At 46.1% G+C, this 123,560-nt stretch overlaps 5 protein-coding genes and 1 long non-coding RNA gene across 12 annotated transcripts in view; 2 read left to right on the forward strand and 4 right to left on the reverse strand.

Moving 5' to 3' along the window:
- The window catches only part of ephb4a (eph receptor B4a), a 27,301-nt gene extending 7,368 nt beyond the window's left edge, over window positions 1–19,933 (reverse strand). For both annotated transcript variants that reach the window (XM_003971264.3, XM_011611581.2), the window contains exons 1-5: window positions 19,145–19,933; window positions 5,910–5,980; window positions 4,080–4,364; window positions 3,129–3,519; window positions 1,113–1,265 (exon numbers count right to left, since the gene is read on the reverse strand). In XM_003971264.3, the coding sequence (XP_003971313.3) occupies window positions 1,113–1,265; window positions 3,129–3,519; window positions 4,080–4,364; window positions 5,910–5,980; window positions 19,145–19,223 (979 nt within the window). In that variant the 5' untranslated portion in view covers window positions 19,224–19,933. The remainder of the gene's footprint in view (window positions 1–1,112; window positions 1,266–3,128; window positions 3,520–4,079; window positions 4,365–5,909; window positions 5,981–19,144) is intronic.
- Window positions 19,934–25,628: 5,695 nt separating this feature from the next.
- LOC101079306 (disks large homolog 4-like) lies at window positions 25,629–60,992 on the reverse strand. Of its 3 annotated transcripts, none has more exons than XM_029848689.1 (22): window positions 60,816–60,992; window positions 42,420–42,581; window positions 39,216–39,272; window positions 34,436–34,489; window positions 33,919–33,969; window positions 33,689–33,813; window positions 32,576–32,745; window positions 32,344–32,480; window positions 31,717–31,861; window positions 31,394–31,529; window positions 31,159–31,315; window positions 30,964–31,066; window positions 30,761–30,875; window positions 30,383–30,559; window positions 30,240–30,282; window positions 30,133–30,163; window positions 29,768–29,818; window positions 29,579–29,680; window positions 29,274–29,446; window positions 28,953–29,065; window positions 28,770–28,861; window positions 25,629–28,693 (listed from the first exon to the last, which is right to left on the reverse strand). In XM_029848689.1, exons 1-22 carry the CDS (start codon window positions 60,975–60,977, stop codon window positions 28,587–28,589), a joined length of 2,463 nt encoding a protein of 820 aa, XP_029704549.1. In that variant the 5' UTR covers window positions 60,978–60,992; the 3' UTR covers window positions 25,629–28,586. The 3 variants fall into 3 exon arrangements, with proteins under 3 accessions (XP_029704549.1, XP_029704548.1, XP_029704547.1); XM_029848688.1 differs by having other exon boundaries at window positions 30,371–30,559; XM_029848687.1 differs by having other exon boundaries at window positions 30,371–30,559; window positions 31,394–31,550.
- A 7,592-nt stretch (window positions 60,993–68,584) lies between these two features.
- Window positions 68,585–69,178, reverse strand: LOC115252659 (uncharacterized). Its single transcript, XR_003890983.1, has 2 exons — window positions 69,091–69,178; window positions 68,585–69,046 (listed from the first exon to the last, which is right to left on the reverse strand). It is a non-coding gene; the product is annotated as an uncharacterized lncRNA (long non-coding RNA).
- Window positions 69,179–73,988: 4,810 nt separating this feature from the next.
- Window positions 73,989–101,211, forward strand: zbtb20 (zinc finger and BTB domain containing 20). Of its 4 annotated transcripts, none has more exons than XM_029848291.1 (5): window positions 73,989–74,846; window positions 80,225–80,391; window positions 86,387–86,532; window positions 87,544–89,031; window positions 90,465–101,211. In XM_029848291.1, the coding sequence occupies exons 4-5, from the start codon at window positions 87,564–87,566 to the stop codon at window positions 91,004–91,006; spliced, it is 2,010 nt and encodes a 669-aa protein (XP_029704151.1). In that variant the 5' UTR covers window positions 73,989–74,846; window positions 80,225–80,391; window positions 86,387–86,532; window positions 87,544–87,563; the 3' UTR covers window positions 91,007–101,211. The 4 variants fall into 4 exon arrangements, with proteins under 4 accessions (XP_029704151.1, XP_011609885.1, XP_029704152.1 ...); XM_011611583.2 differs by having other exon boundaries at window positions 73,989–74,255; XM_029848292.1 differs by lacking the exon at window positions 80,225–80,391.
- Window positions 101,212–102,218: 1,007 nt separating this feature from the next.
- Window positions 102,219–104,548, reverse strand: si:dkey-251i10.1 (adenine nucleotide translocator s6). Its single transcript, NM_001044373.1, is given in 4 exon segments — window positions 102,219–102,852; window positions 102,930–103,070; window positions 103,151–103,637; window positions 104,413–104,548. Coding segments are annotated over 4 exon segments (897 nt in total). The 5' UTR covers window positions 104,524–104,548; the 3' UTR covers window positions 102,219–102,694.
- A 2,521-nt stretch (window positions 104,549–107,069) lies between these two features.
- Window positions 107,070–119,177, forward strand: LOC101079530 (GDNF family receptor alpha-4-like). The gene is made up of 8 exons (XM_029848958.1): window positions 107,070–107,583; window positions 113,723–113,989; window positions 114,055–114,147; window positions 114,263–114,632; window positions 115,283–115,392; window positions 115,522–115,656; window positions 116,767–116,897; window positions 117,748–119,177. The coding sequence occupies exons 1-8, from the start codon at window positions 107,529–107,531 to the stop codon at window positions 117,940–117,942; spliced, it is 1,356 nt and encodes a 451-aa protein (XP_029704818.1). The 5' UTR covers window positions 107,070–107,528; the 3' UTR covers window positions 117,943–119,177.
- Window positions 119,178–123,560: the final 4,383 nt, after the last annotated feature.

Here is a 123,560-nt window from a genome sequence, read left to right on the forward strand (position 1 = left end):
CCAGATATGTAGGCAATCAAGCCATAGATTCCCCTTTCCTACCAACTGCCGTACGTATGTTGCTGCTAAGCTACCTAAAGGTTTTATTTAGTCTGCAGATGCAGTGGTGGAGCGGAGCAATAACCCCGCAGTGGCTCTGCTGCGCCGCGAGAGCATACGTGTTGCAGGATTTAAGTGGTGCGGTTACATTTGTCTAAAACTGGGCGATAATGATCACCGTCCTCTGAAAATTGTAAGAGGATAGCGAGCGCCTCAAGCCAAGCATAACTAAACAGCAATGCCGCTCAGCCGCCGTGAATGAGTTTCTGTTCCTGCCAAGGAGACGGAGCTCTGCCGCTGAGCCTGCAGCAACTTAAGTGCTAATAATGTTCTCGCTGGAAACCCAAGTGGGGCAACATCGCAGGCAATCTGGATGTGAATGACTTCTGAATATAATGTAAGGAAAGAGGGTGTTTTTTTCTGATGACACATTTTAACTTTGAGAAAGCACATTATTACCCAGCGCTGTCACAGCGGCGAGGCTTTTTTTTAACGGGTAAAAACTCTGCGCGATCACAGATAGCAGTACTTGTTTGCAATTTTCCAAACAAATTAAATTTAGTGGTGTGTACAGTGTAATAAATGAATATATAATAGAAACAGCCAAACAAGCGATTAATAATTAAGATAAAGCGTTTGTAATTAACTTTATCGGTAATTGTTGGATGTACAGTGTTGCTGGCGAGTGTATTACGGAGAACAGGAAGTGTCGACGGTTTTAAGCTGTTCCTGTTTATGACCACTGCGAAAGGGCACACCTAATTAAAAGTCCCTCGCATTCACATAACAAACATGCAGCTGAATTTAAATTCCTGGGGAAAAAAGCCATTGGAGGTGTCGCTGGGGCCATCAATGGCTACTCCAACAGCCCTCCCCTCCCCCAACAACCTGTCACAAAAGAGATGCATCTGAATGCTGAATGCTGTGTGACAATGGACACAAAGGTGTGTGTGGGGGGTGGCTGGCTAAATGACACCTAAGGGTAACAACAACAGAGACGGTGTCTATGAAGTGAAGACCTGAACTGGACAAAAGGAGGTACAGACGCAGTAATTATTTTCCCGCACACTTACTGGTGCACGGGGTGTCGAGAGCATCAGACTTTGCACGCAGGTATCCTGAACGGCACGCGCACACCGAGGCCCCCCTGGTGGTGGCGTAGCTGAATCCCGGACAATTGGTGCACTGGCCCTCTGTGCCCCACTTGAACTGGCCCATAGGACAAGCTGATGAGGACAGGCGGAGACAAGAAGGAAACAAATTAGCCTGCGTTCTGGTTCAGGAGATAACCACTCAAGAGCGCCGCAATAAAAGAGTTCCATCCACGATGCACTAGGGGCACAGAGGTCAGCCTGAACTCTTACCTCCAGTCGCCCTGGTGTTTTGGTGCCAGATGGCTCCAGAGTGACAGACAAAACCACGTAATGAGGGCTATAAACTCACAGGGGTTAGTCCGGTAAGATAAGCCAAGCACTAGGATAGCATATTTAAATAGGAGGAGCAAACGAGTCAATAATAACGACGTAATAAACACAGAATGAGTGACATTAGCATTCTTTAATCAGTCTTATCCTATATTGTAAACGGAGGAGGAAGCGGCTGCTGCTGCTGCCAAAAAACTGCAATATTTATTAAATTTGATGTGGAAGTTCCAGCCTTGGTGCTGAGATAAAGGACTAAAACAATAAACTTTCACACCAAGTGGAGCATTGTTGTAGTCAAAACTTCTTTTTGCGGGGTCAACACACTCGGGACGCTTCGCGCCCTCTGACGTTTTCCACCAGCGGGAATTTCCCCAGTGTGGGAAAAAAGGAGTCTCCGGTGCAGCTGCACATCGCAAAACTTGCATGTTAAATAAATGTTTCATTATATTTCATAAATCGAACGCACACGAATGCCAAAAAATGGGATTATATGACTAATCCGAATGTTTGTGGCTGGTATTCGACAGCTTTCGGCTCAGTAATCTGTGAACGTGTGCGGTAGACTTTCAGGACTATTTATATACTTGAAAGTGAGAAATACTATGAAAGTGATGACTCCAATTCAAGGAATTTGTGGAAGTCTGTTTTGGAATTACTCCAGATGATCCTACACTATTGTAAAAAGTAGCAGAATAAACCAATGCTCTTTGTCAGCTAATTAAATCAGTGGGATTTAGGCAGTAAATTTATATTTAGTGACAGTGTTCAGTAAAGTGTTTGACCCCAAAATGTGGTATTGTTTCTAGGTGGTGCAGCTTAATTAATTCAGCAGGACCTCTATTTCATTTCCTGAAATGATTTGTTTATGAAGGAAATTTCAATTTTGCTTCTTGAGCACTTTACTCCTCTGCTGTGCTGCGTTTATTCCCCCTCAGTTCACTTCAGGGACACACTGGAAATGTCAAACTCTCCTCACCAGAATCCAAATATCAGAAAATCTCTTTTTTTTGGGAGGGGGGGGGTCATTTAAAACTCACACCTCCTACGGAGTTCAAACTTAATCCTGCCTCCAAACGCCGACACGCCACCATGTTTTCTTGAGAAAAAGCCAAACCTTCTTGTTTTTAAGTTTTTGTGCTCAACATTAAATGTGGAGTGATAATAAGTGTGTGCGTGTGCGTGGGGGGAGGGGGAGGGGGCTTATGCATGAGGCTTATTAATTGAACTCATTAGACAGAGCTGCTGCTCAGCTCCTGAGAGAATCTTCCTGCTCCTTCCTTCATTCGTCCTGTTTTTTTTTGCTTTGATGCTCTCAAAGCCAAGTGGTCTTTACCTCCAGCTCCCCCGCCCCCCCCCCCCCCCCCCCCGCCCCCGCTCTTGCTCCTTTCGCCTCCCCGGTCTTCTCGAGCTTCTTCCATCTTAGGTGAACCGCGAGCTGTCGCAGCGGTGAGCTTTTGACCCCGCTCGTCCCTCGGAGGGAAATGCGGATCACCTGACCTCTCTCTGTCCCCTCATTCCTCTGCCTCATTAACTTCCTCCACCTCCTACTTCCTCAGCCGTGCACGCTGAACCCTTTCCATTGTTTTCTTGTTTAGTCTGCCTGCCCCGCTGCCTCTATGGATTTGCTGTATATACATATATGCGCACACGTAGCCTCCTTCTCACCTCTACATCTTGTGTGTCCTTCAGCAGGCTCAAATCCAGGTAGGCAGGCGCAGGAGGTGGTCGGCTGTCCCACCCAGTGGCCGTCCTCCCCGCAGAAAAGCTTAGGTGGCCGTGGTCTGGGCCCCTGCTGGGCGGCTTGTTCCACACACACACCCTGCGCCTCTTGCACCAGAGTTCGAGGAACGGTCTCTGGGAATGAGGACAGCGCGCTGACCAGGGCTGGACACTTCTTGAAGAACACCCTGACAGACAGCAGAGCCATGCAGGCACCCTGGGCCTGAAAGGCCAGGTAGAAACCTCTCTTGGAGAGAGGGCCCAGTTTAAAGGTCTTCATATTGAATTTCCTCTCCCCGCCCTCCCGCAGCAGAAAGTCTGCAGCCACCGTGTCCACCTAAACAGGAAGAAAGGGAAAGGATCTTATGTAAGGGCTGCATTTCAACACGAGGATACGCTCTTATGAAGGACCGGACTGGTTGGTTTTTATGTCTGACACATTTCAGCCGTAGATACCACATGTTTCATATTATTGGGAATGTTCCAAAGCCTACCACGGTGACTTTAGATTGATTTACTGCCTTCCTGCCAGCCATTTGTTACCGTATACTCTGAATGTCAACTTGTAGGGTCTCAAAACTCTAGTTCAGAGAAAGGTAATTCATCACAGGGAACATTTCATCACCTCTATTTTTCCGTCACTGTTACATTATTAAGTTGTAATTTAGCCGGCGAGCAGGGGACCGATTTCACAGATTTTTTTTTTCCAGCTGTGCATTCAAGGGTAGAACAAGGTTTGAAAGAATGAGATGTGGAAGAGCTGAGGAGTCCTGAAACAATGAGGATGTATATTGTTTAATTCCTCAGCCCCTCCAGAGTTCAGCATAAACCAGGTCTCTGTGAACTCCACTCTCAATTACGAGACTTTGAAGATTTGCTAAAATAAGAGAGCGCTACCTTGGTGTACGGGTTCTCCATCCAGGGTGGATAAGAGTAGGTGGCGTCGTCGGAGTCCGTCTGGTAGTAGAAGAGGTTGAAGGTCTCCTTGCAGCTACGGTGGTGGGTGCTGGAGGAACATTCCATCATGGTGAAGCGCAGCTCCACGTAAACCTGAGACGCTCCCTGTCGCTGGATGAAGCCGCTGCGCAGCCAGTGGCTGGTGGAGCTGCCCGTCTGACAGCTGAGGATCTGATATATCCGCACGCTGTTGTTCTCCTCATCTAAACCGCTCACTTCATCCCACTGTGGACCGAGGGGAGACGAAAGGGCCGTCAGTTTGAACGTCAAAGCAACACCTGACCCAGAATAATGGGGATTTTTCGGGTGAGGCTTTAGCCAATTTAATTCTTCTGTAAAAACTTTGGCCGAGGCTCTCACATTAAAATGCTATTCATCATGTTAATGTTGCAGGGTTTTTGGCTCTTGGTTACAGTGCACCTGCGAGGCGCCGTTGGGACAGATCTGGCCTGCATTGGCTCTTGATCCAGTCCCAGTTTGAATGTGGGTTATTAAATCATTGCTCCTGCTGAGCGGCAGCCCAGATAGCGGGACTACAAGTCACACTTGTCAAACAGAGCACGCTGGCATCTCTTACCCTTCAAACACGCTCTTAGACGAAAATACAAGAATACAGAGGGGATATTACAAATATTTATGAAGTGAAACTCTCCACAGAAAAGTACATTTGTTGGTGATCCAACTGAAACAGAAAGAAAAAGGCTTTAATGTTTGACTTCTGAGGCTGCAGCAAACATGTTCACCATCGCTGTGCTCCCCAGAGTGGGAAACGAGCAGGAAATTAACATACTTGGGGCAGAATTTAGCAGATTTGCTGAACTTGAGGCTCAGAAAATTCAGTTATGTAAATATGTAAATCTTTAAAAATCCATTTGCAGCTGATGTGTTGAGCGAGGCAGAATACTGGTTGGAATGAATTACAGTGCGGCGGAGCACCGAGAGCCAGGTTTGCATCACTTGGAGGGAGCGTTTCCCCCTTTAATCCTAAAAAATAAATACTATGGACTGTGGCAGCACATTTTTCTCTCGACAAAATATTTTCTGTGATGATGATGCACAAAATATCCCACAGGGGCCCATCTGGATTTGACAAAAAAGTCCTCTGAAGCAAAACAGAGAGACTCATGAATCAAACCCTTTTCACACCACAGATTCTGTAAACCAATAAGACATGTTAATACATCATTCCAGTTATCACAAACACTGGATTTATTAAACATTACAGTTTTGTTTATGTTAGGTCAACCCAATTAAACCGCCTCTACTGCTGTGAAAAACATATTATTTAGATTTTGAGTATTTCAAGAACTGGATTCCAGCATTTACATCTAAATTGGGCCGCCTGCTGCCAAAAATACAAAGTCGTCTGAACGTCTTGATAAAAGCTGCATTTGTTAAGTGTTTCCTTCCACTTCCAGAGATCTTCCTGCCCGCGCCAGAGGGTTCTGGTCACCGACGCTGCTGGCAAAACTACCCCAACAACCGGCGCTCAGCTGATCAGATTACAAATGTGTGTTTTTCTGGCTCCTGCATCTGAAATTATGGGCAGCTAGTGACTTCAGCTTCAAGGCTGATGGAACATGTTAAAGCATCTGCTTCCAATATGCGATGAATCCCACATTTCTCTCCGGCTTCCCTTTATTCTGTCAGTTATCGGCCATATAAGAAACTCTTTTATTTCCAAGGCAACAAAGGAACAGCTGGAAGCCAAAAGATCCCCAGTCATCACCAAGTCGGCGTTAGTAATGCAGATTAGCCAGGATTACATACCTCAGGTTTGGAGGTGGAGTAGATGGTCCATTTGAGATCAGAAGTCTCTGTCTTGGTGTTCATCAGGACCTCTGAGGGGAGAAATGTGAACAGAGAGAGATTTCTCAGCATAGGTTATAAAAAATAACAACACATTTACATAGAAATAAATTCTGTCCGAGTCCTGAGCTGTCTGACGGGCTCTTCAGGGCGGATGTCAGGTTGAACCTGAGGAAAATGTCCATCAGGGAGATACCAGAGGCACGCCTGTAGACACCTGGACCCACTCTGCTGCAAACTATGATTACAAAATGAGTGAATTTCATTTTGGGTTTTTTTTATCTACCACTTGAAGACATGATTCCAGTCTCATCCAAATCCAGGAGGGTTGGGAGAGCGGATGGGACAGCCCCCACTGTCTCTGATGAAGTAGTGTTTGTGCGGACGGGATGAGGTTTCGCTAACAGACCCGCTTTTAGAGCCCTACTTGTTCTCCACAGCTTCCTATCGCAAGGGTGCGGCGCTTGTCTTTTACCAATAAACAGGATTTAATGTTCTTCTCCCCAGTCTCATGATCAAGGAGAGCACCTGCAGGAGAATGGGCGCCGGAGGAAATGGGGGCTTCGCTCTGACTTTATCACCGGGGTCATGAAGACATTTTGTTGAATTAGGTACAGGATATAAAAGTCTGGTGGTGACACACACACACACACACAGACACACACACACAGAGAAAGACCGGATCTGTCTGCACTTTAAAGAAAAGCTGTAATTTTCTGAAGTCTCATTTCTGCTTTTGTAAATATGAAATCTGCTCTGTGTACAACGCTGCCTGAAACGCAGCACGCTGAGTGAAACTTCCACAAGATACACACATGTAAACGGCTTTAATCGGGGGGGGGCCGCGGCCCTCAAACAAATGTGCCGTCTGTACCTCCTACGTGTTTCAATATGTTGTTTTGCTGGTCAAAACATCTGCTTTGAATCTGCACTAGTTTCATTCAGACTGAATCATTCCATCTGTATCAATAGAAATGTGTGTGTGTGTGTGTGTGTGTGTGGGGGGGGGGGGGTCTGCTGACCCCGTACTCTCTAAATAATACTCCTCTGTTGGTTAATCAACTCAGGGGAGGGAAATCACATTCATGATAAATACACTGTTTATGTCATCTATCAAGACTTGAGACTTCCCTGATCGCCTCTTTTATTTCATCAGTAGTAACTTGGCCCTCAGTCTGGGAATATTTATCAAAATATTATTCTAACTTCTTTCAAAAACACATCTCATTATCGGCAATAAGCCACTGAAAACAGTGAAGCCCAGATGATGTGCAAAACTGCATTGGATGGAAACCTGGAGCCAAAAACATTAGCGGGGTCTCAGCGTGTCGTAGCTGCTCCGCTACACAGCTCTACACACACTTGTAGTATTCCACAGAAATAACTCGGCCACCTACAGTTCCCAAACTCTGGGATCCTCGCTGAAGTGAGAGCCAATCACTTCGACCACTTACCAGCAAACGTCGCAATGAAATGCACGCGAAGGCGCGCGGAAAGCTGTGCGACGTGAGCCGCCGTCCCACAGCCGACTCCGTTGCTGCTATTGTGTGACGCTAATGAAACTGCTAAAGATCAGATCAGGGAGGGCGTCAGCTCGATACAGAGCAGAAACTAGGTCCTCGGTCCTGCTGCAACGCCTGAATACAGCATCAAGGTGGTTTTCATTATGGGCTTGTTGCTCCATCGTGCTTGAAGTAGACAGTAACTTTTTAGCTCTCCCCTGTGACTTCAATGAATTCTGGATCCCACCTACGAGGAATTAATAACAGCATAAAATAGGAGTGTGGCGCAGTTCAATAGCCTGCATGAGTTTGATAACGTGATCAGAACGTCCTCCTCTGTCTCTCTGCTATCCTTGCATCAGACCACCTATTTTAATCCAGAATAACGAAGAGAGGGAGAACAAGTGGCGTGAAACAGCTGTCATCTGCGAGCGCTCCACTCCCTGCGACTATCCCTGGTTTTCCATAATGGTGTCAATGATCACCAAAATCCCAGTTCTGCATGTCTATGCACGACACGTGCAGAACTGCTCCCCTCCGCTGAGCCGATTGGGTGCGAACGAAAGCTGTGGCTCGACGTCACTAATTCTCTCGGTTGCGGGTAACTGTGACTTTTAATCAGTGATCTTAGTAATCAGTAATCTCCCCCTGTGTTACTTGCTCTTTCTTTACAACCCCCTCCTTTTTACTCTATTCAAACTCCCTGTCAGGAAACACAAGCATGCCGCCCCGCTCCACTTCAAACCCACCGAAACCCGCCAGCTTAATAAGAAAAACCTCAGGTGATGAAGAACAAAAGGAGGTCTGGAGAGAACTGAGGGAGGAGTGGATCAAGAGGATCATTGGAAAGGTGGTTTCCCTGCATTAGCCCGCCGCGAGTTCACCGTGGCAGACTTTAAAACACCTCCGGAACGTTAAGGTTTCATGTTTGGAGGCTGCCTGATCTGCTTTCATGCACACCTGCCTCGGCTTCAGGTTAGGGAGTTTTATTTTTTTACCAGTGAGATGGAAAGAAAAATCACCACCTCCACCGAATAATCACAGTCGCTGGTGCTCTATCATTAAGGTTTATGAGACAGGATGCACCGCTCCGTGTTTCTATTCTGTGCATGCAGGGCCTTGCCCTCCGCTGAAGCAGACCCAGATTCAAGCCCTGTTAGAGGAAGCTGGCGTTTCCCCACATTCTTACAACACTGGAGGCCACCCACCCCCCGGAAAGTTGCCCCCAGCGCTCAAAAATGAAAGAACAATGAGACGTCGTCATTTGTCCGTATTTAACATCCCAAACAAACGGTTGTACAGTAATTACCCAAACAATCATCCGCATTAGGAGACACTAGAGAAGTCTAAACAGATCCTGGCACTGGCAGATGGGCCGTGTCAGCCCGAGGCAGGGAATTAGAATGATAGTTAGCCATATTTGTTAAGCATTAAATAAACAGCCGTCCATATTTTTGCTTTTACTGCCTGGTTTTAACATTATTCACGTCCTCTTGTTAAAGAACCACAATGGGAAGGTATTAGTTTTCTGACTGAAAGGTAGACGGAGGGTGTTGTACACGGAGGGTGTTGTACACGGCGCTCCTTTGAAATGTAAAACTCAACCTTATTTTTCCACAAAGCTGTGCTCTGTGTGTGTGTGTGTGTGTAGGGGGGATAAAGAAAATATCTGACCCTCATTTTCTATACAGCTCTTCAGACTTTTTTGTATGACCTCAAAACCCAAAGCGGAACCCATTTTCTCTGGACTGGACTTTGTTGACAGACTTCTCTGGCCAAATCTTTCCATTTTCTCACAGTACTGAAGCGTCCTTCTGGATGGAGCGTGATCGGGAAATTATAGGACAGTGATCATTTTTCCCGCTTCTGAAATTAGTCCTCATTTTAATTAAAGTGCCAATTACCCTCGCGGAGCTAGAGGAATTGAGATGGGGTTAGAAGGGGGATAATGGAAAACGGGAGATGCTTGAGGGGGAAGTGGTGCGTCAGATTTACAGTTGATTGATGTATGAAAAACAGGCCGTTGTATTTGCTAACATCTGCAGCTACCTTCGAGCTTTCGTTGCTGTTCATCTTGGTAAGCTAATGTGAAACAAGGCAGAAAACATCCCACACATGTAAGGCTTCATTTGCACTGTTATTATTATTATTGTTATTGAGACAGGATGAATTACAGATGCAGGAGCACAGCAGCTGTTTGACCTGTGTTACACGTAAAGATCAGCCTTCATGATCAGCCACCATCGGTTTCTTTGATACGAGAGATTATTATTTCAATTTGAAATAAGTTTTGAAGGGAGTAGAGTTAAAACCAGAAGGACACTTGAGAAACTATTTTGTGGTGAATTTCCAGAACTTACTGTGGACAGAAGGAGCCTTTTCTAACACTGTTTACTTTGGATTCTACTTTTCCTTGCTAGGTTCAGGAAATTATCTTAAAAGCTAATTATTAATGTGTCAAAACAGTTAATCTCTCCACAGCTGTCCTGGGCTCAATCATTCATCCTTCCCAACAAAGACACAACTGGGATTTTCTATTTTTCTCATTTTTTGGGGGGTAAGAACAGAATAACCTCATTTCCTGTAATAATCAACTTTCAATATTTTTAACAGTTGCATCTATTTCAACGTGTTGATTCCAAATTCACACATGGCTGAATAGCACCGGTGTTTTTAATAACGTTGTCTCTATTAACATTTGTTTGATGGATTGCAGCCAAGACTGGAAAGTTTGCTTGTTTGTTTGAATATTAAATTTATACATTTGTCCTTATGGAGATCACATTCATTATGACCGATTGTGCTTATTAACAACCTTTTCCAATGTGTTAACACCAATAATAATGGAAGGCGGTGGCACTGGAATACAATTTAAAATAATGTCCCAGTTTAAAGGTAGTTTCCAATGCTTGTGTGTGCGTGGGAACATGAAAAGCAGGTGTGTGTGTGTGTGTGTGTGTGTGTGTGTGTGTGTGTGCGTGCGTGTGTGTGGGTGTGTGTGTGTGTGTGAAAACAGTGTTTGCTTCTGTGGCAGAGTGGTGTCTGGTAAGATTAGACACCAGCTTCCTGTAGTTCCTGTCTACTTCCTGGCAGGATTCTCATGGACCATCACAATGTGGGCCACTGTTTAACTCCTGGTCTCCTGAATAACAAAGGCCCCTTGTGGCACGTGTTGATGAGCTCAGCGACGTTGAAGGACAACAGAAGATAGCGATTAAGTGCATCAAAGCCAGGCGGAGAAGACGTGTTAATATTTGACACTTTTCTTTGTCTCCTTTCTTGCATGTGAATGCAGGTTTCTGCTGGTCCCAGGACAGGATGCGCATGAGGGAGGAAGCGTCGCTCTGGACAGAAACCAAAGTGTCGGGACTGAAACCTGCTGACCCGCAGCACTGAGCACAGCACAGGCACCCGACCTTTGACTGTTACAGCTGAGGTCCACACAGAATCACCACTTCACAGGATGATTACATGAAGCACGGCTGGTGCTTTCACCCCAGAACCATTCTCCATGGGGGAGGGAAGGGGGGGGGGGGGGGCTTTAAGTGGAGAGTTTGCCTGGGAGGTCAAAGTTTTTATTTTTAATTTACCTTTGCCAATAATAAATGCATTGCGATGCTGCAGCCGTTTTCAATCTGGCTGTTGCTCATCTGTGCTCGTGCTCGGATCCCCTTTAATCCCCCCCACTTCTTGCCGGGTATTAAACAGGAATTCATAAGAGTGTCTTTGTGGAGGAAAGGATTAAACAAAAAACAGAAGTCGATTAAGACACCAGCACAGATGATTCATTTCCTTTATTTAACGGGTATATTGACTCGATCAGAAATATATAAGCCTGGAGCTCTATACATTTTTGAGTGTAAGGTTAAGAGGATGGGAGAGGCTGGCTGGGCCGCTTATATCAGCGCCTACAGGTGATAGGTTCTAATCCACATGTGGTAGCTGCTCAACAACAACTGTGAGTGGACCAAAAATTCACAGAGCTGAGGCCAAAGTGTCACGTTCCCAGTTTCTGGGAACTTTTTTGCAGGGTTTCTCCTGGGGGGGGCATGGTGGAGCCATGCCTCAGCCACAGGTGGTGCCGGGGACTGGTGCACCTGCAGACACTCGGTAATCAAGCCACCTATTTATGGACTGTTCTCACGGTTGGCCAGCGTTGGCGTGTTTTGTCTGATTCGGAATACCCCGGCTATACCCTCCTGGACTATCGTGAGACTTTTTCCTTCGTGGATAACTTTTGAAACTCACCTCAACATTTGTACCCTCTTCTGGTTTCTAATATTTTTTTCTGCCCCCTTTGTTTACACAAAACTAAATCTCCCCTGCAAATGATGGTTATCAGAGGCGACTAAATACCGAGAACAAATCCATCTGAAAGCGGCACGTAAAATAAAAACCGCATTACTTATTTAACATTTTATTGTACTCGCCTCCTGCTGCAGAGGCCGAGAGCAGTTTGAACAATGGTCACATATTGATTGGTTTCATTTTGCAGGGACAAACCAAATTAAGGGCTCTGCACTTTTATTCTAAAGTATTGAGGCATTAGGGCCACATTTGCTTTAACTAAATGAAACTTTAACTGTATCTTGTTCTAATGTCAATAATCATCATAAAAATATGAGCAAATGGTGCCGCAAATGAACATGAAATGATTTTCTTCAATCTATGAACAGAAATTGTGAAATGAATGGATATAAAAGCTCAACAAGCTGCCAGCTTAAACTGGCACGAGCCTGCTCTAGATCACACACGATACCAGCGGTCAAATCTCTTGTTTCTGCATTCATGGCATGCTGACAGTCACATTCTGGCATTGCATCTATTAATAAAGCGGTGGAGGCTTTGAGGGGCGCAGAGGGACGCGTGGACAGCACATTTCATCAGTTTGATCTGGAAAAGGCCAATAGCTGCGACTGGCCTGCTCAAAGCAAAAGATTTTACTTTTGTTAACGGCAACTGCACAGAGGGAAGGAAATGAGCTTAGAGAAGCCATAAATTACAATAAACCTGGGACGAAAAAAAACCATTGAGATTGGGAAATGACCCACTACGCTTTGATTCATCACATAGTCAATGTGCCGGCAAATATCTGAGCAACCATTCTGGATCCTGGGATTCAGCTAATGGATGTTTCACATGCTCAGTTATGTAATAGGAATGGAGAAAGCATCAATTATCTGAGGAGTGTTTCTTCCACTAAAGCACCATTATCCCGTTGACCAGGTTCCAGCTCCGACGGGTTAACTCATATACTTCCCTGCTCTCTACCGCGGGGCTCCGTATTGCACATCCCCCCCCCCCCACCCACCCAGTGGACCGAGCCAGAGACCTGCTCGGAGCTGTGTGTCATCACAGCAGAAACATCAATAGAGGACGAGAGTTACAGGCTTGTTTGGCACCCTCCGTCAAACCCTGAAGAAGATATCCATCTTCTCGTCTCCTCTGGGTCCGCGGGGACCGCTCTGGTCAGGGGCCGACATCCCGCAGGGTGGAGAAATCTCAGATGATCTTCCTAATCAGCGGGAGACTCTGCAGCAGCTGTCTTTGTTGTGTCCAATAATTGGAGCAGAGAGATTGCTGGTTAAATAGCTATAGATTAGCCATTAGCGAGCTCCTGGCTTGTGCTGTGCGATCACAAACAGGAATAGATTGAGCTTAATTATAAAGTTGTGATGTGTCTGTTCTCATACAGGGCTGAAAGGACTCAAACAAATGCAGCACTGGAATGAGCTTGGATTCAAAAACGCCAACCTTTATAAAGCGCTAAATGAAAAACCATCCATCCTGTTCCAAACCTGTCTGATTATGAGAAGAATCCAATCGCCTCGCACTCAATCCGCTGCTATACTTAACACATTTGCTAAATCTAAATCAACATTTCAGTCATTTTTGTCTCAGTGGTGGGGGGGGTGGACGTGGGGCAGAGTGACTAAGCTGCTGTGGGTGGTGGACAGCTTGAAGGTAACAGTGCAGACATCGGCTAAATAAACCATAAGGATTGGCACATCTAAGTAAAGATACCATAAAACAGACTCAGAATATTCTCCTCGCTTCCTTTTTATATTCAAATGACAGCAGACACTCCGAGAGCTAATTCCGCTCATCAGTGTTCGCCTGCAACCATCTGATGGTGGTTTCACACTTCCTGCTTCCAACAGACCGCAGCTCGTCTTAACAGAACTCCCGAATTCTGGAGTTTCTACTTATTATGACCTGAAAACAAAGAGGTCAAAGAGCGGCCGCACCAGGTTTAACTCGTACGTGAACCGAGATCCGCGATTTCTTTGGGTCTCGGTTCACTTACGAGTTAAATCCGCCACGGTTCACATCAGCGGGACTGAAAATGGGGAACCAGAGAGGGGAGGGCAACCAAAGCACACATCTAAAAAAAAGGAGACTAGCAGAGGTAGAAGAAGTTGTAAAATGTCTCGTGGGCAGCCGTGGAGAAGCGAGAGGATACAGACGCTCATTATTTTTGGTTAGAGGACGACATATCGCACTGATCATATCATGTCGAGTGTCTGCATGTGGCAGTTGCCTCTAAATTGAGAATAAAGTTCGGTTTTCCTCGGAGCACAAACGGCGCCGTCATCGTCTTTCCTCCCCCAGCACCAGGACTGAAATCAGTCGCTCCGTGGTTTGGATTTGAAAACCACACTTGGGTCCAGTCTCAGAGAACGGATTGTGTTCAGTAACATCGAGTTACCCGGTCGTCTCTGAAGCCATGTCGACAGGACAGAACATGGAGTGAAGCACATTTGGAGTGTGGCAGTCCCTAAAAATACCACCACCCTGCTGCACCCGTCCAAAAAAAAGGTGGCGATGCCTCGTTGACTAACGCGACCCACTCTTCTCGCAGCCTAAAGCCCGCAGCCATGTGAAAGGTGGCCGGTGAACAGGGATGTCTCGGTTACGCCGTGTGTAGCAGCGCCCGCTGGCCTCAGCGCGTATATGAAAGCAGCCCCAGCGAGCGGCGTGGAGGCAAACATACACGTGTTCTCTGGGCCGCGTTCAAAAGGACTGAATTGCATTTTAACTTAAAACAGGAGGATGAAGCAGGAGATGTAGGTCAGCCTCTGACGCAGGGAGGAAAATATCCCGAACTCAAGCTGAAATACGTCTACCGATGCACGCGTCAGGCGCGGATTTTATTTTATTGGTTTTTTTTCATGCATTAAGGTTGCCTTAATCAATTCTTGCACATCCAGCCTCAGACGTCCCGCCCGCCTCGTGTTGCTGTTCCCTGCAAGACTTCAGTCTATTTTTGAACCGAATTACGAAAACATCACAAGGCAGAAGACAACAATGGCGCGGAGAGGCGCGTCGCTAACGATTGTTGCTCAGCGGGCTTCAAAAAACAGCTGTGATTAGAGTGCTAGATAAATGAAAAAGATGGACCCGACATAGATCGCTACGGAACAGTTGTCGTCTAATTGAAGGTCCTTTTAATCCCTTTTTGTAATGGCACGTTCAGCGCATCACCTGTGTCTCAAACGCCCGGTCCCAGGTGTGCACGATTACAGAATGCAAATCGGTTCTATACCTGCTCTGCTCATTATGCAGCGTGCGGATGTGCACCTACTTTCACCCCCTCTTGCCATCCCTCCTTGCTCTCTATATTTCCTGGACTTGTACCGGTTCCCCCCCCCGCCCCTTCTCTCCTTGACTTACTTCAAAGAGACCCCCCCACCCCTCTAAAAGTGCCATTCTCCTTGGTGCTTATGGCTGATCGGCTGTGGCCTCATTCCCTCTCTGCTGCAGCCTGCCCCCATTGTGTCCCACTCTCTGCACGGCAACGTGTGGGTGGAGGACAGACTGCCTCTCCAAACCGAGTGCCTGACATGGATGTATGGGCTGAGGGCGGGGGTGCATCCGCTCCACGAGCTGAACCATCATCCACCTGCAATTCCCCGCTGCCATATGCATCCTCGGTGAGAGGGCGAGAGAGACACGGACCGGGGGTACTTGTGGCACTCTGCTGCCTGTTTAACTCTTGAGGAAGCTAATCATGGGATTGAGGTGCTGTGGATGATGGGCTACAGGCTTCCAGAGGAGGGGGGGTTGCTTTAAATGCAAATCCTTTTCTTATAAAAATCGGTTCCGTTTAAAGGGATTTCTGGGGAAAGAACCACACTGCCACGGCAGGGGAGACAGTGAGCAAGGGAAAACAGCACAGTGCGCGTCAAACATCAAGGAGAGAGAAGACGTGGAAAGAGTAGCAAGAGAAAAGGCAACATGTCTGTGAAAGAAGGGATTGAGGCTCAAGTAAGGCCCCTGAGATAAAAACATCCATTCTACATTTGAGACATTTCGGTGAGGGTGAGTTTGGATTCAGAAGCATTATTCTCTTCATCGCTCTGGTTTTCAGACCGAGGATTCAGGAGGTGACCGGATAAAGGAGATTAGCAAAAAATGCAAGATTGTCCTGTTGTTTTTTTTAAAAAAAAGGTTCTTAGTCTATGTAAATTTAGAGTGAATGCTTTATTCTTTGGGTAGATCGAAGTAAATTAGATTTTCCGCACAAAAGAGATGCTGCTTCTCTTCTGCCGAAACTCTGCATCCCGGCACAAAGATTCACTTAATAGTTTAGTTATCACATCAAATGTAATAGTATGGAGAATGTCTTATACATGCTCATCTCTTGAAAACATGAAGCTAGAGCGGTACGTGGAGTGTTCCGACTTTAAGTGCTAAAACATTAGAACATTTCCGTGAGGGGAAGCGTGATAAGGAACAGACCGCTGCTCCTGAAGTGATGGATGAGGCTTCACTCCCCTTCCCTTCAGCAGAAGTTAACAGACAACCAGGCGTGCTTATGCTAACAAAACCACACTGGCAGATGCACAATGCTAAAAAGATGATTTGTACATACGAGGCAGCAGCTGCACGAATGGTAACTAACTGTATCGCAGACAACATCGCCCTCATTGCCACTGTGCTGAAGGATTTATAATGCTGTAAAACGCAGCAGTGCCGAGTAAAAGCCTGCAGGGCCAAAATAAAGAAATTTGCTAAAAGGACGCTGCCACTACCAGACTGAGGATGTTGAAAGCCATTTTTGATACTGGTGACACGAAAGGCGCCAAATTAAACAGATCATTATTTGAAAGCCAGCATCTTTCCCCTTTAATGCACTTTGCTTTATTGGAATTTGGCTGAAAATCAGGGCTAAAAATGCAACTGCTGTCATGGAGGCCTACGTGATTCAAACACCAATGTTTTTATTCATCTTCTATTATTACGGCTAAAAATTGGGAGTTGTAGGTGCCCAAAGGTGGAAAAGCCAGCAGCCTTTTAGACACAAACAGCTTGTTGCCATGTGTGGCAGCGAGAAATTGCATGTGGAAGGAATTTTAAAGGGGTGTGGGGAGGGGAGCCAACATTGGTAGATCGTAGGTCACATCTGGGGGGTGGAGGCTGAAAACCTGGCCAGATACACGAGATTATTTCCACGTACACTCACCTCCATTACTAATTTTCACCAAAGCTCGCTATGAATTTCCCGCCAACGTAATTATCTGATCAAGAGGTTCATGTTTTAATCTTCCTGGAGACAGAAGAGAGATCCGTGTGCTGAGCGAGCAAGTGGTGTGTGTAAGAGAGTCATTTATCCTTACGTTGGAAAAGGAGGAGATTTGGCAGCTGGAAGCTTCATCTACCCTCCCATCAGTTCACTACGGAATTCGGTACAAGGTGAAGAACAAGAGGGAGGACGATCCGGAGCATACTGGCTGAGGAGCGGCCCATTAACCAATGTGGAATTCTGACATCTTGTTCACACTTGGCAAGACCCAGATGTTCCGGAGTGGGTCGACAAGGCACGTTGACCCTTGTCCATGGTGCGTCTGCTATTCCCATCCAGCCCGTGTTGCACCTGCATGCAGAGCAGGACGAATCGCGGACGGAGGCAGGTTTGGTGTCGGAATGCTCCTGCCACCGACAGCTGAAAATTTATGTCGCGTGTTATACGAGGGAAGGATAAACAACTGGAACTAAAGGCAAACATCCTCTTCATTTTTCTTCTTAGCCGAGCCAAGGTGCTTTTGCTTTGGGAAGCAACAGGGACCGTCCCCGCCAGTGACCTTTGGAGCCGATTCGGGTCAAAGAGTCTGCAGCTGAAACGTCCCTCTTCAGCCTCAGTGGTCTGGGAAAATCCCACAGTGCACGAAAAAGTCAACAGTTTTTTTCCCCCCTTGTAGGGATCAAGACTTTGGGTCGACGTGGAAATTCAGAGTTTTCTTTTGGGGTGTGTGCACAAGTGGTGAGCCCGGGCTCCAAAACACTCCACATGAAACCTTGCGTGAACACACATAATGCAGCACATCCTGCAGAAAAAGGAGCTCTGGCATCAGCAGATCGGGAGTCCGACCTCAAACCAGAGGCAGATGACAGACCGAAATTCCGGCCACAGTGCCTGACTGGTCATGCATGTTCACGGCGTTCCTGTTTACAGGGACCACTGATTGGAGGGCATCGAGAAAGGAAAAGTTTCATTGTTAGAGTGCTCATTGTTGGCACTGCATATTTATTTTCACAGTCACCAACATCGGGAATCGCCCGAAGAAACAAGTGTCGCGTCCCCGTTCTGCAAGTCTGTGTTTGCACATCCGTTCTATCGATGCCAAAGTAAAAAAGGCAAATGAAATCAACCGTGGCGCCGCATAAGGCTTCAGCATCTACCGGGAGAAAGCACGGCGAGAAATAATGAGTAAAGAAAAAAAAAGCAGCATGCATCCTCAAGCAGTTGGTGCTTCTCAGAGCCCGGCAGAAAAAAATAAACTGCAATAGAAAGATATCCTTTAATCCCTCGTGAAACACAGACCTGCTATTTGTTAAGACCGTTTTCTTCTGAAAGCTCTTTTCACAGTTTCCTCGGCAAAAACAAAGGCGCATCAACTTAAAGATGACTCAAACGTCGTGAAATGTTCCCTAACAAAGCCGCTAAAACATGGAGACGTGGTGGGAGATGCTGAGTGAATAAACACCCCCAGCCTGACGATGCTTTAATGTGCCTGTGTGGCTCAGGGCTTCCCGTGTTTAGGCAAATTACCCAGAAACTGGTCCTCTTGTTATGCCAATGGTGCGGAACTATAAACAAGTCTGGCCAAACAAGCTAAAAGCCTGATATTTTTCACCGTTTCCTTCTAAGACATCACATTCCCCCCCCCCCGGCTGGTTTCTGACTGCTAATCCACGTCAGTTTGTTTGTTGGTGCAGATGAAGGGGGCAGAAATTGATCAGTTTTTCCGGGATGTCAGCTGTTTTCCCTCAAAGCATCAAAGCGGCTCGCACCGCCGCCACCACAGAGAGCACATTAGACATGTATTAGCCTCAACGCACCAGATGTGTTTTATTGGTTTCAGGGTGAATTGGTTGAGTCCCCAGGGTGCTTTTGATGACTGGGGAGAGAAAACTAATAGTGACTGCGTCTAGGAAATGGCCATCCTGAAAGGAATCAATGTTACTTTTTTGGTGCAAATTGAACCTTTTTTGAGGAGCATATAAGAAACAGCGAGTCAATTAAGGAAAAGGAGCAAAGGGAATATGTCAATAGTTGAGTTAATGTCGGTCAGATGGAGAGTGTTTGGAGGAAGCCCATCAGAATCCTTTTAAATGGCCTATTTGGTTTGGTTGCATCTTCGGGGAGGAAGAACTGCAACCACAGGAAAGTCTAAGCATCATCAGACTTACCTTCCTCTGCAGAAGTCCGGAGAGTCCAGTGGAGGAAGATGCAAGGCAGGAAGAAAACGCTCCAATGTGTCAGCTCCATGGCATCAAACGCCGACAAAACAACAGTTCAAAAAGGGATGTGACAAGTGGAGTTCGGCTGTGCAGTTGAGATTTAAAGTGGACTTTAGAGCTTCACACGTCGGTGGAAACACTGCAGTAGAATAATTTAAAAAATAAAAAAAGAGACTTCAATGCCAGCGGGTACACCGAAACTTCCCTCAATTGTCCAACTTCAGGTGGTGAGAGTCAACGAATTAAGAAAGAACAAATTGACTGGCCCGATTCTCTTCTGTCGGCACATGAGTTGCGAGGTTGAAACTTGCCTCCGCTGCCTTAATGCGCTCTTTGTGCTCCACACGACTTCTTCCAAATTCAGCCCTCCGGCTCGACGAGCGAGCAGACTCAATCAATCCACACCCCGGGCTCCTCAGTGCATCTGCTCATGCCGGGGATGATCCTCCTCACCGGTCGCTGCCGAACTACCTCCGCATTTTCTCCAGACGTCCAGGGGAAGGCATCGCCGGCAGGTGTTTACCTGCCCTCTTTTCTCCCAAAAATATTCGCCTCGAAGGGGGAAAAAAATGCACAAAAGGTGGCAGGGATGTTGCGCAAGACGCCTCTGACCTGGCCTGGATGGAGAGTTTAATTAGTCTGAAACTGTCAGAAATGTCTACTTTGTCCTCCGGGCGAGGGATGCGGTCTGGTCTCACGGCGGGTATCAAAAGTTGTGCGCAGAAGTAGCTCGTAAAGCTGGTCACCGGGGTTTTCATCCCCGCATCAAACGCGGAGCGGAACGGCACCAGCAAGCTCCGCCCACAACCGTTACCATAACACCACGATCAAGGGCTCGCGGCAGGATGCAATACTTCCGCTAAAGGCCTTCAAAATAAACGCACGAAAACGGGTGTCTGACAGCAATTTAATGTTCAGTTTGTTTTGTTACGAATTACGCACCTATATATTATGTTGGGCTCGGAACAGTTTTAGAAAGGCGACTCCTAAACAGTCTAACCCCAAGACACATTAAACTATCACTGTAATTCATGTCGACCGAATTAATGATTATTTACACATCTACATTCTATACAGACTCACTTGTGGCACGGCATAAATGTAAATTACCATCCAACAGAATTGACAACACTTTTGACAATGACCTTAAAATATTTCAGATTTTAGAACGTTTGTGCTTCGCGGCACTGCTATTATCTTGACAGGATGATTGTTACGTTTCCGGTGATGTCTGAAGGCTCTGGCTCTTGATGCGGGTGTGTTTTATGTGCACAAGTAGTGGCATGCTGTTTTTAGATGAAGGCTGGAAGTTGCAGTAAACAATTAACCAGACCCCACAAGTTTCTAATAATAATAACATCTTGGAATAAGGACAGTTTTTAAAAATACCCTCCCCCTCCACACACACACACACACACACACACACACACACACACACACACACACACACACACACACGCATTTGGGGACATTTTTTAAATGCAATGTCAAATAACACCCAAGAACTAAATTAATCCAGTTCAGAGCAGCCTCAGCAGCACTTTATTCCGTTGAGGTCAAAGGAATGTGCAAATATGCCAAAATGCAGAACTTAGAACATCACCTGACCACGGGGAGTCTTGCCTGCATCGGCCTTTTTTGCAGTTTCTGTGCAGTCTGATAAGAAAACACATTCTGCTTAACTAGCATGGCTTGCATTAGAAAGGTCCTATCATGTATTTGCGTCACGTTTGCAGAGCCTTTTAAAGATGGCGTGTATTGTGACAGCCACCGCACGCGTACACCCATTTTTTTGCAATAGTAATTTGATCACTGCATACTTTAATGGGAGCGCTGACGTTACCGATTCATTACATCAGCGTTGCAGCACAGCTTATTTTCTTGTTTAATTAAAGAGTTATCCACAAAAGGGGGGCTGAATAGAATCACTTTAGAAGAAAGTCTGGGAGAGATGTCGGCATAAATAACAGAAAATGCAAATTTTAAGTTCATATGACAAAACCATAAAGACATTAGCAAGTCTAGCTTAATAACAAGGCCAGGACACCCTTTAATTCTTGCAGTAGGGAGGCTGCAACCCTTTTTGAATCAAAATACAGTTGGTCTGTTTTATAATCCATGAAGCTGAATAATTAGGCAGTGCTCTGAGTTACAATTAATTGATCTCCCCTATTCACATATCTGTGGTTGCTGTAAAACATTAACTATCTCCACAAATAACAGGGGGGAGAGTCTCTCTAAAAAATGTACAACTTACTCTAAAGACATTTGTTGGATGCAAGTGAATAAAAAATTTCACCCAGACTCTCTAAAGCCTGTTGCTCATTTCCGTAATTTCAGATACTTAAGTGTATTCAATTCCCCAAAGCCGTCATGTAGGCACTACATGGAATTTCTCATCATAGGCTTTTATTATCATCCCACTTCCGGCAACGACGAGTTATAGAGGCTCTTACAGGAATCAATCCTGAAGTAAGACTGAGAAATGTTCTTGGGAGGTTCTATTAGTCATCTTTGCACATAGTCTATAGCTTGAAGAAGCCCTTGAGTGTACGACAGAAGAGATTTGTTAAAAGCGTTACCTATCAATGCCTGAAAACGAGGCTATTTGTCAGCTGTTGGCACACACTGTGCTTATCCCCGTCGAGGCTGTGTAATCAGACACCTGAATGCCGTCCCAGTTTCACTGATTGTCACATATTGTTGAAAGCCTTTGAGATGTGGGAAATGTAGGAGCTTTCACATTCAGGCCAATCCAAGGAGAAACTGCTGAGAGCAGACCAAAGAGTTCTCAGTGCAGCTGCGTTATCTTGTGTCTCCGGTGGTTAGCTGCAGTAAAGGAATAGATCCCAACATACCCTTTAGTTTAGGTGGTGGTGGGGGGGGACTCATATGGTTTGTGACATTTTCACTCGTTCTAATGGCACGAATTTGTGTTGAATGCATTTCAGTTTCGTTTATTGGATTTTGCGAGTGATTGGACAGACGGCTCTATCAGAATCTGACTGCAAATGTTAATTCCAGGGTTCAGTAGCTCGCAGGAAGCGGTGACACATTGTTCAGATTTAATTGTATGCTCGTGCGTTCTCTGAACTGACTGAATTCCAGAGGCTTTCATGGAACCATCCGACCATCCTCCTACCGTTTATCCCTCAGTATGGTAGCAGGGGAGCTGCAGCCTATCCCAGCTGCCTCTGCTCTAGAGACGGGGGACAGTCGCCAGCTCGTTGTAGAGCATCTTCGACCTGTGGCAATGCAACACACTCACACCTGAGGTCAGTTTGGAGTCACCAGCGAGCCTAATCCCCAAATGCAGGTCTGCAGGCCAAGGGAGGACGCTGGAGTACCCGGAGAGAACCCCACAGACACAGGGAGAACGCTACACAGAAGGGCCCCAGGAACCTTCTTGCTGGGCCCCAGGAACCTTCTGCTGGCAACAGTCACAACGACCACCATGCCACCCTTTTTATTAACTTTGTCAAAACCACATATATGGGAAAAACTGGATTTTTTTTCTTTCTGACTGTCACAGGATGATACTGGTCCTCTTCAAAGTCTTCTACGATTCCTTTAACAGAGAGATCAGCTCCTCCCACGCTTCTCCAAATCCTCTAAGCTTGTTTCGCCCATATATCACCAGAAGCACCCATTAACATTAACGGCACTTTAGCAGGCTCATTTGTGTGTTTGCCAACGTTTTAAAACTGGAACGCCGACGCATTCCTGTACGTCGTCGCCACTACTGCGAGATCGTCTGCTCTTCCTCCATGAAAGGTGCTTTTAGCACGGGTGACTGTCAACAGAAAGATGTGATTGCCGTCATTCCCTCGGCCACAGTTTGTGCTCAACTGATTTCCAAGGTTGGTTTTTATTGAGCGCAAAAGTTAACATTCCCTTGAAGTCAAGGTGCTACTTTTTTAATTGATATAAAGGGCTTTAAAAGAAATAAACATGCCAAAATACTTCACGCAACCCTTTTCCTTTAACTTGCTCTGCGCATAAATCAGCAAAGAATTATCTTGTTTGGCAGGTTTGGCTACTTTGTGGAGCTTCTGTCACTTTGAGACTCTGAGTGTTTGGGATAATCCAGCATAATGTTGGGAATTGTGGCACAACATCGCAGTAGTTTTATGGTCTACAAATCCCCAAAGGTTAGTGACAGTGAAGTGACATCTCCAGAAGATCTGAGCATCTGATCTTTAAGCAGCCTGAAACGCTGCTGTGAAGCGGCATCGATGACATCACCCCGATTTACTCAAGATAAACAAGAGATTAGGAGGAGAAACAGCTTGACTGGTGCCAGCTGGGAACTTAAGGGTGTAGGAGGGCTGAGAGGGCCCGGAGACACAGCGAGACTGAGATGCAGCAGGCCAAAATTAATAATGGAATATTAACATAGAAATGCTGTCCGTTTGATCCTTGACTGCAGGGTGTAGCCTGTGCAATCAATAATGATGGCAGCCCGCTGCGTGCAGCCAAAGATGTCCATATAAATAAGACAGAAACTCTGCTGTGAGCTCATGCTGGACCAGACAGGATCTTCACTCTGACCGAGGAAATGCTGCAGACGCACATCTGAACATTTTATGATTTTAATATGCTGTTCTTGGACTCAGCGGCCTCCAGACGCACCGGTAGAAGCTTGTCCTGAAATGCTTTGCCGAGTTTCCTGAGCCGAGGTGCAGCAGCGGCTCTGAAGCTGCTCTGAGCGCTTTGAGGTAAGTTTCAGTCGAGTCCTTTCAGCGCTCACAAGCCACATATGTCAGCTGCCCTTTCATCCAAATCCAGCCTTCATCACCACTGTATCCAGAACCAGATGCAGGACCAGCACACACACACCAGAACTTTTAAATCCACCTTGTTTTGAACATGTTTGAAATCCAGTCCCGCCTGCTGACATCCCATTGTCAAAAAAATAAAGAAAAGAAAAGAAGAAAGAAAGAAAGAAAGAGAGGAGTCTGGCAGCAAAACGAGACACTTAATTGCGCGGACATCTGCGACATTCATCTCGAGATTTCCGAAAGCGCGGAGCCATTCAGCGCTCGTCTGCTTTATCAAAAGGAATTTCAAGCTCTGATCTTGACGTAGCCACGTTACCTTGGCGCGATTTCTCTTTCAGCGGCCCATCACTCAGACATCTGCCATACTCTCCCATCCAAGTGCGCTTCCCTCCAACAGCTTGTGGGTAGCTGCATATTACACGGCGCATGAAGGAGAAGCCTGTTAATGGTTCATAGGAGACTGGGGGAACCACGTGGACCGGAGAAATGGATCACTTTAAGGCCTTTGATATACACTACACCAGGCTGCAGGTATAAATCGTGTTTACGACCTTTGATGGATGGGCCCTCCTCTTTCCGTTAAATCCTTCGTTCTCTAACTTTCAGTTGGTAATAGAGTGGGGACCAGGTAGTTCATCTTTCAGCTATGACACATTTATCCTTCTTTAATCCAGAACGGAGCGAAAACAAAGATGAATAGATGAGAATTGTTTACCCTGTGCATTTACATTGTGCCCCCTCCACAGGTTTGAGGGGGAGCGATCTATGCAGAGCTCCATGTTTATTATTAATGTTATTATTTTAGACACATTCCCCAGGATCGTGCCCGACACACTATACTGCGTGTGACGCCACGGGAGCTTCGTGTTTTAGGTTTTGCTATAATGTCCTGTGGCGGCAGATGGGTAAAATGACCCAACATGTCATCTTTTGCTCAAAGGGACCTTCAGGTTTGTGCAACTCTATCGCTTTGTTCAAACAGATGGTTTGTTTTAAGTCCTGGGCAGATACTTTACAAGTATCCACAGAGTTTCTAGACGCTGGCTGCCACTCACAGAAAGCAAATGTCACACTGTCGCTGCTCACTGTAGGTGTGAGCCAAGCTTTTTACGTGTCTTTTCCCTGTTTGATTTACCACAGTACGCACGTGCACGTGTATGTGAGACCATTAGAAGCAGGAGCTCAGGAGGAAAAGGAAACCTGGCACAAAAAATGAAATTCTTTCATGCAACCTAACATCAAACTCTGTCCAGAGGTCTGGTTTGATGATGGTACATGAACAATAACAGTGTTTCGAAAACGTCATGTTTACTTTTCAGTAATGTCACTCATATTTGTTATTTCGTGTGAATTATGAGTTTTTGTGAAACCAAAAAAAAAAACCCAAAAAAAACCTTTTCACACCGAAAGTAACTAGAGACTAGTTTGGAGAACAGTTCTGTGTGCTTTTAAAATGGGTGCGTATCCGAAATAAACACGGTCTGCAGAAACTAGACAGAGTGCGCCCCCTTCTGGCGGATTAGTCTCCAACAAGTCTTCCTCCTCCTCCTCCTCCTCCTCCTCCTCATCATCGTCATTATCATCGTCACAACACAGCTAAGGTTGGGATTGGGGTGGGGGTAAACGAGACCACTGAGTCAGTTGTCAGAAAGCATTTTTAAATTAATTTTATTATTTTATAGCTAATTTACAACAAGCGCTTCACTGAACTGGAACATTTTATTTTGCTTGATATTACCATTGTTAAATATATTCTTCTGCATCAGTTGACTCTGTTGTAACTTTGTAATTCAGTCTCTTTTTTTGTAAAAATTCATATAATTCATAAGGAATATCACACTCTGATATGAATGGCTGAGAGAGATATTGAGAAACACATCGACCCTCCAAAGGAATAAACTGAAAACATATCCCATTCATGGATCACATGTTGTTCTGATGAACCCTTCCATGTGTAAATTTAAATGGATGTGTGGATGTGCTAGTATTGCTGTGTGCGTGTGTAGATGTGTGTGTGTGTGTGTGTGTGTGTGTGTTGAGTTGGCCTGATGAACAGAGCGCGGCTCAATATGAAGCCACGCAGCACTTCAACATCTCAGTTATATTTACAACATTTCTGGCCCCAGACTCAAAAAGTCCTCTCAGTGTGGAGAAAATAAATAAATTAAACAAAATACAAAAGAACATATATATATACAGACTTAAAATGGAACTGGTGACAGTTCTAAATATCCAGAACAGAAATTGATAATCGTCACTCAGGAGCTTCCGCTGTTCCACCAAAGAGCTGAGAGAAGCCGGCGAGCCAAAATAAAAGAACAATAGATATGAATGGTCACTTCCATCAACAGTTCCAACTTCACTCTTACAAATCAGAACAAATTAAATACAAACACATGCTCAAAAAACCATGGAGTCCCTCTGTTTTTACCTGCCGTCCTTTTCCTGCTGGTACCTGTAGCATAAGTATGCCATCAGTGCAAACCTATATATATGTATCTATATATTTTTTTTCACCTTAGACACATAAAACCATCTTCGTTGCATAACATTGTAGCAGTATTGCACTACATCTTCAACACCCGTTGATGCATTAAACATCATAACCACCAGTGGATGTTAGAAAGGATAGAAATGTCCTTAAAAGATCATTTATATTTCATATATAGCACGCTCGCTCGCTCACTCACTCACTCGCTCGCTCACTCACTCACTCACTCACTCACTCACTCACTCACTCACTCACTCACTCACACACACACACACACACACACACACAGGGACACACAGCCGCATTGTACAAGTGTTGCCATTCGTTTTCCCCACTCACAGCTCAAACGTGTCAGTTCTGGTGTGATCTGCATTAAATCCACTCGATTGGTTCAGTTATTCCTGTTAAAACAAAAAAGAAAAAAAACAAACCAAAAAATCGGATTCTTGCAACAATAAAATGGGGATGTGAATAAATCTAACCGTACCACAATATTACCCAAAGGAATCATTTGGAGGTGTAGAGCTTTATATACTTAGTCTCTTAGAAATTGTCATAAAAAACATATATATATATTTATATTAATTAATTTATTTATTTCTTTATGTATATAGGCCATTTATTTGCTAAACATAATTGAACTTTGAATTTGTGTTGACACCAGGAGAACGAAGCTGAGAAAAAAGTGGAAGAGAGAGACTAAAAGAAGACTTGTCCTCCCACACAGGAGGTTCCACACCCACAGGACACCATGGCTTCCACAGCGGCCACCGGGAACAGCTGAGGGATTCTTTTGGAAGAGTCGGCCGTGACGGGGAGAACGCTAGCGGCTCTGCTGTTTGTGCCTGCAGAGAGAACATTCATCCTGGAAACTGACAAGCAGGTCAGAACAGCCTGCACCCCCCCCCCCCCGGAGAGGAGTGTGCTAGGATACAGCTGAGGATACGTGTGTGTGTGTGCGTGCGCGTGTGTGTAAGAGAGCAGAGGCTAAACTGTGGTCTCTCTGTTTTTGTCAGTGTGTCCTCTTCTCATCTTCCTCCGTGAGACATGCTTAAACTCCTCCGCCGTGACGTGGACACGATCTCGCCCCCGCTCGCTCCCTCAAGGTTCGATTTTTTTATTCCATTTTTTTTTTGTCAGATTTTTCTATTGTTTTTTTTTTTTTTTAATTTTTTTATTGTCTAAATTAGCTCTCAGGATGCATGCACAAATTCTTCATCATTATAATAATTTGAACTGCCTATAAATAATGCTTCGCAATATTCAACATGGAGTGATTAAGTAGGTGTAATTCTTGGTCACTGAGGTTTTTAGTTTTGAGTTGGCGCTCAAAAAAAAGCAAGTGGAGATTCACAAGAAAGTGAGTAAAGGAGTCTGCTGAGAAGAGACTCCTGGTGGGGGGGGGGGGGCTGGGGATAAACTGGGCACCCTGTTCTGGGTCCTCCTCGCTTCCTGTCAAGGGGCAAGGCAGAGCAGACAGGAGTAGGAGGCCGAGCAGAGAAAGCCTGGTGGTGATGTATAAAAAGGGGGGCCGGTGGTGATGACCAGGAGGGGGGGACTTGAGGTGATGTGCTGACGGGTGTCTGTTGGGTCACCCTCTGCTGTTGTTCACACCCTGTTCACACCTGTGTGTCCACTTATGTCCAGTAAATCCAGACTGCATGCGCTGGTTTTCACCACCAGAGAGCGTCGGAAATCTGGCAGCGACTACATCTCGCTGCTCGTTAACCTGCTGGGAGACTGCACCTGAACTGGGGGGGGGGGGGGAGTGTTTTGGCAGCACTAAATAAGCTGAGTTTGGGGACATGTGGGACGCAGCTGTATTTAGAGCTGTCCAAGAAGTGTTTGAACAGAAAGTGTCAACATAACGCTCTGCCTTTAAGTGGAATTACCGGTTTCATGCGCTCTAATTACCCATCTAATTACCCCCCTCACCCTGTTCGTTTCTGTGTCAGAGTCTCTTTTTGGTCTTGGTCTATGCCTCTCTGTCGCAGTCTCAGTGACGGCCCCCGGCCTGGCGTTGCTGGAGGACAGGCAGGCGGGCGAGGCCGGCTTGGTGAGAGTGAATGGCGGTGCGGGGCGGTGCTCGTGAAGGTGGCGGGGTCTTGCGGGCGCAGCATCACAGCCTCTCCCGAGTGGGGATCCAGATGTAAGGCCCCGATTGCTCCTCGATCACTTTCTTTACTTTGTGGTAGACCTCCTCAAAGCTGTCCCCGTCCACCACAGCTGGAGGACAACAGCAAAGGCAACGATAATCTCCCAGAACTCTCATCACGCCCAGCGATGGATTTGGTTGTCTTACCTGAGAAACACTCCAGGAAGTCCTGTTCTAGTTTAAGGGCTCGGTCCATTCCTTTCCTGGCCTGCTCTTCGGTCAGACGCGTGTTGATCTCTCTGTCAGCATCAGGAACAAAATCTTTATTAGAGCGGACGGCTTCGTGGCGTGACCTCGGCGTGTCTCAGCGTGGACGCCGGCGCTACTCACAGGACGTTCTCCAGGGACTTGGGCCGCACGAATATGGCGATGGGATGGAGCTGAGCCGCTTGTAGCCTTCGCACGGCGTTAGCAGACACGTCGAGAATGCAGTGTTTCCCCTGCTACACGTGCGCAGAGACGGACAGGACGACCAGGACGCTGTTAAAACTTTCACTTCTAAAACGATTCTCCTGTCTGATCATTATGAAATGAGTAATAATTGTTCGTTGCTCTTCTAATTTGTGAAAGTCTATTGAAATAGGAGCTCGTTTGAAATGAAATCAGGACCAGGAAGCACAGTTAGAGTGTGTTTGAGTGTGCGTCACACACCTGCTCGGCCACCTCGCGGACACTCTGGACGCTGGTGCCGTACAGGTGGCTGTTGTACTGGCCCGCCTCGATGAACCGATGGCTCTGAATGTCTTTCTCCATCTGTTCCCGTGACGACACAAAGTGATAGTCTCGCCCATCTACTTCATATTCCCGTTTGGGCCGTGTGGTGTCTGTCAGAAGACGGAAAGGTTAGAATCTCCCGTACCTTATTGGTGGTTATTCAGTAACCCTGCACTCAGCCGGGACGTCAAACAAAAACCAGGAAAAGATCCGTCCCTGTTACTGACACCTTAATTACTTACGTGGGACACAAGATCCAAACTTGTCGGGGAACTCAGACAACAGGTCGTCATTTATCCTGTCTTTCACGGGACCCAGGATGATGATGGGTCTGGCATAATGAACTTCAGGGAGGAACGAGAGAGGAATCGGTAAAAGGAATCGAGAAACCCGGCTAAATGATAATAAGAAAAAGGCGTCTATCGTCCTACCTTCCACTTGGGTGACCGTCTCGTAGCTGTGCGAGCTTTTGTCTCTCCCTCCTGACAAACGCAGACACATTCAGTCAAACACGGCCCTCAATTAAAAATGACATTCAGGTTCTTGTTCTGCATGCGTGAGTGCTGAATCTGACACGTGGCCAAATGCCACAAGCTGAAAATGAAAATCACCGGTTCGGTAGCGGTTTTCCCCCAACTTTTGCTGACGTGTTGCTGTATTTTAGCTATATTTCAGCTTGTTGTGGCTGATTTTTGGCTTGTAAATCAGGGTCAGTAAATCAGCACGGTCCATAATTAGCCGAGGTCAGAACCACACATAAATACACAGTTATACATTTGTCTTTTATTATAATCACCTTGAGTGCTCAAAGTGTCTCGGCCGTGATCCTGCAAGAGAAATAGCAGCAAAGATTTAAACACCTGGGAGCGGCGGGAGGAGGCAGCCTGGGCTGGATGTACCTACCCTCTCTTTGGTGTTAACGCGAGACCAGTCTTTTCTCTCCACCCTGCAGCGGAGAGAAGAAAGAAGATGTTACACTGGCACCTAAAAGTTCAATCAAGCTGTTTTGAGTCGAAAAGGGACCAGTCACTCACAGTGCTTCTGACCTGTGTTTACTGGGGATGAAGCCCACCTCCTCAGCCTCGTTCTGGGGGCTGACCTTACGGGCTTGCCACCACTCCTCGTCACCGCAGTCTAACACGTGCAGGACGTCTCCGAATTTAAAGCCCAGCGCCTGACTCAAGAAGCCGCAGTCTGCCGTCTTGTCATAGTCGAAAAGAGCCCTGATAAAATATGGAACAATGGAGGTTAAATAATGGATCAACAGTCTAACTCTTCAGTTCGGCGTATAGGTGCCTGTCTATTATTGATGCACGGATGCTGCGAGACACCAGGGGGAGCACTGAGCACGCGTTGGGCTTTTAAACATGAGTTCAAGTCTCACATATAATATTCATATCCTCTTTCTAATTGTTATGTGAGACCTGATATAGAAGCCTCTCTTTGGGTTGCTCCTGAGCGTTGTGGTTCCGGAGCCCATACTGCTGTTCATCAGCTGCTCCCTCAGGTCGTGGATCTTGGCCTCAAACCGACTGTACTCTACAATATAAAACATACGTCGGAACAAATCAGCCAGTTGTTTCAGGTCAAAAAGGCGATTTCTGCCCTGAATATCTGGGCCTTTTACCATCGGGTCTGTACTGAGCAATGATGGTGACGGTCTGGCCGGCGTTCTTCAGGGCTGCGGCCGCTTGTTCGTGCGTGGCCATACGCAGGTCCACACCATTCACCTGGCACACAGAGACCCCCCCTCCCCCATTAGCATCCGTCGCGCCGCTGCAGTAAGATGCGCGTGAAAAAGAGGGGTTAAAAATGTCCTTACGCTGAGGATCTGATCGCCCTTGTGCAGCTCACCACTGAGGTCAGCTGGCCCCCCTGCCAGGATAAAAGAGATGAAGATTCCCTCCCCGTCCTCCCCTCCAACGATGTTGAATCCCAGGCCTGTAGTGCCTCTGTGGATCAATACTCTACGTGGCTCCCTGCAAACACAGCGGGGCGGGGGGAAGTTACGTCCATCGGGTTACGAGTACTTAACAAGAGCGCGTATTGTTGCTCACCTGGGGATGTCGTCATCTCCCATCATGCCGTGCAAAACGGGAGAAAATCGACTGGGTGAGGTGGGAGTGAGGGCTTGTGGATAATCTGACCCGAGATAATTAGGATGGCTGAGTTCAGTATCCATATGGGAATATGCTGGAAACATAGACACCAGACCTAAATGGGTATAATGTATTAGGCAGGGATCATATATATATTCAGCATGACATCCACAGTACTTATACAGAAAAAAAAATCTAATTAAATGTTTAATCTGATGCATGTCAGGTTTGGTTGTTGCTGATTAGCTGATTAACACACACGGTTCATGTTTCATGCTTACTGCTGGTGAGGTCTGGGGGGTTGTAGGAGTTGGTCAGGAACAGGTTGTTGGGCTTGGCCACCCTGAGGTACACCACCTCCGCTGTGTTCTTCAGAGCCCCCACCGCATCCTCGTGCATCACATCCTCCAAACAGACATTATTCACCTGCAAGGTCAAAATAAGTCGCATTTAGTCAGTGCATTTTCAAAGAGGATCTGCAACATCTGTGCAAATGTTTCCAGGATTAACGTAAAAGACAGGCGACGATTTATTGATAGAATTCATCCTTTTATTCATTTCTTGGCAGTACTGCAACCACGAGCGTGTTCCAGCCGTTTCTAGTGGCGATAGACACCATTTAGACACCAAGCACCATTTTGAGGTTCTGGACTTGAATTTGCCATCAGCTGCAGTGCTGAAGTCTCCATGTTATCCAGCAGGTGGCGCTGATGATCCCTAACACTTCTGGTGGTCGTGCTGTTCAACATTAATGCAATCCCACATCTGTATTAACATGTAAATGGCGGGAAATTACATCTGTGATCTATAAAAATGTGTATTTGTGAGGGGGGGGAGGTTCTGAGGCCATCAATGATGTGTATTAGTGGAGGAATAAATCGCGACATGTATTCACATGCATGACCAACCGCTAAGATCTTGTCCCCGATCTGCAGGCGCCCGTCTTTATGGGCCGCCCCGCCTTCGATGATCTTGGTGACGTAGATGCTGTTATCTCCTGGTATGTGCTGGTTTCCCACACCTCCAGCAATGCTGAAACCTAACCCTGGAGCAGCAGAGCAACACACACGGGGACACGGGCACAGATGAGCCGATCGGCTTAACGGAGGGGGCGGGGCTTAACGGGGCAACTTGCCATACCTTTGGGCCCTTTGATGAGTTTGATCTCTGTGACCTTCTCTGCAGCGGGTTTCCTGCGGAGGACGTAGAGGCGGACGATAGCACCTGCCTCCTTCAGAGCTTCCACGGCCTGGCTGTGCGTCACCTCCCTCACATCAACGTCGTTCACAAATAAGATGCAGTCGTTCACGCTGAAAGCACCAAAACACACTTTTGAGGGGAAACTCGGGTGAAATCCGCCAGTAACGGAGGTCAGAACCAGACGCACTCCGGTCCAGCTTCACTGAAGACATCTGACCCGGTTTTCCTCGCAGTAGGCCTATGCAATATTAAAGAGCAGAAAAAGCTTCTGCTATTGATCCGCCGCGTCAGAACCTGCTGCGCTGGAATCGGTCTTTATGTTATCTGATCTCAGTCGGTGAGGAGATTTGATGTCAAGTGACAGCCGGCGAGCAGAAGACGGTTTCTTTCAAGCAATATGACTTTGGCAAAAAGGGCTATTTTCAGACGCACACGCACATGCTTCCTCCGAGGGATAAAAAACTCCCCTTATCGTTATTTCAGTCATGTGTTTAAAATCAATTTTTATGGTAATTACACACAGTGTAAGACCGAAATCATCTCTGAGGGCTGCGAGGGCTCTATCAGCTGGAGCCTCCAGAGGCGGGGGGACCCCCTTTTCCCGCTCTGTTTGGATTTTTTTTTTATGTTGCTGGCCTTATTAACAATTTAATACTCTTCCCAGTTGTTGTGGCCACAATCATGAAACGATCCTTTGCCATGAATAAAGAATCTCGGTAGCTGTGAGACAAAGAAACCCTTTTAAGATGCAACTTTGCTTCCCGGATGCATTTCGATGACATGAGTTCTGAGTGAGTGAGCGTTTAGCTTCATTAGGACACGTGAGAACACAACATGGCACAGCTGACTGACTAAACAGCTCCGTAATATATGTGGTTTGTTTACAATCTTGCCAATTTTTAAGAACTTGGGCTTAGGGGAAAATTATCTTTAGAAAGGAATTCCCTGAACAGTAAGGGAGAATGCTCCGGAAATGAGATTCCATTTACTGGAAAGCTGGAAGCTGGCGGCGTTTCTGGTATTTTTTTGGACGCCTGACACGAGTTGCTTCACCTCAGTCGTCCGTCCTGAGCCGCGGCTCCTCCAGGGATGATTTTGGTGATGAAGATGCTGGGGTCATCGCCCACGTGGGGGTTGTCGGTTCCTCCCGCTATGCTGAAGCCGAGGCCCGAGTTACCCTGCGGGAGCAGAATCGGTCGATCGTCAGGGTCACCGTGGCGCCGTAGAGGGCGGCAATGGAATCATTAACCGAGGCCTCAGAAATGTGGATGTGAGCCACTCACTCTCTCCAGGGTGATCTCTTCGTATTCAATTTCCCCCTCCGTCCCATTCACCTGACAGACAAGGGTGTCGGTTAATAACGACTTAATCTTCATTACAGTCTAACCTACACATGCTGTAGGTGGATCCTCGGTATAAGGATTCCCAGAGGAAGAGGATGTATAAAAAAAGCTTTCATGTTGACCTCAAGCGCAGCATTTCTTGGCGCTCATGCGAGCAGAAAGGCTGCGTTTCCAAATGCTCTAAACGGAGGAAAACCTGTTGCTTTCATATTAAAGCTGCCGCCTTCAAACAAGCTGCTGGTGAATTAAGTCCCCCTGCTCCTCAAAGGTATATCAAGGAGACAAACGCCGTTTTAATTAGGAGCAAGTCTGCGTAATTACTGTTATCGTGCAGATTCAAACAATGGGCACGTGCCAACCTGGATGTGGAGAAATGACTGGAAATACTGATAAAAGCGGCTGAGCAGGGGCGGCTTCACAATCACGCCATAAAGAGAAGATCAAAGCTAATCCTTACGTATGGGGATCCGTCGAGTGTGTCGGTGTTCACCACCACAGGAGGAGTGTTTCCCTGGAGGGAAATAAGGAGCAAGAGAGGACAGGTTAACGACCTGGACAAACTCATATAGCCCTTATGCATGCAGCCACAGGAGAGCGATCGCCATTTCAGGTCTTTTCTGATAGCACCCTTCCCGCGTTGCCATGGTTCTCCCGCCGCTAAATAGGATGGAGAGTGGCGCTCCAGATCCATTTGTTCCCGTCCACCCCCGATGATGACTTCTACAAACTCTCAGTGGTTTTATTGGTGTGTTGGTGAAGCCACTGGTCGAATTACAGCAGCTAATGAAGATAAATGTCCCCGCAGTGATTTACTGTGTGCACCAGCACCGGCTTCCTGCGCATCGCTCAGGTACAGGCCAAGAGTAACACAAACGTCAGCTCATTCCAGGTGTCGACCCGCAACTTTGCCTCATTAATGATGCGCAAATCCTTCGGCAACCTGCATCTAATTCCAGCCTCCTGCTGTCACTTTTGTCAGATTCTCTGCCTCCAAACTTCTTTTTTATCATTCACCCACCTGGACGATAACAATCACGTCACCACTGAGAAAAACGCACATAGATGCTCACGACAGGCCGAGCGCGGCGCGTGTGCACGGCTGCTTCCAACAGACACGGGCTGAACATTACGTCAAACTCATCCTTATCTAGAGACGCATATAATGAGGATACCAAGCAGGAGTGGAGTCCTGTGTAGGGGTTTGACAGCGCCCTCTCTTCCTCTCCGGCACTGTCAACTTCCTCCATGCCGTGGCTGTCAGATTTATGGTGTTTGGGTGCCGTTGCCAAACTACTTTTATTTTTGTCTCTCAGAAAATCCGCGTTTTTCTTCTTCTTCTTCATGGACCTGAGCCAAAGTGCCACAAAATGAACATCTTGAAGGTGCAGCAGAAGCGGACATAATTAGATTCCTTTTGAATTCTAATTAACTGCATTTCCAGATTCTGGTCTGTGTGAGTTCCGGAGAAGAAGGGAGAAAAAAATCGATACGGGCCTGTTCGTTTGCTGAGCCAACAAACCGAGCAGTAAAAAGGCAAAAAAAAAGAAAAAAGTGTTTACTTTGGATCAATTTTCTCCATTAAATGTTGGCAATTTAGCAGAAAGCGCCCACCAGCGAGCAGCTGCACAGGTCAGGTGACCTGGTCACATCTGCACACGTGCACGGGCCACGTCAGAGGAAGACTTCTATCTGGTGGAATTCTTTGAGGATGGAAGTTAAATTTGCCCCGCATTGCTTCTTAGGGGGGGGGGGGCGGGGGGGAAGGGGGGGGGGGTGCTGGACACAACCCAGCAGCTGCATTAAAGAGCAGCTACGGCTGCACATCCAGGACTTCCTTACAGAAGCCGCAGGAGATGTCATGTGATTAACCCTGGTCCTGACCGCTACGACAGTCACTGGCCAACAGGAACGTTTCATACTTTTCATACAATCCTACTTTTATTTTGTCATTTTGCTGGTGGATGTAAAAGAGCTTTTTGATAGAGTTACAGCATCATTGCTCCTGGACCGCTACCGTTCAAGGCTGTGAGAGGAAAATGCACGTTTTCTAATGGGCACCTACGGTTTCTGTGTCCAGGGCTCATTTGTGAGCGGGGTGTCACGTGATGATTGCTAATATTGACGTTTGTAGGACTCATTGTTAGTTTTCATAATAAAAGGTGCCGCATGCAATAAAAAAAGCGATATCTTCATAATATTAATGTTTCCTAAGAGACAAAGGTAGAAAATGTCAAAGTGATTCCATGCTCTATTCCTAATTTTGATTAATTTAACACTGAACTAATACCTCCTGACATTTTCTGGCTTTGGGAATGATGAAACCAAGCATACACGTTAAAGGTTAAAGGTGCCTACCATCCTCTGATGCCGATGTCTCTTGGTTTTCCGCACATTTCTGAGGAAGCGGCTGCCCATCTTTTTGGCGTACCACACAGACATGAACATCGCGCCTCAGAGTCGGGACACAAGCGCGTCGCGGCTCAGACCCTCCTCACCTTGCGAAGTCCGCGCCCAGCCAGCGCGTGTCTGCGCGCATCCCCGCAGGCGTCTGCCTTCAGGGACCCCGGGAAAGCGCGGCTGCAACAGGCGGTGGCAGCCCTCGGCCCTGCCATGGCAGGTTAGAGCCAAGCCCTGACCGCTCAGTCCATCCCCGTTTAAAGGTGCGACCCAGGCACAGTTCTGATCCGACAGACCCAAACCAGCAGAGGGAGAGAGTCAAATAGATCCCCTCAGTGGATTGTTTCCTCTCTCAGTTCCTTGCTGCTACTGCTCTGTGGAAGGAGGGAGTGGGGAGGCTGCGCTACTCCCCCCCCTCCCACCACCCCCGCTCTCGGAGAACGAGGAGAGAGCAGGAAAGTTTGACGGCAATTACTTGGCTGTCTCTCCCTATAATGCCGAGGCTGGTGATGGGTGGGACGGGGAATTATTGCTTTCGCTGAACTCGGAAGGACAAGCAGCTCAGACGCACTCATCTCAGGGAGCACTTGGTCTCGCGTGGGGGTGGGTGCGAGGGTTGGGGCTTGTGTGTGTGTGTGTGGGGGGGGGGGGGGGCAGAACAACAGCAGAAGAAATGCAGTCTCATGTCAGATCTTTTTTAAATTTGGGGTACTTTCTAGGTTTGGAAAATGATCATCAGTAGGGGTTTTTTTGTAATGATCCAGCTCCTCTTTCATAGTCCGCTTGAATATTTATGGTAACATTAACCGTGGGAGTAAATTTGTGCTAATGACACAACAAAACAGGTGAAAGACCGAGCAGAAAAAAGGAAGACGCCGTCTATATTTAACCTTTAATAGCGATAAATGATGCAGGAGCCTCAGAATTCACAGGCACGTGGATAAAATATGCAGCAGCTCTCCCGACTGAAACAAGACTGACATGCACATTATACGTACTGCATGTACGTGCACGTGGGTCTGGCACGCGCAACAGATTTATGTGAGGACGCGTTGAAGGACAGGAGCCGCCAGCCGACGTGCTCATTCCGTAAAACCTCTCGCCTACATCTAATTTCCTCACCCTTCCCATTGTAAGACCCTCTATCAGTCTCACTCAGCAGGAGCGACTCCCCCCCCCCCCCCCCAAAGGACACGAGCCACTGCTGCACTGTAATTACAGCGAGGCCGCGGGGACATATTTAAACATTTATTAAAGACAAGTAAGGAGGAGGGAGGAAAATTAAGAGAGAAACCAGGTTCCAGCCTAACAAAGGTGTGTGTGTGTGTGTGTGTGTGTGTTGGGGGGGGGGTAACAGAAACAGGGCAGACTGGGTCAAAATTCTACATTAACTAAAGCTCCTCTCTGAGAATGATTTGCTGGTTCTTGCGGGTGAGTGCGGCCAGGGAATAAATTCTGAACAAGCACAAACTGCTTTTTTGTTATTATTTTTAATACTTCCACAGAACCCCGCACACAGCGGACGGCTGGAATGCTGAATTCTCGCTCAATACCTGTGGGATTCACTGCAAAGGGCGGAATGGATCCTCTCAGTACCTGACAGTGCGGCAACCCTGGCTCATGTTTCCCCATATATCTTTGCATTTTAGGATAAAGGGTCAACATTTATAACATGAATCCTACAAAAGTATTGTATGTAAAATGGTGAATATTTTGTTTTCTTCTAGTGGAACAGCATATAATACTCATGTAATAATAACCTGACAGGAAATAGATCTCTCTAACTTGGAAGCCTATATGCAGCTCTTAGTAAAATCATGTATATAACCCAAAGACCTCCTTTTACTTCGTCAAACCATTACTGTGCTTCCAGAGCCCATTCCATCCATAAATCAGAGTGGGGAGGCACTGGCAAGCCGCACGCCATTAAAGCAATAAAGACACAGACAGAAGACAGCACCGGGACATCAAGGATGACCACGCTGTCCTGGCTGCAAAGACGTCCCTGCACACACTACAAAAAACTGTACACTCCCACACTACACTGTATGAAAGCATCCTGAGAGGAAAGTGCTTCTGTGTAGATGCACATATGTTCCATTAAGGTAATGTTCTATTAATGCACCGTCAGGACAAGAAGATTAAAAAAAAAAAGGGGGGGGGGGGGGGGGGGGGGGGGGGGGGTAGACATAGAACTAGTAAAAGACATTTTTTTTACTCATTTGTGAAAGACAGAACAGAATGGTCTATTTTACTCATTTTCATGGGTAATTAAGACAAAATAAACCCGCACTGGGACTATTTTAGAAACGGTCGCCCTGCACGGTGGAACAGTGACACCTGCTGATAAACTCTGGTACTGCACCACTGCAGGCTTCCTCTCTATCAAACCATCCATGATACCCCATAATCCTTCAATGTATGTGTTTAATATAACAATTAAATAGAGAATCACACTGGCTCTATAATAGTAACATTCAAATATTCATGATGCCCTGAGAACAGAAATGCAAATCTAAGCCAGACATTCAATGTGTGATGTGAACACAACCTTTCACAACGACACTGACTATATTCACACAGGATAAGTAGATCTGCCAGACAAAAGAGTTTTTGAATGACAATGAGGACAAACACACTGATACCACTGATGACCTCCTCGCCTCAGCATCACAAATGACACAGAAAAGAAAGAAAAGGACCACACAGACTGTGATAAAAAAAAAAAAAAAACGACGGCAAATTCAGCCGAGGCGGTAAATGGGGACACAAAACCAGACGGTGATGACGGGCGGCGACACTGCTGACTTTTGGGGTGGCATGCGTCACTGCACTCTTACCAGTGTGGAAACAGCGGAGGTGTACATTGGAGTGTGTCCCGTAGACATCAATACTGGCTGTAAAACAGCAAAAGGCAGAGGGTAATAGTGCGAATCATGCAGGCGAGCACAGGGGAAGAACATTTGCGTTATCGTCATGGGAAGTGTACATTTCACATACACAGCAGAGGTCGACTAGGCATCAAGGCCGCCTCTGCATTGGTGTTAGCAGGCTATGCTAACTCATTTAAATAACTAACTTGCCACAACAAAGACTGCAATGACACTATAAAACAGCTATTCTAAGCAGTTTGTCCCACAGTAACTTTGGGTCTGCATTTTTACAAAGAATATTTATCAGACGCTCAGGCCCTTAAAGCCGGGCTGGCTCAATAATTCAAATTAGTCAGGTGTCTGTAATGATCTACAGGCGGCAGCATCCGTACACATCCCGCAAGCTCGAATCGTGGCTTGTTGGTCGTCGCTAAACAGCTGCATTAAAAATCATAAACTGACTTATCACATCTGATCGATCGGTGCAGCATTTTCACGTGTCAGAAGGTGCTTAAATCTCCTTCTGGAAGGGTTGCTGCAAAGCACGTTATTAAAGGAGTACGAGGACCCCAGAGGGACCACCTGGGTGTCGGAATCATGCTGATCCTGGTATCACCTGGAGCGCATCGCCTCCTCCCCAACTAATATGCTACCTCCCTGTTACGGGAGCAAATTTAAACTGGAACACCTCTAGCAGGCCATCCTGGGATCTGCTGCCAGCAACGAGGCGCAAGCAGGAAGAGAGGGGGTGTGTGGGGGGGGGAGGGCCGGCGTGCTCAGGGGAAAAAAGTGAGGGTAAAGCACAGAAACAACAGAATCTGGGGCAAGTAATGCATGTAAGGCAGAAATGAAGAGATAAAAAAGAACTTTAGGAGAGTTTCACCATTAGCTTGGTGATGAGCTACAGCTACTTCATGTTCATTATCGGCGGGGCAGTAGCGTGGTGGTTAGCATGCCAAGAAGGTGGTGGGTTTGATCCCCGGTTACAGGCCTTGGAGTTAGCATGCTGTCAGCGTGAGGCCCCTCCGGGAGCTCGTGTTTCCCACACCGTCCAAAGCATCCAGGTTTGGCTGATCAACACGCAGCGCGGGCGAAGCCGCAGCGGTTCAGATTGACCGTTTTCTGTTATGCGAGATATCACATCGGTCACTGGGAGAGGTGTTGAAATCACCGTGTCAGAAGGTATGATTCATGGCTGTTGAGCTTTTAATGCTAACATCATGCTAATTGCATAATGTGCATGGCGGACGGGCGCTCTTATAGATGCCAGAATCTATAATGTTGCTGCCTTCTAGTGTCAAGTACACATCCTTTCATCTAACTGGGGGGAGGAGACCTGCATTCTGCTGAGAACTTGTTTCTATACTAAACCAATTGGAGACTTTTGATGCCTAATGGAAATGTCTGACTGCAGAAATGAGCGCTGCCCACGCTTTTTCACAGCGCAGGTCAGCCTAAATCACATCCTGTTTTAAAAATGGCCTCTCCCACACACACTAAATAAAAAGAATCATATTAAAACCAAAGACTGGCAGCCTTAACATTTGACGAGTTTATTGTTCGCCTGTTGAAGTGGGAGTTCTATATTGTGAAAGCCCACCAGCGCATTTCAGAATTCACCTAAACATCAGCTCCTCCATAATGGCACACACGTCATGACGCACGTTAGTGATATATTGTTCACCCATTATGAACAATTACTGAGCTCCAGGTTTTGCTGATGGATGACAATGTCCCACAGCAGAGGAAAACTCATCATAATGGGTGTCGAAGGGATGCATCTAAGTCAACTTAGATGATGTTTTTGGTTAAATGACGTTTTCTTTCTCTCCAAACCACAACAGGAGGTACCTGCTCATGACCATTGCAGGTGGTGTCAATACTTCTGCGGGTTTGTATCAGTGTCACTGCACATGTGCGCGTTGTTGTCGCCAACTAGCGGCCAGATGTGGAAACTACAGCGTCTTCAGTCCGGTCCAGTGTAATTTGTTGTTTTAAACTCCGTTGCAGCATCAACCCAACAAGGCAAAATGAATACTTTTTCAGCTGAAATGGGGGCTCGGGTGTGGCAGACGGACTCTGACCTTGTAAAAACGCACATTCGAAGCTGTGAAAGACAGAGTTTAGCGTGGTCGGACGGGCGTTCATGAATGAGCAGGATATTAATCCAGACTCACACAGGATATTAACAACATCTCTGAAAACATTTCCTTTTTAATATTTTGCACATGTGTGAAGAGTCTGTGCGTCCAACCAGGCCATTCACCTTTAAATACTCCAAAATATCCAAATATTAACCTTGGATAAAAAAAATATTTCAAATATCTTTGAAACGTGACACGAGTTACAAATATATGGAGGGTGCCTCTTAAGAGCACCCCATAATTACATCACAGCCTGTGTTCCTTGCTCTGTGTGTTGTTTATGGCTTATTGAACTCTGGTTGACAGTGGGTCAAGTCCTGCCTTATTTCATTTCCAGGTTTTTCCTTTGAGAGTTGGACAGGATTTTATTGGATTCACTCTTTGCCAAATTCAGGCTACAGGACAAACGTACGCCGGTTCTCTGCAGCCCTTGTTGTCAGCCAGGCAGTTAAACAACAAGTAAACATGAGCTAGACGCCTATTGAACGTGCATTACTGCCTACACCTGCTTGCCTTTGTAGCGACAGGGTGATTTAATGCTCTCCAGGGAAGGCGGCCCTGCTCGGATTCCCCCTGATGTCAGCCGTATCCAGGCAGCCTCGGCCCCGCGGGCCCCGCCTCGCCGCCATCGGAGCGCCCACAGAGGTCCGGTGGAGGATCCTTTCAGGTCGTTTCAGACGAAACTCGGGTCTTTGATGCAAACGCGGCCTCCATCTGCACGCGACCCAGCAGCGGCAGCTTCCTGCTGCATTAGGATTCCGTCTCCGTTCTGATGTCAGAGCCCTCGTTAAGGGCTGACCACGTCCTGCCAGGGGCCGGCGGATCGCGCCCTTCAAACTCTCACTTGCTTGATCTCCGCGCTGTTACGCCCAAGTGTGAAATTGGCGTTTTGCACGCGTGAGGCTGATCTGACATTTAGAGGGGCCGCGGGCGCCGTTTCCTCTTAACGCCATCACCGGTTGGGAACGCAAAACCCAAAGTTTGCTTGTTACGATAAGGTTTGTGGGTCCACCAGAACGCGTCCTACCTTGACAGGGGAGATGTGTGTGTGTGGCGTGTAGCCATGAATGGCCTCCATGGCGGCGAGGTTCTTGTCGCTCATGTGAAGCATCTCGGCACTTTTCCCTGGAGCCAGATGTGCTGGGCTGTGCTCCAAGGGGGGCGTCTCCTCATCCTGGTACCTGTACTTCTGCAGAAACACACACACACACACGGAAAAGAGGACGTTAATCCCAACACTTTGATGTTAAACTCCGCATTGTCCCACCGTAGTTAGTGTTAGCGAACGCCACTTCTGATGCTCTCCTAATGAGGGATTTCTCATTTCCCATTTAATGTCGTTACTTAGACTAATTGGCTCGTCTAAAAGTAGCATTTGATTTGATTTCTCCCTCCTGTCATTTGTCATACTTTGCTCTTCCACACAGCTTTGCTCACCAATTAGGGTTGTACACAACTAAAACGTGCATTTAACAAATAGAAGGCCTGTGACCTTAAAAAACCCCAGATATTATCCTTAAATAATCACATTTCACCGACGGATCATTGTTTTGACCTGTTTATTAATCAGGCGGTCCTGTTTTATAAACAAAGATGTTAATGAAAAACAGACATCTCACACTCGTATGATCAAGGACACCTACAAGTACGAGGAACGCATCATAGGAGGCTTCAGATACTGCCAGAGTGCATTCTGGGAAGCATCCTCCATTAAGAGCCGTGACTCACGGTGACTCCACAGCAGCAGATCATACTGGTTCTCGCTCGTATCCTACCCGTATCCCACACCCGGGCAGCCTGCCAGCGGCCCACTGTGTTGGCTGAACACGGTAGGCTTCATCTGAGGTGTGATGACACCAGATCTGCATGGAGCTTTTCTGCATCACCATCAGAAGGTGGGCGGCATCACTGTGACACACTGTCCCGGTGCCTTTGTTACAATCCGAGTTGACTTTTAAATTCCGTCTGACAGCCAAAGGGGTCATCTCTCGCGCTGTTTATCCATTTATTTATATATTTCTTTTGGGGGAGGGGGGTCGTCGGGTCCCGACTCGGACAGGCTGCCTAGCAACCGGAGCAGAGATTTCAGCGCCACAGTCGGGGCTGCCAGCATCAGTCCTGGATCACATTACACTGAGACAGCAAGAAAGAGAGGGAGTGAAACAGAGATGAAGATAGAGGAGAAAAGGAGGGGGAAGGGTAAAATTGGAAAAAATAAAGACGGGCAGAACACAGCGGCATGGAGGTGGAACGGAGGGAAATGTTGGTGATACCAGTCCAGAATTAGCAGTTGATAGGCAGGGAATGGTTTCCCCCCCCCAAGTGTTGCACGGAGCAACACGAATGCGGTGACAATCTGTCCTCTATACATTTAACTTTCTCGCCAGGCCGGTCATGTGTCTCCGCCGCCTTCTGCTCCACTGGTCGGGAATGTGACAATTGACGCACAAAATGTGACTCAAAGCGTCGTTGCAGAGGATGGCGTGATGGCGGCGGCGCGATGCCACAATGGCGTTTGTTCCACGAGCCCGGCGGCCATCTGACCCGGGCGGGTTTCTTCAGAAAGAGGAAGTAGACGGTGATCGATACATTTGTTCCCGGCATATTTACGGGTGCCGATAACCAACGGCGGCTATAGTTCTGACCCGTCTGCGCTATAATAGCAAATGTGCAGCGAGCCAGCTCTTCCCTTAATGGTTAAACGACTTCCCGTAATGTAGAGTCAAATGTCAAACGCTATCCACCGTCATCGGATATTGTAATTCAAGTGCCAACCTTTGAAATTGCTGTGCATTAGGTAATGGAATGAAAACTAACCTCCCAGGCATATAATTTCCAAGAAACCGACTGCAAATGCGTTTGAAGTGAAGGTGTCACGGCAGCCACGAGGAGAACATTCCTGCCATTCCTGCCGCACAGTCACGGAGCGGAGGCCCTTTCAGGCGCCTCTTTTTTTGCTTTAGCTAACCCTTCGCTCTGTTTGGATTCATTTGGACCGTCTCTGCTGTTAAACAGGTAAAAAAAAGTAAAGAGGAATTTAAGTGATGGTAAGAGCGCGACTCTAAACGCTGCACGCCTGCTAAACGGTTCTAATTTAACCTCGATAATGCTAACTGACAGGTGCACGGATCTGATAGCGTGCGCGCATAAATACATAAATGATGCATATCAACGCTGCACTGTTTTTGTATTGTTCTGAAACTCTAAGATCCCCAATGACTGAAAATTCTCTCATCGTTTGCCAATGCTAACTTCAAAATATTTTTTTTTCCCCCAGCACAGCACATTACCAGGTTTTAGTATCCTGTAGCTACAAGCTGCAACAACAGGCTTTACATTTACCTCAGGGCGGAACGCTTAAAGATGCATAAATCCAGCCAGACGGGGCTCAAAGCTGAGCTGGTAGAAGCCTCCCCGGGTTCCTGTGAAGTTGTCAGAACCCAAGCACATTTAGATTTTTACTTTAAATCTGTGCTGGTGTCGTATAGAGGCGACAGAAATAGACAGCTTTTTGGGAAAAAAGGTCGTTAATTAGTGGAGCAGGAGAGTGAAGGTGGTTCATATTTAGCATCACGTCACTTGCATCAGCACCTCCCGCCGGGAGAAAATCCTCCGGCCGATAGAACGTCTGACTATATTTTCGAGGAATACATCCGCTGAGGCATGTTGGAAGCTCATTACCGTCTTAACCAACTTAAGACGTTCTCTAAAAATAAGAAATAAAAGTGGCTTAAGTGCCCCCCACCCCCACCAGGAGGGTTCCTTTTTTTCGGACTACAGAGAAAAGATGGAAACGGGTGAAAACTAAATCAGCGACTCCTGCTTTACATTTTGCTTCTGAACACGTGCACGTAGGTTGTGACTAATGAGGTTCCGGACGTGCACTATCGACGAGACCCTCACAGATGTGTCGCCGGGACCACATCAAAATTCATCGGCTACAGGAATGAAGCGACGCAGCGGATCTTTAGAGGTGTAAACATTTGTTTGATACCTTGGCGTTCGCCCCCCCCCCTCGTTTTGTGGTTTATTTGTGGCCCTCACGCAGGCCTCATTTGTTCCCCTCCCCCATCCACACAGATGCATGCACACAGCATTTTTATGCTGACTCCATACATTTCTCACGTATGTTGCACTCATAGGGAGGGAGGCGGGGGGGGGGGGCGCTTCCCCAGGCTTGTGATGAGATTGAGAGTCGAGGCTGGCGAGCTAATGGCGTTGCTGGGACTCCAGGTTTGAGTGTAACGAGAGCAACAACGCGGACTCAAACGTTACTGCGGTCGATCCAGATCCCCGACTCGTCCGGATACGCCCGCGTCCTGAACGTTGACTTCCTGATTCTGTCCATGTCCTCCACACAGAGACCTGCCAAAGGCCGATGACGCACATCTCAACCAGGTACTTTCTGTTCGTCTACGCTGTTAATTAGCAGCTCCGCTCCAGAAGGGCCGACCACAGGTCTCCGCTGCCACAGACAGTTTTTTTTTTTTTGCGGGGGGGGGGGGGGGGGGGACGGGGCTTAGCTGCACACTATGTAACTAAGCAACCCATCTTGTAATAATATGCAGTTTCATTTCTGGTGCTTTTGACATTTGTAAAGGATTAGGTTGGCATGTTTGAATATCATCTGTCTCTCACAGAGAAACACACACACACACACACACACACACACACACACACACACACACACACACACACACACACGCTCGGCCCTTCACTCAGATTCTATATGCAACTTCTTCATCTTCTTTAGGATTCTTTTTTATAAAAATAGACGCACCCAATAACCAGTGACCATGAAACATTACATGCCTCTTTGATAACACGCCGCCCGTAACGGACGGGATGATGTGATTAGGGGCGAGGTGACCGTGGATGGATGGCGCAGGATCCGCTGTGGCAACTTATGGCCGCAACAGCGAGCTGACCACCAGAGCTGAGATTCGCCGCCATTTACGAGTCCGGATGACTCGAGCAGAAGGAGAAAATGGGTCAGATCCATAGGAGGAAATGTACACTTACAGAAGCTGTAAAAACAGTGTGCAAAGACGTGAACTAACGGCTCACACGCGGGGACGCAGCCTGTCCTTCGCTCTAATATCACCTGCCGGCTTCTGCTTCATTTCTCCCGCTCATGTGATTGGCTGGTAACGAGTGGCAGCAGGTCGGTTTCCTGTCAATTTTCCAGCAAGGACATCTGAATTCACATTGATCCTGATACTGTGATGAAGACACCGCGAGTCCCTACTCCTTCATTACAGCAACGGTGATTCCTTCATCTCTAACAGCTTAGATCACATGACCTTCACGAGCACCGATAAGCCAACCTAAAGAAGGGCTGGAATGGCACCATCTGCGCGGCATATTGGGAGTAAATCAGTGAGGATCGGGCATAAAAAAGCACATTAAAACACAGCTAAAGACTTCCAGCCACATAAAGAACTCATCAGTTAGGTTCTAAAGATGACTGAGAGGCTGCACGTTTCTTTCAAAAACAAAGGCTTCGACGGACATAAAGTCAGGAATCTGGAGAGAGCGTCGAGGCCTCTGGGACATGAGACTGGACCGGACTGGGCACCAGCTGTTTGATGGCACCTGAATCTGCTGGAGATCTGGACCGCTCCTGTGCAGAGCAGGTATTTGAGCTGATTCCTGAATTTTCATTACCCTGCCTGGTTCGAGGTACGAGCAGCAGGATGAGGAGGCATCGGCGCGCATCAATTACATGTGCTGGCAATTCCCAGCATTCATCACAGCGGGACAGAAACTACACAGCACTTCAAGCAAAGATGGTGTCAGAACGAAGACCTCGCTCCTGTCCACCAGGCAGAATGTAGAAATGCCAATAATATCCACTTATTTCTGTGTAATCTGTGGAGAGAAACTGGGATAGAAACTCATTCACAGCCCTGTGGAACTGTAGAATCATGGAAATTATATCAGACACATCACGTCCGCAACAAATTAGCATTTAGCTTAGCTGATATTGAGCATCTGCTTTATGATTAATCGCTCGACGTGCAAGTGGCCCCTGATTTGGAACTGGTTCCCGGATAATGAATGATATTTACTGGAAGTGGCCTCAAGCTATGTGTGAATTGTCCAAGGTCACATAAGCAAGGCATTCTGTAGGCTTTGAGGGATGCAAAGCTAAATCTGCACCTAATTAGTATGGCTGAACCACATCATTAACCCCGAGAGTGACCTGCTGGGTGTTTGAGGAGGTCACTGGTGGAGATCAATGCTCCATTCATTAAATCACAGTGGCCATTTATGGTAAAGAAGCGCTATCTCCAAACACAATCACGCCCGCCGCGGATGCTGCCGCCGCTTTCAAGCCAAGTGAGCTGGGAACAAACGCAGTGCATTTAAATCTAACGAACGGAACGACGCGATCCACGGGCTAAGTCAAGAGGTTAATGTGATTACTGATCAGCAGCGACCGTTCAAGTGCTACACAAAAGCTCGATTTCACATCTGCCTCTAAATCCTAATGGCACCAGCCGAACGCGGCAAATGTGCCACCCAGCCGCGGCTGCTCGCACCCACCTTGCATCCGAACATGAGAGACAGCGTCCGGTTGCTGCAGATGACCTTACACTGGCACATGACCGGCGAGAGACACTTAAAATTCTTGACAGGCAGAGACATCAGTCCGGAGACGCGCGGCAGACAGACAGCACAAGAGCGCGGCTCGTCGCTCCGTCGCTCCGCTCATTCAGAGGCGCGTTGCTGCTGGGAGCCGCGGAGAGGTGGCGGGGAAGGAAGCTGGCCGGTGCTGCCCCGCTCCTGGTTCCGATGGTTCCAGCCACGTCTAAAGCGTCGCTGTGATGCCGTACAGAGCCATAGTGAAACACCGAGAATCATTCAAAATTAGCACTAGTATCTCCCTCTCTCTCTCTACCCCCCCTCTCTGTATAGGATTAACCGTAAGGTTTGTACTCAATGCGCAGCTGCAAACACTTACAAAATTAATGTCTTTCTATCTGCTTCTCTCTCTCTCCCTAACTTAACCCTTTCCTCTTGTACTTGTATGCTGGGTACCAAAAAAAGTGAAGGCATGACAAATTCAAAGGACTGTCTGAGGGTTAAGACGTGGTTTTAAAGTTTAGAATTAGGCTTTACATTAGGGTTAGGGGTGTAGCTGTTAGCTTAGCATAAGGTGCTGGGGAATGCATTATGTCTATGAAGGTCCTCACAAACATAAAAATGCAAAGGTGTGTGTGTGTGTGTGTGTGTGTGTGCGTGCGTGTGTGTGTGTGTGTGTGTGTGCGTGTGTGCGTGTGTGTGTGCGCGTGTGTGTGTGTGAATCAAGCACCAGCTTTCTGTTAAACCGCGGTGCAGAATGGCCGCTGCGCCCCCTGTCGGATAGTTGAGAAAAGTGCCGCAGGAGCTGTCCAAGGTGCTGAATAGTTCCACAGCACTGGACGGAACCTGGTGGCCCTAAAAGGTTCCTGTGTATCTGCCTGCCACATGTTGTGCACAGAAAAAATATGTACCTGAAAATAATTAGATACCAAATGTTATAAGTTATTCAATATCTTCACATTTTCAACAGTGGTTAAACTGCACAATAATCCTCACACCCTGACGTTTCCACACAACCAGTGTGGTATGTGAAGTACCTTTAGTATTGCATGCTACTTCTAATTATACAGTAGGTAAAATGTATTTAAATGTGCTGATAGTAATCGGGGAAAAAAAAGTCTGCTATAATAAAAGAATGTTGTTGCTGGCATTTTCAAGGAAAGGCCGCGTGGATGGTCAGAAGAGGTTCGAAGGTGGGTCTCAATCATGTGCTGACATGCTGAGCCCACAGGGTGGGGCGAGAGAGCCAGGTAGGCCCGATTTAAATATTGTGCATTCACCTCAGGACCGACTGCGGCGCAGGGCCCAACATTCCCAGGTGACGTCAGCATTATTTGAACACACAGGCTGGCCCAAACACAACACTGTGCCGTTTGATTGTATGTTTCCCCCACTTTCCCCTCGAAAACCCTCACAGGCCCTTTGGGGAATATCTCGGGAAATCAATGAGAATGTGTGAAATAAACCAGCTACTGCTGGGAAAATGGCTTTTACAGCACACTGAAAGAGGAAGCCGTTTCGGAGTGATCGGATGGATGGAATCGATGAAATGTGCCAGACGTGGCACAACAGAAGCCCGGGGTTCTGCTTCCTTCAGACCCACGACACGTTTTCATGGCCGCTCATCCCGCGCGCGGTCGGACTTACTCGGAAAAGTTAAAACGCTGTGATTTATTCGGACTTTTCCTTCCGTGCCAGCAGCAGCCTTGCTCCTCCTGCTTTTGTGACAGACACTAGAGCAGTAGGAGAAAGGCTTTGACAGCAGAAATGCATTTTTCGGTCCACTGAGCACTGACGTGTATAGGAACAGCAGGAGGGAGGCCATGTCAGCTCAGACTTGATTGTGTACTCTCCACGACATGTTTTGGCCACTGAAAGGCCCTTTTATGTCCGTCCTGAAGTCTAGATATATATTTTCTTAATATTAAAACAGAGTTTTAGACCACCAGTACAGGAAAGGGAATATGGCTGTGACACATCCTTAATTATCATTATTATAGTACATGTTTTATGATATGGTACAAATTACCTCCCACTTCCAGTGAGGCATTCATGTGTGGAGGCGTGAGGCTCATATGGAAGCCTGAGCTGATGGCGTTCCACCTCCAAGTGCAACATTAACATCCTTCTGCTGCTGCCACTGACGCACTCTGTGCGTGAGAAACCGGCCAGTGTTTGTGTGAAGAGCCCCAAAAGCACGTTTCCATGGCAACATTTGCGGGGAGGGGGTGGCTGATCCCTAATAAAGAGTCCATATACCTTGTGTGGTCACTGTTGGTGCGGATGATGCTTCTTTACAGTGACAGGCGGGCGGGCGGCAAGGATTGTGTTATGAGCTACGTTTGGGCTACGCAGGGGCTCATTCAGCAGAATTACACATCGCTTAATTAATATTCACCCTATCATTCCCAAATGACGGCGTCCCATCATAAATCTCAGCCTGGATTACTCCGAGTCAACCGTCAACGCGGCCAGCTGACATTTGGGGATGTTTGTGGGGGAATTAAACTTAAATCAAGGAGCCCCACGGATATCCCAGCGCTGACCTTGACGGTGGGCTGATGTTGGAACAGCCTCTCCGTCTCAGCCGCAGCACACGCAGGCATTTATTCCCTCTTTATGGATCCTCACAGCCACATTCTAAACTCACATTGGCCTGACTGGGAGGCAAACACACATATAGTGCTTATTTTCCCTTGGCATTTACGGCATATAACTCTGTCATAAACAGAATTTGGGGGTTCTAAAGCCGCGCCAACGCTGCCTCCAGGACCTCTACATCTCAGCTGCTCTGACGATGCCTCATGTGCAAACACAACTGGGATTCTTCAGCAGGCCTTCAGACCGCCTGAGCTCTGCTGAAGAGGGGAAACACCCAAAGTGAGAGTTCCAGTACTCACGCTCCAGTGTAATTGGAGACGGAAGACGCGCTATTGATTGTTTGCATTAATCAGACACATAGAGACGTCCTGTTTGCCTTTTCACTGCTCTCACTGTTGCAAGCTGGCTCAGTCCGGAGGATGTCGGAGGTGCACATTTGGTAGGTTCACTTTGTGTAGTTTATTGTAGATACACATGGCCTTACTTCACTTCTGCAGGTGAAACAGCAGCACTCAAAGGTTGCTCTGCAGGCAGCCCACAGTCTTTCTCATTTGATATTCCTGCTTCTCTCTATTGCAAACCCATCCAGCTGTGTAAATCCACCATGCCAGAATGAAGTCATTACCGGCAGTGGACTCGGAGTAATGCATTACGCATGAACTACAGCCACCATGATACACCTTTAACGTGCCTAAAAGGCCCAGGATTAGCCCCAAAAAAAACCTTTTTTTTTCTGCTTGTGTTGACATCAGTATGCGCCATCCCCCAAAACTCCTGTAACAAACCCATCTATTGTATTCCAGAACAGAGCTCTTTCCATAAAAGCGATCTTACACATGCTTCCACTGTCTGTGTCACACTGTATATTTACTTTATGTCTGATTTATTATCGGTTTTGCAGTATAATCTTCATTAGTTCATCCAAACTGCACTCAGACTTGCCTAATTAAAGAGCTAAATTAGGAACAGTTGCTGAAATATTTTGGAATAGTTTTTTTATTCCTTAGATTGCTCAAATGGAAGCACTTCCCGGTCTCCACCTGCTGTGGCAAATTTGGAAATCACCCTACAAAGGTTAAAAAAAAAGAAAAAGAAAAATATTTTTTTGGAACCACCCTTAATGAAATTCACTTAAGAGACAAGCGGTGATGGGTTTGGCTCTGCGTGTAGCGGACGCAGCAGGCTACCAATCTGCTCCGCCAAGACGATAAAGGCAGCCATCGAGCGCCAGCAGGTAGAGATCGTTGGCAGCGCCGACGTGGTCGATTTGGTGAAAAAAAAAAAACATTATTGGCCAAACCTAATTTTAGTACTGTCACTGACTGGAGAGTATCTAACTAAGGTGATTGGAGTTCTGCTGACTTTGACAACTTTTTGTTCACCAAAAAATGTCAAAAAAAAGAGAAAAACACATCAGAAAACACCATAAAACATCATGGAGAAAGTGCAGCTGGGCACTTGTCTGTTCCTCCCATATCTGCGTGAATTTTCTCTGGGTGCTCCGCTTTACTCCCACAGTCTACAAACATGCGCGTTAGATTGATCGGGGTCTCTGAGTTGACCCTGTGACTGTGTGTTGGACTCAACCTGCTCAGTGCAGGTCACTGCCAGGAACTAGCGGACCTGACTCAGAGAAGGTCGGATAAAAGCAGCCGCTAGTTCAAATGTACTGTAATTAAAAGGTTACATTCTGTGCAAAAGATTTTCCAGGAGCACTCAGTAGAGTCCGTATTAATATTAAAACAAAAGCTTCTTTACAAAAATTGATCAAAATGGCAAGAAGCTGCCGTTGGTGATGGATGAATGCAATTTAGCTAAATGCAGCTAGCTAAATGCAGCTAGCTAAAGTAGCACATGCAGGAAAAGGTAAGGCGCCGTATCTGCTGCCTACACACGTGGACAAACCACCAGCTTCTCTAAAATCAAACCGCAACGTACAGCGTGGCGACGTGGTTCCAGAGCTGCCAACACACTCTCTAAACCTTCCTCCAAATTACCCACGCTTGACCGGGACGATGACATGAAGGCAGCAGTTGTGTATATCTGAAAAACTCACAATCAGCCAATCAAGTGTGCTAATTCTGGCCCCGACCCTCCACTCTGAAAGTTTCCTGAGTTGCTTTGCGAACTATGACCTCCAGGGTAACGGCGTCAACAGCTCGTCTATGAACGAGAGCGCTTGGATGGCTCATCATGATGCTGACGCTCCGCTGATTTACACCCCATCAAGACACACCAACGGAGATGAAGGGTGATACTGCGCTGGAAAATGCAGGTTTATAAATAGTTTATTCGCTTTGGAATGCACTTGACAGGTGTGATAGACCTCAAGGATGCCAACAGTGTTTGGCACATTTCACTGAATGTGAAACGAACGTTTGTCAGCTGGTTTCAACAGGACTTCAGCGAGCAGTTCTCGTCTGGCACGTCCTCAAAGCAAAGGCCTGTTATTAATGTTAACCACTTGTACCTTCGTCATGTTAACTATTGTCTGCTACTTTTATATCCAATGCCAGACCAGTGAAAATCTGGACTTTCCTCCATCAGCGCGGCGTTCTTGATGACTTCCTCCATCAGTCTGTTGCACAGTGAGCTAAACGCCTTCGTTGCCGTTACATTTTCAGGGGCAACTGCTCAATATGTTCAAGTGGCGTAACAGACGGCCCAGTTTTGTCTTTAAAAACGACACTCTGAGTTAAGGACAGAAGGACCACCCTCCAGATGACATCGGTCATTTCCAACCCAACCCAACACACACACACCCCCCGCGCACACACCCCTCGTCGTGCCCCAAAATCAAGTGACACGTTTGATTCGTAGCAAAGATGGAGGAAAACAAGCCCAACCTGCAGTGGAATGAAACACGCACTCACTGTGATGCTTTAATCAACAAGTCTGTTGGAGTTTTGCTCCCTGTGTGTGATGAGACATACAGCACATACACACCCACACGTGCCAGGCCATGTTCGTATGTAACACCGAGCGAGCCGGAATAAACCCAGCAATGCATACGCAGGAGTAGAAACGCAAGATAAAGAGGCCGATACGCATTTTCAGACACCACAGAGGACAGTGCAAACGGGTCTAAGGCAGTAAACGCAGATGGAGCTGCAGTCCTCCCATAAGGCTGCCGGAGCCGGAGCGAGCGGCAGACTTTGAGCAACATGCAAAACAGAGGCGGCAACAGAGAGATGGAGGAAGAAGGACGACGGGAACAGAGAGGTGTATTTACCTACCACACATGGGCACAGAGAAGGGAGCTTAGTGCAGCCCTTCATGAGCGAGAGACAGAGGAAAAACAGCTTTCCAGACACCCGCAGTAGAGGAGGGGAGGGATGAGGAGAAACAGAGAGAGAGCGAGAGAGAGAGAGAAAGCTGGAGAATGGCAGGGGGGAATTGTAAAAAAAAAAGAAGAAGAAGGAGGGGGAGGGGGTCACAGCAGATGAGGAGAGAGAGTTTTCCTGGAAGCCCTGGTAGTTGGTGTTAGATGGATCTTCTTTTGAGAGGGTCTGAACGGAGAAGCCTGGCTGCCTGCTTCAGCCGTGACTCATAAAATCCATTTGTCACTGCTGGTGAGTGAAGCAGGGAGGGATGGAGACGGAGGGAGCGAACCAGACGCAGCCATTCATCCCTTTACTCGGGCGCTCAACCGTTCCGGGCTTAAGGTTCCTCGCGTCTTCATCCTGACCCGATACCTGACGGTAGCAGGAGCTGGTGGACACATGGGTCATGTCAGCAACCTCAACCAGCCCCCCCCCCCCCCCCTCGTCCACTGTTCATCCGTCTGCTCTTATAAGCCACCGTGAAGCTGTTTTAACAAGAGCGCCGCCACAAAATACTCCTCAACATCAAAATCAGAAGAATAAACGTCAGCAGATAAACATGTGGCACCACATGCTGACTCGGCAGTGGGAGCTTCCAGGCGATGCCCGGGACTGTTTTTGACTCTCCTATAAAGACTCAAAGCTCCTCGGAAAGTTCAAAGGTCACAGCTGTCACCGCCGCCCGGGTAGCTTCGAGACATTCCCCCCCCCCCCTCTGAAGTCAGGCCACTTATTCAATAAATGTTGTCAGTATTTGAGACTTAACTCACATCTTCTCTGATTCATAAGCGTCACAACTGTTGTCAAAAAAGAAGGGGGGGGGGGGGGGGGGGCGCGTTCGTTTCCATTCTGTCTCCGCTCTTTCGGCTGCGTGATTGTATTAAGTGGAGGGAAGAGTTGAGGCAGAGAGCGAACGGGGTAAATGCAGCATGGCCCCGTCGGGCCGTTTTACAGTGGACTGCTGTCGGCTGATGGATGGGTTATGACACCTGCGGAGGTTCGGCCCCGGGGCCCTCTGGACCCCGGCTCCGCGCTGAGCCGCGGCGTCTGCGTCGGCTTCGCTGCGTGACCGAAGACAACTGGAGCACATCGTGACATTTCCATCTGGAACGGGGCCTGTTCCGTTAGAACGGCGTCGAACGCTGCGCAACATTAGCCGCCGCTAATTTTCTATCCTCTGCGTTCATGAACGTTCTCTCCTGCCGCCTACTCAGAGGTCATCCTCCTACCTCACCACCCTTCACTGGCAGGACTCTCTTTCTCTCCCTCTCTTTCTCTCTGTTCCTCCTTTCATCTCTATTCTCTTCATGATGATGATACCCCTGCCATGTTGTCATGGCAACAATCGGGCCCCTGATTGCTTGGTTGCTAGGCAACTGACATCACCTATGAGAGGAACATGAAGATTCGGAGCTAGAGACAAACAAATCCCATAAAAAATGTGTTTGCTCTTACGCAGCTGTGGTAAATGTGATCACTGCGTGTTTGAACTCTGGCTCCGCCATCAGAACATCACCATCTTTATCCCCACGCTCCTCTTCCTCTTTCCTTTTTAAAGCTAATTCCCCACATGCCAGCCGGAAGTGGCTTACTGGCACTGGAAAATCATCTCTGCCTTGCTGGACAGGACGACTAAAACCTCCAGAACCAAAATTTTAGCATCGGTGTAGCGTCCAGGCCTGTGGCACCACAACGGCGCGACCACATGATACAAATCCACTTCGTATCCACGAGGGAAAGCTCCAACCTAAGCGTTTATTCAGGGACTTGTGTTACGTAACACTGCATCTGAGCTCATATGGACCGAATTGGCTCAAATTTGACCAGATCCACGATGAAAACGAGTCGGGGGCTCCTGCATTGTAGTTTACCTGGGCGCCACAAGGTGTCATGATGTGCCCTAATGAAACACTTGACCACGTAATTGTAGGAGGTGTTTGCTAAACCGATAAACCACCAGCACTAACTTCCTTGGTATTCCATCATTATCCGTGTTTCTACATGCTTTTTCAAGCTGTTCTGTGCACCATAAAACACACACATACATACATACATACATACATACATACATACATACATACATACATACATACATACATACATACATACATACATACATACATACATACACTAAACAGCTTATACATCCTGATATTTCTATGTTTGCGGGGACTTTCATAGGCCCAACACGTTACCCATCTCCTCACCCTAATGCCAACCCCCCCGACTGACTCTCTAACTCTAAACTATTCTCCCCTTAACCTCAAAACACTTCCTTAAACCCTCAAACAGTCCTTGGACGTTGTGGGGCCCTGCAAAATGGCCCCACTTTGGAGTTTGGTGGAGGGCTTTGGTCCTCAGTATGTAGTAAAGGTGAGTATACTGACCCACACTGGGAAATACACTCATTACGTAACATATGCCAGTTAGTAGAGTTATTGTTCGTAAATTAAATTTCCAATGTATGGTTGTGTTACAGACACCCCAGTGAGAGGTTGAGCCCACCTAACCAGAGCCAGGACCTGTTCTGCCTATCATCCATGATCAGCACCAGTTCATCGCAGCTACTGTATATTCCGCTGATATAGCTGAATTATCTTGACTATTGCTCTGCTCTACAATGTGAAGGAACTGCGAAGTTTCCAGCCACAGTCTTCCTCCCTGTGCATCATCGCAGCCTCATGTTTCAACATAATGCTTCTCGCTCAGCGTGATATGACACAACCTCTTTAGCCCGAACAGCCCCCGATGAATCAAATCTGTCACCTGTCGTACGGGCATTTCCTGGACTGACAGCGACACGGACGGCCAACATGCTGAAGCTAAGTGGCAGAGAGAGGCTGGACGCTCGTTCATATGATGAGCAAAATGAAAGCAGAATTACCTTCTCCAAATAATAACTCCAAAAAAATGATAAGCAACAAGGAGATATTAGAGTTCCTAAAAAAGGTAAATTTGAAGATATTGGGTTCTTATTTCATACACCCATAAAATACAGAGACCACGTTAAAGAAGCGTGCTGGCTAAGGTTCAGTTATGCTCGGTTTCCTTTCAATATTAATGACTGCACACATTTCCATGCTCAACAACAGCGCCTCTAGCGGGCACCGGTCAGAGTGCAACTACCCCAAAGATGATTCAAAGGTTGATAACAACAGCAGGTCAAAAACGGTTAACGCGGGTTTTTTCCCCTCCCCAAAGTACCCGCCAGTCATGCTTGACATGTTAGCTCCACTTGACTGACATTGTTCATGCCATTTTTGGTGGTGGTGCAGCGTTTGGCCCATATATGTAAGCTGTTAAGGAATGTGCTGAAATGTGGGTACGAGCCAACGACCTTCTCGGCAGATCAAACGCAGAGCGTTAAACAACCCCCGAATCCACAGCCTGTGAATATTCAAGAAAAGATTAATGACCCATTGCCGTTCTAGCTGAATCCGTCTGTAAAAGCAGGGACAGCAAAGAGTTACAGTGTAGTAGAGCCTGTGTTGTGACAATGTGAAGCTCTCACCAGCCATCTTCCTGGTGGGGTTGGTTGGCATAATAAAGTGGTTGAGAGACCAGGGGTTAGCCTCGCGTTGGGACCGTGGAAGCGGGTAACTAATGTGTTTGGATGGATAGCGAGCAGAGATGTTAAATGTGGAAGTATTTGAAATGTATGTGATTATAAGAATGAGAACCATCTGATTGATTGCAGGTAGCTCAGCATATGACAAGATGTACTAACTCTATCTGTGCCAAGCTAACGTTACAATGTCAGCAAGTTCAAGACGAGGGCAAGAGGAAAAGTTCTGCTTACATAGATAAAATCTACACAACTGTTAATTGTGTTGAGTCGAAACAGGAACAGGTAGCATGTGTGCTTTGAGGGAGTCTGGTAAGATGTGGTAGGTTCAGGAAAGGTCAGGTCATGTTCTGCTGAGACGAGGGAAAACACCTGAGGAAGGGTAAACAGGAAGTGACGTATGAACCGCATATAAGATGGACTCGGCCCAGCCTTAGTTGGTCTTCCAGGGGACCACGCTGACAGACAGGTTGTGTCCTTAAACAGACTCTGAAGTCTTGATAGTAAAGTTTGTGTTGCTACGCTGAAACGTGCCCAGTGTGATCCGTCCTGACCGATCAACGAACGCGCACGGACCCAGAGGGCGGCACGGCCCGGCTGGGCAGCCGACATAAAACAGAAGCTAACGCGGAGCCATTCCCTGGCCTCCTTCTCCTCCTCCTCTTCCTCCTCCTCCTCTTCCTCCTCCTCCTCCTGTGCAATTAAAGTCGGCAAGTTTTGACACAAGCCGCCACTCGATGCATGTGTGGTTCATGGGGCGTGAGCTGATGCTGGAGGCCCGACAGTGAGCACCGTCTGATCATGTGGGTGTGCGTTCTGACCAAAAAAAAACAGGGAGGAGCTTTGAAAATGAAAAAAAAAAACCCAAAAACTCTGCATCAGCTGCAGAAATTTGCATCGTCGGTTTACGAGCTGTTATTGGAGCCAAACTGTCGACGGAGAGATTACGAAGGGCGAGGACGTCTGTCCACATTTCCCCCGTCTGCTTGACTCTGCCGTGGTTCTTAATTGGGCAGCGGATCCTCTGCATCGTGCAGTTATGGCGTGAGCCTTGCACCGGGGCAAGCCCCGTGTCTTTGCTCTCTGTGCCTTGGGAGCATCTTGGCAGGATCAGTGTCTCTCTGGCTGCATACAAAAAGCCTCATGGAAGCCAGTGTCCTTGAGCTGAGATCATAAGAGCCCAGCACTGGATCACTAATCCTTACCCACAGCGCGCTGTACTGTACGGAACACACTCTTTTCTCCGAAGGGTGAATGGACACTTGATAAGATGGATGAAAAATGCATTTGAGTTGAATAAATACTGAGGAGAATCTGTTTGGATGAATTATCTTAGCTCCATTTTGAAGTCTCTGAACGCATTAGCCATGAGCTCCTCGTGCTCGGAGTTCCACATGCATAAATATTCATGTATGGAGCCATTAGGGCAGCTGAGAGCACAAAATAATTACAAATGTGAGCGCTCACACATTCCAGGGAAGATGGCGTTTACGTTGGGGCATGAAGCCATACGTGAAGCCACTGAAGTGCACACGGCGCTGCTGACTTTGACTACATCTTGTCGAATCTATAATTTATTGGAAGGAGCACTAGCTCAGGAATCCTCAAAAGTGCTGAAGAGGAGGGAAGAAGGTAAGCTAGTGAGCAGAGAGCGAGGGAGGGGGGGGGACTAAGCGGAGAGGAGGGAAAGGGAGATAACAGGAAGGGAAGGCAACACAGTGGAGGAATTACGGGGGTGAAGGAGGCAGGGAGGGTGGAAAAAATATGGAAGTGGAAATGTGAGAGCAGAGGACTGGAACGAGGGCGAGGACGGGGAGAGGAGGGGTAATCAAAGGGGGGGGGCAACACAGCAGGCGGAAGGTTACGCAGAGGTGCACCGTTGGACCGCACCGCACAGAAAATACTCACTAAAGTCGAAGTTAACCCAGCTGAGAACCTGCTTAACAGTCAAACTCGTCGTTGCTCCCATAATCAAACAACAGCCCCCCCCCCATCCCCCCACGACTCAACACAGGCAGTGTGAAAGGCGTTGTCGAACTCGCAACCAAATATAAACCCTGTGACGTCTCCTCAAGCCGATATGCCCTCATATTCTAAATGTTACGTAATCTGGCTTGTGAATGACGCCTTCCCGCTCTGCTTTGTTGAAGATGTTATTAATTTTTCTTGAGAAATTAGTGTAGGAAGGAGCAGAAAATTATATAAGCTGCTGAAACGAAGGGAGAACGCACATGAATCATTTACTCGCCAGGGACTGAAACTTGCAGGACCTTCCAGGACCACCTCTTTAAATAAATATAAGCATCTCCAGCTGGACACAAGCGTCAGGCCACCTCAGTTACCAGGATCCATGCATTTTCTATTCCTAATCAGCTTCCCTGGGAGTACTGGAGTCTGTCCCAGCGGTCAATGGGTCACACACAGACACACCCCATTCACTCACACACTCAGAGTCTCCAGTCACTATAATGTGCAGCATATCTGGGTCTGGGGGAGGAACCCGGGGTACCCCAGGGTCCACACAGAAAGACTTAGAATCTAACCGAGAACCTTCCTACGTGCTAACCGGGTCTTCCTATTGGGTTGTTTTGGTTTGTTTCTAATAAAAACACTGTAACAGTTAAAATTCAATGTATATTTACAGAGTGTAATATGTCATGAAATGGAAAAAATAATGCAGCCCTGTTGCAATTATGACCACATCTGATTTTTAAAAAAAGATTTATTATTTAGGGAAAGGTTATTGTCAAGTCCAGTAAAAATAAAACAAAATTGAGTTAAAACAACTGCAATTTCCCATAAGGTTAAAACTACCTCATTACAGGCAGAGCATCATTTTTTAAGAGAGTGAAACAAAAACGCTGCTCCTCTCAACGCTTCTGGCCACAGTTGAACTGTGCACATCAGGTATCGTGGACGCTGGCCTCAGAGGCTTTTTGGGGGGTTTTCAAAGATGGAGGACAAGCTTACTTGAAATAGTACCTGAGCCACAGCCAGGAGCTGGTTGGTTAAAAGAAGAAGCTAGAAAGCCCAATATTCAAAAATCACCATTTAAGGGACTGTGGTGACATTTACATCTTCAAATGAATTAAATAAAGTGAGATATCGCCTGCATTAATCACACTTCTGTTCAAGTATAAGCACCATATGCAGTGTTAGAATTTTCTCTCTCTCTCTCAGCGCCTTGACTGCTGCTTCACCCACACAGTAAAGTTAGCGCACGGACCGGCGCGCGGACGCAACGCTGTTCACATAACCTGCTCAACAGTATGTGGGTGTCCGGACAGCTCATCCAGTGAGCCGCTCCGCCATCATCTGCTGCACGACGGCGAGCCAAACGCCTCACCTGCAATGCAGCCGGCCTCCCTCCGAAGTTCGACGAGAACTTTTGGAATTTTCCAGCGTTTGTGTAGGTGAAAGGTCGACGGCGCCGAGCTTCACGTTGCGCTCCGGCAGCGGAATAAAAGTCAAATATCTCATTCATTGATCTGGTACCTGCTTTGCCCATCAGTAGTCATTTTCCTCAGGGCACTAACATTCCCTTTTATAGATTGACCATCTGCCTCACAATCTCTTGGCAAAAGCTGCGTTTTTTTCCCTCCTTCACACAGCTTTTACACCGAGTCTGTTCTCACTTTGAAGGCAGTGCTGCATTCTGGAACAGGTTTGGTGGAATAGCCACTGTTACCAACCGTGGTTTTTTTTTTTACTTGCACTATTGCTCTATTTCTATCTCGGCTAACTCAGTGAGTCACACTCGGGCAAATAAGATGCGTGGAGGAGAGATGATGTGGGGGGGGGGATACCTTGACATCAGTTGAATTTAATATCGCATTTGGAAGCAGCAGACTTTTCAGAAGGAATCTCTCTTCAGTGTAGGGTAAAATTCTCTTCCTGTGCTAAGCTGACCGGTATGCTCTGTTGCCAAGGAAACTGTGTGTTTGATAAGCCAATGAATGTAATGTGCCACGGTTAAGCACACACTTATGTAATCCGTCTGAAACGGCCAGCTGTACTCACTTCCGTTTTCCACGAGCTAAACCCAAGTGAAATTTTTCCTCATTATGACATCACCGCCCAAATTGGTGCGTGTGTTTCCGTCTCCCACTTTCTGCCATCACTTCCTCCCAAAAAGAAGGCCCCCAGATGCAGCTGCTGTGTTCTGTTGCTCCGCGTCAAACATTCCCAGGAGGAAATTGGAAACTCGTCTGAGAGCCACCTGGACTGAGAGGGTCCGGCGAACGGCGCCTTTCTCGGGCGGTGGAGCAGGGGCAGGGGTGAGGACGCCGAGCACACGTGCGTGATATAACACAGCTCTCGTACCCCATGCGAGTGCAGATGCTCGGTGGGTGGCTGTAACGTGCGCCTGCACGGCGGAGGTGCGAGCTGACTCCGATTTAGCGTCCGCTGGAGTATCCTGCATCTTGGGCGCGATTAAATGCTCCACGCATGCAGTCCCCCCCACTGGCTCGCTGCCGTTTTTACTACCGTACATCCACACAGGTCAGCCCCCCCCACACGCACACTGTTGGTAAGATTACAAAGCAGAGATAGGTAATGCTGAAAGAGTAGGAAACAGGGCCAGCCGGAGAGAAACAGCCTCTCTAAAAATCAAAAGAGAAACCAAATATAGAAACATATCCATGGGGGGAGGGGGGGGGGGAGATTTGAGATGAAAACTTGTATTATTCAAATGAAAGAAAGATGAGGGACAATGATTTTCTGTATGAAGACACAGTTGTGATGCCTCACTCGCGCTCTCTCTCCCACAATCAACTAAAGTAGGGAACAGACGGGCTTACCTTTGTAGTCACAATGCAGAGGCAGTCCATGGTACTTATAGCAAAATATTGGGGTGTATCTCAACCCCCTCAACCCCCCCACGACAGAGGGCTGAGACCCCGCACCCCTCGCCCCAGCCTGCCCCGCTCCTGCACTCTCACTCTCGTCCAGTCTTTCCCCCCTTTTCTCTCCTTCCGTGAATCTGTTCTTTGACTAACTGAAGCGGCGACGGAAAAAGAGGATGGAGGGAGGGGGGAAACATGAAAAGGGAGGGGGAGGGCCACAGGGAAATAGAGAGCGAGCAAAGAGAGGGAAGAGGAGTGAGGGGTGGTCTCGCAGTTTAGTACGAGAGAGAATAATGAAGGTGAGAGTGTATCCAGTCTTCGGTTCCGAGGCTAGAGACAAACGACGGGAGGGGGGGAAGGAAAAAGGACGGGGTGAAAAGAGAAGGAGGAAGGATGGGGATGGAGATGGAGATGGAAAGCAAAGGTGGTGTGAATTAGAAAAAAAAAAAGGGGGGGTCGCTTTTTGGAAAAATGGAAAAAGAGAAACAGAATAAGATAGCAAGGCAGCTAAGGATGGAGAGGAAGAACTGCGGGAGGGGACAGAGGAAGAGAGAGAGGAAGAGAGTGAGAGTGGGTGAGTGAGTGAGTGAGTGAGTGAGTGAGTGAGTGAGTGAGTGAGTGAGTGAGTGAGTGAGTGAGTGACTGTGTGTGTCTGTGTGTGTGTGCGTGTGTGTGCGTGTGTGACAGAAGGAATTAGACCGAAAGAAAATGTGTTTAGGAGGAGAGTGTGAATTACATATGCATCGCAGAAAAAGAAAACACAAAGCGGAGAAAGATGAGAGCAAATCTGTGTTCCGTCGTCTTTTTCAGCCTCTCTCTGCCACTCAAACGCACGCACGTGCACGCGCCTACACACACTGGTTTAAATAATAAGATTGGAAATGTGTGTTGTAGCACTCTGCAGCTGTTGCCTTAGCAATGGTGCAGTTGTTGCCATGGCGACGGAGGAGCTTGTTGTTGTCATATGATTGCCGTCGTAGTGATGAGGACTGAGGAGGCAACTCTGCAATGGATTTCCACACCTGACTCTAAAATCTCTCTGTCCAAGTGGCTAATAAGAGTGACACAGCCAACGAGGGGCCTGCGTCAGCATCTCAACACCGCCAGCCTGTTGAAATCCTGTGGGGAAACTCAACAGGTCTATGGATTCATTCTTTTATGACAGTCGGAAATCATTTCAAACGTTTCATCGGCTTCCTCTAAAGAGAACGAGGCTGTTCCTGCATCTGTTTATTTTGGAAGAGGACGAGAAGCCTGGAGGATGATTAATAACCAGAAACCTGAAGACAGTTTCAGGGTTGGCGGGGTTTGTAAATCCTTCACACGCTACAGAGTTATGAATAAACTGAGTACATTATGAATGTTATCTTTCCAGGAACGCCTCTTGAATAAACTATTGTGGGATTTCGATCCTGCCTTATTGGCACGTTAACCATGTTAACGCAAGAAAAAGGTGCTCTCTGCCTTTAAGCCAGTGGGCCGTACCACTCAGAGTCGCGTTAGGGGGAACGTGTGCTTCACTGTCTTTACATCATCAGTTTTAATATTGCACAAACCCACCCCTCACCCACTTCCCAGCTCCCCACAATGCAGGGGCAATGGTGCAGCAATAAAGCAATTCTAAATGATGAACACATTTATCCCCTGAGGTGAAGAGTAGAGGTTTGGATCAGAAAAGTGCGGTGAACGTTCATACATGGCTGCGCTGCTCAGAAGATGACTGCTATAGACACACTCCCCGTCTCTCATCTCGTTAATGCCGTGCTCAGTAATTGCATGCGAGGAGAGGCTACTTTAATTACATCACTTCCACTACAGGATGAATGTCAATGTCCATTCATAAAAGTCTCCTTAGCTGACCTTCATCTTTGTGCCTCTGCGGCTCTTTATGGGAATATTTAAGCTACACAATAGCATCATTTGTTGGTATTTTAATGACGTGAGCAGAGACAAACATTTTTATTGAATTTTTTTTTTTTTATTTAAAAAAAATGAAGAGTAAGAGGGTGTTAAATGGTCATAACGTCATCATGGGATGAAACACAGCTTGTCGGATATAGGGAATCTGTAACTAGTCTATAGCGTCAGAGAGGTGGTTGTCTAACATGATCACATTCTGCAATCACACGTTTTTAACGCAATATTGACAGAGCTTAAGGAATTTGAAATTAGTCTAATTTAATTTAAAGGTTGCGTTTTTAAATAAACAGCAGGGCCTCGGAACAAAGAGGCCACGAAAGGAAGAATATTGAGAATACTGTATTGTAAGGTGAAACAGGAAGTGAATCAGTATTCTTGGTGGTGACGTCAGTGAAGACGTCAGTGAAGAGCTCTACAAGAGCTTCATAGTTGGAGCCATTATTGCTTTAACCATTTACAAAATAAGTAAAGAACCCAGAGAGAACCAGAAAAAAGAGCTTTGTTTAAAGTGTTGTTCTTCATTACTGGAGCATTTGTTTTAGCATCCAACAACACTCCACATCATCACTGTCATTTGTAGCAGGCGGCCCCTGTTTTCTTGTTCTACACTCCTTCCTGCTAATTGTCAGCAGAGGTGTTGCTGAAGTCACCTGAAAATGCCACAGAGCCTCAGGAAGAGCGAATTCTCCCATCTGTCGGGATGTTTCTTACGACCGTGACAGAAATGAAAAGAGACGCACGTTCGAACACTTCTCGAGACTCATTATTCGAAAGTGGCGCACACACCAACACACGCGCGTGCACACTAAAAATAATCAGTATGCTTCTGTTTTATTCCATTCTAGATCCTGAAATCAACCCCACCGATACACGTTCACTCCTGGTTTGAATAATTCCCTCTGAGAGGACTCACCCAAACGTCTGCTGCGTCCATCGGTGTCTCCTGCTTTTGGTCTTTCAGCTCTATTTGGTCCCTCTGCACTGAACAGTAACTAGGCCAAGGGCGAGCACCGGGCATCTAAACAGGCTAAATCTATGCAGAACAAGTGACCGGCTCAGTGAGCAGCCATAGCATGTCATTAATACTACATCACTGACATACTTCTCATGAAGCTATTTTAGTTTTTGCGGCGATAATGCAGGAACAAAGTGTTTTCGTTCAATAAGAATTTAAATTTTCTTCCAGTTAATTCGTGTTGGCATAGACGGGGGGGGGTTAATTTTAGCATTGTTTTAGCGATGTAAAAAAAATACTGCTAGTCTTGCTGGCCTCTACTTAGAAGAGATTCCAAAATATCAGCGGGTGTGAGCAGCGGGAGGCCGTTTCTGAGCCCCCCACAGGTGTCTGCATGTTTGCTCCAGGTAGTGTCCTGTTTTTGTGTCTCTTTGTGAAGATTCTGGCAGCTGCGAGCACAACGACTGCAACTTTCCGGAGGTTTGAACCATCAGGTAATGAATGTGACACACCAGCCTCCCCTGGGTTAATATCGTCAATATCATTTTGCTTCTCTCTATAAATGTGTGTATATTCTCTATAAATGTGATATGCGCCATTTCCTGTCTCCTTGCAAAATTATGTTATGTAATTTGATCTTCAAAGAATATGAAGAATTATTTATTACTGTGGTGACTGCAGATTCTCAGATCTGTGGAACACAGAGGGGGAAAATATTCAACATATTTACCAGATATGCAATGATTTTAGGGCTGGATTTAATCTGTCCCTCACTGCAGCGCTGATACCCGCAGCTAATAACAATAGTGATAATATCTAGTCTGGAGTAACCTGGTGCAATAAAACCTGATGTGTGCCAGAATATCCGTCTGTGCTCTGTTGATGTGTAAACTGGCATGTTTGTGGTTGCTTTGAGACCAGAAAACGGCACCATAGGGCCTAAAAAGGCATCGGAAGTGTAAGATGGTTCCTTTTGTTGGTGAAAAGACGAGTTGATATACTGTTAATAGCAGAAAACTGAGGGAATTTGAATGTAAATACGCCACATTATTGGATTCCAGTGTATCGCGGCCTCATACTGACAGGAAGAAGCTTGTCAAAGATTTTTATGTGAACAATTCACGCTGTTCAAATGTTCTAAAAGTGTTTGTAGTTTGTTTGCAACTGTCAGACTAGAAAAGCTATTAAAGATGTGTGTTTTGGGGTCTTTGAGGCTGATGAGTAAATTTAACCAGGATAAAGAGCGAGGCCGGTATTTGCATTTAATTAAGTGTATAAAATAAACACAAACGCTTATTTGTGACTGTAGACGTAATCTTTCAGCAGCTTAAGGAGCTCGTCTGGCAGTGCCAACATGAAGCAGCATGCCTCGCACATTAGTGATGAGTCACTCGTGAATAATCCAATTCTTTCAAACAGCAAAATAGGGGGGAAAAAAGCTGTTGAAATTGCTGAACATTGTTCGGGGCATGAGCGGTTCATGCTAAATGATGAAGACCGTGCCTCCAATCTTCATGTCATGCCTTCTGAGGAGCATTTAAAAAGACATCATCTGAGCTGATTAGACGTCACTAATAAAGAGCAGGTTTTCTGCCAGCAGACGGAGGGAACATTAAAATCGAACTCTCCCAGCAGATACGTCAGAGAAACGTTGGACGTGCCAGCCTTCCACGGAGAGCAGAGGCAGAGACGCGTGGGTGTTCTACACATACCGCCGCTCTGACTAACACATCGCTCAAAGATCCATTTACTTTTCAAGGTTGCTTGCTGATTACATCTAAATGTCAAACGCATCAAACCTACATGAAAAGAAGGCCAAATAGTTTTACATTTTCAGCCACGGATATTCAAAGCCACCTGAACAGCCCTATTGTGCATGCTACTGGCAGCGCTGGCAGCCTGGTGAAGGAGTGAAAGAACCACAGAGATGGTGAACAAGGTGTTTTCCATCATGACTAATGCTAGTCTACAGCAGCTGGTTAGCTTGCAGCAACCTGCCGTTTCTGCCGCCCAAACCAACTTGTTGTTGCATTTTAAGCAAGAGCAGCATGTTAATACTAGTTCACACTGGGTTGTATTAGTGAGAACCTTTCACATTATTTTACAGCAAAGAAAAGCATTAAATACTTTGATCTAACTGCACATGCATACGTTTTTATTATTATTGTTATTATGGCGGATATGAGTTATGCATTAATGTTTTGATTTTTCATTCAAACTGCTGCCACTTTAGCATTCAGTAATATAAGAGATCCAAACATATCACAAACTTAATCCTTAGACATTGTGGTCAGTCTTATTGTTGGATCAGCTCGCCATCATCTGGCTAGTGTGGGTACTACAACACATTAACGCTGGTTCATCATTTAATTTAAACATTTGATTTTTCAACATCAACATATTAATAAAACGTGTGCAAAACCTGTCATAAGTGCGATGTAGGCCTGATAAAGAAGATATGTTCCAACTTCGACTAATACTCAGAAGACATTTTAACGTGTAACAGTACAAACATCATACATTAATTGATATCACTTGAAACTTGGGACTTTTAAATGGCAACTCAGTTTCCTGTTTATATGAGTGCTGGCTGCCGGTAGCTGTGAACAGGATTGTGTCGAGTCGAGCCTTTTGACTGAAGTGTTTTGATAGTGCTTGATTGTAAAAACTCTGCACGTAGGAGTTGCTCTGAATTGCATAGTGCAAACCCCAGGTTGCTCTGAATTGTTATATGAGCTTACACAAATATATTCACTTTTTTGCCCCTCAAAATGAGCCTGAGAGCACAAAGGGAATGATTTAATGCTGTGGAAATACATTAGAGTGGCCACAGTTGGGGACTTGGACTCGAGTGTCGCCAGCATGAACTGAGCACTGTGAGGTGATGTCACACAGATGGAATTTAAACAATGCAGAGGAGCAAGTTGTATCGCTTGTGCTGTCCTTCAAAGTGGAGGCGCTCGGTGATTATGAAAGATTGTGTCTGCTTCTTTATTTCAGGTGATTATTGCTCCGTGACTCCCACTCCCAGAGCAGAACCACACAGTCGAGTTTCAGAACCTCGCTTGAAAAATGTAAAACTCTTCCTTTTAAACCGCCGTGTGATGAGCTCACTCAGCCAGATATTAAACACTCTGTTTGAGATTCTATTAGGATGTTTTGCAAAACATGAAATGCGTTTTGAATGGCAATGTTTTGTCTCCTTGCTGTTCTGCAGAGGTCAGAACTGTCTCGGATATCGATCGGGAAGAAAATGTAGTGGATTTTCCCCTACGCTAGAACACTCAAACTTATGCTTCTATCAAGTCAATATACCTATGCCAGTGTCAAACGAATCAGAGTGCGGGGATACCACAACAGGGTCGAATGATGAGTCAGGTTCAGCTGATTCACGATCCAAATGATGATTTATTGCAGATCCACAATTCACCATCCATGAGAAGTAGCCCGGGCTAAGTCTGATCTTTGACAAAAATTGCCCTTCTTTTATACTATTTGGAGCCTGGGGCTACCCCGCCCCGGACTCCTCCTTCTGGTTAGCTATTTTTTACTCATTTTCCACCATTAAGTACCGTTTATTACACTTATCAGAAGTCAGGTGTACCTTACATGGTTTTTTTTAATCGGCACCTTCCTGTTCAAACAGGCAGCCTCCCATCTTTTGTTTAACCCTCTGATAACTTTCCCGGACTTCCCATCTCATAGCAAACATTCACTACAGTGACATGTGTACATCAAATAGTGACATGCATACATACAGCAGGTGTTCAAACAGTGACAATGACTCGTATACATTTCTCATACGCTTTTCCTGTCTAATCATTATGACTCGTATACATTTCTCATACGCTTTACCTGTCTAATCATTATGACTCGTATACATTTCTCATACGCTTTACCTGTCTACTCATTAACTAAAAGGGTCTATCCATTGCACTCATTAACTACGACGGTATACTCATTAGATCAAAGGTTAAATACAACAACCACACATTCTGCCTCTGTTGCCTTATGCCTGTTACCCTTTTTCACTACAAACCGTCAGCCACCTCCTGCATGTAGATGGCATCAAACCGGAATACCAGATACGTGTTGTGGAAAATTTCTTTATGTCTGTCCGGTGAGAGCGAAATGAAGATGATTCAGATCAGAGAAACAATAATGTGAGTATTTGATTTGAAGTCTCATAGACAGAGTGGAATGCAGACTGAGTGAGAGTGTGCTGAGGTGCTGCAATCTCGGAGCTTTTATCCTTGTCCTCGCACCTCACCTTGGGCTTTTTCCACAACTGGCTAAACAACGGCACCATTTAGATGCAGTTGACAAACGTTGCAACAGATGTCTCTGTCTCAGACCATTTGGTGTATTCCATACATGGCTTCAGCCACATCTGGGGATGTTCTCACCCTCACAGATAAACAGGAGGCTGTTGGATTGCAATACCTCTCGTGTGTCACTGCCAATCCGCGTGTTCTTTAAATGAAGACTTCAAGTAAACAAATGTCAATTTCAAAATGTATTTAGCAAACAGAATCAATTCAAGATACAAATATTACAGAGCTCTGGGCCAGTTCATAACCCTAGCAACAACAAGTCAATTGTCAGGGCATGAAGTCTGACGACCTAACTATCCCTTGGCCCAGTCTTTTATAGAAAGATATATGTAAATTATTGATGCTAATTCAGTCCAATCCAGTCCTTCTTCTTGGATGACCCCATCTTCTTCTTCCAGCCTCCTTTGGTGTTGGTGCGGTCCTTCTTCTCCATTATCTTCCCCAGATGGCCAGGTCAGAGGTCATTCCTGCCAAGGAACTTATCAACACCAGTAAACTACGTTGTCATGTTTTACGATGGGGGTCTACCATTTCCTGTCTGCCTGGCTCCAACTGTCTGAACAGTATTCAGGTCAAGGAAGGGTCAACTGACTTGCTTATGTGTATTCCTACTAAAGAGTATATAGTATTCCTAACTTCTAAACTAACTGTAACATAAAACAAAAACATATAGTATAACACATGCTAATAAGATAAAAGATGCTAACAAGATAAAATAATTCTCTTCAAGGCCTATGTCCGAAGCCATAGCATTTGCGCCTACAGCTAAAGTACATTTTCAAACAGCAATAATTAACTCTAACACATGGAGGAGATAATCAGAATGTCATTTGAGCAAAATTAAGTGCAGCACAGAGACATACAATGAGAATCTATAAAGGGCCCGAGTGATGCATTAATATTCACGATACATACAAAGTAAATTCAGTGAATTTGCTCTTTTAGAAACACAAACACTAAGGCAATTTTGTTTAGGGCAATTAAAAGTGTCAGAGAAAGCAGGAAAATGTATTTCATACAGTCTAGTTGAAATAAGGAGAAGTGAACTTAAATGGAATTAGCCTCAGTTGCTGAGGGGGGAGGAATGACAAGGCGGGGAGCTGAGGACGAAGCTGCAGAGAGCAGGGGACATTATCCCTGTATCAGCCTCAAAGCTGACAGACAAGTGCGGCCTTTTAATCATTTACAGCACCACTTGGACCACCATCCAGAGCAGACAGCACTGCGCTTGCTCGTTGATGCCACCTTAAAGTACCTCCAGAAGAGACCGGGCGGAGGTGGAACCGGTTTAACGCGACACACGTATGGATTCTGGGGGAGGCCGCCACATGGCACTGTAGGAAAATTCATGCAAAGACTCAAATTAAGACCGCGGCCACATGCAAACGCGGAACAAAGAGACAGCAGAAGTGATGTCACGGCATAAATGAAAACACATGAAAAATGACATGTGATGTGATTTCTTTATTTATTTTGGTGACTATTTCTGTCTGACGAGTTGCTTCCCACTGTGTCGGTGTCAAGAAGATGAGAACGGCTTTGGTTGTGTTGTTGAATTGGCAGGTTCATGATGCACAAAAGGTAAAGGTAAAACATTAATGTTCCAGCAGCTCCATGACAGCAAATTCTAAGAATATTTTAATAAAGAGAACTATTGGCTGTCCCAGCAATCCATCACTTTTCATAATTTATTGCTATCTGCTGTGCCTGCTTGTGTTTTGTTTGCTTATGTTTTATTTATTTGCATACATATTTTTTTTCAAATGGCAGTCTGATGAGCTCTCTCAGCTGGATTAAACACTTTGTTTAAGCAATTTCGACTTCTTTGTAATCCAAACCTCACATTTCCTGTAACAATTGTGTGGCAAATTAGCATAAGCGCACATTCAGGAATCCTCGAGACTTGTTGATTTATAAGCAGTCCTACCATAAAAGAATAAACCAGCGTAACGGTGACAGATGGTCCGTGTTTCGTGGTGCAACAACGCTAGACTTTTGTATGGTAACCATTTTTTGATTTGCAAACTCTTGGATGGAAAAAAGAGGCATCCCAACCCATGAAGGATGAGAAAAACATGCAAATATGTGAGAAAAAAGACTGTTTTCTCTCACATCTTGCTTTTCTGTGATCACTTTGTGAGAGTTTCAGAGAAACACGTAACATGTTGTCACAGATATGCAGTGGTTACAAAAACTAGTTATTTTAGGCACCGTAATTGACACATTAAGAGCTTACCAAAGCAAAGATGAATCCTAACAAAGTCACATTATTCTGATTTTGTTGTTTCTGCGTCTAAAGATGAGACGTGTGTAACTCTCTGTATTCCAAAGTTGTAGTCTGCAACAAAGTGTTGCAAGACTCGGCTACTTTGTTGGTGATTTTAAATACGGGGACCATTCTTATCATCTCTCTTCACCCTAAACCTTGCAGAGGACTTTGTTTTGTAGAGAACTAAAAGTATGTCAGACATCAGACATTGTTGCAGCTGCTGGCTGCTATTCTCATCTGATTTACAGAGGGTGTGAACTGAAAACAGGTTCAGGTTGTCAGGCTGGATAAGATGCAACACAAACAGTTTCAGTCGGCAGGAAAACAAATGCACCGTGTTCTCTGCAGTTATATGACTTTATTTGTTCCTTCTTGTGGCGCATACTTGATTAAACAACACCAACCTCCATTTTGTTTAAGGTTAAAAAACAAACACTAAAACATTTGTGGTTAGCATTATTGCTGGATCCCATGTTAATGTGACTGTTTTCGTTGAACTTCCTTTTCACAAATACATCTTAAAGCACTTAAAAACGTGATTCATTTCCCTATAATAACCGTCATTACTCCCCACGCACGGCCCGCGCTTGAGTCAGTTTAACCTTGTGCAATATGACCCGGCCGTTATAATAAAGATCACAAGGATCGAACATTGCGGAGTTTCGACGAACAAATATGCAGATGAAACTCGGGATCGGGTGGCAAAGAAGCGCATTAAGGCCGCCGGTGGTTTTCTGGTTAAACTAGGTCAAAAGAGTGACGAAAGTGTGTCCTCCGGTGAACCCGCCGCATTAAATCCACATCGCAGTCCTGCAGATGGCGCGCAAAGGCAAGCGGGTGCCCCGGGTGCTCGCCACCGTGCACACGCAACAATATCCATATGGAGCCTTCCCCGCATTCGAGATGGCGATTATTTGAAGCAACACCTCTTTCTCCGCCATCGCTGGACAACCCTAAACACAACGTGCTGCTTTCACGGGGGAGGGGAATGATAGGAAAAAAAGAAGAAATAAAATAAAGTTTAGAAGGCTGCAGGGCGGAGCAGCTGGGGAGGCAGGGCGAAGTATGGTGTCACAGTAGCTGCAGGCGAGTAACCTTAGCTGACCTCTTTGTCGGAGAAAGCTTATTTTACAGTACGTAGAAGTGTTTATGTTTGACGCTGTTTCCTGAATACAACGGAATAGAAACTTTCCATCTGAGGCTCGATCATTTTCCGCGAACTAGTGAAAGCGTGCACACACACACACACACGCACACACACACACACCTGTCACTGTCTAGACATGGAGGGGGCATTAAGGCGGTGGGTGGGGGAGGGGGGCGTCCCACATGACCCATTACTGCTTTATTCTGTGCCAGCCTGAACGTATCTCAAGGCGTTGGATAATGACTAAAAAAAAAATCAACAACAATAAGAAGAAAGCAATTGCTTTCCCAAATCTGATTGGCCGGTTAAACCGACGCGATTTCCCCCCCTGCTCGCTAACTCGAGGTCAGCTCGGGACGATAAAAAATAAATAAATGAGAAAATAGAAATGCGTAGAAAGTAGAAAACGGGGCAGACAATCTAGCTTGTTGGTACTTGAGGTGATTGACGGCATCGCGGTCCAATAGGAGGCCGCGGCGCAGCTGGCTGGCTTGACTGACAGCTGAGCCGACCAATGGGAAGTTCGGTCGACTGACGGACAGAGACGACAATTTCCCCGTTCCTTTTGAGCCATACCGGGGATGGATTTCACTTCATTCACAATTACAGTCACTTCTAGTTTGAACAAGCAGCGCTGAGAGCTGACGAGTGTTTAAAAAAAAAGAGAGGAAGAAGAAGTCGTATATGAGGAAAAAATAAGGTGTAGGTAGTTAAGACAATTTGTTAATTTCGCTGATGTGCCTGCTCTAATCACATCGCTGTTGCTGGTTGACAAGCACACTACACCCTGACTAGGAGTAACACTACTACTATTACTACTATTACTACTACTGCTGGGGTATTACTATTACTCCCACCACCTCCGGAGAGCCATAATGGAGCCGCTTTCTCCGTCCCACTGAGCTCTTTGCTATTGGGACATAATAATGTTGACGGGTTTGAGATCCAACCCAAGACCGTTCTTCCAATAGGAGCTTTAAGTGAAAAGGCGTGCCTGCTTGTCCCCCCCCCACCTCCACCCTCCCCCCACCACCATCATCACCACCACCCCTCAAAGTACTCGATGTATAGTTAAAAAATGGGAGGGCACACTTGAACCGAGCTGCTCTATGAAGGTAGGCTGCAGCGTGTGTTTATTGATGAGATGAAAAGAAGATGGAAGTGAGAAATGAAACAAAGTAAAGGAACATATTGAGAGAGGGGAAAAAATAAAAATAAAATATATATTTTTTTTAAAACAAAAAAAAGACGCTTCGCCGGGGAGAAAGCAGAGGATCCGCGGGAACGCTGTCGCCACTTTTTTTGGAAGTGCAGGTAAGGAATCGCGAAAAGTAGGAACAGGGATGGGTCGGTAGAATCTATATCACGCAGGGGAAACGACAGGAGTTCCCCCCGGACGACAGATTCCAACATAAGTTGAGGATCGGCGTGAAAACGCAGCGGACTTCCACGTAGTTGTGGCCGGCTTCCCTGGGCAGCAAAAACGACCACGCTGTGTCCACCCGCAAACTTAAATTCTTCAGCGGGTTTTCGGACGTTGGACGAACGTGACGCCGTCGTACCAGTTGAATAGAAGCGAGCTCCGCGTGTTCCGGGGACCCAGCTCGGGCCGACGGGGGGTTTGTTGTCCATTTATACCCGACTAGCGAACGCGCTGCCCCGGCGTGACGCAAGTTTCCCCATCTGTCACAATCCTCAGCGTGCCCGTTCCCTTTAGCCCCGTCGGCTTTGCCCGTGAGCCGGCCGCGGGGGGTACACACTTGAGGACAATAGCCGGTCAAACTGTGTTTACAGGTTTATTTCCCAACTAAGCGAAGCCCCAGCGGTGCTCGGAGGGCGCCCGCTCACGTCTGGACACGCTGTGAGCCGGAACAACTGTGGCCGACGTGCGCATTTGTCTTTCAGGTTAGTTGGCTGGATCTGAAGACGTGCGTTCCGAATAACCACCGGAGCGAACTCTCGGCAGAAACCTTTCCATTACATCTTTATTTTTAAACGGGATAATTCCCGTTTTGAAGAGGCGCCACCGTAGCAGCAGCGCTCAGAGGTTTAACCTCATTTAAAAAAAAAAAGAAGAAAAAAAAAAAGAATTAATTAATATCAAATCGACGTGGCGTTTATGAGAGGGAGCTATATTAAGATGTGCTCGGTGAGCGGGGGGAAAGGCGGCCATCTGATGTTAAAAGAACAGAAAAGGTTATTTTTATTTTTCCGAGATAAATCAAAGCCATATCTCTGGCGGGACTCTGGATTTTGATGGCATACTTCTCCAAAAATGGGGGGAGGAAGGCTTAAACTGTCGCGACCCGCTTTTACGCACAGCCTGCCTTATTAAGAGAATAATAACGTTATGTGAGGATTTTTGAAATATATTTTGGAGGGGGTGGGGGGTGTTGAAGGATGGCCTAGATATGGGACTGTGTTCTAGTGTAATTAAAGTTGCAAGAGACGCTTCGCGCGTTCTCTTTAAAACATTATATTGCAAATTAAACGCGCACAAAGCGTGATTCGTTGGTGTTTGGCTGGTAGACGGCAGCAGCGCTCCGGCACACCGCTTAAAAATAAAAATAGGTGTGTATGTGTGCAGCATCGGCGCCATAAAAAATGAATGAAGCCATGACTCTCCACAAAAAAGGGGGCCAAAGGGAGCCGGTGCTCAGTCGATACGTGCAAGCTATTGAACACGAGAGCGATCGAGCGTTTTATGTGCGTGCGTGCGAGTGTGTGTGTGTGTGTGTGTGTTCGCAGACGTCTGCGCGTTTGGCTTTGTCAGATAAAGAAAGTAAGGCGTCGCGTAGTTGTGTCCGTCCGTTGGAAGCCCTCCACGCTGCGCGTCCCACTCTCCACAAGTTGTGCGCAGGTAGGAAGCGTTTGGCGTCGACGCGTCCGCGGTGTCAGAGGTGCTGCGGTCACTCTCGCGGCTTGGCCGAGGAAGAGGAGGCTGCGGGAGGGTTCAGTGCTGCTCCCGGCTGCCCTCAGCGCAGTGGCACGGTCTGTGGACGTGCGTGCGTGCGTGTTTGTGTGTGTGTGTGTAGGATTTACCACCTAATTGCGCCTTCATCGCCTTTTCCCTGTGATCACTTCCTCTCTCCTGCCTTCATTCACAATATGCTTCCAGGATGCAGCCGGGGCTGCCATCATATAGGCTCGGTTATGTAATTGGTGGCTTTAGATGATGCCTGTCTGAATGGAGCACCTTTTTGGAGAACACAGAGCTGCTCCTGCAGCTGGAAAAGGAACGGAGAGTGTTTACTTTGGTGCTGGATTTCACCTTCACACCAGAAATCTGTTGTAACAATTGGTCAGCATTGATTGGCCAGATGCATGCGAGTGAGCAAAGTGGAAATAATATGAGATGTGGATGTGAAAAGAAAGCCTGTATTCATTAGATGATTTATTTGGAGGGAACTGTATGAGTGAGCATGGGGAAAAGTCCTTTTTTTTTTTTTTTGCCCCAGTAGTGTCTAGAATAGCAGCATTATTGGAGGCAGAAATCATTGGAAGTGTTAATAATCCACAATATTTTGTGCTTAGCTTCGGTTTGTGCATATTTGTGTAAATATATTCTACATTGCTAGTTGTGTGCTGACTATACCACAGCTAAGCCACCCATGACTAATGAATATTTAAGGGCATGTCGGCATACCAGGAGAACTCATTATTGTATGAAGGAGACCTGCAGAAATTGTCTACACCTTTTGTAGATGAGGATAAGGAGGGGGAGAGGTGTTCAGTTAATCGACCCTCAGCAATCAATCCCAGTTTTCTCCCGCTTCACCACCCTTCACTCGTCCTCTCTAGATTGTCACTCTCTTTCCACTTACAGCAATTATTTATCGACCAACAGATTGACATAATGTGTCCCGAGCATTTAATTTTAAAATGTTTTCGAGTTGATTTAGGGACTCTTTTGCACATTCCCCCCCCCCCCCAGCCCATTATTTGGGTTTACTCAAGTGTGAATGTGTAAGGATACCATGCTGCAAGAAGACAAAGGCTGCTTTTCTTTGGATGAGATTAAAGACAAATCGAGGAAAAAATAAAATAAAATACACACGCGCAGTAATCTCGTACTGTACGTACACACAGATGGTGGGTCGGTCTTCCAAAAAATAGAAATATATATATATATAAAAAAAATTGTAAGCAGCGCAAAGACACTGCTGTCCAAATAGACGGGATATCTCTCTGAAGCCCCACAATGCCAAAATTCTGGTTGTTCCCACGCCATCTCCACCAGGCTTTTACCAGGTTATTCTGGTAATGCTTGTGGCCCACATCCTACGTTATTAAATGCAGGAATACATCCCATTGTTTCAGCGCAGCTCTCCTGTAAAGGTTTTATTTCTGCACAGAATTCGGACAGTAGCGGGAAGTGTGTTGTTTGCGTTACCATTGTGCAATTTTAAAATCCTCCAATGTACGTCATTTAAACTGCACATTTGGTACAATTCTTATTATTTTTAAACCATCAGAACGCGATTGTGATTGTTGTAGCTGAAGCGTGTTTCATTATTTAAAGGCAAATTTGAAGTAGAGCCTTGTACTGGTGTAAAATATGCAGCTGAGTTCATTCTGGCACTTTGTCTGGTCTAGTTGAACATATTTGGCAGCCATTTTGGGAGTACAGTGGAGATCCATCGATATAACGAGCCACTTTGTGGATTGCATCCAGAATGTCACAGTCCTTGTTAACGGCTTGGCCTTTCTGTCTCAGACACTGTTTATCCATTTCCCCCTACTTTTTTGTTGGTGGGGGGGGGGGCGTTTATGTATATTACTTGTTGAGATTCCCTCATGAACCAGAATTAATCTTTGATGAAGCTGCCAGCTGAGGCAGTTTTCAGGTGTGCGCCTTAAAGTTAATTGTTCCGTCTTACAATCAACAGCCTTTAAGCCTTTAATGGACTTTAAAGATCGAAGATTAAGCTGTGTGTATAAGAACACGTGAAGTTTGTTACCGGATCTTTATTGCAAAGGTGGTTTCACTGGAATTTCTTCTATAATTGTGTCCCTAGTTGCCCGGGCAGCCCCACCCCTCAAAAAAGCCCTCAGGCGTCTTTGTATCTTTATAAAGTCGTTTTATATTTAAATGATATTATAGGTGTGCTCATATTTATTATTCCTAACGACTGCTGACGGTGGAGCGTTAGCATAGACATACATGAATTTTACATTAAGAGTTGGGGGGGGTGAACTGCCTCCTGGACAAGTGATCCAGGCTCTTTTATCCTGAGCCATAGACCTTCGTTTTGTTGTGCGACGTTCTCTCAATTATTTGATGAACATATGTGCAGCGCGCTCAAATTTCAAATTGCTTCCGCCATTTTTTTCATGCGAGGCCAAATCAGCCACATTCATCGACACCGTTTCTGAGGACACGGGTGGTTCTGAATGGGAGGAAGTCTGTGGCTAATATCCAGAACGTGAACAGTCTGGCCCCCAGAAGTGGCTGCACACAAGCCCGTTGCACTGCAAACCCAGTGACCTCGCAGGGAATCCAAGATGGAAAACTAACAGACCCAAATCTTTAAGGCATGTTTTTCATTTTTCAGACTGCTTTTGTTTTGGAATCTCCCCTCCCTGCAAGTATCGCAGGAATGCGTAATGAAAGCATACGGAGTGTTTGTGAATGTGCCATGTGGTTGTCAGGAAGCTTTGGTGAGCTGCAGAACTTTACGAAGTTCTCTGGAACGCAGATATCCTCAGAGTTTCCAATATGAATATAATATACATATGAGCAGGACACCGCAGTTTGCTCGTGTAAAACAATGAACTTTTTAGCATATTTTTTTAGAATATCCTGCCTCTTATAAACATTTTAATGCCATGCAAAATAAAATCCGCTCTTTGCTGCCTGTTGCTTTTAATATCACTCTATAAATATTGCTGCCTTTGATGGCTTCACAGCATAAACAGTCCAAAACACAATCCAGTTGTGGTCTTGTGTTTCTGTTGCCTATGCTAAAATCGTTAGCAGATTCCGCCGTCTTTGTGCTCTCACATCTGTTTTAAATGCTATTCATCTTCAAATATCCAACAGTATAACCAGAAGTCATTTAACCATTAAATATAAGCGAGTTTTGTTGTTTCATTTATTCATTAGGCGGTTGTTTTTTTTCATTTTGCGGGTAAAAAGCTCGGGTTAAAATTGAAGCCCGTCGTAATAACACACCTGTGCGTGCGTGTGTGTGAGAGAGAGAGGGAGAGAGAGAGGGAAAAAAACTGGTGTGTGTTCTTCCTCCTCAGCCCCACACGGCAGGCCCAGGCATTCGGAAGATCGAGAGCAAGAGAGAAAAAAAAATTACCCTGGATCCTAATAGCGAACTTGCGTGTTTGCCAAAGTGCGTGTGTGTCCTCGGTTCACCCTGCTGCCCATATGGTTTTCTACAAGTCATGTTGAGCTCGCTGCCTCGTCAGAGGGGAGAAGTATCTGAAAGGGATTTAAGGATAGCGCGTGAAGCAACAGGACCCCGACAAACTCTCCAAACCCCACAAAGAAACCTCAGTAGGTCTCGTGCCAGCTGAGAGCTCTGAAAAAGTTAAGGCTGCGTAGTTAGACAGGTTTAACCTTGGGGGGGGGGGGATTTGCACAATAGTATTTTATTGCAGTTTTATCATGCTATGAATGCAGCTGTCAGGAGTATTTTTGTGGAGTGTGTCGGAGAAAAGGGTTGGAGAGCGTAATTTTGTCTTTAGAAAAATTCTTTTGTGAGAGTTTGTCTTTTCAAAAGATTTCCATTTTTCATCACTGGGAATGGAAAAAACAAAAAAAACAAAAAAAAAACACCAGCACCGATGCCGTCTACATTGTTTTCTGCCCTGAGAAATGACCTTCGTAGGGAAAAGAAATAACAATTTCAAAGAAGACTCTTTGAAAAAAGCTGGAAAATCATTAAAAAAAATTGGCTCGGGAGTTATTGTTCGAGCAGAATTAATTTTTTATCTTCACGGACGGGTTTATGGCAGTTTTACCATGTGATAAAGGAGAAGCAGGCCTAACCTGTTCAATGACAAACAACTGGCAAAACAAATTGTGTGTATAAAAGTCGCCAGCTTGGTTTAATTTCTTTTTTTCTTTTGTTTTCCCTTAAAAGGTTGTTAAGACCCTGCCAGTTGTTGGTTTGCTTTGCCACGTTTTCACCGCAGACGTGTCAGGACACATTAAACGCTGATATAGCCGTCGTCGTGTCAACTGTGGCACCAGCGCAGAAAAAACCCCAAACTAACGTGACACTTTTTTTTTCTTTCTTTCTTTCTTTCTTTCTGCTTTTCATGAAAAGGCAACATAACATGCAGACGTTTAGGCCGGAGCGGGCTCGGCTGGCATCGCGCTGATTATTCGCTCGTCCCGCTTCTTCAGGGTCAGTCCGACGCATCCCAACGTGGATTCAGAGGAGGAAAAACCCCCGCGAAAAAGCACACGAACAGAGGAAGACACTCGTTTGAGGTATACTAATAAAAGCCGAAAAATCGCCGAAGAATCTTAAGAAACTCCAACTGGGCCCATTAGGGGCGAGTTCTGAGGATCACATTAAGGTCTGCTGAAAATACTCGCAGCCATGTGGTGGGATTTTTATAGTAATGCTACAGCAGCTGGTCTTGGGTTACTCTTCAGCCCCGGTGAGCTATAGATCGCTGCTATCAAGTTTAGCTATCCTACATTTGAGCAGCACACACAGGCTAATTATGTGTGTACCTTTGGTGAGGCCAACGGCCGGATTGATCCGCATAAGCTGGGTCCATTGAAAGATTTCCTTCTGCCGAGGCAGTTTTAGAACAGGCATCCTAAACTGCAACGAATGTAAAGATCATAGAAAAAGGCAAATAGACATTTGTAGCTTGTACAAATAAGCCTGAAGTAGACACGCAAGTAGAACAACTCCAAGTGGCTGCATAGCTTTTCCCTGGAGGAAAGACATTCACATACCTGTCTGTAAAAGTAATCCATAAAAGAGTTTTATATAACAAATCAGCAAGCCTTTACTTGAATGTATCTGCAGATTCAGAGGGAACACATACTGTTTATGCCTTGTCTTTGTGGTTCAGTGGTTACGCAATCGCCACTTTTTAACACGCTGCTCATATGGAGCTCATGAGCAACGCTGCATATTCTAATAGAGGGAGGTCATACGTGTTCACTTCTTGTGGTTATTTCTGTGTGGAATCTTGTTGATCTTGTTTTGTAAAATTCCATATAATGACTGGTAAACATTGGACTAGCCCAGCCCATTGATAAATGCTGTTGGCCTCTCATGAATAGGAACTGTAAACAGGTGGCACCTGAGTTTTATACCTTCGGGTTTTTCTTCCTGCTTCTTCAGTGTACAAAGTCCATTTTCAGCAGTTTCATTTTGGAATGCAGCGCATTAGAGGTTCCGCAGCTTGCCAGTTCTGCAGAATGATGACCTCTTTCTTTGAAACGCAGGCTCAGAGAAAGCCAGATTCTCAGCGCCGGCTGACCCTCGGTGCACAGGCTAGCTTAAAGCACCCTCTTGCGTTCGGGGAAGCTCGGGCCGGCGCTTGCGCTCTCGCGGGCAGATGTTGCCAAGGCACATGACGCAGAACTTCTGAGGCTGCCGAGAGTCACGTCCCCCCCCCCCTCCCCAAGAAAAAACCTTGTAAAACTGTTAAGTAAAGTTTCTGTCAGAGGTCAAATCATTTTCAGAGAATATTCCTCCAACTTTGAGAGAAACAACAAGCTCATGGTGTAAATCGTACGGCGCGCGGCCGTGCGGGCTTCATTGTTTCCAGGTATTCGGGCGCGTATTGCCATTTGTCTGCCAAGGACGTGGAAGGAGGAGCCTTTGTTCAGGGACGGAAAAACAGTTCATGGCCGCGTTTGCTGGGGTTGTGTTTTCAACATGCCCAAACTGGAAACGCGGCGTTCCAATATTTCTCCTCTGGATTTATCAATTAATGCCCCTTTATCACGATTCAGCACTAACAGTCTGAGAGGCCCAGCATGAGCATCTTTGTGGGCTCATGAAGATCTCTTAATAGCCCGTGAGGCCCTTTTTTTTTTTTTTTTCTTTTTTTTTTTTCAGCAAAATGTCCTCGATATGCGTAGTAGCTGCAGAGAGGCAGTCGGCGCAGACTCTTAAAACTCTTGACTTTAGCCTAATCCGCTCGGGGGAGGGGTTAAAGGTGTTTCGGAGGGTATCATATGAGTAGTCAGATGGTTCTTTTTGGTCAACTGCTCATTAAAATAAGAGAAGCTATTTCGGCATAATGGAAAAAAAAAAGTCATTCTTTCAGAGCCTTTGTATCACCATAGTGAAATATTCTCTCCGTTTTAAATTCCCACACTGGGGCCTTTGGTGCTGAGGAGAATGTCTGAAATTTTGACTGTCGATAAGTTCTGGAAATGGAGTCGGACACATTTGCTCACAGCACAAACTCTTGCCTAGGACTTTTTTTAAAAAAAAACAAAAAAAAGTATGTTAGGAGTAGATTATCATCCCATCTGTAGAAAAACAATAGATCTGCTATGGATCACGGGTGGCGGTGGGCGGTTTTTCTCTTTTTTTTGACAGAAAATGATGAAGTTAAACAAGCTGTCCTGTCAAAATACACTTTATCTGCCTTTAACTCGTGTGTTGGAAGCGCCGCGTGTTTTGCTATTTGTTTGCTTGAGGAATTTATTGGAAAGCCGCACATCCTGTCGGACGTTCTGTCGCGGCGAACGTCTCATCACGTTGATCTGCTGCGCTGTTACAGACATTTTAGGATCAGTGGAGGCAAACACGAATCAAGAGATTAAATTCGGGCGTCTGGAGGAAAGTTAATGACAGTTTGAGCTAGCGTGTGATGCACATAAACACATGCAACATTGTACAATTATTCAAGCCATTTCAGTTTTGCCGCGTCTATAACGTTACGCTGGCATTCTCCTAATTGCTTCATGATGCAACGATCAAAGGAGAACGTTCTGAATAGAAAAAAAGGAAAGATGAGAGCAGTAAAGTGCTGTTTTTAACCCGGACGTGTTGGCGAGCATCACCACTGCAGACGCGCGTGTGAGCGTGTTGTAGGTGTTGAGCCATGAGTTCAAAGGTCGGGAAGGGGTTTATTTAAGGGGTTTAGGTGTAATTGGTGTGGAAAAGAGGGGGAAAAAAGTTGGCACAGTTAGCCAGCAGCTTATGTGAGCTTAGTGATGATTTCCAGCTCCTGCCATGAAGGCAAATCTATTAAAACTTCCAGACCGGGAGGTTGTTTGTGTGGTTTAGGTCCACTGGGCACCCCCCCACCCACCGCAGAGGAACGACGGGGGTGAATATACGCACACCTGAAATTATCGCTTCTTCCTGCCTCTACCTACTCGAGCTTCACACCAGACGTTTCTTCCTCTTTTGCCGAAAAGTTCGAGACGTGAACTCCCCCCGATGTGCAAAGCCGGTGTTGTAACATATCCCCAATTATCACATCGACGCTTCATCACGCGTCTACAGTGCGCGCTATATTACATTAGCTCGCACGTCCCCACCATACTATTAAAGCATGCGTCCCGGTGGTTTATATGCTAATGCTCTTAGACTGAAAGGACGGGTGAAATTGATAATTACATTGTTGGACATTGACCATTAAGCAGCAGGCTCCAGACAAACTCATAAATGACTTTTAATTAGGTGTAACACAAAACAGTGTGGATAAGTGCAGCCGTGGATGCGTTTCATGAAGGTGGCGTATGCGCACGCATGCACACGCGTGAGCTGCACACTGCACCCTGTGGCCCTTTTGTCTCCACATTTACATGTACCAAGGGCCTTCCCTATATGCTTGGATTGTGTATTGTGAGCAGTATTTGCATATTCAAGATGTATGTTATTCACATGAATGATGCCGCTCCTCTCCTGAGCATGCCGGCTCTCAACCCCCATCCCCCAACCTCCCCATCTCCCCCCCGCCCCCCTCCTTTTATTAACTAATGTCCAATTCGATGCGGCGTATTTCATCAGCCTGTCACTTAATATACGCGGCTGATTAACCTGGAGTGTGGATAGCGAACTTGTAACCCTCACCTCCCAGTCTTAATGTTTTTTTATGAATATTTCTTGCACCCCATCTCCCCCCCCACCCCCCACCCGCCGCGGTCTTTGTTGTGGCGGCAGCAGCAGAGCTTGCATTACATTGGCGGTCTGAAGCATTGTGTCTGATTTGCAGCAGACAAACTGACCTCTGGGGATTTATTGACAGCAAACTCCACAGAGGCAGACACAGAGCTGGGAGCATGGAGGCAGCCAGGGAGGGGTGGGGTGGTGGGGGGGGGGAGGTGGTGGGGAAGGTTTGTAGGGAGGGAGGGGCAGGAGGAGATTTGGGTGGGGAGACGGACAGAGACAGACAAAATCTGGAGGAACAGACAATGAGAGAGTGATGAAACAGGAAATAGGTAGGCTGGAGAAGCAGAGCCACGCCAGCAGCAGGAACACAACCCCCGAAATTCTCCTTAATCCCCAAAAAATGTTGCACGCCGCCGAAGCATTAGCAGGCGAAAGAAAATGGCCGCCTCCTACACGGATCTAATTAATTTTGAAGGATCATCAGCCCCTTTAGTCCAAGGCAGGGTACAGGAGGGAGGGAGGGAGGGAGGGAGGAAGACAGACCCCTGGGCTGATTAGAATTCACTGCAGGTAGGCACTGGCTGCTGCTCACCCACTGTGTCACGGCTAAAATGGAATCAGTGTTGTGAGTGGCAGTCTGGGCAGCTGAAGCCTCTCTCCCTCGGCCCGCTCCTTTGTTGCCGGTGGTCACCTCACTTTACCCCTCGCGCAGGTGAATTTCTATTTCGGGACGGGCGTGACTGAACCCTCCTGCGTGTTGCATTGTTTAACTGTTAGCACACATATGAGCGGCTTCATTAGAAATAGCCGGTGGCACCGGGATACGGTTAAAACTCCATCGGTCAAATATTTACCGGATTCGAGCATTTTTGGCGAACGCGGCGAATAAATTATGCAAGGCAATCATGAAATTTCTGACTACTTTGTTGGTCCTTGGTTTGAATAAGTCAATCATGATACCGGCATTTGGATTATTCCCAAGAGTAATGTAGTGTATCGAACAGAGGGATCGTTGTTTGACTTGGGCTCCAGCCAGGTTTTCACCAGAGACGAGGAAAGTTTTAAACGCAGACTTCACCCCGAGATATACGGACGTACTTTTCTTCTGTCTGACTGGGGTCTGCGACATTCTCACCCGTCTGCTTTTACTAAAGGGTTCCATTTAATGAGCGCGCGTCCTGCTGCCGTTTGGGGCTTTTTGGATGCAAAGCTGTTTTACTTATGCTTTTAACCTTTGACTGGGGCTCAGTCCATCATGCTTATCTGGTCATAAACCACAGATAAAATATTTAATGCTTTCAAAGGCCTGGTTTTATACAAACATATATATATTTGCATTTAAGTGGCCGGTGGAAAATAACAAAGGGGTCACCTCTTTTCTTTTTCTTTACCTCGGGTTTTACCTTCAAACCGGAGGCGTGTCCTTTGACAGCACTTGTGATTGGTAAAAGAATAGCGTGCCAACATTAGCGTGCTGCTCTGGTCAGATAGTAACCCTGTGCCTTTCATTCAGCAACAGTGAGTACCGGCATTTTAGGGAGAGCACTTGATGTGCGTGTTGAAAACCCGTGCAGAACATTTCTTTTATTTCGTTAGCAAAAAGCGGGACCAGAGAACTCTTCTGACAGACCGGTTAACGCCACACATGCTATATTTTAACTTTTCTATTCATTTAAAAAAAAAAAAAAAAAAAAAAAATTTTTTTTGATTTGGGTTGGCTGAAACGTGGGCACTTTGGAATCTGCCCGAAACGCTAACATGAGCTGCGTGACATCAGCGCGTTATTCCCCCCCCCCCACACTTTTTGGGAGTGACTGGTACATAATGAGATGTGTGTGCAGCAGGAGGGCAATTGTGAAAGTCTTTCTTAGTGGCACCAATTCAGCTCATCACATGATTAGTACTGTTGAATGGCTTTCTTGTGTTTTTCCATGGGTGCCTTGTGGGTCTAATATTTGACTTTTTTTTTCCTCCACTCCCCAATTTTCGAGTCTTATTGTATTTGGCGATGATAAATAAACACACGCACATTCCGAGGGCCATTTTAAATGTGCTCAATCTGTATTAAAATGGAAGAAATACATGACTTTACGATCGGGGTGGGGTTTTACCTCCAACAATCGGTTCAGATGGGGCTGCAGAAAGAAGTAGTTCCAGTCCCAATATTGATTTCAACCTTGAATTGTAATTCGCCGTCATGCGTGCGCAGGAGCCTTTTTTTGTCCTGCTTTGAAAACTCCTCACACATCTGTTGCCGCGCGTTGATGCGCCTGATATTAGTGTTACCGCGGCTCTGGGTTCATTAAGGGAGTGGCGCTATCGTCAAGGCAGTGTGTGCCATTAAGATTTGTCTTTGTCTCTCCTCTCTCCCTCCAAACACTCCAGTGCTACACATGATTTGGACAGAGAGAACTGACAGCCTTGCCTAGCACGCGGCCTCTCATCAGCCATCTCCACCAGCAAACTGAAGCTCGACCCTGCTCTTCATCACCAGCCACACAAGCCCCCTCGGAACAAAACGTCATCTGACTGTGAGTATTGGACGGTTTCCCTTTTTTTTTTTTTTCTTTTCTTTTTTTTTTAAAAATTATGCATTGGCTGTTTCTTGATCTGTAAGTTGTTGGATAACTCAGCAGGAGGTTAGCCTTTAGACCCTGCGTTAACACTGATGTGGGGCATTTTTTAGGGCATTTTCAGATCAATTCTGCCTCGCATGGATAAACAAATCTCACAGTGTCAAATATTGAATTGTTACTTCCACTTTTCACAGTAGTTCTGTTTGCTGTATGACTATAGGGTGTTTTACATCCTTTTATATATCAACAGTAATAAAATTTATCATATTTTAATTTAGAAATGAAAAATAAATCATTGACATTCACAGAAATATCTTTACTTGCCTGGAACAGGCAGATTAATTCAATAAATAAATACATACATCCAAAAGAATTTGACAAGGAGATTTGCAGGAGTTTTACATAAGGCTCATTATTACGGTTGAGTGCTCTCCTAAATTAATGTACAGCATGATTATTTGCCAAAAATAATTAAATAAGTCATTTAACAGCAGTGACAAATCCCAGGGATTTATGCACTCACCAAAGTCATTTGCACATATATTTTTCTTTTTAAAGTTAGACCAGGATCCACAGGGTGAAATCTCGTGTGTTCCAAGGAGAGTTTGGAAGCCTTTTTCAAAGTGAACACGTCTGACACAAAAGACGCCTGCTGTCCTTCGATGCCGCTGCGCCACCTAGCGGCGACTCGGAGAACTCCCCAAACTTCTAAACTTGAAAAGGAACCATCTTAATTGTCTCTCACATTTATGGCACTGAGATTTTCACGCAGTCGTTCAAGAGACAAAGCCATTCGCGGGAAAGCTGGATGGCTCCTCTTTATTGAGCACGTATGACTTGTATGCCGTGATTTAAATGACTGATAATTACTATTATGTGGCGATGCTTTAGATGGTCTAGAAATGTTTAACATACTCTAGAAAAGCTACAAAGATGAAATCAAATGTGTTGCTTCCTGATTCGCAGGTGACATCAGTTGCAAGGGGATGACCGAGCGCATTCATAACATCAATCTTCACAACTTTAGCAATTCTGTACTTGGGACCCTCAATGAGCAGCGCAACCGTGGGCACTTCTGTGACGTGACTGTTCGGATCCATGGAAGTATGCTGCGAGCTCACCGGTGCGTGCTGGCCGCTGGAAGCCCGTTCTTTCAGGACAAGCTGCTCTTGGGCTACAGCGACATTGAGATCCCCTCGGTGGTCTCGGTGCAATCTATTCAAAAGCTGATTGACTTTATGTACAGTGGGATTTTGCGGGTTTCACAGTCAGAGGCCCTGCAGATCCTCACTGCTGCCAGCATCCTTCAGATCAAGACCGTCATTGATGAGTGCACCCGCATCGTGTCCCAGAATGTGGGCCTGGCCGGGCCGGGGGGGTTCTCTGTTATACCAGGAGACTCTGGTCAGGAAACACCTCGTGGCACACCGGAGTCTGGGACCTCTGGGCCCAGCAGTGATGCAGAATCAAGTTATATGCAAGCAACACCACAGCAAAATATGGATAACGCGTACACCCCTCTGTACTCCTACTCCGGCTTCTCGCTGCAGAACGGGAGCCGCGACCGCCCTCTGTACATCAACCCTCTGACGCCAAATTTCAACGACCCAGCTCTCAACACTCAGAAGGACAAACAATCTCAGCATCCCCCGTGGATGAACCTCATCCAGGAGAGACCACAGCAGGCCGACCGCTTCATCTCTACAGAGTCCACCCACTGTCGCAAACAGCCCCGACCGGTACGCTTGCAGCCAGGGATGCACATAAAGCAGGAGGCCGAAGACGACTTCAGCTGCTGTGATAATCTGGGGGACTGCCAAGATGACACGGACCACACCGAAGGCGTGGAGAGCGAGTCCAAGGTTGAGAGTTTTGACTCAGGGGTGAGCTCCTCCCTCAGCACTGAGCCAGACGCTGTGGAGCAGCAGCATTTCCAGGGACGAGACGAACACGCCGAAGGAGGTCTGGTGCAGATCGAGGTCAACGACTCCTCTCCAGAGCACATGCAAGACGCAGAAGATGGCGACACATCCCACAGCATTAGTGAAAGTAGCATGATGCAGCCTCTGCCAAATTCAGTCATGTCCCATTCCCTGGCAAGTGCCCCGACTTTCATAAACCAGTCGCAAACCAGCAATCTAAAGTTGCTCACCAGCAATTCCCAAGGGATGGCTCCTGCTGGAAGTACCTTCCTCTCCACCATCTTTCCCACACCACCTAGAGATAACCTGCCTGTCCTTTACCTTCCCAGCCAGCAAAAACCCCAGTTTGTGGCAGTGCCACCCCCCACGATGCCATCATTCCCGAACCCCATGTCGGTACAGCAAGTGCCGGGTCAGCAGCAGCAGGCCGGCGGCATCGGTCCGGGGGAAAAGAAGCCCTACGAATGCACTCTCTGCAGTAAAACCTTTACTGCCAAACAGAACTATGTCAAACATATGTTTGTTCATACTGGTGAGTCTGAATATAATACTCAAGCCAATAAGCACAACATAATTACTTCATTTTTCCCCAAGAAAATGTGAAACAAACGTTGATGCCGGTCCTGGTGTAATCTACCCAGCTGCTCCTTTTACCGTTGATAAAACTAAACCTATAGAATCCTGCGCATTAGTATGTGCATTTCAGATTTAAGCCTATTCACTGTGATGAAACGACTGTCACGTAATAATGTCAAAGGTCCTGTACGCTCAGAGCGGGATTTTTCCACTGCTCCGCCCTCCGTTGTGACATCAGCGGCTGGTTCAGTTTAGAATTAAGACTTGGTGGGGGTGGGGGTGGGGGTGTCTTTATCTTAACGTAATTGTGTTAGATTTATAACAATGAAGCAGGTTATTATCTAATATTTTATGTCTAATATCATGCTCACCGATAAACCATAGAAGATGTTGCCTGGTGTGTGTTTTTAGCGTTTTAGCTGTGATTTAAAAAGAAAAAGAAAAAAAGCCACCCTAAAACGTCCATTCCTCGAGGCGCCTTTTAAAACATCCTTATAATTGAATTTGAATAACAATAGATGCACATGACTGCCGCTGCTTTCTTTTAGCCCCGACCACCTTATCAGTCATAAACTACAGAATCAGTCTCCACAGAAGGAAAGAATTGGATGATCCCAGCGTCTCCTCGCACATCCATTAATATCCGTTTAAATGAAATGCTGCTGATTTCCCATAATAAATCTATAATAGACCCATCATGTGTGCACATTTCAGCCCATCCAACACGTGCATCAGAGCTATGGAAAAGCAAATTCCAACGCGTGCATATTTCCAGACAGGCGACACTGTACGTTCTCCTCTGCTATTAAAACTATATCCAGAGAAAAAGCTTTGCAATTACACAGAGTGTAAATGATTGGTTTTATCAAATTAAAACAGGTAGCTTCACAGCAGCAAACAGAAGATAGAGAGGACTTCATTAACTCGTAGGTTACTCTCTTGCCTATTTGCAGTGCTGTCAGACTCGCGGTGCCTCTGTCATTTGTGCGCAATTATCAATATGCAAATGTTTCACAGGTTGTAATGTCAGAAGGAAAAACATGCTAAATTATATCAAATTAAAATCCATAAAGATGGATGCAGAAAGCATTTAGTTCATATGGGAATTACCACGAGGGGGGGGGGGGGGTTCACATCATAATTACAAATTCTTGCAACACACCCCCACCCCAAAAAAACCCCAAAACACCTGTTCTGCTCAACGTTGTGCCTACAGCGCTGTGACACTTGTGAAATTAGCATGAATACAATGAGAACACGTGTGAATGATTCTACACTTTCTCTTTCACACTGCTCCTTTCAGGCATCGAGTGTTAATCTAATTCTTAAAACGCGCCTCTCCTTTGGCCCCCCCCCCGCTTAATGCTTTTGTCTTGCGTGTTCATCCAGGTGAGAAGCCTCATCAGTGCAGCATCTGCTGGCGCTCCTTCTCCCTCAAGGATTACTTAATCAAACACATGGTGACACACACGGGGGTGCGGGCCTACCAGTGCAGCATCTGCAACAAGCGCTTCACCCAGAAGAGCTCTCTCAACGTCCACATGCGGCTGCACCGTGGAGAGAAGTCCTACGAGTGCTACATCTGCAAGAAAAAGTTTTCACACAAGACCCTGCTGGAGAGGCACATGGCCCTCCACAGCACAGGCAGCGGCCTCACGGACCTGTCGGGGGGCGCCGGCGCGCCGGGCCCGGTCTCGGTCTCCATCCCCATCCCTTTGGCTGTCCCCGAGCCAGGCGCCGGAGTGGTGGCCCTCGCCATGCCGGTGAGCGGCGGTGCCGGAGTAGGGGCCGGGGTTGGAACGGGAGTGGGTGTAGCTGCAGAAGCGAGCTGCCAAGAAGGGACCACCTACGTGTGCTCCGTCTGCCCTGCCAAGTTTGACCAAATGGAGCACTTCAATGACCACATGCGAATGCATGTCTCCGATGGATAAGTACTAACTTCTTTCAAAAAGAATGACAAACAAAATGGCACTAGAATTTCCTTTTCTCGTTTTGAGGTATGAAGAGTAATGAGTATAGACACTGGCACATTAAGTTTCCCAAAAAGTTTTTTTTTTCTGTTATTCTAAAAAGAAAAAAAAAGATGGTGGCCTTAAGGCTTAGTAGTTTGATATTGATCTACTGGATGGATCCTAACTACAGGCCTCTAAATGTATGCTTTCCTAAAATACTGATTTATGTGTTGAACACTACCGAAAGGCCTACGAAAGAAACACATACACACAAACACACCTTTAGTGTAGATACGTCTGAATGGAAATTACATGTGCATCAATGTTTCTGCATCTGTGTAATTGCCTGTGTTTTTATGTCTGCCTGTGTGTGTGTGTGTATGTGTGTGTGTGTGTGTGTGTGTGCATTGCCATGAAATAAAGCTTCATGGCTATTGTGAACCCATACTGACCAGTTTGGAAACTCTACATTTCCAAGCTTACTGTGGTATCATTTACACAAACAATAACTTTAAAAAAAAAAAAAAAAAATCATCTGCGTTTGGGCTCCATTTTCCCTCTAAAAAAAAAATTTGACGGTCACAAGATTGCCTTCTTATGTCAAAATAAAATAGGACGTAGTTAATTTGACAGTGGGTTTTATTTATTCCTCTAGTGTTAAGGGATTTTAATGCAGCCGTTGTCAAGGTACCAGTCATTTTATTGAAATGTGGCGACGGGGCAGATCTTTCTCCCATCTTTTGTAACGCCTCGCCACACGTTCGGACGGTTAACTTCTACGTCCGCTAAATTAGCGGCGCGTCGCCGAGACGGCGGTTGGGCGAGAACGTGTCTCCTTTCCTGTGAAGTTTTAGAGTTGAACTCATTTGCATACACTGCCACTAATCTATCAGAAGACTGTTAAGGCTGTTAGACCTCTTCCGCTTTCAAACAAGAGAAGAAAAAAAAAACAAGAAAAATCCTCTGCTGATGGTTTTTTTTGTTTGTTTGTTTTTAGCCTCTTTCTCCGTTCCATCCACAGTCCCGGCAGGCTGGCATATGCGAACAAACTCTGTCCTTCATCGCTGCTGCTCCTGCGTATGCACCTGGCTGTTATGGGAGGAGAAACTAGGAATGGGTCGATAAATTCCTGCCATTTCGAACAGTCTACGCAGTTTAAATGCTCTGATTGGAATCACTGGGGTCGGTTATTCGCGTTACAAGGGAAGGAGTGGAGAAAGAATGGCTTGGGAACGTCAGAGTCGTCCCAGAACCTGCGTGTAACAACTCCGAAGGCTCCAAAAAGTCTCCAACGCGAGTAGCGCCATTCAGAATCGCACTCTCGCTCATCACAAGTCACCAAATGGTGACTATGATACATTCCGTGGTCTCGGAGCGGAACACAGCCAGCGCACGTGTCGCCTCACTTAAGGCTCCTTTCTGATGTCGGACTTGTTTGGACAAAATCAAATAAAATAAAAAAAAAAAAAATAGGGCACGCAGATACACACATTTACGCACCGTCTCTCTTTCACGCGCGCACACACACACACGTGCACACTGCCTGCAACTGCAAAATGAAGTGTTTTATTTCTCTCATGAAACACTTTGGTAGTCGTGTTGTTAAAAGAATAACTTCTCACGGCGGTCTTCAAGAGACCCGCCGTACCTTCAAGAAAACAAAGTGCTTCTTTGCACATTTTCTTAACATGCCTGTGCTTAATGTTTGATTTTTATTTTTTTTTCTTAAAGGAACTTTGATTTTTTTTTTTTTTTTTTTGGTTTCTTCAATTTCAAAGGAAAAAAACCCCTAAAAAATCTTGAAAAAGTGGACTGCATTATTTTCTTGCATATATGTTGCACTGCTTAAACCGATAAGTGCACTACTGTTAACAGATACTAGAGTCTTTAGAAAAAATTATCATTATTTTTTTTCCAAAATCTGACATTTGGTTGTAAAGTTCACTTGTAATAGAATCGCTTTGTTCCACTTTTTTTCTTTTCTTTTCCCGGCTTTCGTTAATGCTCGCGGCGACCTACAGGTTAGACAGTATTTGTGGAGTTGATGCAAGCGTTATTTAAATTTGTACCATTTTGTCTGCTCACATTGGTTTTTTTTGACTTGCCGGTAATTCGTTTTTAAAAGGATCCAGCTCCCTATAACCGTTTCATTAGAAGGAATAACGACACAACTCCCTTTCAACTCCACGGTAATAATAATTATGAATAATGATAATATATTTGGAATGTGTGTGTTCAACCTAAATGAGTGTCCTAACAGTTTCAGTGGGTTTAGAGGTGTTAGGGGGGGGTTTGGGTTGCAGCTTGTTTGATATCTGTCTGTCGTGCGTAGTTGTGCCCTCCCTATAGTGTCGGTGTGTGTGTCTGTGAGTGCTCGTGTGTGTTTTTAGAGCCTAATCGATCTGTGGAATATCTGAACTGTAGGGCTTCCTTAGCAATATGCAACACAGGTACTGCGGCCAACGGCTCTCCAAACCTTGCGTGCGCGTTGTGGCGCCTGTGACGTCCGTTCAGAATACTTTGATTCGAGGTCACGCGGCCGCTGGGCCCCTCCTGCCCTGAAGGTGGGGTGGGGGGGGGGCCAAGAACGTCACGCCGACGCCGCTAAGAGCCCCGCGGATTCTGGAGGAGCTCTGTGGTGTTCCTCCGCGGTTTAAACTAGTGCCGATGCGATGGGGCCCGCCTCCGCCGGTGTGCATATAAGCCTGAAAACTGTATGGTTCCTGTTTGTAGCTGTTGTTGCCAGGATGGCAAAATTGCTGCATGCTAGTGCTATATTTGTCTCTTCACAGCACGTGCAGGGTAATCTCATGCCTTAACAGACAATGCACTAAATAAAATATGTAAGCAACTGCCGAGATCTCTTTCCAACAGTACTGCCACTCGTATGGCGCACAGCTCACGGTGTTCGGTGTTCGTCGTCCGTTCAGTACACGTTAAACACTGCCAAACTGACATTATCACCCATTGGGAAGAAAAGACGGGACACGTTGATGGAAGTGTTTTGGTGTGACGTGCGTATTCAGTAATCTAGCATTCCTTCATGGCACCGAAATTTTTGCATAGTTTGTGTAAACACGTACATTATATCAAATGCACTATTGACTGTAGCTAGATTGAGTACAACCAGCTTTGTGGTATCATTTGTCTAAATAGTAGGTTAAGTAGCTCGATGTTGGTTTTTTTTTTGTTTTGTTTTAAAATTTTGAATCGATTTGATTTCGGAATTACACTTACAATCACGGTCGGTGGTTTCTCTCTTTCTCTTTTTTGGAATAACAAAAGTAGCCAATCACACTGTTTTCTGGATGAGGGCTAATAACTCATCCCTTTGTTTGTGGACTTGTATCATACTCTGTAGTTCTCTCCGCGGGCGTCTCCACGCGCCGCCACGTCCTCCAGCTGCCCCTCCGGCCCCCGAGCGACACCCGCTCCTCCCTGTCCACGGACTTCTATCACTTCTATCGCTTCAGCTACTCGTGGCGTCGCTCCGTTCTCTTTCTAGTGTCGCAAAAAGGTCGGTTGCCGACGCCGCAGCGCGATCCAGAACCCGCGAGCCCGCGTCTCTTCGAGCGGGCCGTTCCGAACGAGAGGGGGGAAAAAGAAAAAAAAAAAAAAGAAAAAAAAGACGATAACGTGTTGAGGCTTTATGTTGGGATAAAGCGTTCACTCATGTTTTCCAAAACATATAGAACCGTAGATGCTATAGCCTTGAGCCTGCAGCTGTTTGTGTTGTGTATCAGATATATTACTGTTCATGATTTGTTTATAGCGTAGAGACGCAGGCTCCCACGTACATTGTTGTCCTCCTTGCAGTACGTTTAATTCTTCATTTTTTACTTTATTTCAGGCTTCCTCCTGCTTCTTTAATGGTGGTCATAATGGTGTTTTTATACATACATAGGTTCACACACCTGGATAAAGGGTAGTGGGGTTTTGCGTCATATTTGACAGTGTATTTTACCACATACTTTATATATATATATATATATATATATATATATATATATACTTTATATATATATATATGCTTTACATTGTAAAGGAAGTTAAAGATAATAATGGTGAGGGTAACATTAAGTGAGGAACTGGTTCATTTTTACTCTAGTAAGCGTGTGATTGTGTTTCTATTTTATCTTTCAGTATGTCTCCACACATTTTAAGTCACGTTTGATTAATATTATTTTGTTTGTTTGTTTTTAACAGATGAATTTAAGCTGAATAAATTCACACAGTAGAACACAGCAAACCATTCATATGATACAGAACTGCAATTTTGGCCTTCTACAGTACGCAAATAGTCATCTTAATACAAATATACTTTATATATATATGCATATATATATGTGTGTGTGTATCACCATTTTCACATAGAATAATAAGACATTTTCAGATAGTTTGATGTATACATAATTGCAGAATACAGTATACCTTCTGGGATATAGGGAATATGCCTGTCAAGTGCCTATCAGTACATACAACAACTATACAGAATATTCATAGTTTTTCTCTCCTATATTGCACAGATACAGTATATAAACAGTGGTCTATAAAATATATTTATACTATCACTGCTAAGACCTGGTGGTTGTGAGTGTGTCCTAAGAGAACCCTTTAAACTACCTGAAATAATCTATACATAAACCGTAAAGGCTGCATTTACCAGTTTTATTTTTGACATTTATAGCAGGCTTTGGAGGATTCAAAGATGGAAAAATGCAATCACATTTCTTTTTCAATATTGCCTAAATCGAATCTACATTATATGAGTAATATCAGGTACTTGGATATATTTAGTCCTTCAATTGAAATGCTGTTGTCTCTTTCACGTTGCTCTCTGCGAGTCTGTTTCTTTTTGCAAACAAGCCATAAATGAAGGCAGCACTGTTGCCCCTGCGGAGGCAGTGGCGCCTGCCGACCGCCAGGGGGAGCCACACCAGATGTGGCAACAGCAGCGACCTGGCGCACAGCAAACCCAGATATTGGAATATTCCTAAAATGTAAATGTTGCCAGTTTTTATTGGATCACCCATGGTTCTAAAAGGGGCGACTGTTTCCTCTCTGGTGCTGGACATGGCAGCTGCTCTGGAAGTATCTAAAGTTCACTGTGTCCTTTACTCTTCCGACAGGCCCTTCTCACGCACGCCAAAGGCCATTTTCCACGCAGCGATCATTTATGAGTATTATTCTGTTGTTGTTGTCTACAAATAGCCTGAAATCCTAAAAGGCAAGCAGGGAGCAACACAAAAAGAAAGAAGACCAAATATCTACGGCTACTTTGGAGGCAAAATGAAATTACAGAGTGAAAGTTCTGGCAACAAAGAAAGAAAGAAAATTTAAAACTATTTACCGTTTGCTTCAGCGGCTCGGAAACAAAACCCAAACGGAGCTGAAAAACGGATAAAGTTTCAAGAGCGAGTGGCAGAGAGATAAAACGCTTTTTGGGGTGGCTTATTATTTTATCCCCTCTGGACTAATTACCACCGTTTTCTCTCAAACCTTATCCAACCTAGATAATGTGCCAAATTAAGGAGAGGGAAAAAAAGATTAAAAAAAAAAAAAAGAATTATGCCGCCATTGTGGAATTGGATGAAAGACGCAAGCGGACAAAAATCTACGCGGATAAACGGAGCAAAAGCCTGTGATTGCCTTAATCGTGAGTCTTTAAATCCTCCATAATACATAGATTTCATTGTAAAGTAAATAGGAGAAAAGAGCTATGATTGAGAAAAACACCTCATATATTCATATACATGTATTATTTAGGATGCATCTATGGTATAGGCAATGTGATGTAGCTATCCCTGTCATCCAATCACCACACACAGCCAGCCTCACACCTCACACACACACACACACACAGAAGCTGTACAGATCCTGATGACGCCGCTGAGCTAAGCTATATCACAGTATCGCATTATTACACTGTCCTTACATGCAGTTATTACACTACTTCGATGGGGTCGATCACTATCCGTGCAGTCGTGTCTACGCAGCTGTTCTCCTCCCGGCTGGAGGTGGAGCGCCGTCTGTCCAGCAGGGGTTCCTCAGCAACAACGAGGAGGCTCTTGAGTCGCCGTTGCTCTTTTTTTTAAATTCTATTTGGGTTTTATCCCCCCCCCACTTCGTTTAAAGGCGCGCTCCACACATGCATTCCTGTCCAGATCCACAACATTCCAAACTCTTGGTCCCGCGTCTGTTTCCTACGCTGAGGAGGCGTCCCAGCACGCCGTCGTCGATGCAGAGACGCGCGTTTCCTGTAGCATCACGTGCTAACGGTGACTTTGACGGCGGCCCGAGGTCGCGGAGGTCGTGCGGGGTGGGTTTTTTTTTTTTTAGCGGACACGGGGACGCTGGCGGGCGGCGACAGCGCGTGTTTTCACAAACCAAAGACTTCAGATTAATTTTATCAATTTCCTTTCTGGTTCCTGCCACCGGGGCCTGAAGACGCCCCCCCCCCCAGTGTCAGCGTTTTGTGTTCAGTTTCTTCTTTTAGACCAAACTTGGATCTTTTTTTTTTTTTCCCTGGTAAATCGGACAAAAGCGTTTAATTAAATTTGATGCTGCGGCAGTGACGTGAAACCCACCAGCAGGGCGGCGCCGACGCCCTTCACCCTCACAGTGGATCTGAAGCTAATGAGCTTTATTAGAGCAGTTTTTTTAAAACAAACATCGGCACCTTCTAAGATTTTATTCATTGTTATTTATACTAATCAGATGTTTTGCCTTTGGGTTAATTTAGCCTTTTTTTTTTTTTTTTTTTTACTTGAGATGGACCAAGATGTTAAGTTTGCACATTTTTAGGTTGTTCGATGAGCCGAAAAAAGAGAATAAACAGACAAACAAACAAGGTTCTGTCAGATTTCGCTGAGTCACTCTTTCATTTAAAAGGAATTCTCCTGTTATCGATGGACGATGAAATAAAAAAAGAAATCCAACCGAACCGTGACATTAAATTATAGGTCCCAATATTTATGGAAGCAAATTGAAGCGGATGATATATTTTTGTAGTGAGATCACAGATCATCTGCCAGCAGAATGTAAACCTTTTGGCTAAATTGGACCTTATTTTATTACCGTACGTCCAGATGAACCTGCTGTAGATCCTTAAAACCTGCACTTAAAAAAAATACTGTCATTTGGGAGAGTTAGTTTTTTTAAAATTTTTTTCTTCTTCTTATTTTAATATCGACATTAGCGATCAGAAATGTCCCAAACCAGTCGGGTTTTCTTTGCGTTTTGGCCTCTCCAGCTGGCGTTCAGGCTTTTTATCGCCATATCTTGTACGTAGATGCTTTTTGTAAACATGCACTTGAGTTGACCTTTGACCTTTGCTTATAAATATGTGTATATGTTTGTCAGAGTTGTTTAAGTCCTGCGTTTATCTGATATTTTACCTTCCCTGAGAAAAAGCAAATAAAGGAAAGACACCCTTCTCCTGTGTAGTCTGGCAGAGGTGGAGCTGTTGTAGTAACGGTCGTTAACGTCCCAACTAAGCAAACCCTGAATTATATGCTGCAGTAACGTGTTTTCAGTTTATTTTTGATAATTTATCCAAGTCGGTTTGTATTGTATCATTATTGATAATAATATTATAATTATTACCTTTATTATTGTTATGAAACGAGCTTGTTTGACCTGTTTTGACTGCTGTTCTGAAATAGGGGATAAAGTTTCCTTCTTGTTTCTAAATGTGCTTGCGAGGACGTTTGTGTGGTTTGATTTGTCAGACACTGGACTGGAGCGAGTTCCCCGACGTTTCCCAGGCGCGAGTGCACGGGCGTGAGGTGTGGGGGGGGGGGGACTCGTTGGGATGTCAGAGGTGAAAGCAGTTCCTTTGTGCTGATTAGGAATTTTCTTCTAGCGTTTCCTCCTTCCTGATCCTTGCATGGCATTGGCTGGCCACAGGTTAAAGGGATGACAGAGCGATAAATATGGACACGATTAAAAAAAAAAAAAAAAAAAAAAGGACGAAAACGGAGAAGAAATGGTACCACTTGTCCAGTGTTGGTGGCTTTGGAACAGATGTGTTATTTGGGGCTCATTACTTCACTCGCCACTTCTCAACCCAGATAAGAGATTTGCACTAGACTTATTTGGTCTTCTTGTGTCAAAAAGCAATATAATCCACCCCCCAGTTTCGTTTCCCCACCACGGTTGCCGCCCACGGACCTTTGGACCTTTGGTTCAGAGGCGTTAAAGGACGCCCTCGTCCTGCTGTGTAGCTGTTGTTGTTCTGATGGGGGGTGATTTTAAAGCCAGCAGTTCACCGAGCGTCGCTGTCCAGATCTGAGCGGCGCCACTGATGTTGTTTCCTCCCGTCATCCATTGTTTTATTCTAATTTTTTGGGGACAAATTCAGCAGCACTTGCTTGATCCAGAGACGGGGGCGTGTGAGGGACGCGGCCGCCGGTGTTCCTCGCCCTTTATTAGAGATCAACACAAATACCAAAAGATAATCCCCATCACCCCCCCCCACGACATCACTCGCGGTGCTTCTCCCCCCCCCCCCCTTCCCGACCCGACAAAAAAAACGCTTTAAATGAAAAGAAATAAGGAAAACAAACACAAACTCGGTGCCGTCGTCCGTCGGGAATCCACCAAAATGGCCCCCTCAGCGCCTCATCCCTCCCCCTCTCCCCCCTCACCCGCCCGGGGCCGCGACCTTTAACGTCGTTTGGCCGGACGGACCCGTGTAAATTGCTCAGCGACGCGCAGACGGCCATTTTCCCTGGATGTCGTAGCTTTCCCGTTCCCACCGCTTCGTGGCGTTGTTGGCAGGTGTCGCGGCTCGTCTACATATGTTGCGTGTTAGAGGAAGCATAAGTATGTGCCTTCTTGTAATCTCCTTGGTGAGCTTGTTATTATTGAGAAGCTGAAGCCAGCCAATTGTGTTTGCACTAAAAACCAAATTGCTTTTTCGTGGTGTAGAATATTTAAGCAAGCTTGTTGCGTCACTTTAACCGTACAGTATGCATGAGGGTGAAATTGGTGAGTCGAGGGCTCGAGCTCCCATCTGTTGACCTGTAAACCAGTGCAGCTTAGAGGATCTTGTGAATATATCTTGGCTTATTTTCACTTCTTCTGTTTTTTTTTTTTTTTGTTTTTTTTTTTAATTTCATCTTTATCATCCAGTTTGTCATGATTTCAACAGTTGGGGAAAAAAAGAAAAAAATCGCAAAAAAAAATACAAAAAAAAAATACATAAAATAAAACAGGAAAAAAAGGAGAATTAAGACACACCATGAGTACAACACAGCTTTTACTTTCACATGCCGCAGTTAGAGTTGACATCTGCAGTCGAGATATTCGTTCCTCTCAGTCCGTGGCAGCGCATGAATAAACGAGGTCGCCTCAAGACTATTGGTCATGTTGATTTATGGAATCTTGTATCAATCACGACGTTTTGTGGACATCAGAAAAATAAAAAAGAAAGAAAGAAATGGCCTACATGCTTTGAGTCTAACAATTGCACCTTATTCATGTCAGTCCATGTGGGAAAATTAATAATTCAAAAAGAAAACAAAAAGGCTGGCAATGTAATATCTCTGATTTAGCACCTTACTACACAGCATGTTTCACTTTACGCCAGTTTAGCTCTTCTTCCATGTATATGATTTCAAAAATAAGTCTCATATTTCGTGAAATTGTCTTTTCATGGGATGTGCCAAAGTTTGGAGGCGATCTCCCAAGGGTTTATGCTTTTACTTCACATTTAATCCATTTTTTTTCTCTTCCTCCTTCAGTTATAGCAATGGTTATGTCAAAAACTTTCCTATAACAGTGTGTGGAATCAATTTATCTCAGCAAAACAGTATCATTACTTACCATTTTACAATAAGACCTGTATTTCACATATATTTACCAGTGATGTGTATTTGTTATTATAAAGAAAATAGCCGTAAAACGCTTCATTATGTTACATAATATTGTGACTTTTTTCGAAAAACTGTGAAGACTTATCTTGCATATACTTTATACAGAAGTATTAAGCCTTAATACAAAAGACTAAAAAAAAGTGTGGAAGAATAAACTGATTGTTGCTAAGTAAGGATGATTTTTGTAAATGTTACCAGCACTTTTTTTGTAATTTTCACTCTCTGAGGTATTGTACAAGTTCAAGCTGTTTGTGAAGTTTGATTATGAAGGAATAAAAACTAGTACTTTCCTGTACTTCACAGAAAGTGGTGTGGCCGTCTTATTTCTGCTGCCAATCTCAAACACAGCTGGAAGCGCTGAGATCCTACAACCGCTGGACCGTGTCCCATAATGCACTGGGCACGGAAAACGGCGGGATGGGTTGCCAGTTTAGCACAAATTTGTCACCAAATAATTAAAAAGAAGGAAAAAAAAAACAACTTTCACACCTTCATTTCACACACTTCAGGAGCAGGTTCACATCAGGATCCTGACGCCGCCAGCGTGGACGCCCTCCACAGGGGTCACGGGGTCGGGCCGGCTGACAGGCGTGCGTGACAAAGCTTTGTGCGCGGCGTGTCTTCACACCCATCACACCCACCATCACTACTGCATCTAATCAACCGTCAGGTGATAAAATGCTCGGAAAGGCCTGCAAATCCCGCCCGCCGTGAGCAGGAAATCTAATGAGAATTTAGGGTCAGTCTAGATGATTATACGTGTGATCCGAAACCTTCAGCTGTGATTTAAAATTTAATAAGCCTTAATGTCAGCAGCGCAGATCTTACTCTTGGCTTTAAGAAAATATTAAATATTGGATGGGGGGTGGGTAAATTGCAAGTTGCAATTGCAAGTGAATGCCGACCGAACATTTATTTTAATTTCCTTTCATATGCATTTCAGGAGGCTTTTTTATGACACTATTTTAATCGGAATATTTTGAACAGTAGTGTAACTAGTCCGCCTCGCTTCACTCTGGCGCCCCCTCTCGTCGAACACCGGTACTACAACCCGACTCGGTACCGAAGGACCGTTTAAAGTCAGCCCGCCGGTTTATGACACGTTAATCCCGCACTATACTGGGAGATGGGTGCCAGTAAGAACCTCTCACGCACGTTCACGCAGCGATTCTAACCGGTCTCCACACGTCTGGAATCAGCCCAGGACGCTCAATCACTCCCAGATTTATTTAGTAGTAAAACTGTGTCTCACCAGGACCTGAAACAAGAAACCTGCAGTTCACTGGAATTAAAAATTACGCTAATAGGCCGTGTTTTTAGAATCTAATTTATTTTTGTTACAGATCCTCAGGCGGCCAGGCCGCCCTCAGAAAGCATCACTAGGATGTTCTCTACAATGTCAGTGGTGAAGGAAGGCTCAAGAGATAAGCATGTGTAAATATAGAAGGGTGTAATCCACTTCATGCATTACAGTAACCAGTGAATCCTCGTGCACCAACAGCAGGAGACAGTGGACAATTGTTGAGTTTGTTCCCCAGAATAAGATTTATTCACAGTGGGACCATACAAACCTATGAACAGGAGGTATCGGATTTTTGACTTTATTTTTGGAGGAATGACATTGATAACAGGGAGCGGAACGTTTAAAATCAAAGATGCACAACGTATAGCCATCGCCCACAACTATCGGTGAGACACTAAATTTGTTCCCATAAATAAGGCAGAATGCTGAGTCCATAGAGATGGAGAGTTATTACATTTAGCCAATTAGACAGTGATGTGACAATGATTAGATGACCTTCTTCAGCTCGTCGTACAGCACCAGCACAAAGGCGCCGCCCATGCCTCTGAGCACGTTGGACCACGCTCCCTTGAAGAAGGCCTTGCCACCTTCGTCGCGTGCAATCTTGCGCCAGCAGTCAATAGTTCCGGTGTACATGATCTCGGCTGGGGAAGGAAAAAATTCGGTATTAGGTTGCAAAGGGGCCCAACGAGAAAAGGACTTTGACCGTCGTAAATCTCACCTCCTTTACGACCGGACTGCATCATCATACGCCTACGGACAGTGTCGAAGGGGTACGAGGTCAGGCCGGCAACAGCCGTGACCGTCTGTGCGATCATCCAGCTCACCAGGATGTGGGTGTTCTTGGGGTCAGGAAGCATGCCTGTCGGACAACCCGCAACAAAAGGTTAAAGACTTTTCTGTCGACGAACCACGGCTGTTGTTTCAGTGTTAAAAACGCACCCTTGGCTGTGTCGTAGATGCCGAAGTAAGCAGCCCTGTAGATGATGATGCCCTGCACGGACACGTTGAAGCCCTGGTACAAACCCCTCAGGCCGTCGGACTTGGAGATCTTGACCAAGCAGTCGCCCAGACCATTGAACTCTCTGCCAGCACCAGCCTTGCCCACATCAGCAGCCAGACGGGTACGGGCGAAGTCGAGGGGGTACACGAAGCAAAGGGACGTGGCTCCGGCGGCGCCGCCTGAGGCCAGGTTGCCGGCGAAGTACCTCCAGAACTGGGTGCGTTTGTCAACGCCATCAAGGAAGATCTTCTTGTACTTGTCCTTGAAGGCGAAGTTGAGGGCCTGGGTGGGGAAATACCTGATGACATTGGCAAGGTTGCCTCTCCAGAAGGAGAGGAATCCCTGTTCCTTGGGGATCCGGACAACACAGTCAATGATACCCTTGTACTGCTTGTCAGCGGTAATCTGCTTGCTGGCGTGCTGGACCTGCAACACACAAAATTAAGAGTTGCCATCAAGACAAAGTCTCCTTGTCGTGACCTTGGTGCAGAGATCGGGTTTTCAGAAAAATGTCATGCAGGAACCCTTTCAACATCCTTCTATAATGACGTATAAATTATGGCTGCCCTCGTAATATCAATATATTTAATTCAAACTCCGACGTCTGTGACAACCATAACAATCCATAAGTGGGGATGGTGGTCGTTAATAATGCTAAAAAGTTGTACAGCAGGTTTAACCAAAAGAGTGGGAAACGCGTTGATCCTGCTGTAAATGAGTGTCCTCTAGGCCTTTGAACAGCCATTTCACTGTACTGCAGCTAGCTGCGATGAAAGTTACTCAGGCAACCTTAAAACCAGACGGATTAATCAAATACCGTGCATCGCGATGTAGGTTGTTCCGATGGAATGTATTCAGACACATTTCAAGGAAAAACAAACCTGTGTCTCACGTTTGTACACAATGTTCCCTCATCGCTGCAGACATTTGTCCTTTGTTAGCTATGCCGGCTAAGGTTAACGTGGGGAGCTAACATTAGCTGCTAAGCTCGTGTAGGTCATCTCTCATCCCGTGGTGACCTTACCTCCTCTAGTAATTAAAAGGCGATAAACACGTCTGTATCAGCATATATAAATAGGCTGCGCTAACCTTTGAATCCAAGAAGGGTCAACTGATAACCTAAAAGTCGCCGTATTCATGCAGCGATTAGCAACAGGAATCAAGCTAACCGGCTATGCGCCTACCGGAAGTCCAGTTTTACCTGAAGGAGAAGCTTCACTCTCTCAATTGGGGCGACGGCTGTTTTGGAGATGGCGGCTGAGATTCCGCCGGCCAAGAAGTCCTTAGCAAATGAAATAGCTGTCTCGTTCATGGTGCTCTGATCTTGATGTGCCTTTTAAATTGCAAGTAGAACGGATTACCCCACTGCCCTCTACAGCTGATTGCCTGCACCGACGAAATGGCCGAATTTGAAGTTGCGTTGGGGATTTATGTAACACAGTTGATCGCGATACTTCGCGGGATCTGCGGCGTCACCTGATTGGTCGACGAGCGAAGTCACGTGGCGCCAGCCAATTGAAACGCTCGCCAAGTGACGTCGTCACTGCGCGTAAATTTTTAATAGATCATAGATGAGTCAAACCATTCACATAGAATCAAAGTTAAATCAATCACTAAATCTCACGGAGCTTGATTGTTGTGTGCATTTAAGCAGAAGAAGCTTCGTCTGCGGATAAAAATCAGACCGCTGTTGCGATTCTGAGGGCGAATGGGCAGAAAAGTCATCAGGGTCGTGAAGAACTCTCTCAAGGACTTTCTTTAATTAACTTAACCGCACAAATTGCGCTGAGCAAATGATCGACGAACTTATCAACAAATAAACAAGTCACATTCCAGCGTGGCTCTTTCGTCTGTTAAGTTTCGTTCTTGTGGAGTTTAAATCACAGTAATGGTTGAACTCTAAAAGTGTGAATTGTTGCAACCTGTGGGCGTTTTGTTTTTCTTCCATTTGAAAGCCAACGAGGCGTCTCCCTGATTGCAAAATCTGAGTATATGAGATTTAATCACAAGGAATTGTATGCCTAATTGTAGGATGGTCACGTGTTCTGCTGGTTTCACTGTTACCAACTACCTAGTTAGGAAAATCGCTATTTGCTGTTCAAAAGTCGCTAGAAATCGCCAAAATGACGTCAACATCTAATTCCAGCAGTTATTTGTTGGCACGTTGTGGTAATGGCGTGGCAGAAAAAAATTGAGCAGGGGAAATTCAATTTCCCTACGGGGATGAATAAAGTACATCTTAAATCTTGAAAAAAACCCACTTCAGTATGTTTTGAACTGAACTTTATCTGCTGATTCTGTTTGTTTTATATTTTGCCAATAAAATATTTCAACCTATATTGATTTAAATATTTTACATCGGTAGTATAGAGGGCACGCGTGACTCAATGTAACATAGTTATAATATAGCATGTTTCATTTTTTGCACGAAGTTAGGCGCGGGGTGATCAAGCACAACAACTTGTGTGACCTTGCAGAAGCTTATTTCAGTGTGACAGTGAAGAAACGCGTTCGACGGGGTTTGCGCCAACAGTTTGCGTGCAAAGCCATTGCAAGTGCGGCTCCCCGCGGTACACACGGCACACAAAAATTCAAAATATCCCACTTTGCAGCGAGATTCGGAAACCGGTGCGCTGCGTGCGCGTCACCTTGCGTTTGCTGGCGTCCTGAAGGCAAGAGTGCGCCTGATGTTTCTAAAAATAACGGCATTGACCCATGATGTCCAGCAGAGGGCGACAGGGGACGGCCAGAATTTAAATTACAGCGCTCGATGTCATTTATCATAAAGGAGCAACAAAATGCACCTTAAGTTTTCCCACGATATGATAGATTAGAGTCTGTAGGATGGAGAATTTGTCTTGCTCACACAAATAAAATATTTGTGGTTCACTTAATCACCATAATAAGTCATAAAGAATATCTGTAGTGTTGGAATTATAAAAATCACATAGGCTGACTAACTTCTGTCTGCAGGATGGCCGAAAGTTAATCTAAATGAGAGAGTAGAGCAACTCACCAGAACAATTCTACAAGACAAACGTTTCGTTCTCATTTGACTTGAGCCGATGCAGATTTGAGGGCCAGTGTAATGCACATGTTGACCAGCGGGGGGCGCTGCTGTAATATGTTGAAGTTTAAACGTCCTTTGAGAGATCTCAAAAAAATATTGTGGCGACTCGGGAATGATTTAAGCCAAACCACTGGAACCATAAAATGCAACATTTGTGTTGTTTTTTTTTTAGATTGTTTTAATCATCAGTAAATTCTGCTGCCAATGCTTTCTCTCGTTCTACTGTGCATCTTGATGATGAGAATCATTTTCCATTTGTATTTGTTACTAGCTCTTGAGTACTCAAGTGAAAGGGATGAGTAAATTAATCCAGTAATCCCCCGGCTTTCTTTTAATTACATAGAGGGAAAACAGGTCAGATTCACGTACTCCATCAGTTTTAAAGTAGCTCCCTACAACGAGGCATTTGGTCAATATCCTCCCCCCCATTATAGAGCAAACATCTGGTGCAGTATCCTGATCTTTTAAAGATATAAATACGTAGGTGAGTCTTTTAGTAATTTAACTCTAGGTTCTAAACTCAGGAGAGTGTCAGAAGAACAAGTATAGATTTCTTATCTTCCCAGGACGAGACAACAAACAAACATATATGTGATCAGGCCCACGCCCATGGGGCAATCGGACTATGCAAAATGGAAACATCTCTAAAACCATTTGGTCTTTTCACCAAAAACCCTTGAGAGGATTAGAACATTGTTGCCAGCTATAAAAGACTTCCCATCGCAACGTATGGAATACACCTTGTGCTGTCCGTCAGGCGCACTCCCGCGCAGCTGTTCCCCCACTGGGCATATTTTAACATCCCCCGGGCACGTTCAGTCCACCCGGGGGCCAATCACGCTGCGCCTTTCATGGAAACGCGCCCTGCAGTCTGAGCACTCCGATCTGACCTCGGAGCGGACATCTGTGGAGCGCAGAGGCAGGGACGCGCACAGCCCCGAATGTGGCACGGCGCGCACCTCGGATCTCAGTGTCCCGCTCAAATGATTCATTCGGATGAACTTTTTGGCGAGCTGTCGAACGCGTCGACCTGAGGTCGCAGGAACCGACGAGTGGATGGGACGGCAAAAGATCGCGAGAACTTGAATTGCGTGCGCGGATCAGTTTTTCCAACTTTGTCAGTCCGTGCGGGCGCAGCAGCAGCAGCAGCAGCAGCAGCAGCTGAGGAGGAAGAGGAGGAGGCTGGATGTGGCAGGAGACTGAGCTGCAGCGCGCGGGGTGCGAGTTTCACAGTCCCCAACTCTCCAATGTCATCGGCCAGGATGGTGATCATTGGACTTCTGCTCCATGTGCTCTCTGGAGGTAGGACGCGTTTTATTGGGGGCTTTTTCATCTTTAAACAGACGCTTTTCAGCGCTGCTGCTGTATTTATCCGTGCTGTGTGTGACGTTTTGAAGATGTTTTGTCTGTTAGAACCCAAAACTTCCATAACAATCCCCTCAAATATCCCAGTTTCTCCACATGCAAACGTCTCCCGTCCCAGATGCACATGAGATCATTGGATCCCACGTCTGACTGGAACTTTATAAATGACCTTCAAATAAAAGAAAGGGGGGAAAAGAGAAGGAATAAAAAAGTCTCCTTTTTCAGATCAACAGCAGCTGCAGCCTTAGGTTTCACATCTGGATGACATCATGGGTTCTGCTGTTTGTTTTGCAGCGGTGCTTTTCCAGAGAGAGCGGTTCATCTCCCAAATATTGATTAGAATGTCCCAGATCATGGGAATATCACACATGAATTGCTGAACCGAGTCGTCTCCGGGGCTCCGCTCACGGGGGGCAAAGATTTAATGGGAAAGCAGAAAAATCATAACTTTATAGAAGTGACAGAATTCATCATCGCCACTGATGAATGGGTCATGAATGTCCTTTGGCTGTGCAGGAGATTGAATTCCCCCCCAACACACACACACACACACACACACACACACACACACACACACACACACACACACACACACACACACAACTTATTGTCATTAAAGTCAATAAGGCAAGTCTGGTCGGATAAGAACTCTCCACCGAGGCATAAAGACTGCTGAGTTATTGATGTTGAATATTGTCTCTATGGATCGGGGGGGGCTCCTGCTCTTTGTCTGTGTTCCAGCATGAATCCATACATCCAGACAGTATAGCCTCATCCACCGTTTAACACACAGTGTTAAAAAAAAGAAGAAAATTAAGGATAATTTCAGCAGTAAATTATGCAGCCTTCACTGCCTCCAGGAAAACACAGTCAGGTGTCAGGTACAGGCGGCCATTAGAGATTAGTATCTTAATGTGATGAATGTCTTCTCGTGAATGTCAAACCTTTCAGGCACCCAGTATATCTTCCAGCGTGTCAACTCCACCTGCCAGGAGTCACACAAAGGAAAGCAGTTACTTTCAAGTGCCATTTAATAGGCCTGGCAGTCATTACAGATGGAAATTAGACAGACTTTCCTGACGTCGGTTCCTTCCATTACCACTAATTGCAAAATAAATTATTGGGATTCATTTATGGCGTCGTGAAAACGAACTGATGTCTGTGTGTGACTTTAATTTCTCCTGCAGCTGCGGTTTTCTTTGTCTCGTCATATATATATAGATAGATATACATTGCAGTCCCGGCATGAAACACGCTCCCTATAGGTGCTTTATAAATAGCGGCTCTGACCATTGCTCAGTTTCCTGTAGTGTGGTTTAACGTCAGAATGCATCTGACCTTGTGACGGCTGTAAACACCAACAGGCTCCCAGAGACGTCTGTCGCCACTGAAGCTCCACAGAGCTCAGGGCTAAGCTCTCCCACCACTAATGTCTACATGTGACTGCAACGAGATTGCCACACCAGGCTCCCGTTTCTGTAGAATCCATATAAATGTTAATGCACTGCAGATTTGAGCTCTTCTTCAGTCTCCAGGCTGGGTTGTTTTCACGGCAAAGCGGCGTCTCAAACGGTGCGTTTGCATCACTTTGAGTGGATTTATCCCGCTGATCTGCAAGATAAATCACTGCTCGGTGACATTTGGACCCCACATTTGACCCTTCGCTGCGGGTCCTGCCACAGGCAGCAACTGGTGATTGAGTGTAGCTATTCCTGTCCTTCATTTAGAGCATGTGATTGAACCATTACGCAGCCATCATACGTTTATTAGAGCCCATTTCCATGTCACCGGGGCTTTAAGTGTACTCATTTCAGCGTTCACCATCATTTTTCTTTTTTCCAGTGACTATTTGATAAGCTGCAGAAAGTAACCTTAGCTCCTGTGGTGGGTTTATTCATTCTTAATGCTTCCTGCCCAACTTTAATCTCCTACGAGTTCAATCTTCAAAACTGTGGGTTTCTTTCCCATACGTGTGCGTGTCCTGTGTGTTGATCGTCATTGGATGACACCCAGACCGTTAATGAAAGCAGACGTGCCCCATGGGAACCGTTGACACGTGTCACCCGCAGGCCAAGAATTTCTCTGGAGCTTCATTATTGTCGAGCTCACAGGACAACTGGTCAGAAATGTCCCCACAGATCTGGAGGAGCTGAGAAAAGCCCTGATGCACATCTGTCTGTGGGAGAGATGCTGCTGCGCAGCCGCAACGGAGGTGTTAGAGTCATGCAAAAACCCCGATTTAAGTCGGAGTTTCAATTATATTGTTGTCGGTATTTGTTGTCACACTGTCGGATCATTGCGTTTGGTAAGATAAGATATCACACATCTCTTTGTGCACTTGAGGAAAAAGAAGTGATTTTAATAAGAAAAAAACTCCTTGAAGTAACTTAAATAACATGACTCTTAACTAACTCTAACTGTATGACATAAAAAAATTAAGTATGAATAAAAATGAAGTAACAAGCAGCAAAAGAATCAGGGTGAAGTCCTGTTTTAAGTGTCCTGCAGTGAATATTAGTCTCCTTGTTCCTGGGTGGTGTGTTTAAGAGACTGAAAGTTCTGAAAAGGTTTCTGTTTATATTGAGAAACGGCACCATCAAGCTGCTCTGAAGGGGGTCAGACGTGAAGGAAGAATCATTTCACTTTTCCTAACAACAGCCTGGTTTTTATGCTGGAGCAAAAAAAACATAAAAAAAATTCCACTGGAACTTATGAAAGTGCCTCAGCTGCAGCCAAATGATACTGAGCTTGTCCTGGAGTCCAGGTTGTTTTTATGGTGAAAAGAAGAAATCAACACGTCCAGGAGGGGAAATCCACCAGAGTGACCAAACGGCTGATCCGGCCAAAGGCGTAGGTCGAGCCTTTGTCGGGAATAATGAAAGACAGCAGCATCCAGGAGGGATCAGAGAGGAAGGAGCGGCGGCGGCGTGGCACAAAACTGTTAGTGGAAAGAAAGTATTGTTTGAGAGTCGAGGCATTTGGGAGCTTAGTGTTTCCGTCCATGGGTAACAGGACTCTGGTCCACTGGAACTCAACCAGAACGTCCTGCCTGGATCGCGTGAGAGGCGAAAACTCCCTCTAAATCAAACACAACTTATCGTGTTTGATGGAAAAGAAATGCCTGACTGAGGCTGTTGAGCACAGAACCTTTCATTGATCTCCCAAAGCAAGGGATCGTCCATCTTCCGTCTTCGTCTCTGGCACCGAGCTGCGAACACACGGCTGCTCCTGGTGCTCAGAACAGGCAGCTTTTACCAGGCTTTGCTGTCTGTCCATCTGCCTGCCTGCATGTCTGGCTGGCTGCTTAAAAGATTTTAAAAAAAAAGAGCCAAAAAGCAAAAATTCAGGTGGATAAAATGATTAAAAGAACATCACAATGGAATTTTGACAGTCCAAAAACATTTGTTTTTCTAACGAGAAACAAGTATTACAAGTATATCACGTACGTCTGGTTAAAAAAAGGAAATATCTGTCAAATTTAAAAGCATTGTTCATTTTTCTTTAACCCCACGTCCCCATATGAGCAGCTCTGATGTTAAACCTGCTCCTGTCACAGTGGACTGTGAGTGCAATCTTAGATTAAATTAATAAACCCTCAAGAAACGGTGGCGAAAAGGTTTTCAGTATTTTATACAGCTTTATATAGGTCCCCTCTCTCTGCATAAAAAGCTGCATTTTGCTGATACTCTTTATCATCTATCAGCCTGAGGGAGCAAACCAGGACAGAATAATGAGGAGCCTTCCTATATGTGAGAGGAGGCCCTTATAAACCGCAGCTAAACTGGGTGCACTTTTACACATTTACAAACCTTCACACCCGGCTTCCTGGAACCGTCTCACGACCCCGGTGTGTTCCCACTGTGAGCAATATCACTGCTTTACTCGTGTCGCCAGTCCGGTTGTCACACCTTTATCCTCCGACCCGTCAGGCGAGGCCTCTGTTTATGATCTGCCTCCCGTCAGACACGGACCTCATGCGGCGCCCGAGATTGCAAAACATGCAGCGGCGGAATTGGGTCGGATTGCTTCGCGCCCGCCAGTCGGCAGGAGCTTAATCGAAGTGTGTGACCGACGCGACACAACGCACCGACGCGCTCGTCTTTCTGCGTGTGTGTGTGAGCTGGAGCCTGACTGAAATATACAGGCTTGTCAGGATCAAGTGAGGATTTGCACGTGACGTCGGTGCAGGTGGGAGCAAAGTCACGAACCTTGACTCCGCTTCTCTCTCGTCTCTGTTGGAAATGAATGCGCAGCTGCGTCGCGCGCGGCGGCCATTTCGCTTGTAAAAAGTTCGCTTTTGGAGCAGTTATTTCGAACAATGCATTTCCATAATCGCTTCATCAGAATGGGGCTTTATTAAGAGGCTCTTCCCTTATTAAATGTATCCATCAAGCTGCTCGCGGCGTGCCTTCATTGTGTTTCTCCTGGTCAAGCAGTAATAATTATAGGATGATGAAAACTGCAATCAAACCCTTCTCACAGGCTCACAATGAAATGAATGCTGAATTTAAGCCCCGGCAACAATTTCGCAGACACATGTCATCCGATTATGTGGATCTCCACATTGTCACAGGGGCCCTATCTCATGTGCGCACATCTTTTCTCAATAATGGAGTAATCTGTGGCTCACGTAGTCGTCGATATGCGCCTCATCTTGTGGCGGAAGGAATCCCGCGCTATCTGCAAGCCGCAGGAGCGGCGCGGAGAAGCCGGGGAAAAACATCTCCGTGGTGGACAATCAAGTCCATGGCTCAGCGTGAAGCTCGGGTTGAGTCTCTCTCTGATGGCAAAATTGCAGGCGAAAGTATTATTTGTTGGGTGTGGAGGGATTTAGTTGGGAGCCTTGGACTCCAGGCTGTGTCTGGGGGGGTGTCTGAGTGGAGGGGATCCTGCGGCAAAAAAGCTTAGAATAAGAATCACCAGCTTTGGAAATAAGTGCCAGTGAGTACATGTAGACAGTATATGTATATGAAATATTTGTCCATCTTGGAACCAATTTTATTCTCCATTCTCCACCGAATGTCTTTCAACAGCGTGTGAGGCTGTTAGGTGCTGGAATGTTTACAGCGGTTGGTCTTTATTTATGTATGGCAAGAGTAAGATCAGTCCACACTTGGAGGAGGAAAGAAATCCCTCACAGTGAGCAGCAGCAGCCTTTGCTTTTCCCAGCCAAAGTGTTATTATTTTCACATGGGAAGGGCCTATTTCGCTGCCCACTTTCTGCTGCTTCAAGCAGGAAGATCCAGGATCCATCCAGGAGTTGGCTGCCGAGCACCGTGTCTAATTAACTCTCCGTGCACAACATCTCCGCACAGTTGCCTTTGGAGCTTTATTTACAGGCCGAGGGAAATCAGACGTCTTTTGGCAGCCAGGGTTTGCACCTTGAGTCCTCGTGCTCCTAAAAGCGCATGAACAGACAATACAAAACACTGCCAAATTCCTCATCTTGTACGATAGAAAGCAATTAAAATAAAGGTGCAGGGAGGTGGAGAAGGCACAGCCCAGTACCCTTGAAACTTCACAGGAAGTCATTCCGGATTAATGAAATTGCTCCAAATGGATGAGCGCATGATCCTTGAGGCTTGGAGAAGGAAAAACTAACAGAATATATGTACAGCCCCACATTTTATTGTAATTGACAGATATTTGACAGAGTTTGCCATTCCTCTGAAATATGGAGACACTGCTGAAAAATGTGAACGCGCTGGCGAAAATGCAGATGGGAAAGATACAATTAAAAAAGGGGGAAAGACACAGAGAGAAGATGAAGATATAATTAAGAAATGATTAAAACCGTACACAGCCCTATAGAGCTGTTCAATGATCCTCTCCATTTACCAGGTGGAACATTGAGCTTTCACCCACGTTGCCTCTTCTTTACACTTGTGTGCTTTTAATTAAATCTGCTCAGTTGGGTATCACAGGAGTGCAGCGGAGCTTCCACGGCAACGCTCACCTTCCGCTGTTGTCTTAATTAAAGCATATTTAGCTTAAGGACTATGGTGGGACCATAAACCCAGAAGCATCTTCCTGCACACGTTGGTGGTGCTTCTAAGAGTATCGTCTTCCCCTCCAGGTAGTGTCCCGGTCTTGGCATCCTTAGACTGTCTGGTGGCAGAGCAGGGCTGCGTCCAGGAGCATTCCTGCATGGGGCTCTACAGAGTCCTGGAGTACTGCGCCGCCGAGGAGGCCGTGTCGCCCCTCGGCTCAGACGCCCGGACCGAGTGCCTCGAGGCCCAGAACGCCCTGCAGAACTACCGGCCACTGCAAGTCTGCAAGTGTCAGCGCGGCTCTCGCAGGGAGGAGCACTGCCTCCGCGTCTACTGGACCGTGAGGTTCGCAGGTAGGTTTGTGTGTAAAGTGCAGCATCCGGCGCCCCCGTGGTGACACAAACACCTTTACCTTCAGCATATGACGAATACGAAGTGTCTCCCTACGAAGAACTGAAGCTGAACTTGGTGCGAAACATCGAGATGTCTCGTATGGCCTCTATCATGGCAGGTACGGACGGATTTTAGCCAGCTGAAACATTCATTTATAGAAATGGTTACAAGCGTGACACTTGAACCCCTGTCCTGTGCTGTATCACATGGCCTTTCCTCTGGATGACCTCCAGCTTCCTCTCTTTCTTTGGACGGCCAAAACCAGTGTCTGAAGGCAGCTCAGGACTGTGGCCTGTACGAGAAGTGCGGCTCCCTGCGGTCCGATTACGTGGTGGCCTGCACCAAGCGGCCGGCGGCCTCTGACAGCAGCTGCAACCGGCAGAAATGCCACCGAGCCTTGCGCCGCTTCCTGGAACGCGTGCCGGAGGAGTACAGCTTCGCCCTGCTCTTCTGTCCTTGCTCCGACCCTCTGTGCGGGGAGCGGCGGAGGAAAACCATCGTCCCATCGTGCTCCTACGAGGAGAACGGGAGAGGGGAGGAGAGGGTGGGGAAGCCCAACTGCCTCAGCCTGCAGAGCTACTGCTCCAGAGACGAGCTGTGTCGGTACGGTAACGGCCCGGATGGGGCCCTGTTCATGAATCTCTATGAATCCATAAAGATTTGGTCATTTGGTGGTGAGGAGGTGCACAAATGAGCAAAAGTATGTTTCTATTCGGGGTTTTTTTTTTTAATAATGGCTGTGAGTTTCATACGGTTTCAGTCTCACTCCTGCTGGTCGGAGTGATTATTATGACATATGTGCGACTAATTTTAGCTTGCGTATTGTTCATGAATGAGAGGACTTGCTTCCATTAATTAGAGCCCAGTCAGCGTGTCGGTATCACAGAGGTTATTAAAGATTAGAGGAAGAATACTTTAAAGACGAAATGTGAGACGGTCGTGAAAAATCCATCCTCTGCAGAAATTATAAGAGATTTTAAACGAGAGCTAAGGGTGGAGGGAGGCTTCTTCTGATTGGTACAATGGAGATGCAGCTATTTCACGTGTGTGAAATAGAAGTGCTGTGGGGGGGGGGGGGATTTTAGCGTTGTTAGCTTCATGCCGCTGAGAAGTAGCAGCTGCTGGCAGGTTTCTGAATATATCTGGAGTTGTCTTGCAAATATTTTTTAGGATGACACCACCCACAAGGGGAGGGAGGGTTTTTCTTATATTTCCCTGAATGCATCGTGTGTATGTCTGTGTTTGCTGTTCAGATCCAGGCTCGCCGATTTCCACCAGAACTGCCAGCCCTCGCCCAAGTCTGCCTCCGGGTGTGTACGTGAGAGCAGAGCCATGTGCCTGAAGGCCTACTCTGGACTCATAGGTGAGACCAAAGCATTGGCTGCTGCTAAACTGGCATATCTGCCTTTGATGGCCCCTTGCTTTCTCCAGCTGGGCTAACCAAGCACCTCCAATTAGTCATTTGTGTTTCTGTTCCTCTTTCAATCGCCAGGCACGATAATGACCCCCAACTACGTGAGGAACAGCAGCACCGAAGTGTCCCTGTGGTGCACGTGCGACGGCAGCGGGAACGAGTGGCAGGCCTGTCAGCGCGTCCTGCACATGTTCAGCAGCAACACGTGTCTGCGTAAGTCGGCACGGGCGCGCCGACATCGCGGCAGCATTTGCATGTTTAACGTGGAATGTTGGTGCTCGTACCCGGAGCTATTGTGATTACGCATTATTTGAGATCGATTTGAATCCGGAGCGGCTGAACGCTCCCGAGATGCCGGGTGATAGATGCGCGGAAACCTCGGAGGCGGTTCGTACCGACGTTAAGTAGAAGTCGTGTGTCCATTCATCTGTGTTAACGTGATGGCGGCGGAAATGTCACACTTTAAACTGTCAAATGAGCTAAAGCGATCCTCCCGCTGAGCTTTTTATAATGTGCATTAATGAAAGGTTCAGAGGAGGTGGGGCATTACCGAGGAGGGAGAGGGCAGACCATTAAGCCCCGAGGTTTCCTTATAAATAAATATTAAAGGAGAGGCAGACATTCTCCCCGGTGGCTGGTTCGCTGCCAAATGTGGATGTGATTTCCAAGTTCTGCACAGTCACTGAGGCTTTTCTGCAAATCTGATAAACACAAAGTGGCTTCTGGTTGGGACGCTGCCACACCAGCTTGGCAAGAAAGAACATAAAAATGTCTTCTGTGGTGATAAAAGTGAAATCTGCAAGGCCAGACAGAGTTCAGTGGGCCATCCACAGGGGCGCTCCCAGTTGGGCAGCTGATGATGTTATTCTACCTTTCGCATGTATAAAAGGTCAGATAGCTGCTTGTTGAATTTCCTGTTGTGTAAAATAGACAAACTCAGCTGAACGTCCTAAAAATACGTGCTGTAATTTCCGAAAAGTGCCGTAATTTGTATATTTAGCTCAACACTTACGTTGTTTTTTCTTGTTCTCAGCCAGCTAGCATAGCCAACAAACCTGACCTCACCCCATCCCTGGAATGAAGCATCAATGTTGATCAAATTTCATGCCAAGCCTGTACAACAGTGGGCCAACAGACAGCCGCTGATGTGAACATTACATTAGTAAAAATGCATTTTGCTTAATTGAGCGGTGTTTATAGAGCTGGCACCTCTAGAGCATAAATGATGAATCAGATAAATACAAAAGTCACGCTTTTGGCTCTTCTTCAGGGATGATGAACAACCTGAAGCGGTGACGGTGCTCCCTGCTGCTTGTCTTTCAGGCACTGCCATCAGTTCCATGGCTGCACCCCCCCCTATGGAAAGCACCGCCGTGCCAGTTCCGCCTCCCTCCCCGCCCGTCTACCCGGCCAGGCTCCCCGCCGGAAGCAACACTCTCCATGAGTTTGACAGCGTGAGTGCTGCTCTGAAACGACACGCCGAAATGTTCCAGTCTGTGCCAGTGCTAACGTTGGTTTCGTATTTTTGCTGCGGTTTCTCATCCTTGTGGTCTGTCCGTTGATCTGTCTCTCATTCAGAGAGTTTTTTATTTCAGGTGAAGGGTCCATAGGTCAAACTCAAAGGGACAAACACCAAATATTTAATGATAAATATGGATGGAACCCGCTAGAAGGAGGTGCGCCGCCGCGGCGTTTTTGAAGAGGTGAAACAACTGTTGACAGCAGAGTGAAGAGCAGCCTGCACAAACAAACTCCCCCACACCACAATGCTAACAGAGTGGCTCGCTTATTTAAAGAACCCGTTGAGAGGGAAATAAGTTTAAAAAAAAAAGCTTCTTCTTCTTCTTCCTCTTCTTGATACTGGCGATGCCTTCTGGGGTGTTTGTTTTCCTGCCAGCAGCCGAGCTCAGAAACAGAGCAGAGATCCATCCAAATTAGACTTGCTGAATGGAAGGAAGGCGTCGGCTTGCGCGACTGGCGGTTATTAGCATCTCGTGTCACATTGATGCAGAGAAGTGCTGTAGATGCAGGTGTTTGGGGGGAACCGAGCGTGGACAAATTGGACTGTGGTGACAACTCATTTTCAACAACAACTTCAGGCCGATTTAAAGCAACGCTTGAGCTAAACCTTCCATAAGTTTCTGCGAGGAGCAGCATTTAGCGGTTAGCATAGCGGTCGAGGTGATTTTTTCATTTGTTTCTGCATGTTTGATTCCCGTATTTAATGCGGATACACCCTGAACTCTCCTCCACGCTCTGCCACGTCCGTTAATTGACAAAAGCGCTCGCTCTCTGTTTTCACAGATGGAGGACAGCGAGGAAGAGGAGCAGGAGGAGCAGGAAAGTGAGGAGTTCAATGTCATCCCGCCGTATTTGGCCAAGGACTCCAAAATAGAAACGGAGGCCAGGGGAAGCAAGCGTGGAGCGGCGGGCCGAGCGGCCCCCGCGTCACTGGTGCTCCTGCTGCCCTTCCTGTTCTGGGAGATTTGGAGCTACTAAGCCTTCATCGTGCTCTGTGTCCATAACTTACTCCTGCTAGCACTGTTGAACGCCATTGCAGCACTTATATGAGGACTTCTGAGAAGATTAAATGCTACATTTACTTTTTTATGATTATTTTTTTTTCTACACATGCTTATAAAATACCATAACTTCCGCCGAGTAATACCACCAGTCCTGTGGTGTCTGTTTGGCCGAGTCCACTCCAGGAGAAATGGAGCGAATAATGTCGAGCAGATATATGAGTGAATTTAGAAACGCTGTCTGGGCGAATGCTCAAGCTACAGCCTGTTTCGTGCGCTCGTGTCACAAGAAGCACATGACTCAAGGCCAAACCGGTGACCACCGGTCTGGCCAGAGTACGCCGTTCGGTTCAGGTCACAGGACTCGTGTTTCTTTTCTCGTGTACGGTACAAAAGTCCACTTTAAACTATCCGCAGTGACGATTTACGACCCGGTTGATGTTGTGTTGTCACGTTTGGCCCTGATGGCTTTTAACACCGTCAGCTCACCGCCATAAAGGGATGAAGTCATCCCGCTCCGTTTCTCCTTGAGTGAATTTTCCTGCATCAGAGGATCAGAGGAAACGACAGCAGAGTTTCAATATGTGGCCGTGCTGCGAGGCTCAGGGGAGGAAATAGTGCCACCCCGGCCTCTTTGCTGTCTGGGCCCCTCGCAGGAGGGCTGGTCTCTGGCCGCCTCTGTCACGCGCTTTTAGGCACCGCAGAATGAGATGCTGAGGAGAAACACTGGATCTGATGGTTGAGCAGCACATTGGCTCATTCGTTCTGCCTGAAACCGCACAAGTGTTTTCGTCTCATGTCTCATTTTCCCGTAAATTCATGCGGCAGAAGGAGCCGAAGGAGAGGAAAAAAAGGTAAACTCGCCTTTTTGCAGAGAGACCTCAGAACTGTTTGGTTTTTTATTGGATTTTCGACGCGTCAGGTGAAGGACGTCCGGTGGGAGTTGACGTGCGTTTTACATTCTAAGAGTTTTGTTCGTGTTTGTAAACTATGTAAAGACATCGCTTGTTAAAACAGGGACGAATCCTTCAATAATCTGTGTGATAAACTCATTTTCATTCTTAAATCATTCCCCTCAGACCCGATGAAGATGATGTAAACTGTATAGTGGCCGATTATTTCTGACTGTCATGTGTAACCACTGTGATTTTGTGACATAGGAGACGATTGTTCAAAACAAGAATAAAAGACATGAATAAAAAGTCCGACGTGGATCAGAGTGAGAGTGATTTTGAATCTCCAGAAGGACTAAATGATACCGAGTACAGAACCGAGACAGAGCGGAACAAGAACAAGCTGCACTGGGGGGGTTTAGGGCTGTTTTTAATTAGGAAATGTACAGCATGAAGTTAAAATCCCTCCAGGAGAAATGATCTTCTCAGACCTGGTTCCTCTTGTCAGCTGGTTTCTCCTGGAAAAACTCCCACAAATCTGCCCTAAATGAATACAAATAAAGTCCTGGTGTCATGGGAGAGGTCTTTATTGCTGAATCATGGTATGCTTGAGACTTTCAGAGAAAATCGAATCAGGACACAGGTTAAAATCGGGTTTTCGGTCTCCAGTCTAATTTGGTGGAGACCTCTGTCCAGAGCAGCCGTTTGGCCTCCTCACAGGAAAAAACAGGGGAAATTACTAACAATGGCGGCTCTTTTCCATTAAAGAGAGGAGAGGCAACATCTGCGAGGACCACGGAGACGAGACAGCTAAATCGAACTCAATACTCTGGAGTGTGATGCGTGAGGAGAAACAGGCCCCGTGGATGCTGAAGCTGGGGCGGGGGGGCTGAGAACAACATAAAAACAAACCTGTCAGGTGCTTTATGTCTACAAAACCTCTAATAAACCCCCCGAGGAGAAGGTGAAGGAGATTCCACACCACTCTAATAATGTTATGTTTACTTTTTACCACTAATTATGGAGCCGTCCTGAGCAGGAAGAAGAGGCGTTCACAAAAATCAGCCACTTCAGCAGCTTCAGCTCACAGTATTTCTTTAATAATGTGGTTTTTGACTTCTGTTGGACCAATCTTTGACATTTGGTGACGGTATTCAAAACCCAAGCATGAATAAATATTTCATGAATGTTTAAAAGTTTTCGCTGATACATTTGAACTTTTGAATGCACCACTGGGAAGCGTCGACTCTGCTGCAGATAGGAGACATTTCCATCAGTAATTATTACATCTTTCCCCACATCCTAATGAGGAAACAAATGGAGTTAAATGAAGCGCGTCAGCTGAATGTTAAGTTCTGCCGAAGATAATGAAACATTTCTGCGATCTGGGGGAAGAAAAATGCACGTGACACACGACATGTCTTTTAAATTAATGCAACTACTGACCGGCCGAACGTTTTCAACGTGTCGGTTTGGGGAAACTGGAGCAATCACAGGAGAAAACAGCTGCACACACACACACACACGCACACACACACACGCACACACACGCTGCAGTGGGGTTAACATTATTTCTCTGAGGTGCAAGTAAAAACCAGAAATGCTCCTAATATTCCTAATATTGCAGCCTAATATTCCAACACTGCCCACTTAATGTATATAAAGGACACACACTTATGCAAATGAGGCTATTAATTAATAATTCAGTGACTCATTTGCAGATAATCCGACGCCAGCGTGTTACGTTTGCCACCAGTTGTATACAATGTGTTAATAATCATAAGGAAAATTAGGTTTTCTTATTAATATGATAATTTGTGCAGCACGATTCTCCACAGTCTGATCAGATCTCCCATTCAGCTCCTGATATTCTGTTCCCGTGTTTGTCTAAATGGTCCTTTCCCCACGAAACACACAGGTGAAAAGCAGCTTTTGGCTTCTTTATGTTGCTACGGCGACGAGCTTGTGACAATAGATGTGGACGACCCTCTGTCCCGAGGTCCGCGGATCGTGTTGGAGTCACGCTGACATCCGTAGATGGAAAACAGGCCGAGCAAGAAGCAGCGATGGATTCAGAAACAAACACACCCCACCTACACAATCACGCTGGCAAATGTGATGATGGGATGCAATTATTATGTGTGGGAGAGTCTGAATATAATGCGGCCTGACATTTTACAATTAGAAAAAATAAGCCCGCTTTGGGTTCATGGCGTGAACTTGTAGCTGGAAAGATGAGAAGCAACAACGTATTTAATGTCTGTTTAATAACTTCTATCAGTTGTGCACTCGTTTCTCATGTTTCTTTGGTCTCATTAGGTTTGAAAAGAGCCTTAAAAAAAAAAACTCATACATTTTGCTGCGGTTTAATTCCTAATTGCACAGAATTGGGGAAAAACAGACCTTGCTGGAGTGTTTGTTGTTGCTTGCTAAAGATTCCATCATCACACAGTTGTGGTATTTGTCATCACAGCAGTATTTCATCTCCAAATGTGTATTTTCCATTAAACTGTCCTCATCTGAGCCAACTAAAGCCAACTCATTCTGTCTCTTCATTATCCACGCGGCTCCCGCCTGAATGGCCGAGCTGTTACAGAACACTTTATCTTATTAAAACAGCAAAGGGAGCCTCCATCACAGCGCTGGAACGGGGATTTTAAGGCAGCGGTGTAACGTCCACATCCTGAATCCGAAGCTCCTGGTGCTTTTCCGGTCTTTCTTTTTTTCATGGTTGTTGTTGTTTGGCGCTGACACAGTCGGCATTTCTGATAAAGGACCGATCCAAATGCTCACACTCATAATGCAAAGTGTGTGTATATATATTTTAGCATCCAGCAGGACTTTCTTCTGCTCTGCAGCATGAATGTTATAGGACCTCATCCTATAGATGAATAAATATAAAATATAGTTTAATACATAAAGCTTTCATACACATACGCCCATTTCCTGTGAGCCTGAAGGGTGATTATAAATAACATTACACCATAAAGGGAGGGCTCTGTGCTGTCTCAGCCAGTGGAATAAAAGATTTAATATGCACATATGCTATAACTCGCTTTTGTCTCTATAAATTGGGCTGTCACACATTTTCTTCACATGTTTAATGCTCTGTCATTAAAAGTTTGGGAGCTGATTCTAGAACCGCCTCACGCTGATCCTTATTTAACATCATCTCTCCAAATTAACATCGATAAAATGGAGTCGGTGTCTCACACACCAACATGAGCAGACCCACAACCACGAGGGCTCATTAAATGCACCACAGCCTCCCGCTGGCCTTAATCATTACACAAGTGAGGGTGGGAGAATCCCTCCCATGTGGAAGGCTGCACCTCTCTCCGTAGCGTCTGCATCAACTCACCACCCAATATGACAATTCAAGTCTGGGCTGCAAAGCCTTCCAGGCTGACACACAAAGCTGCTTAAGCCGGCGCCGTGGGTGAAATGAGATATTCTGAGAACTCTGAAATGTAGATCCGGTTCTGTAGATATAAATGTGTGCATCGTGTTCCCTGCCATCCATTGGTCTCAGAAATGCATTAAGCTTCACGCCAGTCTGAGTTAACCAACTCCAAAAGCTCTAGCTAGCGTCGCTCGCCGCTAAATCTATACTGGCCATACTGGGCAACAGGAAGTTGGCTGTAATAAGCAGAATCTTCTAGCAAAGAAAACAGGATGTTCTGAATGTCTCCTACAGGAAAGTTTAGCTCTTTATCCACCAGATTTTGGTGGATTGTGGACCTGTGAGGCAAAATTCAGCTCTGGTTTTGTTTTCCCATTCTAGCCACTTTTCTCCCTGTGGCTCTTTCACCTGGTCCGCAGCATCCCATCACATCCCAGCGCTCTCTGCGGTCATATCCTCTCACTTACATCAGCATCCTGATGAAACTGTCCTCGCTTCTAGGGCTGCCACTTTCATTCTGCCTTTGTGCACTTCTCCGTCTATTTAGCTGGATCAAAACCCCACAGCCACAAATCTGAATATTAAATCACGGCAGTCTGAACTTATTCAGGCCCCCTTGCTGAGAAAACTGATTTAGATTTAGTGAGAAGGCAATAATAGTGACATCTGACTCTGGAGGTCCAATTAGCTTCTGTCTAACATCACTGGGAGCATCATAATCAGCGAACCTAAAGACGAACACCCACCTGCAGCTCCCTCCCTCCATCAGAATTCTCCCTGTCCTCTTCTTCTTTGCTTGAACCACCTTGAAGCACCAATCCGTGCTGGTAACCTGTGATGGTGGGTGGGGGGGGTGGGGGGGGGCATTCTGGGTATTCTGAACTGTGACTAATGGAGAATGACACCGATGGAGACGCCGCAAAACCAAACTGAAAGATTCAGAGCAGCGGTGGTTTGCCATTACTAGTTTGTCATTATGCCTCCACATCTGCCAAATTGCGCTCTCGTTGAAGATGCTGGGGCATAATGTGTTCGCCTGAAAAGAGGGAAACACAAAGAGCGACGCAGCGGAGGAGTGAAGATGAAGGCTTCCTAATGTGTGTCTTAAAGCACACACCATAATGGCCTCCATAATAAAACACAGCCGGCGAATAAGTCCGCCGCTCGACGAGGAACCGCCCGTTATTGTGGGCGTAAAATGTGATGAGTGAGAGCTTGAAACCTTCCTGTGAGGAAGAGCGATGTTGGTTTGTCCATTCCCGAATCCGTCTGCTCGATTTCAGCAAACCGTTGGCAGCG

Source organism: Takifugu rubripes, chromosome 15, assembly GCF_901000725.2.
Source record: "Takifugu rubripes chromosome 15, fTakRub1.2, whole genome shotgun sequence".
NCBI classification, from domain to species: domain Eukaryota; kingdom Metazoa; phylum Chordata; class Actinopteri; order Tetraodontiformes; family Tetraodontidae; genus Takifugu; species Takifugu rubripes.

Coding starts and splice junctions, on each gene's coding strand:
- LOC101079306 (XM_029848687.1), bottom strand. CDS start 60,977: ATGGGCAAAGCAGGTACCAGATCAATGAATGAGATATTTGACTTTTAT. Junction 32,481..32,575: donor ACTCATCAAAGGGCCCAAAG/GTATGGCAAGTT, acceptor CTGCTGCTCCAG/GGTTAGGTTTCAGCATTGCT. Junction 31,316..31,393: donor GGAGATGACGACATCCCCAG/GTGAGCAACAAT, acceptor CTGTGTTTGCAG/GGAGCCACGTAGAGTATTGA.
- zbtb20 (XM_029848291.1), top strand. CDS start 87,564: ATGACCGAGCGCATTCATAACATCAATCTTCACAACTTTAGCAATTCT. Junction 89,032..90,464: donor ACATATGTTTGTTCATACTG/GTGAGTCTGAAT, acceptor GTGTTCATCCAG/GTGAGAAGCCTCATCAGTGC.
- LOC101079530 (XM_029848958.1), top strand. CDS start 107,529: ATGTCATCGGCCAGGATGGTGATCATTGGACTTCTGCTCCATGTGCTC. Junction 107,584..113,722: donor GCTCCATGTGCTCTCTGGAG/GTAGGACGCGTT, acceptor CTTCCCCTCCAG/GTAGTGTCCCGGTCTTGGCA. Junction 115,657..116,766: donor CAGCAGCAACACGTGTCTGC/GTAAGTCGGCAC, acceptor CTTGTCTTTCAG/GCACTGCCATCAGTTCCATG.